Source organism: Liolophura sinensis, chromosome 1 (assembly GCF_032854445.1).
Source record: "Liolophura sinensis isolate JHLJ2023 chromosome 1, CUHK_Ljap_v2, whole genome shotgun sequence".
In the NCBI taxonomy this organism is placed as follows: domain Eukaryota; kingdom Metazoa; phylum Mollusca; class Polyplacophora; order Chitonida; family Chitonidae; genus Liolophura; species Liolophura sinensis.
In genome coordinates, this window is record NC_088295.1 from 48,139,826 (window position 1) to 48,261,721 (window position 121,896).

General features: G+C 38.7%; 3 protein-coding genes across 10 annotated transcripts; 2 read left to right on the forward strand and 1 right to left on the reverse strand.

Moving 5' to 3' along the window:
• The first annotated feature begins 36,559 nt into the window (after positions 1-36,559).
• On the forward strand, positions 36,560-42,242 carry LOC135469497 (basic phospholipase A2 PA-5-like). The gene is made up of 4 exons (XM_064748055.1): positions 36,560-36,660; positions 38,619-38,787; positions 40,211-40,323; positions 40,834-42,242. The coding sequence occupies exons 1-4, from the start codon at positions 36,585-36,587 to the stop codon at positions 40,959-40,961; spliced, it is 486 nt and encodes a 161-aa protein (XP_064604125.1). The 5' UTR covers positions 36,560-36,584; the 3' UTR covers positions 40,962-42,242.
• A 6,457-nt stretch (positions 42,243-48,699) lies between these two features.
• On the reverse strand, positions 48,700-111,763 carry LOC135468356 (palmitoyltransferase ZDHHC14-like). Of its 8 annotated transcripts, XM_064746601.1 has the most exons (13): positions 111,355-111,763; positions 103,050-103,210; positions 90,075-90,233; positions 84,181-84,318; positions 75,056-75,107; positions 69,776-69,878; positions 67,568-67,677; positions 66,194-66,326; positions 64,805-64,937; positions 63,430-63,450; positions 61,102-61,152; positions 57,184-57,253; positions 52,651-52,771 (listed from the first exon to the last, which is right to left on the reverse strand). In XM_064746601.1, the coding sequence occupies exons 1-12, from the start codon at positions 111,576-111,578 to the stop codon at positions 57,225-57,227; spliced, it is 1,314 nt and encodes a 437-aa protein (XP_064602671.1). In that variant the 5' UTR covers positions 111,579-111,763; the 3' UTR covers positions 52,651-52,771; positions 57,184-57,224. The 8 variants fall into 8 exon arrangements, with proteins under 8 accessions (XP_064602699.1, XP_064602637.1, XP_064602645.1 ...); XM_064746629.1 differs by lacking the exons at positions 57,184-57,253; positions 69,776-69,878 and adding an exon at positions 72,464-72,566 and having other exon boundaries at positions 48,700-52,771; XM_064746567.1 differs by lacking the exon at positions 57,184-57,253 and having other exon boundaries at positions 48,701-52,771.
• Positions 111,764-111,845: 82 nt separating this feature from the next.
• LOC135461570 (transmembrane protein 242-like) lies at positions 111,846-121,679 on the forward strand. The gene is made up of 5 exons (XM_064738731.1): positions 111,846-111,930; positions 116,058-116,158; positions 117,721-117,858; positions 121,161-121,418; positions 121,641-121,679. Exons 1-4 carry the CDS (start codon positions 111,846-111,848, stop codon positions 121,308-121,310), a joined length of 474 nt encoding a protein of 157 aa, XP_064594801.1. The 3' UTR covers positions 121,311-121,418; positions 121,641-121,679.
• Positions 121,680-121,896: the final 217 nt, after the last annotated feature.

Below are 121,896 nucleotides of genomic sequence, written 5' to 3' on the forward strand. Positions count from 1 at the left end.
AGTCTTAAGTCTGTTATATACAGAGTAGACTTTGATCATTTTGCACTGTACATTTTGCAAAGAACGCTGTTAGTCTGTTACCTTTGGTTTAAACTAAATTCATGGCGATATTTCTTTAGACGTTTATTACATGATTATTTGGCTGACTGAGATCGAGCGTCTTTGCTTCTTGACCATGAGGATTTTACAGTGAGACAGCGCAATAACTATGAATCCAGCAACCTGCGGATGGTCGTGGGTTTCCCCCGGGCTGCCCGGTTTCCACCCACCATAATGCTGACCGCCGTCGTATAAGTGAAATATTCTTGAGTACGGCGTAAAACACCAGTCAAATAAATAAATAAATAAGTGAATCCATATTGAATTCGTTGGGATGACACATTGCAACTTATTTGAATGATTTGAATATATTTATTTAACTGGTTGTTGTTTAACACTATACTCAAGATTTTTTTTACATATTCACCATTTTTATAGTCAACAAAAATATATTTTTATATTGTTTTCTCACAGTATTAAATAACGTGTTAGCTCAACATTTAGGGTAAGTATTCATTATCAATTGTGGCTTCAATTTCAACTTCAACTGGGCCACTTGACTTGACGAAAACAAATCAATCAGTGTAGAAATAACGAATTTTAGGGTGGGTGGGGGTGAGGAGGGGTATGTTGCATGAAAGGTCATTTTAACATAGCATTGTTGGTTTGTGCGTTTATATTTTTGTTGAGTGTATATGTGGCGGAAACCGATGTGCTGGAGTAAACCTGTGACCTTTGGCATGTTACCGACTGACTTTCCTATGAGTGACGTATACAGATACACATATACGATAACATTTGAAGACAAGTAGTTTTCAATGAACGTTAAACTGTCACAGTCTCAACAATGTGGTGGACCGTTTATTTACTACAGGGGACCAGGTTTGAATCGCCCCTCCTATATACAGGTTTATATATAGGGATATGAAAGAAAGAATTTTCAAAGAAAACTAACGGGTAAAGTCATTATATATACACCCAATGCACCCCACCCCAAGATACACTCCTCACCCTGACCACAGCCATGCAGGAAGTCTACCATCCCACATCACCCAGAATCGGATGGTTTCCTTGGCATTTCACTGACGCTCTATACTGACATACTGACATACAATAGCTTTGTGTCCGTCTGTAAAATAAGTCCAAATAAATCGTACCAGCGTGAACACTTTGTGTTAATTTTATTAGAAATCCACACCAGATGCTGAGCCTGTCCATTTGTTTACTGCTGGAGAGGAAATGTCAAGTGGAGGTCTGCGAATATTTAGACGCTCGACAAGCAAATGGAATTGTTAAAGTAAATGTTATAAGCACAAAAGCCAGGTTTAATTTACTTAAATGGCTTTGTGTATTTCCATTATTTCTCAGTATGGCATTTATGAATACACAGACAATGGGCAAAATGTCCGAATTATCAAATTATTTCTCTTTATACTTTTCCACTGTAACTTTCAGTAGAAGTAGGTGGATTTTTGATTTGCTACATCGACTCCTAAATCTACGGAACCGTAAGTGAGACCGTGAAAGGGAGAAAATTGTTGTCTTCCATATCTCATTAAAATCCTCTTATTTATAAGCTGTGTACCTGATAATGAGAACTGTTTCTCTAGTTGTTCTCCTAAAGTAGACTCTGCATCCTAGCATGCAGTCGTCGTTAAGCAGATTAGAATTTACCTGTGTGGGTGAGCATGCCCATTCTAATCTATGATCTTCGTTTAAAAAGTTTTTTTTCTCTTATGATAGGACACTTCTCACAATATTTAGTTATTACTGAGAGACGCTCGTCTGTGGCTGCCATACTTAGCATGGCAAGCCATCTGTGACCGATTAATTAAGTCGGAGCCTCGACTTTTAAACTCAGGGTACACAGGTTTTCTTTTTTACTTTCAGTATTCTTTTTCCAAAAAACTTTTTTCCACCATGTCATTTTTTGTTACCTTCCAAAAAAATTTATCACCGTGTCATTTTCACGGCACCTTACAAAATCCATGGATCACAGTTATATCTTAATATACTTAATGTAATAACGGTGTTGACTTACTGTTACTTAACGCAATACTTTTTTATTGACCTTAGCGGTCAATGGGTGGTGGGACCTGGATTTTATTATTTATTTGATTGGTTTTTTATGCCGTACACAACAATATTTCACTTATACGACAGCGGCCAGCATTATGGTGGAAGGAAACCTGGCAGAGCCCGGGGGAACCCACGACCATCCGCAGGTTGATGCCAGACCTTCCTTCGTACGGCCGCAGAGGAAGCCAGCAAGAACTGGACTTATACTCACAATAAATATACTGAACAAAAATATAAACGCACCAACTATATATCCACGTCAAACTGACCATTATTTGGAAATGGTCAAACCAGTGATATATTTCTTTAATGGGTCCTTCGTGTTGCACAACACAAGTGGTCCCATTGCAATTGACCATTCTGCGTGGGTATACTCATATGCTGAAAAAGTCAACCCATGTGACCAATGGGGCGTGACAGTGCAATGGCCAGTGTGCGTGAGCAACACGCAGACATTCCTTACAGCTTGCTTAGTAAAAGGCCACCCCAAAGTGTGGATTTGTGCCACATGCCGACATGCCACAGATGTCACAAATCATGAGGGAGCGTGCCATTGGCATGCTTAATGCTGGGTTATCTGTTACTGCTGTGGCAGCCCAACTGAAAGTGCATCATTCCACTATCAGCCGCCTGAGGACTCGCTTCAAAGAGACTGGTACCACAGTCAACCGCGCACATGCCCGCTGGCCACGTGTGACCACACCCGCACAAGACCAGCACATGCGGCTCCAACACCTGCGTGATCGGACCCGCCCAGCAACCAGAACTGCTGAAGAGACTTCACAACAGGCGGATTTCAGCCCAGACAGTCAGGAACCGGCTGCGGGAGGCTCATCTCCGGTCACGTCGACCACACCAGGGCATCGACCTAACGGTAGCCCCACGTCGGACACGACTGGACTGGGCCAATATTCATGTGCGCTGGACACTTGCTCGTTGGAGGGCTGTGCTCTTTAGTGACGAATCTCGCTTCCAGCTGCACCATGCTGATGGCAGAGTTCGGGTTTGGCGCCGTGCTGGTGAGCGGTATGCTGATGCTAATGTCCAGCGACGGGTGGCTTATGGTGGCCGAAGTGTCATGGTGTGGGCAGGCATTTGTCATGGACAGCGCACACGTCTGCATTTCATCGACGGCAACCTTAATGCACAACGTTACCGAGATGAAATCCTTAGACCTATTGTTGCGCCCTTTGTGGTGCTCCATCATTTGACTTTCCAACATGACAACGCCCGCCCACACACTGCCAGGATATGCAGGGACTTCCTTGAGGAGGAGGATATTCCTGTCCTCAACTGGCCGCTGTATTCACCAGACATGTCACCCATTGAACACCCCTGGGATGTTCTGGATAGGCGTGTCTGCCACCGGGTTCCAGTTCCCCAGAACATTCGCCAAATGCGAGTGGCACTCCAGGAGGACTGGGACAACATCCCCCAGCCCACAATTGACAACTTGGTGATGTCCATGCGTCGCCGGTGTACAGCTCTACGCGAAGCTAATGGTGGTCACACGCGTTACTGACGTCTGTGAACTTGGCCCATTGACCCCCATTGTCTTCTTCCTGCCATTACTGCAGGGCTCTTGCTTGAGAATTGATTGCACTGCTCACAAATTAAAGCTGAATTGTTCAGAAATATGTCCCATTGTTTTGGGATATGTACTATATTTTGTGACATAAAAATAACAGAAAATATTTGTTCGTGCGTTTATATTTTTGTTCAGTATATTTTGTTCCCATCTGGGCCTGTCACATGACTGTGTCCATTTCACCCGGGAAGGACTGACCGGTGCTCCACATTCCACTGCCGTCTCCCTGTCTGCTCGAGCACGTGCAAGTCATTGTGTTCGGTTAACAACGATATCCAAGTTAAAAGGTAGCCTGCCAGAATATGTGTTTCTAATAAACACATACGTTTCAGACAGACCAGTCAAACAGGCGTTTAATCCACTGCACACTTTTGCTATTAACATTTCACCTTAATAAAAAGAAAAACGTTTTTTTTTTCTCGAAACAAATGTAAACCTCGAGCTGCAAACGTGGTTTCTTTACAGGCATAGGGCATATGCATCGAATGTTCTTCTATGATTACGACTTCATGCAGAAACTATTAAGGAGTAATCCTCACAAGACCCGATCTTTCTCATTCATTAAACGATATATTGATGATCTGCTAGCTTTGACCAATCCATATATAGCAAAGGCTGTGAAAGACATTTACCGACCTTCGCTGGATTTAAAGAAAACCATAGACTCTATGAACAGATCGCCCAGAAGCTGTGGCACTCTGCTCATGATTGTTTGTGGTTCCGCTTGGCTTAGGGCTAGAAGCCTTACGTTCATCGTGTTGAATTAGATCGCCACGTTGGATATATCGCTCGGTCGCATGGAACATGCCTTGCGTCTTTCTCACATCATTGAAAACTGTTGACTGTTTCTCTTTGCATGACTCCGTTCTATTTTTGTACTTTATACACTTTCTTTGGTGGTTCGTGTTATACGTCGATTTGGGAATTATAGCCTTGCGTTTATTCACCTAGAACGTTCTTATTGGTTGACAGCTGGTAGACCTATACGAATATCTGTTTCGATGCATATATCATATCTTTTCACTGTACAAGTATCCCTACCGCAATTCTGCAAATGTCCGTATTTTGGCATGGCATGTGTTAAAAATGACCCTTTTGAGGAAATGGTTTTTTAACTAATGAGGATTTACTCCGTTTATTATTTTTGTGGTTTCATTTACATGTAGGCCTGTATATGTATGGATGATGCAGCCCGTTTATTTCTGGGACTCTGTATTCTGGAGCTCTCGATTAGCAGGCCACCCCCTTTAGAATTGCTAAAATACCCGGTCGTCTGAGAAACCACTGACACGTCTTAGTCAAAGCTATGCATCCAATGCCAGTTGTTCAGATCCTATACTTTTTCCACTCTGTTTAGCTGGTAAGCAAAATCGGCCTCTTAGTAAACAAGTCGCCCATTTGCATTCACTACTTACACAAAATTCCACAGTATTTGCTTCTTTTTTGACTTCATGTCGCTTTTTGTGCATGGATCGTGCAGAGCTTCAATCACCCAGTCACAGAGTTCTCACCAATATTATTTAGCCTGGGGGAGAGCTAGCTTGGTTAGCTAGCAGTCGTACCACAGATGTTCGTTGAACTTATATATCTTAATCGGGACATCGTTTTCGTTGTTTTCGTCACATCATATATATCGAGTGTTCAAATCCAACTCGCTGATCGCCTCAGTCCCACTTTATAAAGTATTTCAACCCCACATAAACCAATATACCAAATTTTGTTAACCTGATTCTTCAGACACCTAAAAGGGGAATCCCCAAGCATACATATATTCTTAACCACAGAACTGCATACTAATTTGGTGTGAAATGCTTACAGATATAGGCCTACTACGAGAGACAAATGATAAAGAGCCACTCGCCTGTTTGGAAGATATGCCACGGTATAGATAAAAGCGCTGGGCCTTTTCATTATTTCGGTGCATGGTATATGTTCGAAACAAGCTGTATGGCAATGCTCCTTTTTATGTGAGAGTCCCGAAATCGGATACACGTCGTGTTTATCGGGAATATGAGAAAAGCCATTCGGACGAAGATATGAGATTGTGCGCATGTATACAAGAGGCCCTTGATTGTATGTGTCTGAATACTACAGGAACAATAAAGCCGTGCCGCTGGGTCTTCTTTTTTTCTGCAGTATACATTCCCGCTACAGAAGACCAGCTGTACGTAATGCACACCGCGCCTGGTACAATACCGTAGTCGTGATTATACCCAGGTTTTATCTGCGGCAATGAAAACAAGCCTGTTCCCAACAGGATTTAATCTTGTTTACACAGTTGCGTTAGACGCGCATAGAAGAGTCATCGGACGCTGCCAATGAGAGTCATCAGAAAGCGATAGTATAGTTTGGCGGAGAGATAATCGACGCCTTTCGGGTGCTATTTGGTTTGCATGAGCTCACTTTCTTCCGGAAGAGAGCGATAAATATATTCCGATAAGAAGGACGACATCTTTTATTGTTCTTGTACATCTTGTACATAAACATACCTATGTTGAATTTGGTCGTATCATGTTTTAGGCCATGACAATAAACAACGGAAATAGTAATTCTGGATATAATCTTAAATAGATTAATAATAAATAATCATCATATCCATGGTCGAGTCTGTGAGGAACTGAGACATTACTCACAAAACTATGCAAATTTGCATTCACCTACACAACCCCATTCACACGGGGTTAAATTAAACAAAAGGCTATTTCATACGACTTGTAGCATTCTCCGTGTGAGAGTAGTATAGTAGGAATGATTTTTCATTCGACACGTCGCATCGTGCACAACACCAAGTATTTACCTAAAGATTTTTTTAGAAATAACAAGCGAAATGAATCTCCGATATCATACGAGATTTGCATGGCATGAGTTTACAAACTTATGGTCGTTGTAATATGGTTGAAAAAAAAACAGTGCGACATAATTTATTTGTTTTATTTATCTGATTTGGTGTTTTACGCCGTACTCAAGAATGTTTCACTTATACAACGGCGGCTAGCATTATGGTGGGAGGAAACCGTGCGAAGCCCGGAGAAAACCCACGACTATCGGGTGGTTGCCTGCAGACCTTCGCACTTACGGCCGGAGAGGAAGCCAGCATGAGCTGGACTTGAACTCACAGCTACCGCGTTGGTGAGAGCTGCGCTAGCGCCCTAACCAACTAAGCCACGGAGGCCCAAGTACGACATAAAACCCCAAGCATAATCAAATCAGTTCTAGTTTAAAAGATTTAAACCCAATAGGGCCTATAAACCAGTATACCACATTTAAAATCCTGCAGCGAAACCGTTTGTGTTCAAAATCCTACCATTTAAACTTTATATTTCCACACTTGAAGTAGAGAAAAGCTATTAAATAATATCAAGAGATAATATATGAACGGAAGACATTCTCAGTTAAGACCTTGTGTATTGTGACGATATGTTTTCAAACATCACTTCCAGAGGATTTAAGCTGGAACAGTTGGGCTCGTTAAGCTCCATTCGTTAAAACAATTGACACATCACTCAAAACGGAATGAAAGGTTGAAATTCGGAAACTTCAAGGTTCCCATAACTCGACCGAGCCAAGAAAAGATACAGAGGGTTTACATGAAGACAAATTACGGCTCATCATAGCCATTTGTGGTGTTGACAGACGCTGTAATTCCAGGACTGCTGCCATGCGATGATTTCTGCCTTTACAAGTGAAAGACTTTCACGACAAGGCACGTAACTCTGTCAGCGAGTCGCGGCAATAGGGTGTTTTCTTTCAGTCACTGTTTTCTCTTTTGCTATGTGTCCATCAGTTTGCCCATTTATCACTACCACGTCAGGTGTAACGGTGTCTAAGCATACAAAGCAGGCAACCCTTGACGGGTAAGCAATATTGTACATGTAGCACAAATTAATATAAACAACGCGCAGAATAAAATACCGCCTTGCGCAAGGCCGTCGTATTAATGACCAAAACTACCCGGCCAAGTCTTAGGCGACAATTGTTCTTGCAGCCTTCATTGAGTGCTGAATAAACGCTTATTGTTTTCTTACTCCGGGCGTGTAGATTAGTCTGTAACCTAAGTGATCTGACAAATCCTCCGTGACTAAGACGCCGCGTGCTTTTGTGATGTTGTGAAAGATTCTTTTTTCAAAGCGCCGTTTTATTCTCATTTGGTCAGGGAGGCACAGAAATAGTAAATGGTTTGAGTCGCTTCTTTGACGTTTGCACCTGTGTGCTTATTTAATTTTCACTGATATAATGATGCTTAGTTGATTGATGTTGGCTGGTGGTTGGTTAAGAGGATTCCGTATTATAACTGGTTTTTTTTTTTCAATAGTTACAAATAATATATGTATTCTTCTTGTACCATATGTTTATGACCACCCGTTCATGGCTTCTACAATCTTGTCTTTGTGCACACAGAATTAAGTGTGATCTTCATTATTGTATTATCCCATTAAAGTGTTTGTCTTGGATATTTATGACCTTAATATACTCAGTTTTATCATCGCCAGTATCTAAGATGTAGTTAAAGGCAATGGAGGACCTTTTGTCCCTAATACGGTAACCGGACACAGGTTGGAAGGATAGGTACAGGCAGAAACCAGCGCAGGAACACAAAGATATGTAAAGCAGTAATTATAGGCACGCCCGTCTAAGTAGTCCCGTGTTGAGACGTTATCTTTCCTTAATTATAGTCTTGACAAGTGTAACGAGAAGGAAATTGGAAGACTGGTCCGTGAAGATGACAGGGTGTACAAAAATCTCCCTGAGAGAGGTCGTCACGGATCGGTGATCTTTAGAACAGCTCCGCCAAAAGTTACCAAGCTTACATCGTATCATAAGTGTATATGTCATACGACATATCTGATCATGTATGCCAGGTTATTTACAATACGCTTCCTGATCTGTAGGCGTTATCGCCTTCATCCTATCTGTCCACCATTTATTGACCATTAAAATGCTCCATCCCCTGTAGTAGGCCTATCAGGTCTAGCAGCCATGGTAACCATCCTTCCGTCTAATTCATAATCGGAGTGTTACATACTTCTCAAATAATTCAGAAACATAAATTTACTTGTACTTCAATACATAGAATTAGAAAATATTAAAGAATTAGGAAGACTGGCAAAGCTTCCACCCGCTATCGACAAATGCTACATTCATAGACCACAATCATGGTAAATTGTCCCTTTTTCAGTAAGCAACATATCATGTACGCTGGAATCATCAATTGTTCCTAAGGTCTAACAAATATTTTGCGGCAGTACATGGTGGACACTACAGTTCCGCGCTCTGTGTATTATTATCCAAGAAAGACTTTGTTGTGCACGATGAGGTACAGTTGAATGCTCCGGCGAATACAAAACCATCTAACTATGGTATTTGTAACCTGTAACAGATGTAACCTGTAACAGTCGAATCTGACACCCGTTCTATCCCAAGCCCATAGTTACACTTTCGAACAGAATCTCATTTCATCCACTCTTTTGGGTGTTTGGGTGTTTAACGTAAATACAATACAGGTTGTAAAGGGATATACGCTTGTATCGGATATTTGTAACAATTAGTATTAGTACACAACAAAATTAGTAGAAACGATGGGAAACTTCAGATCCATATTCCCAGTGAGAAGATTTTGTATAACAAACGTTAACATGAAACTGATGGCGTCGTCTTTTCATATCGTCCAGGTGTGCCTTTCAGACTCGAGTCTCGTTTTCTTCAGCTTGGACGCCTCAACGAATCTACCGTCTGTCGAAGAAATTAAAACCCGGGTAATATTTTTCCCGGAGAGCTCTTGTGTTCGGCGTCTGGAGCGTAAAAAACATAGCTCCGAGAAATTGTTTCGTGGACAAAGGATTTTGGACAGCTTCATAGCCGGTGATTCTCATACAGATAGACTCTGGTTTCGAAATTTACACTGCCGGCTATCATTAAATGGCGGGAGGCTTTTAAAGGTGGTAGCGCCGTAAAGCTGGGGCTTATTCTTCTCATATGGTTTATTTCTAATGTATTTATAAAAGGCGTCTATCGTCATACACATAGATGTTTTTATTGTTTATGTTTATGGCACGTAAGTCTACTTTATAGCTCAATTCAATAGCTTATTCGCCTGCTTTGTGAATGATAGAATTACTACGCTTACTACCATATGTCTTTTTAATACCCCACTTAAAAGTTGCGATAAACAACCATCCACTGAATCCAAATAATCATGAAAAGGCACACTCAGTGGGCGAGGAGAATCCCGATTTCATCTGGAAATCCATTTGCCCGTTACGAATGGGGCCATAGCTTCGAATACTATTCGTGTTGGTTTTAATGCAGTTGTGCTGTGACACCAGATTTTTCCAGCACTTTGCTGGCTGCGATGACCCCCCCCCCCCCCACGGGCATTTCTTTCACGTCCCCGGGTTATGTACGGTGACCCCCCCCCCCACGGGCATCTCTTTCACGTCCCCGGGTTATGTACGGAATTCAATATTCAATACTCGTAAACTGCCAGTGGTAACAGCCACAACGAATGCTTTGAACACTTATTTGCGGAATACATGGTGGGATACATCTTGAAATATATCTTGAAAATTCTGTATTGATTAGAGTTACACTGTTCAGCTTTCACTTTCTCGTAGTAGCTTACATTCTGATAAGGTTCGATTCGATATGGCTGTAGCATTGGCGCAGGTAAAGCGAGAAACCGAAATATTGTTTTTTAATAGTAGAGAGAGCTACTAAATCAGGACCATAATTTATGTAGTACGCATAAGCTACAAAGGGAGATAATGCTCAAAGAAACTGCAATATCAGCTTTTGTTTTAGAGTAGCCTCCCTTATATCACCCAATCTCTTATTTACTTTACCAGCCGGGTAGGGACTATTTACTTATTCCCGGGTGGACTTGAAAGGGATTACTAACACGACTGTTACTGAGAGCTTCTAAAACATTCTTATTTCAAGATATGAGGTGGTCGAGTACGTTCTTATTCGTTGTTCAATCCCAAATCTAGTCATACCTGGGACTCATTTTGCATTGTACTACATATATACCTTGCTTGGCACTCAGTATAAAAAATGTGGACCAAGCATTCGGCCATGTATCAGTATAGTTGTGACTGGCTGTGGCGTCGAGTCTGGTGTCTTGAGTATGGCGTTCTAGTGAGGAAGCACTATAAGTATGTCAACATTGGGTCTGGCCAGCTACAAGAACAAACCGTCGTGATATGACCGAAACAATACTGAAAGCAATCTTGAACCCCAAATCAAACAACCATATCAATGAGTGTGACTAAATGGATAAGAAATAGATGAATAAACACCAGATCTTACTAAAATACGGACTAAGTTTTTCACTAGGTCAACATAACCTGTAGTCCTAGAATAAATCCACCTAATCAAGGCTTTTTTAGACTTTTTTTATGAACAGCTGACAAACAAAACAAAAAAGGTTTGATTTACTTCAACTATTGCGCGCGTTTTACACCCAGTCCGTCTTTAGGAAATGGGTAAAACAGAACAGCTTTTCTTCCCTCTGACCTGTTTGTTTTAACCTTTTAACCTTTAAATGAGCTGACGCTATGGCAGGATATTCAGATATTCGGACAATCGAGCACACGCCGCTTTAATCGCGAGTACATGTTTTACTCACGTAGACACTGATGTGGAAGTATTGTCTAAATACTTCTATAAAAACTAATCCACACTGAAGCTATACAAAGTTCCCTTCAAGGCGATATAAAACTAAAACTACGCTTTGTAGACGTTTGTAAATTAATAACGTGTTTAGAGTATTGCATATGCATATTCTGTTCTATAACGTACTCAAATTCGAGTTGTTATTATCAATCCTATACTTCGTCGTCATGTGACTGAAAAATTGTTAAGTACGACATTAAACCCCAAGCACTCACTCACACAATCATATACCTCACAAATTATCTTTTATTGTTGATCATTTCGATATACATGTACCTTCCCAGGTTTCTTTTCACCATCTCGTTGCCTGCCGCAGGCGGATATTTAAAATGAATGGATGTGCGAGGCCTCGGTTGTTAAATGTGGCATTCTCAATAGCATGAAACCGCGATTGACCGTGGTGTTGACCACACAATAATGACCTTGATGGACTGTAATCCTTGGTACTTGATGACCTCCACACAAGAATGCAGCGGTAAGTCTCGCGAGACTTAGAGTGCCTGTGGATTCAGTAATTAAGCCAGGTCAGAGCTAGACCCAAAGGCCCAATACCAGCTGTGATGGCGTAGTGGTTAGAACGTCTACCTTGTAAACGGTTCATGTGACGTACATTCAGTTCCAAATCGAGTCATATCTGTACCTAAGACTTTAGCATCGGTAAACATGGCGCCTATCGTGGCGCTCAGAGGAATTGGCCAATCACTTGTCGAGACAGTATTGTGTGACTGAGTATGGCGTCGTCTGGACTTCGGCATGGCGTTCCTGTCAGCACTATAAATATGTCGACATTGGATCCAGCCTGTTATAAGGACACGCCGTATAGCCGTAATAATGCTGAAAGCGACATGGACAGGACAAATAAAGAGAAGATCAGTGTCAAGAAGGCAGCTCCATGTCGCTCTACAGAATCCAGAGAGGGGTAAAGCAGGCAGGGCAATGTCAATTTGGTTTCAGTGGAGTATTCGCTTATATTTGCACCCCCACCTCCCCCCCCCACACACACACACACACCCACACCCCTTCCTTCTTATTACATCTCGTGGCACAAGGTAAGGAGAACAACACAAACCGTATATAAGACTATGACCTTCTTCCTGTAGATAGGCGGACACAAGCAGGGTTACTAACTCGCATGACTCAGAGCTTCTAAAACATTCTGATTTCAAGATGTGTGATGAGGACGTTGTGCTTGATAATAGCGGTAATTTGACCATAGGTCAGTTTAATTCACAAATCTCTTTTGCTGCATTTTACTGCAATACGTTGACTAAATATGTTAACCCCCCACACTGACCCTCGCACACCCTCACCCCTTTCCCCTCCCCTCACTCCAACCCCACCCCTCTCATCCATAACCTCGTACGAAGGAGAGTTGATCATCAGATTGGGGGTACAGCATGAGACTATGCTATGACTAAGGACAATGCGTCTACAATTACTATAGTTCACGTACAGCTCTGCTCACATGTAACAAAGATATGTGACACATGGCATATAGCAACATAATGTCGGCCTTCGAACCATCGTGAAAAAGTGGGACAACTAGATGACAAAAGACACACATCACGTCAGTCAGATCAGTTGTATCAGTTAAATCATCTTTTTTAAATCCCCACGCAAAGCGCATTCCCATAATCCTCAAATAAGAACTGAATTCGCGAGATTTGCATGACAGGCGCAGACGCGGCTTCGCGTTTAGAGGTATACATATGCATTACTAGATCACAAGCGTCAAACAACTCCGTCGATCAGTGTCACTTTAGCTACTATAGCCAAAAGACTTGGATCAGATCATTGATAAACTCTACATTCCGTTCTACTGAGCGAATATCATTAGTCAGCAAGCTACAAACGGAACATGGTAAGTCTTTGTAAACGTACGAGTCATTAGTTGCTTATTTTCATATTTATGCTATATTTTATCTTTATGATGTGCTTTTCATTTCTAACATGGGGAACATCTGAGGTCTAAATTTAGCAGAGTGGAGTGCAGTTTCAAAAAAATTACCGTTACGATACATATACTGGCAAGTTCTTACATGAAGTATAATTTGGCAGTATAGCTAAATAAAGTTATAATTTAGGGCCTACAACGGTGACCTAAGTGTATGAGGGTGGTTGGTCAACAGACGGGTGTACATGTGGAAATGACTGTCTATAGCTTGAAAGTGGAGTAATTATTTAATTATTTGATTGGTGTTTTAAGCCGTACTCAAGAATATTTCACTTATACGACGGCGGCCAGCATTATGGTGCGAGAAAACTGGGTAGAGTCCGGGGAATCCCACGACCATCCCCAGGTTGTTGACAGAACTTCCCACATACTGCCAGAGAGGAAGCTTACATGAGCTGGACTTGAACTCACGGCGACCATACTGATGAGAAGCGCCTGAGTCATTTTAACTTGATTAACTCGAAAGCAAGAAATATAGTTTGTTCATGGACGAATATAGTGACTACTAGCCTGCTCAAAACTGCCTGTACAGTTTGTCTATTGCCGGTATATAGTTACGACTGACTAGCTCAAAACTGGATCACAGTTTGCATATGGGCGGTATAGTTACGACTAGTGAGCACAAAAGTGGTGTATAGTTTGTTCATGGACGTTATATAGTTACGACTTGCTTACTAAATAGTGGAGTACAGTTTGTTTGTGAACGGTATGTAGTTAGGACTGGCTAACTCAGAAGCGGAGCAATTTGTCGATGGGCGGTCAAAAATAGAGTACAGTTTGTCTATGGACGGTATATTTACGACTGGCTAGCTCAGAAGCAGAGCAATTTGTCTATGAGCTTTAAATAGTTACGACTTACTAGCTCAAAAATAGAGCACTGTTTGTCTATTGACGGTATGGGTATGAATGGCCAGCTCAAAGATGGAGTACAGTTTGTTTATGGGCGGGTATAGTTACAACAGGCGAATTCAAAAGTCGAGTACAGTTTGTCTATGGACGCTCTAGTTACGACCGGCCAGCTTAAAAGTGGAGTATAGTTTGTCTGTGGACGGTATATAGTTATGACTGGTCAACTCAAAAGTAAAGCAGTTTGTCTATGGACGGGTATCGTTACGAGTGATTTTCTCAGAAGTGGAGGTATAATTTTTGTCTACAGAAATGTATTGGTTTCACTAGTACGCTATGATTAGCTGGAAAGTGGACTGTAATTAATCTATAAAATGGCATAGTTACTGCTGGCTGGCTGGAAAGTGGACTGTAATTAAGCTGTAAAATGGTGTAGTTACTGCTTATTGGCTGGAAATAGGACTATATTATTTTGTTTGTAGTTTGTCTATGAAAGGACAGTTATGACTGCATGGTACGTGTAAGCTGGAACGTGGGGGTTAGATTTTTAGGGAATAGAGGGATTTAGTTATAGCTGTTATATTACTTATAGCCTGTTCATTGTTGAATTCATGTTTCATAAAAAATTTTACCATTCTGTTAGCAATGCTCGCATCATTGACTTCCCGAACTGACAAATTCTGTCCATAAAAAAACGTTGTATCCTATTACAGATTTCGTCAGCAAACACAGTGGTGTTCTTTGCAGTTGCTCTCACTATACTACACTGCGTGGAGCTGCAGGGGATTTTCGTTCCTGATCGCAATCCGGGTGATAGATATTTCCGTTTTGTCTACTCGCTGCCAGAACTTTACCGAAATGCCACGGTTGGACCGGACGTGTGGCGGTGGCTGGCGGACAGATATGGAGCGGCCCATTTAACACGAGGCGGGGTCAGACTAGCACGTATCCTTTATTCTAGTTAATATCACATATTATCATTTTCATGTCTGTGATGAGCTCTTGTCCTTTGAGATCATTTACACCGTATCACCTTCCGTTATCTATATCAGGTTGCGGTGAACCACTTCCTAGAAGGCCATTCTAATCCTGCCCCCCCCCCCCCACCCTACACACACACACTTCACTATGGATGGGGCCGTTTAACAACTGTAGAAATTAGCATTTCATGCCACTGTAATCTAATATTTGCAAGACTGGGGTTTCTTTCAAAACCTCGTCAAAATTTCTAGAAAGGTCTGGGCCCAGTTTCACAAAGATGTCGTACATGTAGGATAATCGCACATGCAGGACAATAGTACGGTAATAATGACTTACAAAATACAGTACGACAAATGTACGATAAAAAGATGTCGCCCGCCGCTTTGTGAAACTTAGCCCTGCATGTTTTCTGCTTTACCCGTCAGTCTCACCGTTTAATGCGACTAAATTATCTCAAAATTAATTTAAATTGTAAAAACATTCCATTATACCTTCTGCTCTTTATTATATTAAAAATAATGACAAAACAAGAAGCTGTCGGTAAACATTAAACCTCGTGGCTTGATCTGTATGGGGAGATTCCTAAGAAGACTTTCAAATTAGAAGCATTGTTGTTATCATTACTGAATTATTAAATTAATCGTCTTTAGATTGTTTTATAAATATTAGATGGTGCACATGCTACAGTGGAGTACAATGACCTTGAAGCCTCTGGCCAAAGCCATCACTGTGAGTTGGAGTCATGCAAGCTTATGCTGGCTTCCTCTCCAGTCATACGTGTATAGGTGCGTGTATACTTGTTTTAGGTCGTACTGAACAATTTTGCAGTAATATGACTATGAGGACGAAGAGTCGTCAGGTGTACTGTGTCCTCTGGTGTCTCTTGTGTCCTCTTGTGGCACGGCGAGTCGTGTATTTTATAAATATTTTATATTAGTATGTTATCATGTTACAAACACACTGGAAAAGGCCTTAATCCATCTTCAGCCAACAATTCACATGTGTGTGCCGAGAGGAATGGATGGTGCAGAGAAGAATGCCGCCAAACCGAGGTCATAGCCTGGAAATATAAAGATATATGTGGGAAATTTTATTGTTGCCTTCCCGTTATATATACGATATAATCCAACTGAGAAGATGTAAATGTGACCTGGATATATGAGAGAGTGCGCATGACCGCATATTGGCTTTTTGTAGTCAGTTGTGTGTGTTCCTTTCATCTTGGCTCCACGCACTGGCCGTTTACTTAAATTACGAGTTCACAAGAGACCACTTATAGGCCTTCATGTAATTTTTAAGCAGTGACACAACATTCAAGTTCTTGATGAACTAAACTACAGTGTGGGCCTATTTGGAGTTGTACAAAGAGAGGTTCATATCGCTATAAAACCGCACCTTTCCTGCTGTATGGCGCACACCTTTTTTTTTCCTTTGCTGCGGGCCTTGCCAAGCTTATTTCTTCATGCTGGCTTCCTCTCCGGCCGTAAGTGGAAAGGTCTGCAGCAACCTCCGGATGGTCGTGGGTTTCCCACGGGCTCTGTCCGGTTTCCGCCCACCATAATGCTGGACCCCATCGTATATGTGAAATATTCACGGCGTAAAACACCAATCAAATAAATAATTAAATAAATCATTTAACGTCATAGGTGTTTAAAGAAATTCTCTAGAAGGTGTCGACAATCCTATAGTTATTACAGGCCAAGGTCCAGAGACCGCCTATTCCTGGCAGTAAATCCTTTACCGGCTTCCAGAGTCAGACCAGCAAGGCAAAGAAAAGTATTTGTAAGTGTTTTATATGAATGTAAGGTATTACATATGGATAACCCGGACTTGACTCTGGAGCCATGCTCTTATCTTTTTCCACGAAATGTTGTATACTTGCCTGAGGCGTGGTCGAGAGATGATGTTATCAAGCTTTTCTCTGAACATTTGATTTCAAATTAAATTTCGTTTAATTACCGATGCGTTTTTGTCGGCGTTTATTTGTCTGTTTGCCTACCCCTTCGAGAATTATACTTATGTACAAAACAATTGCACATATACTCAGTTTTTTTGGTACAATCATTTGTACTTTATTTCTTCTAAAATTCTACAATAACCTTTGAATTTACATATTTGAAAAATAATTTGACATGTGTACAAGTTTTTTTTGCGCATATAAATAATTCGAGAATAGACATGAAAACAGCTTTCCATGGAATGCGAAAAATTGACTGAAATTTGTGGACGGATTTGGATGAAATTTAGAGCACAAAAAAGTTCCACTCACTGTTGGTGGCGACAATGATATGGACTGAGATCATTTTAATCGATTCCTAATTAATCATAGCAAAAAACCACACAATGTCTGTAATGGGTGAGGGGGGAGGTTGTACCGGTATACTTAGTTCTGGGAGGTCTGCGCTCTCGGAGTTGCTCTGGGTTTTGGCAAGGTCTTGTTTGGCACTTGTTTTGTTAAATCAATGCTGAATCTGCATGAATTCCATGTGGCCAGAATGACTACATGAGAGCTTCTGATGCCCTATATGGTTTTTCTACTCGCAAACTGGTACGTCTGTATATACATGTGTTAATGGTTTACATGTATTGAATGTGAACAGTCCGCTTCAATAACGACAGGCCTTGAGCACAATCTTGAGACATGCCATACACTTAAGGTTTCCTCCGTGCACACTGGTTTCTTCCGTACACTCCGGTTTCCTCCATGCACACTGGTTTCCTCTGTGTACACCGGTTTCCTCCTAACAAAAAGCTCTTCGCCGTGATGTAAGTGAGGAAATTCTTGACCACCGTTCAACAACAACCAAATAAATGAAAAAATACTAAGCCCGCGGTCGAATGGCTAAGGATCTTGCCTTTTAATAACGTGCTCGACGTTGATCTCTGGCGTGGTCTTACTTGAAGTTTAGTTAAAACCATTTGAATGGATAAATGAATGATTATGGCTTAACGCCTCATCGGCCATATTTCAACCATATCGTGGCGAAAAACCACTTGAAGAACAAAAAATAAATAAATAAATAAAAAATAAATATGTATTAAGGTACCAGATCGGCTTAAGCGCTAAAAAAGAGGCATGTCAGACTGTTTATATCAGTTCGCCATGAGGTGAATTATGTGGCTATTTTTTCTGTCTGTCTCTCCGCCCACATCCGTAACCAGGCTCCATCTCCAGATGTTTTATATGTGCAGTATTAATTCTTGGAGGATGCATAGTAAAAGAAGAGATGATGGGGTTACAATAGTAACAAAATTGCCAATTCCCAACTGTCAACTGTATAGATATGTAGGACTTCGTGTTCGGGACAACAACAATTGTTCTGCATGTGCTGTTTTGGTTGTTAGTGGAGACATGTTTACAATCTGTTTGCCATCACGATTTAAATCAACGTCACAAGTTTCTACAGCCCAAACTGATGTGTCAAGGATATTACACCCAACGCCTTCACTCTGAGCTTCTTAAGTTTTACAATGAGTACAATTCTCATGTAAAAGTAAATAAAGACAGACGATTCAGAATCTTTGGCACTTTGTGTCTACTTCCGGTTAACCTGTTGGCTAGGGGCTTGATAGTCATCGCGTCAAACTAGTTAGCTATATATGAACAGATGTAGTCAGAAGACAACTGAGATATATATTTTGATTATCGACAACTTATATTCTAGCATGGTACGCGATTTGAGTACTGATTTCATTCAGTCGCCTACGACATTCCATACGTCTTTCCAACATTACAGAAAATTGCTTCTCTTTGCATGAATTCATCTTAAAAAGAACTATTCATTTTTAGTTCTTTGGTGGTTTGAGATGAAAGTTTTATTGGGAATTGAACTTGTGATTATACTGACCCCAACCGGCCATTTTGGTTGACGGTTCGTATACGAATGTCTATTTCGAAGCATAGATTCCTCTGTTTGACATTTAATTGTACGAAAAAATAAATAAATGAAACCTAATTCGTCTTCAGCAACCCAAACTACAGCTGATTAAGTTTTGTTTTAAGCTTTATACTGCTTAGGTTTTGGTGCTGAAAGTTGAAATTTGGATACATTTGATAATATTGATGAGGGGGACAAAATTTTGATCTCTATGGCTGAAAAAATGCTGTAAAATCGTCTTTCAAAATTTTGACTTAAGTCATAAATGGCTTCGTGGAATGGGCCCAGGTCATTTTGTGATATAATCGACCAGATGCGAGCTTCAGCAGTTTTTGTTCGATTTGAATAGTTTTTTCAAAGTATGTATCCCCATTACATGTGCACATGTTTTATTATCAAATTTTAAGGTAATAGTTAGCAATTGTGGGGAGGAAAAAATTGTCTAGATTTTCTTACTTGTCCAATATGGCAGCCAAGTTTATAACCAGTGCATAACAATTAATAGACAGTTCTGAAACTCAGGCTATTTGGTGATGAGCAGCATAAAACGTTATTAGTTTTCACTTGCGGTTTTCTAGAAAAATGACAAAAAATTCAGAAAAGAAATGAGACTTGTGTGTAGGCTTCTAGCTTTCAGTTTGGGAGCCTAATAACAAAACTTTAATATGAAACGCTTGGGGGTTGAATGATTTTGACTGTAAGCCATTGTAATAATATAATAGCATTACACATACCAATTTACGTATTTGTCTTTACCTCCGAATTGAAGAGTGTTAGGACATGCACTGACTTGATAATACTACCTCAGACTTCTTAGGTTGGTTGTACACTATAAATGTCTGTGATGTTATTTTTCGCTTAGTTCAAAATATATCAGAATTCTGTCCCTCTTTAGAGAGGGAGATGATCCAAGCGCTGGAACACAGTATACCCTGAACTGTGTACTGTAACCGTGCGTTAAACGAGCGCATAGATATTTCTTACTATTTAAGTAGTAAATTTTTCAACTTCAGTACAAGACATAGATACATATCCCCAAACTTTGACCATGAATATTGTCATACCACCACGATCAGCTTCAACATTCAACCATATATCATAGACATTGTTTGTAAGGGTTATGGAATTCTTTCTTCTAAAGGACATTTAGTTTTGTTGGCCATTTTAGGGAGCTGGCTTATGTTTTCAGTTAAGGACAAGCAGAGGCACCCTTTGTCTTATCGATAAGCACGCCTCTGGATAGGGGAACCAGAAGGAAAGAGGTACAGTATTGTCATTTACGTACTGGTGAACCCTACCCGCAACAATCTGTTACTTCAGGCAGGACTGATAACATCACCGGTCTGTATAACTGTACTGTATGAATCGCTATCACTGGATTGTCCTTCGATAAGTCACCCTTCAATAAAGACATATGTCTGTTTGACCAGTGTACCTTTTATACATCTTTGAATGTCTTCTAAGCAGCTATATAAAAAGCAGGCTGACAGATGACGGTAAATACCTACATGTAGTCTTACTTTCTGTAGAAAATGTAGCACCATCTGTAATAAACTAGCTGAAAATATCTGCGGGGCTCAAAATCAGCAAAATGGCTTTATATAGTGCTTAATAGAGCTTTTTTTTAAGAAAACAGCTGATATTCACATACACTGTAAGTACTAAATCGTTGTACTTTGTTCTCTACATAAAACGTTTAGGAATCGCTGACCCGTTTGACCGTCATACTAGAAATATATCTAGATCCTTTAAGAAACTTTTCCAGAACCGTTTCTACGATTGCCTTGATAATTTTATACGTATGCACACACCTTACGGTGCCGTAAAGTTTGCAAATTTTATTACAATCTGGAAAACTGTGGAAGTTTCATCACAACTGATTTTTAATTTTAAGATGAAAAATATGCACTTGGATCTTGTTTGGCGTGCTGAGAACAAAGCTAGTTTTATATTTTTCCAATAATGTACAGTTTTCCTGTGAAATGCAATTAAATTTTGAAATTGTGTGCGCTTTGCATTTTTGAAGGTCACCTGACTCTTAAGTAGAAAGTGAGTGACAATAAAAAAATTCGTATGGTGTTTTCTTCACCTGGAAATTGTGCAACTCTGATCATACCTTAAGACCATATGTCGGTCAAAAGATAGCAAAGTGAATATTACCACCCATACTATAAATACGTACATTTAAGTGTACTGTTCAATGCATGGACCGGGGGTAAGGCATGGTAACCCAGGACAGTCCGCAGGTTGCTGATAGATCGTCCCAGGTACGAACGGAATGAGCTGGTCTTGAACTTACAGCGTTAGTGAGAGGCTCCTGAGTTAATGTGTTTCTTTAGCCACTGAGGCCTCTCATGAATTCAGTTCTCTGTGACAATTGCTATATATATATATATATATATATATATATATATATATATATATATATATATATATATATATATATATATATATATATATATATATATAGTGGGACCAACAAGGCAGAGAAAAGTATTTTATGTGAATGTCTTGGAAATCGGACTTATTATCATCCACATTATCGCTGTCTCTAAATACGCTAGATATATCAAGGGATTTTTTCTGTTAATCTTGCGAATATATCTTGCAGTACATAATACTAGACGTTCAATACAGAATACTGATTGGAGGAAAGTTGATTATCCACTCTGCTACACGTCTACTCTAGAAATGACGCCTCAGTGCACGCCCGTATCAGTATAATGGCTCGGGCGGGGCGGCTTACTTGCCTTCGGTAAGTCGTCTCTGTGAAGCAGCACTAGATAAACGAGCGGTGGAAATCCGTCCTACTACAAGGAGGCACATTACACGTACATGCACCCTAAGGATTCCTTCGTCGTCAAATGACTGAAAAAATTGTTGAGTACGACGTTAAACCCCAAGCACTCACTCACTCACTCAGTGCACGCTTTATGATAGCCCTCAAACAGTCATCATGTCCATTTTTTCGGCATATATCAAAGACGTTCTGCTGCAAATATCAAACCTTTCACAGACTGAACAGAAAAAAAGTTGATTTTCCAGTTTGCTAAGTGTGTACTCGTTTGAGACCTCAGTACTTGTTTACTTACCACGCATCCGTTTCGCAAGCATTATTAATTGCACGTTCAACCTTTGTGTATCGTGTTTCTTGTGTGCGTCGAGTATAATAAGGGTGCCAATTTCAGCTTAACCCGATGGCGTAGCTTTTTTCCAAAGAAACCATTATGTCTTGAATTCAAAATGTTATGGCGACATTTGCACCGGCACCCATACAGCCCAGCAGGATATGGACCGTTTTGAGGGTATAAATACCAACTCACTCACACAAGAATCGTATGTGAGACCCGGAAGACTCTTGGTGGCGCTTTGAGACGAAATCTCCATACAATTTGTAATCTCAGCACAAGTGCAGGTAAATGTGACTGTCGTTTTTTCTATACTTTCTAATCAAGGTGTACTGATTTCAAACACAGGCGGTTAGTAACAGGTTTTATGATGCGACAAGTGTTAAAAACACAACAGGCCCTCGGATGGTATATTTAGACCTTATATTCATAGCATAAGTCAAACAGTTAAGCTATGTCTTAATTTTGCATTTTCCGCTTTATCTAATGTTATGAATTTTTTGTGTACGAAGACATATTCCAGTTACGTCTATAATATGCCTAGCTACGAGTTTAGTTAGCTCCGATAACTCAGTGTCTAGTCAGATGTCCATGCAAAACTTAAGTCAGCTCCTAGTCACCGACGAGGGGCCTCCGTGGCTCAGTCGGTTAGCGCGCTAGCGCAGCGTAGTGACCCAGAAGCCTCTCACCAATGCGGTCGCTGTGAGTTCAAGACCAGCTCATGCTGGCTTCCTCTCCGGCCGTACGTGGGTTGGTCTTCCAGCAACCTGCGGATGGTCGTGGGTTTCCCCCGGGCTCTGCCCGGTTTCCGCCCACCATAATGCTGGCCGCCTTCGTATAAGTGAAATATTCTTGAGTACGGCGTAAAACAACAATCAAAAAAAATCCTAGTCACCGATTTTTAGTTTGATGTTCAAAGGTGAAGCCAGCTCCTGGTGACTGGTTCTCAGCTGATTATTCACAGGCAAAGTCAGTTCCTTTTCACGGGCTCTTAGGTTGACACTCAACGGTGAAGTCAGTTCCTAGCCATCGATTTTCAGTTTGATATGAAAAAGTGAAGTCAGCTGCTGGTTATCGGCTGTCACTTTAATATCCAAAGGCGCAGCCAGCTCCTCAGGTTGATAGGTCACGGGTTTTCTGTTGGACATTCAAAAGTGAAATCAGCATCTGGTCACCGGTTTTCTGTTGATATTCAAAGGTGAATCTAACTACTGGTGATCATTTTCTCTTTTTTTTATATTCAATGGCGAAGTAATCCACCGTCACCGATTTTCATTTTGATATCCAATGATGAAGTCAGTTCCTGGTCCACCGGTTTTCCGTTTGTTATTCAAAGATGAAGTAACCCTGGACACCATCATTAGTATGATATGAAAAGGTGAAGTAATGCAGCTCCTTTTTACCGATTATTCAAAGTTGAAGTCAGCTCCTAGTCATCGGTTCTCAGTTTGATATTCAAAGGCAAAGTCAGCCCTTAATGTCACCGGTTCTCAGTTTGATATTTAAAGGTGACACTCCATAAAACTGCCATTCCTTCCTAATTTCAGATTTCACCCGTCATGATGTCTCAGAGATTTCAATCAAGCGGATGTCTTGTGTTTTGCACGTTCGTCATCCTCAGCCTAGCCTACATGGGTAAGTGTGTACACATACACGGTCGAATCCAAGAGTCACCTTTCTTTTCCCCACCGTTAATAGAGTACAGTAGTAGCTTGCTTGAATTATGGTGACTGAAAGTTGTGGTTTTTGACCATTGTGTGGTGAAGCCAACGGTTACGGACTTTGAAACTGATCTTCTCTAGTATTTATAAAACCTATCAAAAAGTTTTGACTGATTCAAAAGTTTGGGAAGGAAATGAAAACTTGTAAGATAACAATCTTAGCAGGACATTTAGCCCTTAGAAAGGCCAAGTTTTGGGTCCAGTAGTAATGCTTATCCCCTATTAGTTGTTCAAAGGCCCGTCACAACTTAATATATCAAATTCTGGGCCATCGCTTGCTCCATTAAGTAAGGCGTTAGTCGCTCAGCAGCCTAAATCGGACCAGGGCCACAGACATCACAGGGTTCGATTCCAGCTCGTCCTGAAATCAAGTTGTTTGTCAGTTAATTAGCGAAAAGTTGAGGATGAAGTTCTGGCATCCTCGAGTATATACCTTAATTCAAGGTCTTTTCCTTCGAGATCAATCGGTTTTCTCAAAGCATTGTTCCCAAACCAAGTCATTATCGCCTAACTAATTACGACAGAGGCTGGAGTCAGTGTCTCCGTTTCTTAGCCTGTTGCTTTAAATCTGTCATAATACTTCACAGAGCGGTTTTACTTCTGACACCGAAAACATTGCGTTCGGCATATAAATGACACGTTCGTGTGTATGACGTTCAAAACGATGGTCGAATGGTTAGCGTGCTAGTGCAGCACAATGACTCAGGAGCCTGTCACCAGTGCGAGTTCAAGTCCTCCTGGGCTCTGCCCGGTTTCCTCCCACCATAAAGCTGGCCGCCGTCATATAAGTAAAATATTCTTGAGTACAGCGTGTAACATCTCCGTGGCTCAGTCGGTTAGCGCGCTAGCGCAGCGTAATGATCCAGAAGCTTCTCACCAATGCGGTCGCTGTGAGTTCAAGTCTAGCTCATGCTGGCTTCCTATCCGGACGTAAGTGGGAAGGTCTGCAGCAACCTGCGGATGGTCGTGGGTTTTCCCCTGGGCTGTGCCCGGTTCCTCCCACCATAATGCTGGCCGCCATCGTTTAAGTGAAATATTCTTGAGTACGGCGTAAAACACCAATTAAATAAACATAACACCAATAAAACTGATAAATAAAGAAATAAATAAATAAGTATCACTTAAATAAACATTAGTAAATCAGTATATATTTGCGGCAAAGTCCATTCTTAAATTCCCAGATTTGCCTACTAAATAATATACCTATATATACGTTTTGAATGCAGCGGGTCAGATTACTGCATCGAACAGTCACGATCTGAATGCAGTGTGGCCTCCAACAGTCACGGTCGCCATAGCCGTAGCCTCGCAGGGCTGTGTAAAGTGATGCAGATCTTCACACGCCGTGGTTGTTATGACTACAATAACTACGGCTGTTATTGTGGACTCGGTGGGGAGGGAACACCTGTGGACGCAGTGGACCGGTAAGTAGCGAACAAATACTTGGCTGGATGAAATTTACAATGTATGAAACAGGCATGGAACATAAGACTATTTGGGATTATTCGGAAGTCTAAGATATTTCTCAACTCCAAATACTTCAGAGACTTATCCGAGACTTAGTTGAAGATAAAGAGGTGCCGTTTGTAGAAGAGCGATGTAGAACTTCATGAAAGTATTAACTCAGTTAATTAAGGCGTATCGATGTCGTTTCTTTTTCGTTGACCCACAAGAGCGTGGATGATAATACACTGCGCCGCATCCATCAGACCACTGGTCATTGAAATCCCAGACTCAAATCGTACTGTGGTTCTTCGTCTTTGTTAGCTATACACGCAAGGGTTTTAGTCCTCAAGAACCCAGGAGTTTCTCACGAATGCGGTCGTTCTGAGTTCAAGTCCAGCTCATGCTGGCTTCCTCTCTGACCATATACGTGGAAAGGTCTTACAGCAGCCTGCGGGTGGTCGTTTCCTCCGGACTCTACCGGTTTTCTCACACCATAATGCTGGTCGCCGTTATTATAAGTGAAATATTCTTGAGTAGGGCGTAAAACAAAACTCAAATAAATCAAATACATAAACCTAACCGCTGTCGTGTAAAACATGTATAATGAAACATCGTCTTGATTTTTTCCTATCAAATAATTAGGACAAAAGCAAAGGTATTTAATGGTACAATGAAAGTGAAATTATTATACATAAGGCTGGCTTATACCTTACCACTTTCAAAATGCCAGTGGTTCTCTTTCTTGTCTCTGTTAAGACAAGTCTTAATTAACAAGGCCTTGAACATATTTTCATTCATGAACGATACATACATGTTGTTCCTAGAAATTCAATGAAGGCCGTGCACATCAGGGCGGATAATCTGATTGGCCAAAAAAAAACCCTCCGCTCTGGCACTTCACTGGTCAAAACGTGTTCCAAGTACTTGAGCTAAACTCGAATTAACGGCCCACAAAATGCCAGAGTTAACCCTGAAGACATGAAGTGATGACCTCTAATAAAGAGAAAATGATGCAAGTACAGACAAAGTGTCAACTGTCTCACACAAAGTCTTTTTTTGTCGTAGATGCTGCAAATCCATGATCGTTGTTATGGCGAAACTGGCTGCAGAGTCCTCCCGCCTCATTTCAGATCATATAAATGTGAATGCGAAAATAACAACTGCCGATGTCTTGGTAAGTATAAGCAAGTTACTGTTTTAATAATGGCATTTCTGTAATGTTTTCACAAAGTTTTTGTTCAACCTAAACACACTTTATTCATTTTCTGAAGTTGACTTACTGGACCACAATACGATGGATTTAAATCTGGACAGAAACTTGATTCTCTTCTTTAAATATATGTACATTACATTTCGTTGAGGTTATAGTGAACGGTATAGCGTCAAACAAGAATTAATGAATAACCAAAGCCACGTGATATTCATCAGTTGATTATACAGAATGGTATATTTACATCGTTAAAATTCCAAACAATATATAAATGTGTTCCATTTTCCGGAAGATCATGTTTTGGTATGACGTCCTGGTAAAAATCAATCGGCGCTCCCTATCTACTTCTTACGCAACTGTTATCAAATGAAGATTTTGCGCAAATATCTTGAACAAGGCCACGGTTACTGGGCAGCAGGTGATGTCATCAGTATAAAACTAGAACCCATGGGTTTAAAAGGGCATTAGTTATTATCACTGGAACCGCTGAGTTGAGTGAGCTAGCATCGGCTAAGAATTAAGTCAGTGGCCTGCGTGATATGGCTTAAGGCTGGAGTACATAATTATAATTGAATGTTATTGAAACCAGTAACAAATAACGATTTGGTTGACGAGTTGGTGTGGTAGATCATGTTCAGTTTTCTAAGAGAAACTCAAAGCATGCCGAACACCGACACCGCATAACATTTTTCTCAGCGTCATACATGTACTGCAACCACGGCCTTCCTTCCACCCCCTCTTTTAGGGATGATCGTGTGCGTTCTTCCCTGTCATACTGTACTACCGACGCCTATCTTCCTGTTGTAAATACCTTCCTGCTCACCCTCGTATAGGTCTTAAATAAATAAAACGCCATATGTAATTTAATTTAGACTTTACAAATTGCGCTGTTATGACGACAGAAATAAGACGACCACTGCGGCACAGCTTAAGCAGCATCAAGCCGGAAGCCTATGAATAGACGGTCTCGCACCTTGTTAAAAGCTTAATGGTTATTACTCATATATATTTGCCGGACAAGGTACAAGGCCAGCCTATTGTACGACTTCCAACAGGGCGAGGGACGCCTGCTGGTGAACACTGGTGCCCGTACTGTAGCACTAAACACCGTTAAACGAAGAACAGAATCTTCCTCGAAAACAATACAATCTCACCAAAATAGAAAGAAGCTTAACAGTTTAGCGAAACAGATACACTCGTTTATAACGACATGTGTACCTCCCAAAATTTTTCCTAGCCAAAGAGAGTAACTTTCGAACTTTACCAGCCCGTCAGCTTTTTTTACTTGCCACAAGTCCCGTTTTCACCCACAACAAACATTTTTTTAATCATGGCCTGGCCGAATCACTAGAAATGCGATTATTTTTGTATCATGCAGATAATGAGTGCGAACAGACAACACTAAACTTTTATTGTAAAGCAACATGATTTGACCGGTGTGTTATGAACTTTTGTACTTCAACGATGCACCAATCGGGCTTACATGCCCTAATAGAACAAAACCTTACGGAGACGCTAAACCACACCGCGGCAGTACACTCTAAAAGCGGAACTACTTCGGTAAATCGGTGACAATTTTCACCACCTCAGAAATGCTTCGCTTTCAGATCCTCCAAAAACTCTGCTTCTGTTAATACTGAATATCTAGTACACAGGAGTTTCCTTTACCCAGAAGAATACACATTCATCAGGACTTCGAAAACATGGACGTTTATTAAGCATCCGCGTGTGTTATACAGGGTCGCAAGATAATAACTTTGTTAGTGGCCGCGGTGAAAACGGTGTGAGGAGCGGGGCATGCGCCGAAGAGGACAGTGAAACTACATTCTCTGAGCGCGAACTACTTTAGTCGAACTACTCTAAAACACGTATTACTATGAGTATTTGAAAATGGACACTGTTTACTTCACAGAAATTTCAAATGAACATAAAAGTAATCTGAAAAATATATTGCGTGTATTTGAAAATAATAACACTCTTGAACAAACCGATTTTAAATCAATTGTATTTTATGACTGTTTCTTGCAGACCGAGAGGGTTGTTCCAGATCCACGTGTGAGTGTGACCTCCGTTTTGCTAAGTGTCTTAGCACAAAGAGATATAATCCAGACTACAAGAACTATAAAAGCGGAGGACGGTGTTGAACGTAAAATAAACATCATCGATTATTAGGCGTCAGTCAAGGAACAATTCCGTCGAGGTTCTCTGGCTGTTGCCGTCAGACATGCTGTCATTGATGTTTTGTTTATCCGTTCACGTTAAAGTTTAAAATTTACAAGTTAACCAAATTTACAAAAGCACTGAAAATGTTCACTCTCGTACATGCCGACGAATAAATTTATATGCACCTTTACTATTCTTGGACGATGATGTGAATTGTTGACAACCTCCAACCCAAAATCTGTAAATCGCGTTTTATATTTAGGTTTAATGTATTGCACGTTTCTTATATAAGACCAACGTTCCCTCTATCTCTGTAACCGTTCGTTTATATACAGTAATATGTAATTCTAGATAATGGTTTGATATATTTACCTCATACATACATTATCTAAGGCTCGGTTATTGTCTATTTCAAACTGGATCAGATGTGATTATTCATATAAGATGTAATTATTAACATACCTTGGGAATATTCATCAAAATGAAGAAAATCAAAGAGAGTAATTTGACCAAGAATTACGGTCCAAGAGTTTTTTTATCTGACTTTCACTAGGCTAACTTACAATGGGTTCAAGGAATTTTCATCAAAACCAAGCGAAGCGGGCTGTGTCCGAGTGGTTAAGGCGCTAGTCTTACGACCTCTAGAGGACGCGCGCTATTTGTGGGTTGAAACCTGGCCTTGGACAGGGAATTTGTGCTTCCCTACTCACACTGTTCGTGGGGCCTTGGTGACAATAAGTGGTTCGTCGACGACGCCCCTGGGAGTGTTAGTCCACTGTTAGTGTTTGCTGGAGACAACTTGTCTTCCAAGAATATAGTGTGTATATCTACTTCGTCAGTAACGTGCTAAAAGTCGGATGTTACCACAGGCACCTCGGTTACTTGAACCAAAATTAATGACCGCCATTGTCTTGGAGAAAAATTCTTGGGCACGGCGTTAAAGTGGACATTTCGCGGATTGTGAGGAGAATACGCTATAATCATATGAACTTTTCTGCATTTATTTCCACTACCCCTGTCAGAGCTTAAATTGTGACCTCGCGGAAAATCATCAACGCCAAATAAATAAATAAATTCAAATACAAGGCAGAATCATGATCAACCTTTTACCATGCAGTATCCCAGTACACATGAACCCAGATATCTGTGTCGTCTAAATAGTTACCTAGAACAAGGGATTGATGTTCTTTGATGGGAGATCTGTGTAAGTACTGAATGCTTGTACATTCTTTTCAAGCTGGAGCCCATTCCATGAAGCGATATTTGACTTTTAAGTAATATAACGAGAATGATTGAAAAACTTGCGACTTTAAAGGAGAAGAAACTTAAATATCAAACAAATACCACTGAAAAGAGTATGCATTTTCTCGCAGGTGCATGCCATAAAATATTCTAATATGTACTTCAAGTTGATAAATTATAAATAAATTCAGCGCCAAAATCCGCCGTGAGCCACTCCATTTTGCCTAGGAACCAGTCCTGAAGTATTCTGTGTTAGGAGGAGAATTGCCGACAGAAACCGCCGAAGTGCAGTTCGTACATTTCCTGTAGAACTCTTCTTCCCAGAAGGTAGCGAACAGTACAGTTCGTTTTCCGCTTGACGATCGGGACACCGGAATGTTAGACGTAGGTTCCGAGTTTACACGAACAAGCCGGTAGTTTTAACAACTCTCACTGGCTGAGAGGCAACACACCCTCAGCATGAATTACAGGGTGTTAAAGATGGATGACGCTATGGACTCAGCGATTTATGCCAGCTTTGCAGTTTTCAGGCTTTACGTGTATGGCGTGGAAAAATCGCAAATTATGTAACAAGCACCACCAGATAGATAAAAATGTGCTCTTTTCAGCCTATAGTGTCATAATTTTAAGTTTTCTTCTCCTTTAATAAAGTACACATTTAAGTGTTAAAATTAGGTAACAGATTTTGTATCATAGTCAAAGCCAGCCTTGTGGGATCAGTCCCCGATGTAGAGACTAATGTCTTCCAGCAACCTGCAGATCGCCGTAGGTTTCCGCCTGGCTCTGTCCTTTTTTTCTGCCAACCAGCAAATTATCTGCTTATGATCATAATGTTCAAGGTTGTATTGGAAATAGTAATTCTTATACGATAGAGAAGAAGAATGTATACCAAATGTACATTTGTGGAATACACTGACCCCTTAAAAGACATGTTTCACTTCGTCTACTAATATTACACAGGCTGTACTTCTAATGATCGTAAATTATTTGAAATTTTTTATTATTATTTTTCTTTTTTGTTTGACGTCCAACGAAGGACTCTCGAAATTGTGTGGTGTAATTGGCAGAGGTAAGTCGATAGACACCTGTGATATCCAACGTCTTATCGTGATAGCCAGTTATACCTATAAGAAAGTTCCTGATGTCACGCAGCAGCAGAACGCAGCGCCTCAGTGGTCAACGGTTATACGAAACTTCCGACAAAAATGGGTTTTGTTTGTTTGTTTGTTTGTTTTTTTGGTTGTGAGAGGAGGTTGCTTTTGTTCTTTTTTCTGTGTATTTTTTTGTGCGTGTCCACTGTCCGCAGTTGTTTTGTTTGCTTTTTTGTCATGTTTGCCAATTTAAATGTGACAACAACACGTACAGCATTTTGAGTAAGTAACATGAATTAGATTGCTGTTGACATCACTGCATTTTTGTTAGACGTACGTTTTATGGTGTAAAATGTTGCCTCTCAGTGCGGGTGTAAACAAACCGACATTAAGCGACCCTCAACACATGATGGATAGAGTTTCCAAGATTTTATCGTAGGTATCTTTATTTTTGGCATAACCGACGGACGGAAATAGTAATTGAATCGTACGATGCCTCGCATCAAGTGCGCAGGCGCGTAAAGATTAAATGCAGTGGCGTGATGTTGATGCTCTGATTTCATAGCTTGTGTCATTGCTATAGGTTAATCTATGCAGAGGTTTGGCATCCAGTTTATCATCCTTTCGTTCAAAATGTTGTAACATTCGTGAATACATGTACGTATAAAAATAATTTAAAGGACTGTATGCAGCATGAAGAGTAAAAACTGGGGAAGTGTTTATCAAGCAACTCAAGGCTTAAGCCACAAATTAAAAGTACTTAAAAAGGCTAGGACAACAGGGAAGAAGTCAAATTGTGGTTATAGTACATCGTTTTACAGTAAAGAATTAGTGAACAAATGTGAAACTTTCTACGACAAAGTATTTTATTTGTAGCTGTGTTTGAATTTTTGACTTAAGTCTTAAGAAATATATGCGTATACAATATTCAAATTAAAAGAGTAAAAGTTTCAACTACATCGTTCAAGGTAAATTAATATATTTTACAATTTCCGCCCGAGCTGAAACCATATGATTTTTGTTTGGGAGAGCATGTAGCACCACACTGAACACCGATAAATAATATATTTATCAAGGTCGATAACGAGTTTCTCACTCACAGTCCATGCGCGATCTCCAGAAGCTGAGCACATGACCCTAGTACGTATACAACTAATTATATGGTCACCTGTTGTGGCCACCATCATATAGGTCGTACAGAGATTACAGTCCCATCCGTAGCAGATCGGCTCACTCACGACAACCTCAGCTCCTCATACCAAATAAAACAAAATAACAACATCAAAACATAGATGTTTACAAAATATTCCTTGGCGAGGATCAGTGTGCCAGATCCAACAGTTTGTTTATGGAGCCTACATGTACAGAATGAGCAGAACGCGCAACACTTGACAGAATTGACGCATGAATGAGTAACCGGAACGGTAAACAGAAAGCCGTTAAAATCAACACGCTGTTATTTCAATACTATAATAAGTTTGTTTGTTTATTTGATTGGTGTTTTACGCCGTACTCAAGAATATTTCACTTATACAACGGCGGTCAGCATTATGGTGGGAGGAAACCGAACAGAGCCGCGGGAAATCCACGACGATCCGAAGGTTGCTGCAGACCTTCCCACGTACGGCTGGAGAGGAAGTAAGATGGGCTTGACTTAAACTCACAGTGACCACAATGGTGAGAGGGGCATGGGTCCTTGCGCCGTGCTGGCACGCTGACTACCTCGGCCACCGAGGATCCTAGCTCCAGGCAAATCCAGACCTACCACAACTTTGAGCTCTGCGATTAGCAACGATCTTTTGATCGTGGTCAATCTCAAAATGATCAGTCGATTCATGCGTCATGAAATCAAAGCACTGTCACAAAAATGTGCGTACGATTCATGAACATAGTTGCGATGCTGGTACATGGCTTGTACGGCAAACCCCGACCAATTATGATTAGTCAGAATTAATGTCGATCGCAGTTAAGCCCCGTTTACATTTGAACGAATGTTAGGCCGAACCATGACAACATAAGATTCGTATCGCATCGAGTAGCAAGAGGTAAATTGGCGTGAATTTCACGACAGGCTTACTACAGTTCCGAATAAGTGGCGAAACCGTTACGAAACTGTATATGACATTCTTTGAATTTTTGAAGAACTGCAAAGAATGATAACGATCTCTGCACTCCGTCTATGACAGGCTTGCGAATAATAAAGAATGCGTTACGACACTATCAATTTATGAATATTTTACGAGTTCTTACGAATCATTATAAACATACGCTCATTTAATAAATTTTTTAACTTTTTGAAATTGTCGCCGACATGAAAAATAAAACACAAATTCATTACGGGCGCTCACGAACCAATACGAAAGACCACGAATGCAAACACGATTACGTTTCGACGTTAATTCGTAACTTTCGGGGAAAAAATCGTCTAAGTGGGAGAGGGGCTTTGAAGGAAAATTAATAAGTTTGAGGCGGCCACCATATACCACACACGGCAGTGGTATTATTTCTACAGGAAATTTCTACTGTCACTTCCAAACTGAAAACACACCGGAGGTATTACATTCAACGGGGAGAAAAACCTAAACAATAAACAGACTGGAAATTAGGTTGAAATCATGTTACACAAAGAGTTGAAAACAATAAACACCTATAGGTGTGTGCATGCGAAACATAAACACGAAAAACAGCGTTTGTGTTACTCTACAATTCATCAGTGTTCAGTTATACATGCAGTGTTAGAACACAGTCTGACTATTAAGAGAGTAGAGGCCTTCGTGGCCAGTGCTTAGCCTCTAGCGCAGCACAATGACCTATCAGCCTCTCACAAACGCGGTCGCTGTGAATTCAACTCCAGCTCTTGCTGGCATCCTCTCCAGTGGTATACGTGGAAAAGTCTACCAGCAACCAGCAGATGGTCCTAGATTTCAGAGTCCTGTTTCCTCCCAACCCAGTGCTGCCTAACCGCCGTCGTATAAGTGAAATATGTTTGAGAACAGCGTAAAACTCCTATCAAATATATAAATCAATAAAAAAAAAATACATACATACATACATACATACATACATACATAAAAGTAAGCTTGCACAAGTACATTCAGACAGACAAGGAATGTTGATTAATACTCCTAGCAATCTACACTGTAATACAGACCAAACACTGACAGAAGCAAACGCAACAGAAGCAAACGCAACAAAACGATAAGATGGAATTTCCTTTCACTAAAAAGACCATAAAACCTTGAATTTGATATGACTCTTTGAAAATAGGTTTTATCTAGAGTTTGTTTGTATCCGGTGCACACGGCCCAGGAGCTTAGGGGTCGTCGTATTATAGGGGGAGCAGCTATAAATACCAGCTTACTCCCTGCCACAGGAAGGTGGTGAGAACGCAGTAGACGCTTGGTATCGGCCGGACACCGCGTATCTATCTACTACAGGTAAGCCAAAACACTCTGTTTATATTGTTAATAATCAGTTTTTACTTTATGATGAATATGTATTGACTCCTTAGACAGTCCAGTTTATAGTTTTATAAAATTAGATTTTCATGTTTGGTATTTCTGTTAAAAGAGAACAGACATGCAGACAGAATATGTATTTAGAGCGCGTACAAAAATACTCAAAGAGTCAAGCCACTCCTTAAGTTGCTAATGTCTGCATTTGTCTAATGCTACTAAAATTGTTTTATCAAGATTTGCTATGTATTTGACGAAATGTAATACACGAGGATAATTATGAATTAATTAACCTTAACTGAAGGGTGTCAGAAATAATGCCCCGTCAGCAGTTAAAATTTTCTTTCAAATCATGCATGAATACAGCCTTGCATACATGTACGTTGCACCCTGAAATTAGTCACGTATAAAGGATATCATCGCCACGATATAGCTGCAATACTGCCTACGTGGCGTTAAGCCACAATCATTCATTCATTCATTCATATAATGGAACAAATTATACAAGACAAATACAAAGGTGTTTTCTACATATAATAGACCTTCTGGTGCATACTGTATAATGTGTCAAACTAAGGAATGGAGCCCATAATTCTGGTATTTTACGTAAGGTTAACGCTACATACTATCTAGCATTGGGCACATTATCTGACTACTTAACAACTTTGTATTTAATTTCTCAAGTTATCAGCATTACTTGTAAGGATAACCTACTTGCCCATCCCGTAAGTAAGATACTGAGTTTGTGCATTAAGTAGTAAGTGTACCGTTATAAAAGGTTGAGTGACACGACAGATGCTGATTCCGTTTATAATTCCGAGATAAAGTCAGCCGGGGTGAATTCAACGGCGAATTTAAGGGTTTCCGAGAACTGCCTCTGTAGGGAACCCCGTAGATCTGTAGCCAGGCCGGAGTTTGTATATACATCCGGTTATTAAACTTGCGCTTTGAGTTACACGAGCACATTCATTCCCTTTACTGCTTGTGGGATACAATACATACTACAACATGTAGCTTGTGTTTTTTTCAAGTTGTCAAATAACAAGTCCCAAAGGTTTGTTAAGAAAATACACCCTAACGACTAATATGCCGCTAAATTTATCGTACTGTTACGTTTGACAAAGTGATGCGTAGATTGTGTTACTCCAACATAATATTATGTTATCTATAGCAAAATACCACGTTACATCAACCAAGGTAGTTTGTTGGAATAACAGAAGAAATCATATGTCATGCATAACACAATTATTTGTGGCAATTTATTCGTCAACCACTCGCAAAACCTATAGCATTCTGACCATTTACACATCAGTTGACCATTGTCATCGCGGTGTAGAATGCACAAAGATGTACCAAATCTGCCACATACAGATTTTCAACCGCCTCGGTGGCCTAATGATTAGAACGTCCACCTCGCAGTCAGGGGACATGGGATAAAACCCGTGCCAGGTCATATTAAAGACTTTAAATATGGTACTTGCTGCAGCCTCTGCCTCCCCGCTCAGCACTGGCAGGGCAGGGCAAAGAAACATGACTTGTTGACCCGGCGTCAGCGTAATGTGAATGGTTGGGGTGTCATGTCTGGTGTGTTTGGCAGAATACCCATTGATTTTCCTTACTACTTTTTCTGGTAAATTTGTCATCTTCAACCTCAAACATATGTATAACCTAACTTCATGTGGCACAATGCCATACCAACACATGCAACTTGCACTTTTCTCTACAACATGTGTAACATTCAGCGCCGGCAGCCCTTTGGCGACAACAAGGATACAGTATATGTGCACACACTTAATCACTCTTCGTCGTCAGATGACTGAAAAATTGTTAAGTACGACGTAAAACCCCAAGGATATATACATACATTCTTATATATATACAACTTTCCCTCATATCATAGTTAATGGCATCCTTATTTCCCAGTTTCGGACCGGTCATGCACGTCAATACTCAATGATGTTCAAACTACATGTATACAGCTCTTTCTGTTGATCTTGAAGATTTCTTAACACACTCTCTTCACCATAAGGCTTCTTGAATTCTACATTTATGCTGACTCATTCTTTTCCAGGTTCAGTTTCCCTTAGTCACGATGTCTGTGGTGAGATTTCAGTCAGGTGGATGTCTTCTCTTTTACACTCTTGTCATTCTCACTCTCGCTTACATGGGTAAGTGTGCTACATCACTTAGAAGTTCGAATCCAAGAGTTGCAAGATTTTTTCTGTCTTGTTGGTTTCCCCAATTTTCAGTCGCACTGGATAGCAGGACTAACGGTTACGACCTATAAATTAAATGAAAATTAAAACAATATTTAGAGGGGCCTCCGTGGCTCAGTTGGTTAGCGCGTTAGTGCTTCGTAATGACCCAAAGGCCTCTCACCAATGCGGTCGCTGTGAGTTCAAGTCCAGCTCATGCTGGCTTCCTCTCCGGCCGAACGTGGGAAGGTCTGCCAGCAACCTCGTGGGTTTCCCCCGGGCTCTGCCCGGTTTCCTCCCTCCATAATGCTGGCTGCCGTCGTACAAGTGAAATATTATTGAGTACGGCGTAAAACATCAATCAAATAAATAAATAAATATTTAGAAGGAAATTCTAAGTCGGCTTTGAAAGACCTGGGACCAGTTGCACGAAGCTAGGTTAAGACAACGTATGTTGTAAAGGTATGAAGTGCACTTAGCTCTAAGGGATACTTAGGTCTTCATGAATATGACCCAGCCCTAGTCTAGTGATGACCTCTTGGAAGAGCCTTCTTGTCTTGTTACATGTACCAACACTGTTAAATAAAGCTATGGTTCTTAAGAAACTTGTCTTAGACCAACGCTAGCCCTTCAATTTCAGCGTAAGTCTCCCGGTAGCCTATTGGCTCGCGCTCAGTGACGTCACAGGGCTCTAATGCAGCTGGCGTTTGCTTTTTCAAAGCTTTACTACATGCATTTACATGAACAGTTGGAATAAAATCCTAACTGAGGTAAATTGACACTTGGCCAGATTTCACCACAGTACAACGTGTGACCATATGTCAACTAACACACTGTAATCCCTACCGTGCGTACATGGATTTACTCCATATGCTGTACTCTTATACTGTATTCCTGCACAAAACAGGATTCTGCTGCTGGACTGAGCATCCCCGAGGCCTGGTCACTTGCCAGCACTTCAATGTTACTGTATGTTAAATGTGATGACAACACAACATTTTGAGTAATTCTAGACCAGAGAGTCTAATGAACTGCAATTAATTTTTTTAGCATTTTTGACTTAGTTCTGTGTAAGGTAACTATGTATGCATTATATGAACAGTTAGAATAAAACCCTAAGTGATGTAAATATGTTAAAAATAATGTTATACGTGTGACCATTTGCCAAGTACTACACTGTCGTCGTTGCTTTGGTTTTACTCCCTATGTTGTAGTCTGTTATATGGAACAGGCGGTTAGTTCCTGACCAGTGAAGCAGCAGACGGTAGTATATAGGGCAGTTGTATTACATCGGGCACTCGTGTTTCCTCCACCCATAAACCTGAGGGGCAAAATATAAGTAAAAAAAAAATCTACACGGCGCTGAAAGCCATGCAATTATTAAATAAAAATAAATACATGTACAAGCATAAATAAAAACTTGTCTTATAAACGATATAAACAATGAAATTATAATGTCTTTGTCGGTATATCGAATTTAGTTGCGGAATGTAACTGTTTGTATCGGTCAACACGAAGTGTTGGGAGAGTTACGGGTAATAACTGCTCCTAATGTGTCGGGTTGACGGTAAGCCATCCATTGGGTGTAGTGTCTAAAATGTATTTATTTTGTGAATTTGTGCGGTTGTCATGGATCGTTTTTGGTTCAGCGAGACTCGGAAGAGGTTAGTTGATTATGGGGACCACCCGCTTGACGTCGATTTACGCTAAGGAAGAGTTAATGCGCTTTTGAAGATGCGGTAAATGTGACTTACCGTCGACTCGAAAGATTAGAAGCAGTTATTCCCCGTAACTCTCCCCAAACTTCGTGTTGGTCGATAAGGAGAGTTACATTCCGCAAGTATATCGAACTCATTTTAAAATTTTCCTGCAGATTTACCACATTTCATGCTGATAAAGTGTAAACACATTTCTAAATGTCCTGATTGCAGTGGGTCAAAGTTTGGCCTTGAGCAGTCATCTACGTCATCGCCGTAACATCGTCCAGATGTGCGACATGATGCAGCGGTACACGAACCGGGGCTGTGCCGAGTATGACAGATACGGCTGTTTCTGTGGGTACGGCGGGGCGGGAATCAGACCCGTAGACGGCGTGGACCGGTAAGCAGATGTGTATAGTTAACTTGTTACGTAATATGCTATTTAAAGGCAAACAGACGCGGAAATGACGTATGTGTCTATGGTGGATGATAGCAGCCATCAAGAGCGTGTTGATCTAGACCGCGGTTTTAACATCCCTCTTTTTGGCCGCAAAGGTCGCGGTGTAAAATGGATGCACCATAATATGTCAGGTGGAAGACCAGTATATACTGATCAAAAGAAATCGATATTTTTAAGGGTTTTTTCTCCAAATGAGTAAAATACTTGTAAAACATCTCATCCTACGATGATGTGTTTGGCCCCATCATCAGTGACGTCAGATCCATATATTTATATGAAATGGTTCGTTTATTCGGCAAGTGCATTCATAACTCTATATGAAATCTAAACGTCAGTGTGTGTTATAGGTTGCCAAAACCTCACGTGACGTCACTGATTACAGTATGGTCAGAAAAAATGCCATTGCTCGGTTGAAAAAATATACAAAAAAAATATAAATCAAACTTTTTTCCTGGACGGGGTTTACTAGTCTGTCATCTGACATGTACTTCATGTTAGAGGGGTTTTATCGTTTTTTTTTTTTTTTTTTTTGTTGTTGTTTTTTTTTTTTTTTAATTTTTGCGTTTAATCAATCAGTGCAGATAATGTTCAGAGTATGACGCACATAAGGCTAGCTCGCTATGAGACCTTTGAGGAAAGCTTCGCGAACATCTCTCTGAAATTGATTATAAATGCCATCAACATTTAAGATATACTCGCGTCGTTTTCAGTTAACCAGAGTGGTCCCTTTGAAACGGGAACAAATTCTGTTAAAAACACTTAAGAGTAATGGATTTGCCAAAATAACCAAATTTAATGGCGACAAAGTTTGCATTATATGAATTTACCCATGAGAAGTTTATAAAAGTGTGACTGTGGTTTGTTTAACGTCCTTAATGAAGATTGTTACAGCGCAGTTGGCCTATAACACCATAAGGTCAATTGCCCCATGTGAAGCTCTGTTCGGTTGCCTCGCTGGCTCAAATGGTTGACTTATTTATTTATATATTTATTTATTTATATATTTGTTTGTCTGGTGTTTCATGCCGAACTCAAGAATATTTCACCTTTACGACGGCGGCCTGCATTATGGTGGGAGGAAATCGGGCTAAGCCCGGAGGGAACCCACGACGATCCGCAGTTTGCTGACAGATCTTCCCATGTACGGCCGGAGAGAAAGTCAGCATGAGCCGGACTTGAACTCACATTGCGCCGCGCAGGCGTGCTAACCCCCTCTGTCACGGAGACCCCAAATGGTTGCAGCGCTAAGTTTACTAAGTGCGCTCCTGTTTTCCTCCACCCGTAAACCCTGAACACCTTCGTATAAGTGCAAAAGTCTTCAGGACAGTTTTAAATATCAGTCATTTAATCATTTGCTTTCCAGATGCTGTAAGGCTCATGATGACTGCTATGGGCGGGTTTCCTGTTATGTCTTCAGCGCACATTTTGTTACCTACGATTATGATTGTACGACCAACAATACATGTCAATGCTTAGGTAAGTCAGCGCCTATAGTACCAGTGACACTAATAAAACAAGATTCTGAGATTAGACCAGAGCTTAGCGGTTAATGGCTCTCGTCGTTCAAACAATGGTTCACAAGAGGTGAGAGTTCAAAACCGGATTCTGAGATTAGACCAGAGCTTAGCGGTTAATGGCTCTCGTCGTTCAAACAATGGTTCACAAGAGGTGAGAGTTCAAAACCGGCCTTTGACAGGGAATTTGTAGATTCTCAAAGCTCTCACTGCATGGGAGGCTTTGGTGACAATAAGCGGTCGACGACGCCCGTATGACCGTTTGCTCAATCTAAAGAACACCAGTGGTCTTCCACCAAGATGGCGAGCATATCTACACCTACGTCACTTGTGGGAGAGTTTGTCAGTAACTTGTCATAAAAAAAGATAAAACTATATAAACAGGCAGTAAAAACAATTTTAGAACATCTTAGCTTCAACTTATATGATAAGCCGTAAATAATGATTTCCGGATGTATTATTTTTCTTGCAGACAGGAACGCATGTTCTCGATCCACGTGTATGTGTGACCTGAAATTTGCGGAATGCCTTCAGACAATGGAATACAAACAACCCTACAGGAATTATGATAGGAGGTTGTGCAATGTCTGGGATGACTGATGTCAACAAGAGGTCAATATCGTGAAATGGGCGTCAGTCAGTCAAGGAACTGTTCCGTGGAGGTTCTTTGCCTACATCTGTAAGCTGGTGACGTGAGCCTGTTGTGTGCAGATCAGACCCATGCGTGCTTGTTTTGTATATGGCACCCATACGAACATGATGTGTAGATGACACCGACACGAACCTGTTGTGTAGATGACATCCAGACGAGCCTGTTGTGTAGATGACACGGACACGAACCTGTTGTGTAGATGACACCCATACGAGCCTGTTGGGTAGATGACACCAACACGAAACAGTTCTGTAGATGACACTCATACGAACCAGATGTCTAGATCACACCCATACTAACCTGTTGTGTACATGAAACCCATAGGAAACTGTTGTGTAGGCGACAACCATACGAACATATTGTGTGGGTGAAACCCATACGAAGCTGTTCTTAAGATGACACACATACGAACATGTTGTGTAGGTGACACCCATACGAACCTGTTGTGTAGATGACACCAATACGAACCTGTTGTGTAGATAACACTCATACTATCCCGCTGTGTAAATGATATCCATACAAACCTGTTGTGTAGATGACACCTATACGAACCTGTTGTGTTGAATACACACACACACGAACCTGTTGTGTAGATGACACCCGTACGAACCAGATGTTTAGATGACAACCATACGAACCTGTTGTATAGATGACACACATGCGAGCCTGTTGTGTAGATGACACCCATACGAACCTGTTGTATAGATGACACCCATACGAGACTGTTGTGTAGATGACACTCATATTATCCTATTGAGCAGATGACACTCATATTATCCTATTGAGCAGATGATATCCATACAAACCTTTTGTGTAGATGACACACAAACGAACCTGTTGTGTAGATGGCACTCATACTGTCCTGTTGTGCAGATGATATCCATACAAACCTGTTGTATAGATGACAACCATACGAGCTTGTTGTGTAGATGACACTCATATTATCCTACTGAGCAGATGACACTCATATTATCCTATTGAGCAGATGATATCCATACAAACCTTTTGTGTAGATGACACACAAACGAACCTGTTGTGTAGATGGCACTCATACTGTCCTGTTGTGCAGATGATATCCATACAAACCTGTTGTGTAGATGACAACCATACGAACCTGTTGTGTAGATGACACACAACAAAACCTGTTGTGTAGATAACCTGTTGTGTAGATCACATTCGTTCCAACATGCTGTTAGAATTAGCTAATGTCATATAGAAGGCATTTTAAAATTTTTAAAACCCAAAAATGGTTTCAGCCAATTTTGACAGTAGACAGTTTGCAATACTCCAAATCCCAGATTACCGTAATTATGTATTGAGTATGCGTGTTTATATTGCATCTACAGTGTATACATACATATACATTCTACATATCTCTAAGGCACAGTGTTTTGTAAACTCCTCGATCTTTCGTATAAAGTCTTTAATTTCCGGGTACAAACACTATCTGGCACATTGTGTACAAAGATGTAATATAGAAACATGGACATCACAAACTTTTGTATACAATATGCGACGGATTTAGCTGCACGCGCAAGGTAGAACACCTATGGATGTTGTTATAGGCCTACAAGCTTTCATACAAGCCGGTAGATGAAATAAACAGCGCATATTGTCAACGACATTACATATGGACCGATCAGTCTCACCTTGTTCTGAGATGCAGATTATTTTTTACTGTCTGTTGTGTTCTATTGTGTGTGGGTGTGCTCAAGCATGTTCACGCATGGTAAGCTTAAAGTGAAGCGGAATGGTGCACATGGGACCGAGGTATCTTAAGGACACGTTATCCGTTTTCATTGGATCCTATGGATACACGTACATACATACATGTATATGATATGATTGAATACATTAAGCCACATGTGTTTATATCCTTAACGCTAGTTAAAAATATAATATTTATTTGATGTAATGCTTTTTTATGTATTAAAGTTATTTATCGATGTTTATTAAATACCAGTAAGATAGGTTGCAAGTATTAATTTAGAGCTGGCCGTTGCAAATACCGTGGTCAGTGGACAGCTCTAGTCACTTTCCAAATTGGTAAATTTTATTACCTTAAAACGGGCTACTTTAATGCTTTGAGTGTAGGTAATGGTTGTCAAACTAATGTTGCATCTAATAAAACATTAAAAACAAGGATTCTCCATCACATATGTACTGTTTGCATTTATTTATGTGAGTGGTGTGCTTTACGCCGTACTCAAGAATATTTCACTTTTACGACGGCGGTCATGCAGCGTTATGACGGGCAGAGCCCGGGGGAAACCCACGACAATTCGTAGGTTGCTGGAAAACCTCCCAACGCATCACCAGAGAGGAAACTAACCTGACCTGAACTTGAACTCACAGCGATCACATTGGTCAGATGCTCCTGGGTGATTGTGCTTCGCTAGAACGCCATTAATCACCCGGTCATGGAAGCCACCCTATTGTATTCATTCATTTATTTATTTATTTATTTATTTATTTATTTATTTGGTGTTTTGCTCCGTACTTAAAAATATTTCACTTATACGACGGAGGCCAGCATTATGGTAGGAAGCCCACGACCATCCGCAGGTTGCTGGTCAGACCTTCCAACTTACGCTCCGAGAGGGAGCCAGAGCGAGCTGGACGAACTCACGGCGACCGCATCGGTGAGAGGCTCCTAGGTCATTCCGCCTCGATGGCACGCTACTCACCTCGGACATGGTATTTAACAACATAGATGGCGCTGGTTTCTCAGTGTAACCGTCTATCTTGTAGACAGCTTTTATACAGACCAGCATATCATGTGTAACATCATAGACGGCGCCTCTTGTAGTATGAGATCTTTACATATTAACGGCGCCTCTTGTAGTATGAGATCTTTACATAAGACGTAATCGTGTTAAACGTTGTTTTGGAAATGGATCTTGCAATTATCGACTTGGAACGCCCTTTACGGACTACCCATGGTATATGAATATCGGACATGACGCTTACATATGCCAAGCGTGTTGATCTGCGACTTTCTAACATACAGAATACTTTGCTGAAAGCGGGAGTGGCTGTTGCACAGCTCACTGATACTTTGATGATTTGCAATGAAGACGCAACTCGAGTGAACTTCAACAAGGTAGTTTCCATGGCTACGAATGTACTGGCGCTGTTGGGTCACGCCTCATACGATATTTCATTGAAGACAAGGGGTGCAAAAAGGCCTTGCCTTGGTAAAGAGTACGTCGGTATTTGTACCCAAGACGTCCCTATAACTATGGGCGAATCTAGTGGAGAATAATAGTGGGTTCAACTATCACAGCACAACAGGCGAGGGTCCAGAGGCCGCCTAGGCCCCGAAAGTCCTACAATCTTAGATGGCCAAGGATGTGTTCTCAGCCGCTTGGGGGAAGTTAATTTGTGTTGTGCACGGTAAAAGTGTTGCCATCTAAGAGATTCCCTTTGTACATATTAGGTGTTATAGAGCACTGTGGAGAAATCGTGGTGGACATCAGTCCCTCTGCCAACGTATTCTTAGGTTGAAACCTGCGATCTTTCTCTACCACCCTTCAGCTCATTCGCTTTTGATTTGTTTTCTACATATATGTATATAGACATTTATGTAAAGATGGTATATAGAGCATGTACTACTGTATTTTCATGCAATCGTACCGTGAGCTCTATACACTCGTAACCCTGTTCGCCTTTATATAACTGCCAATATATTGTATAGAAAATATCAAATAAACAGACGGGATGCGAAACATTTCAGTTGAACGACGGCGGTTATTTGCATAGATTGCGGGCACCAGATTCCTGAGGAAAATCCCGGACTGGTAGCTGAGTTATTGTTCGGTGACTAATTTGCCGCAAACCGTTAAAGAGACGAAAGAAACTGACCGAACTGGCTACAATGCTTGTGCCCAGGGTAAAGGCAAACATTGCTGTGATGCCCGTTGGAAACAGAAGTCGGATTACAGGGTCCAGTCTGACTCAATCTACCAGGGGTAGACAGAAAGCCTTTTTTGTAGGGCCGCGACACCACAACAACAAACGCAAACAGATACTAGAGAAGAAATAGTGTCCACTGTTGCTTCACGATAAACAAGGGTATGTGTACATGATTTATCATCCCTAAGAATGCCAGCTGAAGGAAAAACAGCTAATTTTAAACCTGGCTGTATTCGTCAGGCTTTTGACACCTGGGCAGGACTTACTTCCCACCCTGAAATTTCAGGCATTGCAAATGGTGCTGTGATTGAATTTGATGAAATGCCACACCAGAAATACCCTCCAGCCTCAGCCAAGGTTACAGAAAAGAAGGAGTCCATCCTTCATTTGGAGATAGCTAAACTACTTTCTAAAGGGGTGCTTGAAACATGCCAACATGAAAAGGGTGAATTTGTAGGCAATCTCCCTTATTCGTTACAACTAAAAAGGATGGGACCTATAGGTTTATTTTAAATTTGAACACACTGAACACTCATGTCAGTTACCATCGTTTTAAAGTGGAGTGTCAACACTCTGCCTAAAATTTGATGGCGCAGAATTGTTATATCGCTAGTGTCGATTTTAAGGATCCCTAATATCCAGTGAGTGTGTCACCTCACCATCGTAAATACCTAAAGTTTACTTGGAGAAATGAGCTGTTTCAATTCACCTGTCTTCCAAACGGACTAGCCTCATGTCCACGCATGTTCACAGAACTTCTTAAGTCAGTTTTTCCCACTTTGAAACAAAACGGATACGTCTCAACAGGTTATACCCATGATTCATACTTACACGGTGATTCGTTTCAAGAATGTGCTGATAATATCACTGAAACTGTGTCTTTACTTGATTAGTTTGGAATTTGTTATTCACCCCCGCAAGTCTGTTCTCACGCCAACACAGATTACTCCATATTTAGACTTCATAGTAAATTCACACAAAAATGTCAGTCGTTCTAACATCAGAGAAAGAAGAACACTTGAAATGTAAACGTCGGCATTTACTTGATTGTCCTTCTCCCACTATCCGAAAAGTGGCGACGGTAGTGGGAATCTTAGTATCAAGTTTTCCAGGTGTTAGGTACAAACCATTACACTATCGACAACTGTACAGAGATAAACCACTCATTTAAAGGAATGTAACTGGGATTTTGATCAAAAAATGTCACTGTCCGATTGGGGTAAAGCTGAACTTCGGTGGTGGTGTAAGAATATTGAATCAAGCTTTAACCTTGTTTGAGAGACACATCCTGATGCGATAATCTTTCCTTATGCCTTCAAAAAAGGGTGGGGAGGAGGGGGGGCACAACCGGTAATATAGGCAATTGTGGCCAATGGACCCTTTGTTTTGAGTTTTGGATTGGTGTATTCAGCACAGGATCTGGTTAAGATCTGGTTAACCATGTTCCTGGCACTGAGAATGTCAAAGCTGATCAGGAATTCCGGGTTCACAACACTGATTTAGAATGGAAGCTAGACAACTTCATCTTACAGATAAGTCCCGTTTAATTTTTTAATTCTACTGTGTTATGGTTTTAATTCAATCGTGAGGAGATGGGATTTTCTAGACTAAATCATTACCAACGCCTCACTGTAAAGCGCGCAGCAAGACAATCAGTTACAAGTAGTTCGTGTCCAACATATCAGCCCACAGAAAGTGTTTGATCTAAGCTTTCATGTTAGCACTGTCTGGCAAAAATAGTGATTTAATGCTACGCCAGTTCTCCTAGTAACTGTCTATCACAAGACCAAGAAAAGGAAAAGAGGCAGAGATAGGTTTCTGACCAAATTCTGATACTGATCCATTTCGTTTATTTGCAACAATATCACGGCGGTTTTTCTTTTGTTGTAGACTTTGACATAGCTATTCTTCCGACGGCTCAAAACCGGTAGAGGACACGTATTGCAAAACGATTGTTTTTCTAGGCGTTTGGTGATCCTTAACTTTTTCTGTGAATGAAGTTGATGGACTTTCCCCTTAGTTTTTTAAGCCATGTGCAGGTTGACTTCCCATCCTAAGCAACTCAATGAAGTCGGCCTACGCGTATGTCGAAAAGTTCGAGAAAACTCGTGAGCATCCATCGGTGTTTGACCAGATTCAGTTTCCGTGCGAGTACGTCGACTGCAACTGACGGCATCAGTCGGTGCCTCACAATCACCAGCTGTAGGAAAACTGTGTTCAACTATAGTTTATTTCTTTCGGAGAGTCACATATATTCAGCTGTCTGTACAATGTCATAGCCGCTACCAAACTTGCCTTTAGCCATTGTCACGTAACAACCCAAGCTCTACACAAGGACATGTTGATCTACATATTATTACAAGGAAAATGCAGTTAAAATAATTTTTCGAATTCGTAATGTTAAATTCCATATGATTAGTTTCGACACCAAGAACTCATTGACGCCATAAGTGTTCAAAAGCAAGTTGCATGCTGGACAATCGGCTTGAAGACAATGAGCAATGGCTGCACCACCAAGCAGTTAGAACAAACTCTTCGCAGTACCAGTACTGTCTCTCCGAATAGACTGCATAGCTACATAGTTCCTAACATCCATCTCTAAATCCACACCGCCTTGAAATCTCATACTACAAGAGATAAAATAAAATTCATCCTTTAAAGTTATATCACACTAAAACGTGTGAACAATTTCAAATATGGCAGTTTCAGTATCAGGGTTTACAGTTAAGTCGATAGCACTTTAGGTAACTTTTGGTTTATGAATAACCATGACGTCACCCGAGACAATGGGTTCTTGCCGTCGAAACCGAGCTTATGGACTTTTTTTTTAACAGGATGATTTAGAAAAATTGTTCTAACTGCATTTTCCATGCAATAATATAGACTTCCAACATATCCATGTGTTATGTCACTTACTAAAGGCAATTTTGGTAGCGAGTACGACTGATTCAGCAGAGAGCTGAATATAAACGACTCGCTAGAAGAAATGAACTATAGTCGCAAGCACGCGTACATCGAGGAATGTTTACAATTAATTGAATGCTTAGAGTCGTAGAACTGTAGAATATGCTCAATTCCAAGCAACTGCTGAGTCAGTAAATCTAGTGTCGGTGATAATTTGATCAGTTATATTTGGATCACATCGTTTTCACATTTGGCTAACAATGAGCAAGGCAAATAACTGACAGGCATTACTTATGGATAGCAACTCCTGCATTTATTGTGTTGACGTTTCGATGTAGGTTCTTACATCGTTATCAAACCATATGATGTAAGAACCTACATCGAAAGGTCACCAACACAATAAATCCAGGAGTTGTTATCCATAAGTAATGCCTCTGTCAATCTATACCATCCCAATTCCTAAATGCCTCTGAAAGAAGAAGGCAAATAACTGGTAACCCTCTATGCACTGTATTCAGCGGTGTCCCGAAACCCGTTCTCTAACTTAAGGTGATAATGTTATATATTCACCAAACCAAATAACATAGTTTTCAATCATTCAAACCAGTATTCATGTAGCGGTATTTGAATGAATCAATGAAACGCCGGTGTCGCTTGGACATCAGGAACAAACTTCCGGCGATGTCGTTATGTTTGACGTAATACAACCTCAAGAGCGCAATCCTCTGTCACAGTTCACTGTTCACTTACCCGCACTACAGACGAAGGGACAATGTTGTGTAGTTTTGTTAAATCTGTTAACGGTGAAGAATCGTTTTAAAAAAAACTCCCAAATTCCAATCACCACAGTATACTGGTACTTAGCTCAAGGCCAACTACTGCACGAACTTTTATTCAAATCCCTTCTATCCCGTAAATTTGCTCACAGGCACACATAAATGAGTACTTAAATAAAACGAAAGCCTTCTTTTCCATTCGCAGTTCTTTATTTGCAGAACCCTTTAAATATTCATACCTTATTCGGCATACATTACTGAAGCGTAACTATACTGATATACACGCATACGTAACCACGTGCCAACAACAAACATGGATCCGAAGACAAATCGTAACACAAAATATACAAATACAAGGAGAAGCCAGGCACGTCTCACAGCGCGTAAAGCGTTGACAAACACAGGCAGGGGTATTACCAGGATAATTATATATACGTATATATATGAATTGAATATATAGACAGGGGCTTTGTGAGCCTCGGAATACAGTCGACAGATATCACACTTAGAATGAATACATAAAGATGACACATCAAGTGACGTACACGTACATATTTTATATACTAAATTCTGTGGAATACGGTATTAATACCTTCATATAAAAAGCTTAGTACAATTCAACACGTATAAAAACAAAGTCATCGGACTCTCGATTTGGTAAGGCCCTTTTGGGGATATGGGTGTGAGGGAAATAAAATAGACATTCTTTTGTCAGGAAAACAAAGCAAGGGCTTATTTCAGAGTAGATGCATGTACATTCACAACAAACCTTCCTCGCTATGAACATCGAGAAGACATACTGAGCAGTCAATACACTGCGGCAAACACGTGGTGGCTACCCTAGCGAAGCTTTAGGCATTCAGTAAGAGACCGCCAGGTAACAATTGGCAAGGGGTTAAGTCAATGTTTGCGGCCTACTTCCCTTTGTGACTACCTGGTCACCTTCTTGAAGTTCCATAAAATTAGACAGACCTCAAATTGGACAATGGCCGATGGTACTTCCTGGGTGTGGTCTACCAAAATGTGGCATTTATGTCCTCAAAGGCCTCCGTACGACACAGTAAAGCATACACTCGGTATAAAATGTACCTGACACTTTAAGCCAGCTTAATTCCAACCACTGGAGACAAGCCTACGATACATTGGGACTTAAGCCAAAGATGACTGTATGTCCCGTGATAGGGTGACTACTAGCTTATCACTGGAAACTATAAGCAATACAATGGCAGTATAGCAACATTTTGTCTCGATTTAAACAGATATACCCTCGACCACTCGGCATGATGAAAATTATTTATCATTATCATACTGACACAAGCATCAAATACACAATCCATTAGTTTAATTCAAAATATACCCGATTACTGAAAAAAAAAACAGGACTTGTCATGGGATAAAATTTGAAATGGACAATCAGATCATTTTGACATTTGCCTAACAATGGACACGTAATCTCACACGCCATACCAAAAGCCTCACCACCACTTAACTATGTACTAGACTTTGTTATTATTACACCATATTATTCAACAAACTTCAATCTGGAATGGTTCAGTTATAGACCAGTCTTTAAACCAATAGTTAAAAATTTTTCTTAACACCTGTCCGGATTCTTCATTCAAGTGTCACCAAAAACTAAACGTGATTATTATCAATTTCTTATGTTAATAATCTTCACACGTACTGCAATTTTTTTTTAACTGTCAGTGGAGTACAACTACTGCCACACAATGAGTAATTCAAACATCATTCCAAAAATTATTTTCAAAAAAAAAAATCACTGAAGGCAGTTTTAAAACTACTAAAGCATGGAAGCCTGGTATTTCCAGGAAACTGTCTGCTTGCCATCAGTTTACCACTACCCTATTTCTTTTAAAATTAGGGACACCTGGTCTCCTCATTTTAGCCAATATACATGTAATTCTAGCAGGAATATTGAGGTTCTTTTTCCTCACATGGTTACACCATCTAATGAACAACATACTCAAATGTTTAGTTTTCCAAAAGGCTGGTAAAGAAATGTAATATTCTACTTTCAACACTACTAATATCTGTCCAAAATTTTATAAGCATTAGGATAAATCAATGGTCAACTTCTGCACAGGACTTGCAAACTGCTTTGCCAACTTGTCTTGGTGAAAAGATCCACCCAACCTTATACAGATGTTATGCCCTTTAGTTAGTCAAGCTTTTTGGACATACCATCTGCTACACTTCCAACAAGCCATCTACTCCACCTCCAACATACCATCTGCTTCACCTCCAACATACCATCTGCTTCACCTCTCTGCCCTCACCCCTCTAGCTCAAAAAAAGTGAGTGACAGTGTATGATCAGCAAATATTATGAAAACTTTCAAAGAAGTCAGACAAAACTTCTCTGACTGTTTCAATACATGTTACAGTTAAAATATGATTTTTTGATATTACATATGTGATATGGATAATTTATTTGATGCAGTATAAATCAAGGGCAAGCTGGTGCAGCAATCATGAGGCCATGTTTTGCTTCTAAGTCAGGAAACCACTAAGTAGAAATGGACATTCAATGTACATACATGTATATAAGTATGCAATGTACATGCAAGCAGAAATGGCACTGATACATCATTCTGTAACGATGTAAGGTGTATAAATAACCGATGATAAAGTTACCATTTTTCACAGTACATAAATATTATCATTTCAATTATAACTGCAGATGACCTCAATGGATGAATGATTATGCGGTTGCTACACAAATAGTTTCGACAAAGCTGTACAAATCGATTTGAAACACCCTTTCCTGGGTGATCAAATTCCAGTTTTGAAATTTGGAAGTGGTTTCATTTGGAGTACTGTATATGGATGTGTACATATAATTATTAGTATTACTATTTGTACACTATATGTGTACTGACCTCTTAAGTACAGGATTAGATCTATCTTTGTCCAGCACAATAATTTATTCAGTACCTCCTGTAACTGAATCTCTACCAACTATCCTGTAATAATTGGCTTACAAAATTAATTCCTTTTTTTTTCAATTTGGACATTAAGGGACTTCTCTGAAATAACTGATATGTTATCATACATCATGTACAGAAATATAAAAACCTAAAATATGACATTTACTACCTATGGATAATTAATATCTAAAATAAATAATTAAGAAACACTGCTGCGAGTAAACCAAATTGGAAAAATGCTTGCTCCTAAGGAAGAGATGCTGACCAACTGATTGAGTGATTGATCGACAGCTATTCCACATGTACATCTTTCAAGACAGACGATAAATCCTGATCTTATTCAATCATATTTCATCCAGGCATTGGAGAACCAAAAATTGAAATGTGTAGTTTTGAGACTGGATCATGAACACCATGGCCACTTTAAAACAGTGCAGGGTTTTTACGGTGTAAGAAAGATTAGGGTTCAAAAATCTTGCCACAGAAAATACAAAAATAGACGAGAGTCGGTATCAAAAAACATATCCATGGGAGTTGATTATGAAGTCTAATTAATAATGATACAGCAGCAGAGTTTTGAAAACAACTTAGTGAGGAGGGGTTTCTGCATGTCTCCAATCTGAATGAAGTCCTCTCTTACAATCATCTGCAGCTGTTCTAGCCTTGGACTGGCTATTTCTCAAGAATCCTGGATAAGCATCTAGATTTGGCTTTTAACATTCAACCATTGTTTCCAGAACGTTACACCTCTGCACAACACTACATGGTTAATCCATTTCAATACAGCTTTCTTTCATATCGAACTTGAGGTGCCTTCATGTATTAAAACAAACATTAACAAATAGTTGTTATCCTGAACACAAACCCCACTCTGATTGGTCTACCTCGGCCATAATCAGCATATTCATGAGCATGCCTTAAAGCCTGGCTATTTGTGTTGTACAGCAGGACTTTAATCATGTAAGAGTTAAAATCATTTCCAGCAGACAGTCACTGGCATCTAGTGTACATGGATGAATGGTAAGGGGAAGATAACCATGTTCATAATGATTAGGTGCTGTCTACTGGCAAATGACTACAAATACTCATTATGTGGCCACTCCTGTGGGTGACGACTCCTGATGGTATGACGCTTTCTGACTGTCATCCTTGATTGTTATATGCGGGGGCTCGTGTTCTCGGCTGTTGTTTAACGGCACTGAAACCTGGCTGTTGTCTGTGGAGAAAGAAAAGTTAACGGAGACAAATCAGATAACATGTTTCAATGGGTGTCATCAAATGCAGTACTTTAAAGCTTGCAACAACCTCATCATCTCAAACCACACTGAAAGAGAGCACATACGTGCAGGCATCTTTACAACGCTATTGGTGACAAAAGCAAATTTCTACACTCACACAAATATGCTATACTCTCATTTATAAATTTCATAGGAAACTTTTCAGGAGTAATTTCTGGCTTCTTCAAAAATTGCAGAGCCATTCCATTCAGTGTACATATATTTACGATCCAAACAATCGTTGAAAAAACTGACAAGAACCTGCACAAACATTTAACATGGATAGCATCCTGATGAAACTTTTGATCCCAAAGTCATGCTCCTCATGAAAATTTGGTTTCTCTAGTGTATACATGTAGTTGTACGAACAGTTACTTTATGTGTTCACTGTATTTCACCTAAAGTATAGTTTTCAAGCAGCACATTTTGTTTGATTCTGATTGATTCATCTACCTTTTAAGTCCACTTAAAGAATGTTTTGGAAAGTTTGATTTATCTCTTGCCAGAAAAACCCATGTGTTGGCACAAAAAGTATCATTTTAAGACCTTCATGTGCTACAGAACGCAACATGCTAAACTTTATATGAAATACGGTATATAAATGAGCCATACCAGCATTACATGTATATAGACATTCATTCCTTTGACTGTGAGTGAGTGAGTGAGTGAGTGAGTGCTTGGGGTTTAACATCGTACTTATTGTAGATGAGAGTTACTCAGATGTTTTGGGGCTACCACATGTCCATGACAAAAAAATTAAAATAAAAGATCTTCCCTTCTCATTGCTGGAATTGCCAAGTATTAATTATCCCTTGATAGGAATTCATACAATGGTCCTCTTGTATATACAGTGTAAGCTTTGGTCATCATTAAAGGCTACTTAAAATTACACATTAATAAATGGCCGAATTCTTGTATTTTCAATACCAGTAACAACACACAATTTATTTGTTTTTTTCAATAATAGTGGTTGAACACAGCAAAAACAGGGCAGGCAATAAGCATGTTGTGAGACATGATGTTACACACAGAGTGATGTCCCTTTGAGATATGGTGTTATGTCACTTTACAGCATGGTAGAGTATATCTGTTAACATGTTTGAACATAGATGGTATTTAGTATGGTATGGATGTATTGTATGTGACAGAATATATTCGCACTTTGAGTCATACAGAAGGAGGTGAAAAGGATACAGGTCCAAGAGATCTGAGAGAACCTTGTGGGATATAACCATATCCTTGCTAACTACAGAGCCATGAATAGCTTCAGTTTAGGAACCCCTAATTTCCCCTAAAATCAAGAACATGTTAAAATGTATCCATAATACATGTTTAATATAATTATACTGAACATGTATTACATGTAAACACTTATGTAAGTATACAGCATGGGTTGAAATGTTGATCAAAATGCTAAACATGTTGTTGGAATAGTCAACTACTCAGTTCTCTGCCAATTTCTTCTTAATCTGTTAGCCTGTCCTGAGATTAGAATGAATATTATTTACAGATGGAAAGATTAACTAAACAAAAAAAAGACAGCACTTTGTAAAAATAAGCTAACTCAGAAGCACACCTAGTAAACAAAAGACTCAACCGCTACATAAACCATGCCAGTGATGACTGAAAACGGGTGAGACAGGGGTAACAAATTACCACCACTAGAAGCTGACCAGGTCTGCGAAAACTTGTCAAGTGAAACTTTTCAATGCTGAAGCATGAAGAAAATAGACATCAAGGCACATGTATACTGCAAGCCCTCACAAACAGCCACTGCTCCCAAACATGCTACATAAAAGACATATGTAAATGTACTTAACATCAAACTTTAAGCCAATTTCACCTGATCCATATTTCTTATTAATGTTTTTTGTACATCGTGGATGTCTAATTTGCGAGGGCTGCTGGCAAATCATGAAAGCAGGTGTGTGGGAATGAAAGTAGAAGGTGTACATACCTACACATAAAAATGTATAAGCGGGTTCAATACTACATACAAATAGCAAATGAAATATAGCCACCAATGGTTAAAATCAATCAAGAGTTGACACTTGTACCGTTATCACGTTACCATAATTTGTTTGCATGTTCACGTGGTATCACATGACCATGATGATGCCAATCCCATTTATCAGAATTTTACATCATGTTTTAAGAAAAACAACAACTACAACAAAATAACAAAACATGTAGCTACACACTAGGCTGTTCAAAGTGTGTACATGTACACTTAACTGAACAGAACAGCGATTCTTTCCAGACCAGGACTGCTGTATAATGATGTTAACATATCTGCCAAACTAGAATTCATCACAAAAACCAAACACAGTTAGTTAATACCAGTAGTTCTTTAAAAGTAATTTCTATATGCCCTGAATTCAGGGGAATTGCTGTAAAATTTGCTATGATGACACAATGCTGACTAAAAGCTACCAAATGGTTAACAGCTAAGTACAAATTACACCAGCACATCTGATTGTATCTATGACATATACAGTACTACTAAAAATGTACACCCGAATACTCTACTCATATTAGGACTCTTCAAATGAACAGGATAAACATCGCTCTTGTGACGAATTTGTAATACACATGTACACCTCTGTCAGTGAACCCATCATTTAGTCCATCACTTTAGTTGGGTCCTTTTCTGTGGCCAATTCCACGAAGCCATTTCTGACTTAAGTTAAAATACTATCTGAAAGCCGTTTGTGGGCTTTACAGATTGAAATTTTGCCCCCCACCAACCACCCTCCCCCTTTTCATCAATGATGTCTTAAGACAAATTTGTCCAAATTTCAACTTTCAGTACCAAAACCTAAGCATCATACAGTGTTTAAATGTCGACTTAACTCAGAAAGGGCTCTGTGGAATCAGCTATTGGACTTGGTTGTTCAAAACTGGTCTAAGACTTAATATCAGATTAAACTTTAAGCAATGCCTTCACTTTAGTCTACAACCTAAAAAACTTACATGACATAATATTAAACATGAACTAAAAACTGCTCCTGTTACACTTTGACTTTGGAGAACTTCATTGGCTGCTGAGTTTGGCTAAAAATTTAAGTATATAAAATATGACTTAATACCAGTATTAGCTAATACACTTTCAAACAACTGGACCCTGAGGTTTTTTCCTAGAAAGACATTTTGAAGTTTCTTTGGAAGATAGGATGTTACTGTACTCGAAAAAAGTATAAGCACCAAAAGCAATATTATATGGCTTTTATTTGCCCCCAAACAATGCATTTTTGGGCGTGAAATTTTAGTTCATTCTACAGAGCATACAGCATTCTAAACCTTTCCACCCAGGTTTCGTTATACATCTTAACCCTACAAGCACTCTGGATGGAACAATGAGCCCATTTCACCCAAAGCAATCTGCATCGACGTATGTGTATGTAGCCTCACTGTTACAAAATGAGCAGTATTTGACATCAATGACATCATGAAAAACTAAATGTCAACTATCACTGAGAAACGCCTGCTAGTTTTTTTGATTTTGGTATCTAATTTGAACCATGTTCAGATCTAACTCATGACATCTCCAACATAACTAACTGAGCACACTACACCATTCCTGGTTCAGTAAAATAGCTGGCTTTCAGAGCTCAAATGCAGATAGAACTGGAACACACCCTTTTTATACCCTGGAAAATTGGACTGAAATGTCCTGAAAATGTTACATTACATCCTACTCTCCCGCCATACTACATTTATGTGCAAACTACCTACAAATGATGAACTTTATTCATAGTGTAAAGGTGAATAAAGATGATCAACAGTATATCAACACCTTGGCTGAAACAAAAAGCTGCTGTAGACAGATGTAAGCACACACCGCCAGGTAAATATCACAAAGGATTGCCAGGTACATGTAAATTAGAAAGAACCACCAAGCATACCATATGGACCACGTGCGAATGGAAGCCCAGCAATAGCCCTAATTCCTCAAACATTTCCAAGATGAGAAATCCAAAGACAAACATCAGCTTCTTCCCAGTGGAAATCTCCAATTTGCTGCAATAATTTTAACTGGCATAATGCAGAAACACAGACACTTCAAATATAGAGAAGTTGTACACTTGAAGTTTCAACATTTTAGGACAAACTTTATCAAAGTACTGAAATGTCAAATATGCAACTTTTCCATTTATTCAAAATGCTTTTGGGAAATCTTCAGTGTCTATATTAAGGCAAGAGACATGAAATATATTTTACCACAACTTAAAATTTGAGGAATTGGGGTGTGAAATTGTAATGAAACATGCAGGGGGTTGGGATGAGGGTTCAAAAAGTGAAGACACAGGTGGAAAGGATCAGAGCTAATTGGTGTGGGAGATAGACCTACCTGTCACCAATAGCATGGAGAGAAGGGGAGGATGCAGAGTTTTACTTAGCAGACTTAAGACTGGCATCCCCTGAAACAAACACATATCACATACACAGTACATGGCATAGTGACCGTGCAAACAAGAAGGGTCAGAGCGGTGACCCCTGCCCTATACCAATCTCTAGTTTTGCATGCAAAATTAATGGGGATACACATACATAATAGTCTAGCTTATACAGGTCTACATTGCTTTGAATGGACACTAGGGGCATATTCATAAGTAGTGCCCACCCAAGAAAGCCTATATACAAAACTATGGTATAGATACTTTTTTCCCCTCTCAAAGCCGTGAAGTATAATATGGATCATATTGGACTTGTATTGATTATTCCTACCAATGCAGCCCCTTGAAGAAATATACGCTGGCAACGATGCATGCAATAATAAACTGCAACCACTAACACAAGGTACAATATACAGTACCGGTACTCCTGCTCAAAATACACTGTTTCAATAAAACTTTGTAAAGTTCATGTTCCACAATATCTTAAAATATATATAGGTTACGTATTAAGTTGATGGAGGGATTGGAAATGATTCTGTCATTTATTTGAAAGTGGCATTGTGACAGCTATGATTCCAATGCGATCCCATATGAATGCATCCACGCCTACTGTGAGATAAGAGGGCTGTCCTATACTTCAACCAAAATCACTTCCTTTTGCTATATTTTAACATGTGTGTATAAAGAAATACATATCAAACACTTAAATATGGTTGTACAACTGAAGACAATGCATACAGAGCAAACACCCTATTAAGCCTTTTCGCATGTTCCCTTGAGGTTGTTTTGAAGCATATTTTGACGGCATTTCCTTATATGGACTGAAAATACTACCTTTTAGTAAAGCCATGATATTAGATAATTTTATACCGAACATATATACATGTAAATGCCCTAATCAACAGCAAAGACCATTAACTGCATTCAAAGTTGCTCTTAAAGATGCGAAAAGTTCGAAGAAAAAGGTTATGGGTGCAGAATATTGACATGCTTCACAGGATTAACCTCAGGTGGGTACATGTATACACTGTATTAACAGCAAGATGGTGAACATGACACTTAGTAACATGCAAGATTGCACTGCATCATTATGACCACACTCAGTAAAAAGACAACAGCAAACATTAACATTTCACAGATACCGATTCTATCACTGATGATGACAGCATTACCGATCATTTTAACAGTGGAGTTCTTAGAATAAATCTACGCAGCATTGTTTTCTGCTTTCACAGTCATATGTTGTTTTCTGTATCATTCCATTGTGGATATGTGGAAATTACTTGAAGGCCATTCAAGTAGACTTGTTTGATGACATCTGAGTAAAAAGTTTACTGTCAGGGAAGCTATATCTCTGTTCTGCAGTGAAATATTTAAATCAAATTCATCACCAAAACGCCTTTGCTATGACCTGATAGAGACTCAGCTTTTGAGACACAAACCTATGAGAAGTGGGACCTCCTCTACTGAAGTATGCAGTCATGTAGGTTATGTCACAATGTTAACTGTTATTTTCTAGGCGCCAGAATGCAGAGCCAATGAGAGTCACAGAAATGTTGAGAGATCTTGAGTGAAGTTGATGTTTTTCAGCTCATGTAGACCATGCATACACGTATTCAACAAAGTTCACTGAAGCATCTATTACAGGCCTATGACACATATACACGTATTTCATTTGTGGGTTTTTAAACTTCCCTTGGAGTAGCTTAAAAATTATAGAGCATTTACCCTGGGTTCCCAAATCAGTTTATAAAACAAAAGCCTGTCTTAAATGTGGGTGTTTCACTTTGTTATGCCACTAAAATTTCCAAAATGCTGGTAGAAATTTTCAGAGGTCTCACCTACCTACAGTTTGCTCCTGAAACATGCTACTTAAAGGGACATATCGCTGAAAGAAATTCAGAATTTTTGAGTTGGTTCAGCTAAATACAAAAATGATTTCACTCAGAACTAATCTCCTGCGCCTACATTTTCCGAAAATGTCAGTTGAGAGAAACATAAGGGGAAATCCATCATTTGTTTAAACTGTCCGCCAGACAAGATAACGTGCAAATGAGGCAGCAAAAAACTCCCACTGTGTAACATTCACTCTTTGATCGCACATATAAACAATATAATAGATTGAAAACAAATTTTAAGTCTAGTAAACCAAATCCAATCTTCCGTTGTATCGAGAAAGTATTTGTAATTTCCAACAATCTGTACAACAGAACTGAAGTTATATGGTAGACTGCAAAATTACTACACAATACCATGCCTGACATTCCAAAATTCGCTGAACATGTCCCACTGCCTAGACAACAAGGGGAGATAAGCCAGTCTCCTAAATATAACGACCTGAGTGAGTTAATTGCCAAAGGGAAATCACGGATAAAACTGAAAATTCAATTGTTCACATGATTGAGTCAGATACGTGTCAGTAGACATCTGGAAGTCTCAATTCTATGTATATGACGTCTAAGAGAACAGCACCATTTTTATTTGTCGGCGATATGTTTCTTTATTTACTAAAATGGAAGGGTTCTCTCAATGGAGGTAAGTCAGTGTGATCCTATATATTGAGTAAATCTCTGATGAATCATTATTGTTTAATTCAAACAATCCAATCCATAAAAATCCTTATGATTTTAGTCTATTTGTCAAACTATGAAAGCATATTGCCTCTGGTCATACCGGAATGAATGCAATTTCTGATTTAAAATACATAAAGAAATTATTTTTTCCAGCAATCTCAAAATGCAAACAGATGAATACATTTTTTAATAAGAATATGCTGATGATGTCAATTTTGTTTTTTTAACACTTCAGCTTATAAAAAGCTTGCAATTCAGTCAAAATCACATATATATATATATATATATATATATATATATATATATATATACTGGTATAAATATCAGACACATTTACATGTAGTTACCCTGTGCACAACCCTTTGACAGAGCCCATGAGGGAAAACCAAAATTACTCTCAAGACTGCTTTGTAAAACAACCCTTTCCATAGGCTAAATGTCAAACATTAAAACACGACTCTTGGTCACCAAACAACGTGAGACATAAGGCCAGTAAAACTGACATAGGCCTATATACATGTAAATGCTACATGTATCATACAGACAAAGCCTTAATATCCAATGTGAAAATATGTAGCCAATACAGCAAATGGACGAGTGCAACTTATTATCTGAGTATAACTTCAGCACTATAAAAAAAAAAATACAATCACTGTGGACCTATAGATGTGTGTGAAAAAGTCATCTTGGACACTTAATAATTCCACAGCAAAAGTCATACATATAGTGTGTGGGAAGCTTGGTAATGGCGAATAGTCATGATGACCTGGAGAACTGCTAGGTGGATTACCATTCCATATATACACATGGAAATACCTCATTATCGTCACATCACTGGAAATGTCTGGGTGGACTTTCTGACCATATAAGGTCATTTATGACCATAAAAAAAAAAAAAAAAAAACCAAAAAGAAAAAAAACACTCAAACTTAATGAATCATTTATTATCAAAGTAGAAGTCAACACATTCCTACATTTGTGATAAACACAGTTTGTGTGCTTTAAAGTCTTTCCCTTATGCTCTCAAATTAAGGGGCTATCTTTTTGGAGCACACAGTAAACTTGTATAGAAAAAGAATGGCAGAGCAGATAAAAACCTGTAACACTGATCCCACAAAAAACCCTCGGTTCTCAACTGATACATCCTATAAATTTCTTTTCCAACAGTGGACTGAAAACACATGTATTATACACAAACATTCTAAACAGAACTAGTGACAACAGCGAAGTGACAAGTTGGTTCCATGCGAGAAGACAACAGGGAAGGCTGCCAGGTATGGCCAGATGGGAGACACTTACCATTCATGTTAAGCTGATTGAAGGTGAGATCCCAAAGAGCATGCTTTTTACCTGGTGGGCCCACAAACAACATACATCAGTGAACAGTCCCAAGGGAGGCAACTCTTCATAAGACAATTTCAGTTAAAACTGGATTCTCTCCCTTTGACAGGTTATGTACAAACACAGATCGAGACGAAAGAAGTTGATAATTATTAGTAGTAAATATAGTAGGTCACCTTTGCAGTAACTACAGAAGGTCAAATGTTACTTTTTCAACCACAAAAATCTATACTCATCTTTCATTTCACAAAATTAGTGCTCACATTACCAAATGGTTCAGAACATTTCACTGTCTTAACTTTGCAGATCAAATAGTAACATTACTGACACAAAGTAGGCAGATCTGTATTATTTAGAATTAACCTTATACCATGCAAAAAATCTAAAATACTCATGTAATGCACAATTCCATGCCAGTATAAGACCAAGTGTGCCACAAAGAAAAATCAAAATGTGTCTTTCACACCAAAGAAGATACAAAGAAAATAATCTCCCCTGTCCCTCTATGAATTAAGAAACAAATGAAAAACTGGCTACCATCTGAATCCGCACAATCCACACTATTTGCATGTTGATGAAAAAATGGAACTAAATCAAACTGTAAAATAGCTTCCATGACCAACACATTTTCCCTATTCGGATAAAAGGTTGTGGCAGAGAGTAGATTCAATGCACATCACGAAACAGAAAGCAAATAAATAGAAACAGTTTGGGTCTCCACACCAGAAAAGAGCATAACACATGCATTACACGTACCTACAGACACACTTAAATGTGATGCAAGCATGTCACCGTATGTACTAATGTACAAAAGCACTACAAAAACTCAATACAAAACAACAAAAGAAAACTGATAAAGTTTTAAAATACTAAGGATAGACCACTCTACTGATTTATTGTATCATTAGTAATTTTTCTGTTTATTACTGGCAGTTTAATCATAATCTGTAATTCACCTAAAATTTCACCTTTAAAAATGCACATTCATGGGCAGATAAAGACCTTCACAAGTTTTTTTCCAATAAGAAATTTATCAAACTTCTTCAAAAAAACTTTCCAGCGGCTACATATTAAAGGCGAGTGTATCAGTCAGTATCAAGCAAAATCTGTCACTTTAAAAAAAAAAAAAAAAAAAAATGATGTATTACAGTAATTCCCTTGCCACATACAAATACACAGTTTTGGAGGAATTATTCCACAGCTGAACTTCATAGATTTATGTCCAAGAATTTAATATGATTGCAAAATAGACTTCCCATCTTTCTCTTTTAATACACTTGTACTCATAACAAAACTTAAGCAGCAAAGATTGAATTTAAAAAACTTGTCCACTCTGAAAGAAGTCCAACCTTTATGTACCAATATTATTAAGTGTATTGCACAGTCAAGCATATATCATGACTATCAGAAGCAAAATTCTATTTGACCATAAAAGTAAACGGCTTTGCAAAATGCATTTTATTTTCATGTAAAAATAAGATGGTATAAAACTTCATTTAACCACTGATATGATTAAAATATTACTTCTCGTAGATTCCCTCCTCATAGCACTTAGATTGCCAGATGTACAAAGCTATGTGGGTAGAGTTTTACAAATTAAATACTGTACATTTACATGAAAACCCATGAAGATAACTTTAAACGGATATTATTCACATTTGAAAAGATGTACTTGCATTGAAATACTGACTTATGTTTCTACATGCCATTCTAAAGTTTCTTTAGAAGAATGGGTTAAACCTTTGCCTTTCCTATTATGCCCTTCATCATGACAAAAAGCTCAAAGACATCCTAACTTATCCAAAGCGAGTATAGCTTTAAATGTCCTAGTTAGTAGTACATGTATTTATGCAAACAAGCAGGTCTTGTGGGTATATCATGGGTTGTTACAGGACTTGTTTTAATTCTACTGGGTATGTCATAAATATATCAATGTTAAATCAGGGGGGTCTCTATGGCTCAGTTGGTAAGTGCGCTAGTGCAGTGTAATGGCCCAGGAACTTCTCACCAATGCAGTGAGTTCAAGTCCAGCTCATGCTGGCTTCCTCTCTGGCTGTAAGTGGGAAGGTCCGCCAGCAACCTGCAGATGGTCGTGGATTTCCCCCAGGCTCTGCTGGGTTTCCTCCCACCATAATGCTAGCCGCCATATAAGTGAAATATTCTTGAGTATGGCATAAAACACCAATCAAATAAGTAAATAAATCAATGTTAACAGTGGTTAATAGCCATCTTGAAAGAGTCTCTGGTATTAGTAGCAATGCCTTGCAGGCAGTTTCAAAGTCTTACCCAATAGCTTTTGTTCCATTTCTTCAAAACATGTCACAGAATATAAAGTGTTAAGTAGACAAACAAAGTAACACTATGCACAAACATTTTTGAAAGTTTTGAAATGAAATCAAGTTTGACAAAAAGCCAACTGAAAGCAAATGTACAATAACAATAAAGAATTCAAACTGAACTAAACCACACAGAGAAATACAAAGACATGTTGGTCAGAAGTGTAACCTTGTATGGAACACATGGGACATATACAGTTGTACACATACAACTGTAACATGCAGCTCTATCATTCGGCTCTATTCTGGGTATTCTATTGATCTTAGAAAGGTATTTTGATGTTTAGACGATATGGTGATATCTTACTTGAAATTTGCATGTTTATCAACAAAAGTATAGTGTCTTATGACTTTAATCTGCATTAAAATCTTAATTTTCTAATGGCAAATAGAGTGAATGTATTTAGCCATTTTATAGCAATTGAACACAATCAGCTCCCCAAAAACTGTATATGTGTGTTTTCATTTGACTCTGACTACACAGTCACATTAGATATATGTATCAGCATATGGTGTGTATCCAAAAGAAATGTCTAATAAAATCCAGCCCTAGCAGTTCAACCAAGAAGTTCAACAGGTCATAGTTCACCCGTTCAGTGTGAGCAATTGCCAACCATCACACTGTCATAGCTGCTCTTGGTGTTACTCTCTATACAGAAAGACTTTTATACTGTATGCCTGTAAAACCCAGAAGAATTGGCATCCACGAGGGCTGGTCCCTTTGTATTGTCTTATGTGATTGTTTATTAAATATGATAACAACACAGCAATTTGAGTAATTCCAGACCAGTAACATCTAATAAATTACAATAATTTATTTTTTTTTTTACCTAATTCTTCTTAAGCCTGATACTAGGAAGCCTGTAATTTACTGCTTATTTAAGTATCTTATTTTACCTGAACAATTAGAATAAAACCCCAACCTCCATGTAGACCCCATATTTCCTCATTTAAATGTGCCAACCATTTGCCCAACCACCACAGTCGTCTCTGCTCTGATTTTACTCTCCAGAATCTTTTTAAATGTAACTGTCAACTGCTACACAGGACTCGACAACCAGTGAATGATTCACAGGTCAAAGCACAACCTTAAACATGCTATACCAGAGATTTTTTGCAAGAATCCATATTCAGCTATCTTATCAAATTCAAAAATCTTTGGATCAATTCCACACAATTTAGACTTTTGACCAAACATGCTAATAATACAAGTAACCATTCTCTCTACACCTGAGCATGCATGCATCCCCTCCCCTCCCCCCCTCCCCCACTTCCCGCCCAGTACAAACCCAGGCAGTGTCAAGTGTCCTAGGTGTGGTACATACCATTGACTGGTGGCAGCTTGTTGTTGATTGTTCCATCAGGCTCCTGGTAACTGATCATGTCATGTTTCATGACCGGGTTTAAGTTGGCCAGGTTATTCTGATCAGTCACTGTGTTTGTTCCCATGTTGTTTGTCTGTTAAAAAAAAAAACACCACAAAATAAACACATATCAGATAAAACTTTTGGAGTCAAGTGTTTTTCAATCTGCTTTTTTCCCTTATGATGGCCCACCAAATTAAATTGGAATTTTATGAATTCAAGTTATAACCTGATATAAGAAAACGGCTTATATTATCGAGCAGTTATTATTTATTTGACTTGTGTTCTACGCCATGTCACATGCAACTAAAGAGGAAGCCAGAATGAGCTTTGACCACACAGCTTTCATTTTAGAGTACAAGAAGCACAACACCCAATGGTTTTACTTGTGTCTGTGTTGTTTAAAGAAACTAAAGGATACAACAGGGAGGTACTATAAAATGAAGAATATGGTTTAAGGAAAATAAGGAAAGATATGCTATGAAAAAATAGGAAGAAATTTTCATTTTGGAGGCATATTTTATATTAATTCATAATTTCTATACATATTTTCTGTCTATGGTTGGAAATATCGGAAATGATGTCACTGATAATCATCCTGGGAAATGCAGGACTAGCTTTAATAATGCCCTAAGAAATAGGCTCTCTCTCCAACAAAACAGTTTTGACGGCTATCATCTTTGACATCGTAAGTGACTTTACTTAATTTTCTGACCGACTGCTGGGGCCTTAGGAAAACTGTAGTTTAAAGCCATTTTACGGCACAAAGAAAGTTGTAAAGCTACTTTTATAGTTCTATATGCCATATCATATCCTCCATATTAGAAAATAAAAACCACGCATGTGCCATGTGTCCTTTAAACAATATGTATTAAAGATTAATAATCAGCCCTTGTAAACACATGCCTTCAATGTTTCATATTAATGTCACATAACATAAAAATTTTCACAATATTTAAAGTTAGAGATACTTTTTAATGTTTTAAGCCTTCGTTCTCAGAACAAAATCTATGCTTATGTATTCTTAGTAAGCCAGGAAAAATGGAATAATCAATCACCAATGCCAATTCACACATTACTGGCATACGATAAAGTCTGATACATATCAGCATTACTCAACCTGTCATACTGTATTTTACCTTAAGCTTAGCCTTTTTTCAAGTTACACATTTTTTTATTTTAGATTTTTTCGTGAAGTTTGATTGATTTCTTGTCAGAAAAACTTGGCTTCAAAAGTGTCTTTTTAAAGCTACTTATGTGGTCCTGAAGGTGCATTTTAACACGGCAAACTTTAGGTGAAATACAGGAATCACAACAGTGCGACAACCTCACATGCCTAATCACCCTCACCTTCTGTGTGACAGTAGTGGATCCATAATTCTCGTGCCTCAAGTTCACGGACTTGCTCTCTCTTCCGGATCCTCCCGTGGACATGTGCATGTCTGATGTATCGGGCACTACATAACCCCGTCTGTCAATCAGGCTACGACATAATACATGATTAAGTGTTAACACAATGAACAAAAGTATATGATGTACACGTACATTTATCCCACATCAAACAAAATACTCCACTTTTCAATGCTCACGTGGGATACAAACATATTCTCGAATCCTGCAGACTGCATCAAAAGTGTCTGCTGAGTAGGTTATCTCCCTTTGTTAGGTTGTCAATACAATAATCGAATCGATTCACCTATACATCAACCTTCTGCGCTGAATTGATGGGTCTTTGCGGGATAAATTTTTTACATGGTTAATCAGGGATAGGATACGCAAATATACGGTGTCAATAACATGAGGATTATTGACACCAATATAATTATTTGCATATCCTATAACTGAGTAATCATGTAACTAAGCTAGCATAAGGTGGATTTGAACTCACAGCCACTCTATTACTGAGAGGCCCTGGAGTAATTGTGCTGAGTTAGCACACTAACCATTCGGTCATGGAGACCTCTAACAGTTAACACAATGGACACGCCAGTCCACAGTTTCCGATTTATTTATTCATCTATTCTGTAAATCTTCAACCTTTTTGAACTCTAAAGCACTTTTTTCAGTCTAAATAATGAACACAATTATTATGAAAATGACACTAAAAATTATCTGTTTCAATCACTTAAAAGATGCAATGCTTCATGAAAATGAGCAAACTATTTCTGTACACCCCATACGTGTAATTCTCTCAGAATCATCGGTTGAAAAAAAGAAGAATTAGAGTATTAGACTGGTTGAAGAATAAGGATACAAGATTTTTGGTTTATATCGAACCCAAGAATAATACATTTCATTTCACACAGTATCTGGCGGATCTTGCACATACTACATGAGCATGCATAACCTAGAAACGTATGCTTAGAAGATTCGGAGATAGGCACTCTTCATCAACACCTTAGAAGCTTACCCTATGCAAGACAATGTCTTCCCATATTGACTTCTTATTAATAACACTAGACTTGAATTAATATATTCTCCAAACCTTCTTCTGTTCGTTCAATCCAAATTTGTGTCTTGAAACAACAACCAAAGAGAGGCCTTAGAATGGGTATAGTGCAAGTGTTTATTAAGCACTGGTTATCTCAGTAAGTCCATACAGGGAACAGCTAGGTATGACTTTTATAGCCACAGTACAACCTCACTAACATGGAGACTTTCATACCTCAATATTCAGCAATATTAAGTATCGTCTCTTTCAATCAAGCTATCCACAATTCTTACCTTGGGGGATTGGGTCCACATAAAACTCCTAGACAGTTTTTGAAAATTGAGCCTTTGCTGTAAGGGTTAAAATTATCCTGACCTCGTTTTGAGGAAAACGAGCCTTTGATCTGTAGAGATAAAAGCAAAGGAATCCATGTCTACTGATCTACAGATAAAGTGTGGAATCAATAGAACATATATACATACATATATATATATATATATATATATATATATATATATATATATATATATATATATATAAACATAAGTGCGAGGTCTCAATACACCGCACATTCATATGTGTAAATAACCATGTATCTTTTCAACAGTAATTTATTGTTTTATGCAGGCATGTTTTCCATATTACCAAACCTCAATAAACCTCTTATTTATCTGATATATTTATTTATTTGTCGTTTAAAACATAAGTGGTTTTAACTTTAACAATCGAGAGAAGAAAACTGGGATTACTAATAAACTAAATGATCTTCAACAAATGTAGCAGACTGTGTAAACATTCACAAGTGTAGTCAACTTGACAGTTCAGGTATCTACAAATTTCCTGTTTTAAGTCGGGTTTGAACCTGCATTTAACCAAGAGTGACTGACATAATGCACACATTTTGTAGATGGGTACATTGTCTTGCATTCTGTAATTGGGCCAAGCACTTCTAGATTCCCTGGCCCTCTTTGTTTGCCATTTGTGCTGCTCTATATTCTTTGAAGAACACATATCTTCCACCAAATTAGCATGCAGATCTGTTTGTCAAATATGGGAAAGTTAATTGTTATGAATAAAACTGCCAAAGGCTACACTGTGTTTTGTCCCTGGCACTCAGGTTTCCTCCACCCACAACACTGCATGACTACCAACGCAAGTGAATTATTCTGGAGTACAGTGTCAAACACTATAATCAAAAAAAAAATAGTAATAAAATCAAAACTGTAAACATATTCTGTATCTTGGCAAGTCAACATGTCATGTGGCCATTCCGATTCAAAGGGAGATATACACACTGTAGGTTTGCATCCAATCAAAGGGCACAACCAAGTCCTTGTATTAACCATGTGTTACAACTTACACCTACTGTCTCACTGTGTGGGTGTAAGGCCCCTATATAATAAATCGGGAAAAAACAGACTGTTAACCTCATAAACCTACCCACCAGACGAAAATAATGTAATAAGGGATAAGATATTAATGGTATAATAAGATTGTACTCTGTCTTTGAGACAAAGACTTTGAGGCTGTAATTACATCTACACATCTCTCTAGCTAAACTGGTTCCTCCACTGGGACTTCAAAGGTTCATAATAAATAAATCAGAATAATCAAACTGAAAATTTATCACAAAATCCATTCTTCATTTGCAGGTCTGAGATCTCTATAAGCCTCAGGTGAAAAAATGCATTTTCACATCACTTTGGTCCTCAATATAACAAGACGCATCGTCACAATGTCACTGTATTTGCAGCATTGCCTTTATATAATGATGAGAAGTCTTATCCAGAGACAATGAATGAATACAACACTAATTCTATTCAGCCAGACATCTAACTAAGGGCTATAAAACATTGATTTAGTTCACTGTTGTTTAACACCATACTCAAAAAATTTTCCAGTTACATGTTTTGGTAGGTACAGTGGCCAGAGGGAAGGAGTGTCTGAGCATTTTAAGCCACTCACCACTGGCAATTTAATGACAACTTTTTTCTGTGTGATGTATATATACATGTCTGCACACCATTCTGGTGGAAGAAAATTGGTCATCAACAAACGTTAAACTACGCAAATGGCCCCACGTGTCAACAACCGCTTTACACTGCCGCACAAAAAATTAACAAATTCCCTTGGCCATGTTTGGACTTATAGCCTTTAAACAAAGAAAACTCGTGTTCAGCTTCAAAAAGCTACCTTATTTAGGAATAAAAACAATCTAAACTGTTCTGCTGACCCATACACATGTACATGTATGTGGTAAGCATATATAATGTATACGTCTAAACGTATAACATGGTATGAGAATAAAATTCTTTTAAAATCCAACTTTTGAAGAATTTGTGGGAGTTAAGATCGCTCTGATGAAATCCTAAACGCATAAAGAAGTCACGATCTCCTCGTGAAAGTTGCGGCCACTTCATGTGGAGTGATGGGATGCTGGTTGCTTTGAGTCAGCCAAGTTGGCCGTCTTTCACGTGACTGATATACCTGTATATACTTACATCCTCATTGGTAGTCTGTTCAGACGCAGCCAGATAGGAGTGGAAGCCAGCTAACCCCACAATGGACCACACAGAGAAGAAACACACGATAGCCTCAATCACAGTGAAATCAAAGTCAAGGAAATCAGGCTGATACAAACAGACAAGACTAAACATCCATGCCAGTAGAAAAATCCCAGCCAACCAAAAACAATTACCTTCAGTATACATGAAACTTTTATAAACATATAGTAAATTAAGCAAGCTTTGATATCATTCCATACACACAAAAAGTATCCAACAATTCTTCCATGCAACATAAACATATCAGCAACACTGTGGCACACAGTAAATTATTACTTTGTGAGTTCAAAAAAAAAAAAGGAAAAAAGTCCTGTAGAAAGTGAATATAGGTGTAATTAACTAATATAATTAAATGCCAGAGACTGATGAAAGCTCTCTAGAGTCCTAAATGGTTGGAGCTTGCAAGTATGCCCAGCTTTGCTTCCTACACCTGGTATGAAAATGAATGTTTTTTTTAAATTTTGACTATTAAAGATCGAAACAGGCTTCCAAGGAAGCTTGACCGTCAAAGCCAGGGTAAGAAGAAAGTGGGATGTCTGACACTTGACAGTAATCTGTGTGTCTCAAGCTTAGTTGGTTTCTATCATCCTGTTAACAGGACTGATGCCATCCTATCATTTTACATGGCCTTGCCCAAACAAAGTTGTTATGAATTACATGTGTGTGTTTGTAATACAATTTTTCACTTACATGATGAGGAGTCGTAAGGTGTGTGCACATACAGTATGTCTTCTGGTAGCTAAGTAAGTCCATGTACCTGTATCATGTCAAAGACAGGACACCTCACCCAGTCACATTACACTGACACTAGGTCAAACAGTCCTGTTTCCTTGCTCTAACCTCTCAGTACTGAATGCTAATGCTAGCAAGGCAGCAACAAGTATCAATTATAGAGTCTTTGGTATGATTTACGAATACGTGGCCTACTAATACGATTCAAAAAAGTCTACCTGTGTTGTGTAAAGGCTTGAATCTTCATGTAACCAAAAACTGTGTGGAGGATATCACAAAGATGGCCAGCAAAACAGCTCAATTCTAGCGATTAATACCTCAATTTGACCTGCTTGGTGCAAAGGGGTCATAAATGAGTCGATATCTCCAAGAAACAAGGATTCAAATTAAACAACTTTCATTAATTCTAAAGTTCCTTACAGTTCTTGTGCCAGTAGCATATTTTGGTTGTTCATTGTCCGCATCAGATATATACATCAACAACAATTTATACAGCGTGTATCACACTCAATAGAACAAAAATAAAATATGACGTTATGATCCAGTCTTGGCTCAACAACCAGACACCCTCATTAGTACCTGTCCATATAACGGTAATACAATCTGGTGACTTGTACAACTCTCCATGCTTCCCATAGCCTTGTTTTAATGTGGATGATGCTGCATGACAAATGCCTGCCTGTTGTAGCTGTGGCATTTCATCCAGCCATTTATTACCTCTTGATGACATTTCCAGCCAAGTTTCAGAGTATTACTTTGTCTAGGCCATGTTACCAGTGTTATGACTGCCACTATACAGACGTTATGGTCTCTCTGGGGAAGGGGGGAGGAGAAACCTTTAGTCCCAATTCCAGCTGCTACACCACATGTATCAACAACATGTCTATATGTATACACGTAGGGATCCGTTCACGTGTCTGGGTACATGTTGCTGCCTTTCTACATTATTTGAAGACTAGAGGCGAGATTTAGGCTTTATATACCCATACATTCACACAACAGTACACATGTAGCACACTGCTACCAGCTCAAACATGTTCACCTGGTTTTAACAACTTTGTACAAACAGTTCCCACACTGTTTGCCATCCATATGTTAAGTCTTAAGATATTAATGTTAAGATACTAATTACCATTTGTTAACCAACATATGAATTACAAGGGCACTAAAGTGTCCAACAATCTGTGGTCACATCTGTTTTTCTTGTTAAAAAATGAGTTATTTATTCTCTTGAACAAAAAATTATTTTCCTTACCTACATTTCTAACAAAACTAGTGTTAATGTTCAAGGCTCAACCAAATGGTTCCCTTAACACATGAAAACATGAAACTTCAGCACACATGTGAAAGTTAAACCATCTTGAGAACTGTCTTCATGTTCGATACTATTAGCCCTGTTTCCAGATCTCAACACTTGAATGAATTGTTTTCCTTTTTCTGGTTTGTTCCCTAGTATTTCCTGAAGCTGGAATAAAGCTGATGCAATGTTCAATGATGAAACTTCACTATCCTCTTGTGCCATGGTTGAAATCCACAAACCTTGAATTACAAAACGATACCTTTTTTCCACCATGGTTAAATTTCTTTGTTCTACACCGAATGTCGCATACATATACGTACAAGTATGTGTCAACAAAAAGAAAGCAATGTCAAAGTTTCCCTGAGATGAAGAAGTAAACTACAATCACAACAAAAAAACAATTCATTCTAAAAATGTACGAAGGTTTACGTCCACATACAAAATAAAACTGATGTTCCATGCCCCACGAATCGTGCAAACACATAAACTGCAATGAAAACAATGACAAAGTCAGCATACATGTATATGCCACCTACAAAGCCATTTGCCAGTAGCAAGGCTAAAGAGCTCCATGTTCAAGGGAGACTACTCACATCTTCATTAGTGGTCTGTTCAGATGTAGCCAGGTAGGTATGGAAGCCTGCCAGGCCAATGATGGACCAGACCGAGAAGAAGCAGATGATGGCCTCTACAATGGTGCACAGATGTTAAGGAGGTTTGTCAGTGGTGAGTACGCCAGACTGGAGACCACTTCTACTATACAATCACAGCACACACGTGTACTTCTCCATAGTTCAAGTCCAGCTCATGCTGGCTTCCTCTCCGGCCTTACGTGCAAAGGTCTGCCAGAAGCCTGCAGATGGCCGTGGGATTCCTAAACCTGGTTTCCTGCTACAATAACACTGGCTGCCTTCGTATAAGTGTGAAATATTCTTGAATAAGGCTTAAAACACCAATCAAAATAACTATTTCTCCATAACCTGTTCTTCAAGATTTTTTTTTTTTATTTATTTGATTGGTGTTTTACATCCTACACAAGAATATTTCATTTATACGACAGTGGCCAGCATTATGGTGGGAGGAAACCGGGCAGAGCCCAGGGAAAACCCACGACCATCCGAAGGTTACTGACTGACCTTCGCACATACGACCGCATTGGTGAGAGCTTCCGCGCTAGCGCGCTAACCAACTGAGCCATAAAGGCCCCCTGCTCTTAAAGATGCCTGATCCACACGAAATGGTAAAGAAATATGAAGGTTTCAAGACACCACGTTACAACAACAGAATGATATCGCTTTGTGACATGACATTGTCGTTTCACAGCACAGTAGGGCCAATCTGGTAATTGTAACATGGGGTGGTATATAGAATATAAAATCTAAATAAAAATGATTAGACTGATCTTCTGAATTACGTTCTTGGGTGGGCTTGGGTTTCCACTGTTGCAAAAAAAAGGATGTTCTGCTGTTTGATCTCATCATGATCAGTTCCACGTTAAAAGATAGACAAGTAGCCCTACTGTGCCGATGGCATTTTTACTCTGGGATCTCACCCTGTTGTCACAGTGAAGTAACTCGCAAACTCTAAATTGTGACTGGAATCATCCACAGGTTTACATAATATGTGCAAGATGAAGAATATAACCGATATGCTTAATGTATTGCAACATATGAACTAGTCCTTGCTTGAACAATTATCCACTGGACCACCATACACACTGCAGCTACACATGTTATCTATGTAGGACGCGATACGGCTATCTGCAATATGACAAAACTGACAATCTGAGCAGAATCTGATCAACATCCTTGAGGGATGTAGACGTTGACATAGGTTTGATACTGTACATGTACATATGATTGGCCAAATTAAAAATTAAAGAATTTTTCAATTTTGCTGAAAAATGAAAATTGTCATTCATTATAATAAATAGTAATGATGAACATGCAATACATGATTTTCTTGACACATTTCACACATTCCCAGGTCATACATTTAAATATGAAGGTGTGTTCTGCCAAAAAATATCTTCATACACCTCTGTCCTGGCACACAAAAACCAGGAAAATGCACACCTCAGAACAAAGAAATAATTTGTTTTGTACAAAAACAACACCTAAAACTACGCACCAATCTAATTTATGTGTGAAATGGTTGAGAAGACAAGGCAATATAAACATCAGTGCCAACAATACCAGTTACATGTAATAGTGTCATTAGTAAACATTTGCATACCAAAAACATTTGGTGATCAGACTATGCAAACCCAGGTGAATGTGAAAGTATTATCAAGAAATGATACATGAACAACCAATGTGATGATAAAATTGTGCAAGCAGGCTTAAAGTGCTATCTACATAAACACGTACTCTTTGCAAAGTGCCTAACAACTGTATCAGCATGTAAATCCCTTAGTAAACCTTTAAATATTTTAGTGAAATTAAGTGTCAGCCATAGAGAGACTATGATGCAAAGCATGTCAATGTACCAGAAGCATATACAGCACATAAAACCTCAATCTTACGGTTCAGACATACGTTGTTCGTTTAGTTCCTGTCACCCAAAATCAGGAATAAGAAAGGCTGTATTTAACTTGTTTGACAGCTTTAGAGCCAGCCTAGCTAATCAAGCACCTGAATTGTTTCGGAGTCTTATGAAAACATACATGAATGATTTTTATCCAAGGCTATCTGGCAGTCACTCACTTTGACTGATGTCCTACTGAGTGACCATTATGAAAATAGTTTTGAGGTTTGTTTAGAAGACCGAATGATAACTTACTGGCCAAAAATCAAAATCAAGATTTTATGACAATTTTTTGGATACATAAAAACGCATTTTTGGGAAGATAATAATTTACTTTATTCCACCCAAGAGTGCCATGATTAAAAGTTCAATTAAGTCCTGACTGTCATGGACAATCATGGTTTCACACCACTTTAGCAGTCAAGGCAGTATGGCAGCCCTATTGTGACAACAAAGTGCGGAAAAAATATTCCTTATGCCAACATTCATATTCTTTATGTCAAATAAACAAATATCTCAATAACAATCAAACAGATCTAAAACAGTGACTTCTGGGTAACAGACAAAGGTTTCCTCAGGATTTACATGTTAATGCTGTTGGGTGAAAAAATCTGAACAATCTTGTTTTGATGTTGTAGATTGCTTTGCAAAAAGGATATCTAGCAGGAGAGTCTCGCATGGCATGTAGGAAATTCCCCCCATCTTGTGACCCTGTAAACAGAAATGAGAAACTTTAATCAAGCGATTTATTTATTTAGTTGGTGTTTTAGGCCACACTGAAGAATATTTCACTTATACAATGGCGGCCAGCATTGTATACGGAAGCCCATGGCCATTTGCAGGTTGCTGCCAGATCTTCCCAGGTACAGGTGAGGAAGGCAGCATGAGCTTGACTTGAACTCACAGTGACCGCATCATTTAGAGGCTCCTGGTCAACCACCTCGGTCATGGAGGCCTCCTTTTAATTAAGTACGTTAACTACAACATGAATGCACATTCTACTGGTGTGACCAGCTGAAAATGAAAAATCTTAAGCAGGGCGTAAGTCGATTTGCAATCATACGCAAACTGGGTACAACTAGACCCAGTCCACCCAGTAACATGTATTGCTTATGCTAAAAAGTTTGACAAAACCTACAATCATTAGCAACTGGCGGCGTCCGATCAGATTTATTTTTAGTGCGCGTAGGTCCACTACGACTGGCAACAACTGTGAGCAGATACATGTGACCTGTTCATGATGGCCGAGGCCCTTGTACATGATGCATGCATTTAACTGATATAATGTCTAATATACCTTTAAGTTGTCTTTTCTTTAGAAATTCTTAGAAAATTTTCTTTTCCCTTTATTTCAACTTTTCACTTTATACCCCCATTCAACAAAGGATAGATAAGTTCAAGAATTTGTTCTAATTATAGCCCTCTCCCTCTATGCACTCCGTGTGCACATCATACGCCTTGTCTGTGCCTAGCAAGAGGTGTCATACTAACTCAGGCTAAACCCCAACGTACGGATGATCTTATTTTCCGCCTCATCATTCTACTCGGTGGTCACTATTTTCGTAGTGTAACTCATGCATGTGATCACTAGGAGCAATTGGACCAACTGCATGCAAGCACATGTAGATGAATGGAAGTTGGTACAACTGAATGCTTGGAGTCGCAAAAAAGTAGAGCAAGTTTAACTTCGAGCAACTGCATGCGCTTGATCGCAAGTGCACGCAGATCCACTAAAACCAGCATCCGATTGTATGCTCCCAATTGCTCCTAGTTGCTTCTGGTCGCCCAAAACCCAGTTGCTCCAAGGTGCAAGGTAGATCTATGCCCAGCTTAAGTCTGTTATCCAGCTGTTTATGCAATCAATATAATACAGTGTTTCTTTATGCATTATTCTTTATGAATCAGACAAAGACAACACCATACAGAATAATAAAAAAAAAAAAACAGACTCAGTCAAGACCGTCAGATAAAGCAGTCGACGGAAAAAAGCAATGTCTGCAGGAATAATAGATATGCGTACATTCACATTTACAGCATCACAAAATCCATCCTATGATGTAAATGTACCTGATAACGGTTATCTGCCGTTCTGTGCACAGACTGCTCAACTTGTGAGAATCGAATGATTTATTACCATCGCAGCACATAATAATGAATAATATCTTGGTTTCCTGTCTTTTATCTTTCAAGTTTCAGTAATTCACATCATTTTCATATCAAAGTATAGCTCTCTACCCAGAGACTGGCATTTATAAAGATATCTTTGGAAAGAGTGGGTTTATGCTCGGCCATAAAGTGGCCCTTGGTATATAATAACTCATAATTTGATACATGTAGTCATTCTGCTATTCACATAAACAAGTACAAAATCAGATTACATGTACTAGTATTTTTTTTTTCTTTGTGTTTTTTTTATTTATTTTCCCTACCAACACGAAAGTTAGATAAATTTTGAAGTGACAGTCTTTTAGCTTTTGGAATATATACAGTATATACAAATGACTATGCAATCAATTATTTTTGGCTTCTTAAGGCAAAATGTGGAAGTTTACTTGAGAGGGTTCTAGTATCCTTAACACAATTCCCTTTATGACTTTCTGCTCAATGTTTAAATGATGTCTACCTCAGAGGTCCTGCTTTCTGATAAAGATGGATTAACCTAGCTTTCCATACTGAGTTCCATAACAGCTGAACTGCTGGTCTGATCATCGCTCAAACCAAATCAATCAAATCAGTGAATGACCAATACATCATGCCCAGGTGTGTCACCATCACGATACGGTCACTCAAAAGTGACAATTAAATTACATCTTATTCTTCCCAATAACTCAGTTCTACTTGATAAGCTTATACATGTATTAGAAGGATAAATCGTACAGAAGGTTCTTAAATCCATTACTGGTGAACCACTGATGATGTTTATGGCAGATGACGAACATACATGTATAACTCCAGATGTGCACAACCAAATGAAATCTTATGTGTAAATTACAACAAGCCAGTATGAATCAGAGATTTACGTTTTATAACATACATGAACAGGTACTATAAAACGAGGACAATGGTTTTATGGAAAATGAAGACAGATATATGTCAAAAAATGACAAAAAGAATTGAATTTTGGGTGTATATTTTATATTTCTTAATACCCCCTCTATTTTATGCATATATTCCATCGGTGATCAGAAATATATAGAACTGATGTCACCGATGAGCATATCGGGAATGCAAGATCAGCTTAGTGCTGCAGGGTTGTAATTTCTTTCTTTTTTTATTTCTCTTTTGAGGGGACGGGGGACAGACTGCCGGAAGTTGAAACATACACTACGCCTATACTATTGATAACTACTGCTCTTCTTGATAAATACACCCCACTGTATTCATGTTCCATATACATAATGCATATGAATATAATAGGTTTAGATTCCGCAAACAGATACCAAACGTCATCACGAATGAATTAAGATGTTGTTATCCACAGGAAATACGTTATGCATTCGGTAAGCCTGTACCTGTACATGTAAATCAGTCATATATGTACATGTACATGTTTGTCTGAATCATAAACAGTGACCCAGGTGGGCGAGGCAACAGGTTAGCTATCACTAACATTAGGGGATGCCAGGTAGTAGGCAAAGAACTGACACAAATATAAAAATCAGAGTGAGTGATGTGTATTGCTGTCATCTGGGTGACCAGCCATACTGATGACAGTCCAAGGTGATGGCTAACTCCTCACTGCCCTGTTCACACTAGGGCTGGACTTTTACAGCCCCAGCAAGGACCTTAGTCAAAGCATTTAATTATCCCGCTGTGGGTGTCTAGTCAGTGCATGACTTTACCAAGATTTGTGTTTGCAAAACATTTGAAACACTGCATTTAAAGACAGTCTAAAAGGTATATGTAAGAACATTTAACTGCTAGTTAATTCACTATTTATACTCTAGAGATATGCAAAATCGGAAAAACCTTCTACCTCTACTTTTATAACCAAACATCATTTAATCGATATGAAACCACATTAACTCATTTAATTTTACAGTAAATCATCAATACCTTTTTAAACATCAGTCCACCTGCAAGCTGGTAACCATGATAACAAGGTACAATTTAATACAAACACAGTCATATGCAATATCTCTACCTAATATGAATCAATAATAATGAATTTCTTCCCCAAAATCTTTAAACCTAACACACCAGAGTTGCCAAAAAGGTGGGAAGCCAAATCCCGTCACACAGAACATCAACATGCGAAGGTTGTTTATGATTCTATGCTGCATGTAATAACTTACCTTCCTATCACACAGCCTTACATGTACATTAAACCTCAAGGAAGTTGGTGTTAACAAACAGAACCTCTCATTCATTGCACATATATGCAAAGTACAAAATTAGGACAGAATCCTTCAAAGAGAAGCGGTCAACAGTTTTCAGTGGTGTTGGAAAGACGCAAGGAATGAATCAAATCGGTATTCAAGATTCAAGGTATTCAAATTGTGTACCTTGAAGGTATATAAGTTGTTGAAAATAAAACATAAATATCTCAGCTGGCCTTTTGGTTGCAATTGTTCATATATCCAACGCGGTGATCTACTTCAATACGAAGGAGATACATGTACTGTTCTATAAAAAGGTATTCAGTCTGAACACTAAAACACAGGTAGAAGTTATGAAGTTAAAAGTGCTAGCTGCTTTGCCTTCTCTAGCTTCAGTATTTCCATACATGCAGCATGCCAGTTGTAAATCTTTGCTGGAATAGCTGGAATAGTACACAAAACAATCTGACCTATCACCGAACAAGAGTTCCACGATATCATCTCGCCAACTACAATAGTAATATCATTCAGCTCTCCACAAATGACTTTCTCATATTATATATATGCACGACAAAACATTCCTGAACAAGGAAAATCATTTAAAAATTGTTCTGAAACTTCAAAAAGTCACAGGGGCTATACCTTCACTGTGCACACAGGTGCCATGTATGTTTTCCAACGATGCACTAATGGTATAAAAGTGGCTTAACATTGCTAACTTGCTCAATTTACAGCTGAATAATTTGAAAAGTATTCCAACGTATCTTCTGATCTGATCTACATGTATGTCGAAATTGAGGGGATCTACATTGAAAATAAGGGAACATTTCCTGCATTACATACATGATATGAAAGACACGGGAACCAGTTGTTTGAAATTGTCTTAGCCAATACTGGAATTATAAAGTCACATCTTATAATTATAAAAATTTTAGCCAAACTGAGCAGCCAATGCAGATCTCGCGAGTCAAAGTGAAACAGCAGCAGTATTAGTTCATATTTAATAGAATGTTGCACAATTTGTTTTAGGCTAAGAACAAAACTGAAGACAAGGCTTTAAGTTAAATCTGGTATTAAGTCTTTAACCAGTTTTTAACCACCGGGCCATGGAGATCATGACATACAGCATGGTACATGTACATGTATCAGCTTACAAGAAAACAACATCTGAGAGCTTCAAGAATTTTATTTGGCAATCTCAAAAATCACCCACACAGATGGTCCTTGTCATTTTGAATTCAATTGAGCGTTACTGATAGCTTCCACTGACACCTTGCGGATAAGTTGCATGCAGGTGATAGATTCTTAAAATGAATGATTATGGCTTAAATCAACACTGCCAAACTCCTATGAAACATTCATATTACATTACATGTATATACAGTGTACAATTACTTTTATAAAGCTTTCTTTCATAGTGTTTCTGCAGCTTCATACACAAAAGACATGTGGCACATTAGTCAACAAACAGACCACTATCAATCTTGTCATAAATGCCAAAGAGATCTCTATCTATTAAAAACAATTCCTAAACCAGTCATATTTTTAGTACATTAAACCATTCTGAAGTTAAGACAAAGTCTGACTTGTCTGAAAAGTCAGTCTTGTGATTCTAGGCCCAAGTGTAATATCAGTTTTTAGCATCTATGCCAAACCCACCTAGTTATTATGTATTCATTTCCACTGTGTTCCAGAAGGTATATTTATCATGATCAGCTGTTTCAACATCTTGTTTACAATATTCTTCGCCACTGTAGCCCATCCTTTACATGACATCTTCCTCAAAGCCATACACAATTATCGCAACAAACTTTACTTATATAAACATAGGCAGAAAACATTTTTGAACATTTTGTGATAAACACAGAGGTACATATATATATAAATATGACATCAGTTATGTGTATGGCAAACAATGCACTGTCTTTTTGCATGAACTCAAATGACTCAGGGCTGATTCGACAAAGCTATTTCTCCCCAGAATTAAAATTCAAAGAGCGATTTTAAGGCTAACATGTTCAGGCCATACCGCCTCATAAATATTATCATAAAGACAAATTTGTCAAAACATAAATTTATACGTATGTACAATACCAAAATCCAAGTAACGTATTTAAACTTTTAAATTTAAATTGAGGTCAGAAATGGCTCAATGGAATTGGCCTCTGGGACTGAGATCTTTACTCTTGTGTTCTTTCCCCATACTTGGCACAGAGATTGACAAAATACAGCAAAACACCATCACATTTTTTTTTTTTTGCGCTGCTGTAGTTGTTTGGCACAGACATTATCTGCTGTTGAACAACATGCCTCTAAACTATCTGATATACTCACACATTCCAAAGTCTAACACTGTACAACAGTTTGTAATGGATTGTGCATCAGACACATTATTGACAGGAACTGGGATGTGAAACCAGCATGTTATAAATCTTGATGGACTGGGGTAGCTTGTCACCAATCAGTGCATCTGTTATAAATCCTGATGGACAGGGGTAGCTTGTCACCAATCAGTGCATCTGTTATAAATCTTGATGGACTGGGGTAGCTTGTCACCAATCAGTGCATCTGTTATAAATCTTGATGGACTGGGGTAGCTTGTCACCATTCAGTGCATCTGTTATAAATCTTGATGGACTGGGGTAGCTTGTCACCAATCAGTGCATCTGTTATAAATCTTGATGGACTGGGGTAGCTTGTCACCATTCAGTGCATCTGTTATAAATCTTGATGGACTGGGGTAGCTTGTCACCAATTAGTGCATCTATGGACTCAATTTGCCTGGTGCTAAACATGCCCATCTGCACTATTATTAAAGTGTTCCTGTAACAACGACACCTTAAATGGCTTACTCTGGCTTACATAAGGATGGCACCTTGCCCAGTTAACACGTCCTACAGAATTATATGAAGATTTGTGGACATACTTTATAATATCTAGTCTTGACATCTTAATACATTTCTTGGATGTATATTATACAAGCATGTATGTACAAGGAGTTTTGATACATGTACATGGATATTAAAAGAAAAGAACCCATTTACACAAACTATACTGTAAAAACGAAAAAGCTATATGAAATGTGTGGAATTTTTTTTAGATTTTTTAAAGTTTTTGCAGGAGAGAAAAAACATTTTAAACATCGTCATTTACTGGAAAATCCACTGATATGAGGCACATTGAAAGTCCCGCCACGTTTTAGGCTTGTCCAATGAAAAGCCTCCTTTCTTCCTCTTGAATATTCATTGTGACATCAAGGTACTTAAGGTTGTACTCTTACCATATGATTAACCTGCATCGTGGATTTTAAGGTCTGTGAAAGCCAACTCTAAAAAGGAAGATTTGGGGATGTTCTAGAGGACCCACATAATGCCTACATTTGTGACTGTTGTCTGCCAAAAATCTGTCTGGAATATCATGTCCTGAAGAGATACTGGGCAAAGCTAAACTGGATGACGTATGTAATCTGTTCAAATGGCGGTGTAAAGGAGACTTCTGAGCCTTCAATGTTTAACTATTAAATGCTCAAATAACAAGCCCTGCTGACAGAAAATTTAGATATTTTATTTAACCTTAAGTACAGCCCTTCCATTTACAGTAAAGGTTGCATAAATGTGTTCTTTTCTTTCAATTTTCACTTTCAGTTCTTTTATATCCAAACAGGATTTCTGCCTGCAAAAGAAAATGCTTTTCAAGGACTTTCAAGGGCCTTATGTACTATGTTTTCCAGCACTGTACAGGACCATTCAGTTTTAATATACAGCCTTCATGATTGGAGACTAATGAGTACTATTTTGGCACACTGAGTTATTTATTTGATCCTTTATATTTAGTCTACACGCAACAAACCAAGTACTTTCAAGTACATACCTCAAAATGAACACTTTCTCAAGGACCTCAAGGAATACCTTTTGTTTTTCTTTCTCAAATATAGAATTGAATTTTTTATGCCATCTGATACACACACATGGATAAAAACTGAAATTCCCAAAACTTAATTTCAATATTCCTGTATACTGACGGTCCATTGCACAGAATATAAAATTTACACACTAAAAGTCACATATGGAGTCACAAGGTCCCCATTTGAACCAAATGATGAAATACATGCATATGCAAATTAAAGTGGAAGCTGACTTCTTCATATATTGTATATCACATTTTGTTTCGTATGTAAAAAGTTCTTGGAGAAGCACCTGTAAAGGCCATTAAAATGATGCAGCTTTTGATGCCAACAAATAGGTGCTTCTGAAAAGACATTCATCAAACTTTACACAAAAATTTATGGTGATCCTGTATTTAAAGATGCATGAATCCATTAAAATCAAGCAAAATTCGTCACTTCTGACAAAATGCTACACTTTTGGTGAAATACACTATTAAATCTACATGTACATGCACCTGTTGCTGTTTTGGGGGCTACCATATCTACCTCTACAGTATGTATGAACTGCAAATGCTTAGTACAGATAGATGTAGAGAATTAGTGTACCTGTAAGTACCTGTCCACAAACTACACACACGTACCGGTATGCCAATCCTCAAACAAAGCCAAAAAAGCCTGGTGACCTTTCCATTCACATGTCTCAGTCCACGATCATTGTGAGGACATCACACGAAGACATACACACTTCATACTATGGGTCAAACTATACGGACTACCCCTGGTCACTCAGTGTTTCATTACATGTATGAGTGATGATTTAAACCACGTGAACTTCAAACATGATGATCAATTCTGTTACATGTAACATGAAGGCACCGTCAACACTTTTTCCTTACTAGGAAAGGTTAATGATTAGTACATACACTCAGCTCACGGCAGAACAGTATTGCAGTTCTCCACTTCCATGAACCTACCATACATGCACAATGTGTCGTCATATCAACGGTGAACAGTAAGTTGAGGGTTTCCACACTGTCACAGTCTAGCATAATCACATATCACAATTAAATCATCTCTGTTCTATTCTAATTTCATGATAATTGAATGAGAGCGCCAGTCATTTAACAGTATTGCACAGGTTACCCCATGATTTGTCCTGGAATAATTGAGCATGCAGTTCAGAGGCAAAAAAAGGAAAATCAATTTAAATTTTTCATTTTGAATCAAATTAAATTTTGTATTTATACGTACATTGTGTTTTTTAGGAATGCAGGCATATGAGGGTAGGTGTAAAAAAAAAACCTATCACAAAGTTGAGAGAGTAAATCCAAATTTATTGAAAAAGTTAAAAATTTCATGAATTCGGTTTTCTAATGTTTTGGCAGGAATAGCAATTATTTGATTTTGTGCCTGAACTCTTCAATTGGATACTGTAATCTTCTACTTACATGCTGAAAATTACAAGTACATTTGTCCTAAATAATGAATAAAATATAATGGAGCTATAAAATCATGGATTTGCTAAAAACAGGGATCAAATTATGTTTCTCTTTATAATATGAATCAAAGTAATACTTACGTAATATCAAATGGGTGAGCACGCATGCAAAGATATAAATACACAGTACGGACAGAGAGAGGATAAACAAATAGAAGTAACGATAGTTCCTCCTTCCCACGCAGTTCCCTACCCAGGGACAGTGATGATCAAACCTCTCTGAAACACAAAACAAACAGCGATTTTTCATTCAACAGTTTTTCAGTGACAGTGAGGCAGAGAATATATTTACTGTAAATCTTCAACTTTTTCAACCACTGCAGCACTCTTTTTGAGTGGGAGTTATACATACATAAGCAATCATTCACGAACAGAGGGCTATTTTAATGTGTCATTAAAAATGCAAGTTTCATAAAATTGTGCAAATTATAGTTGTCAATAGGGTGCAGAGATGATGAATGTTTGATAAATGTTGAATGAATGATAAATGTTTCAAAATATTGGCTGCACAGGCAGTTGAAAAGGTTAAAGTATTAGCGTACTTGTGATCATAGATGGAACAGTTTAACTTGCAGTTCAAGCACTTATGCATACAATGCCACCTAAAACCAACATGTAGATGGATGTATGCATGCAAGCATACTTAACAGGAGCTACACATAAGTAAGCATGTGTACATGAGAATGGGCTAAATGTGCACGTAGCCTGAAAATCGGGAACATTGCCTCCCTCAGACAAGTCGGTCAAAGCAGAGTACTCTTGTCCTTTTCTCATTTATACTTGTTTATTCATGACAAATTCTGCATGAGCGCATTATCATGTGTAGACTGATAAAATTGATCTTTTTGCGAAGTCCTAAAATTGGCCAATACAATAAATGTAGTTTTGTTTCCAATATGAAATGTATTTATTTATTTATTTATTTGACTTGTGTTTTATGCCGAACTCAAGAATATTTCACTTATACGACTGCGGCCAATATTATGGTGGGAGGAAATGTGGCAGAGCGAGGGAACACCCACGGCCATCTGCAGGTCGCTGGCGGACCTTCCCAAGTACAGCCGGAGAGCAAGCCCAATATCATATTAAAAGGATGCATAAACTGCACTGAAATATGCTCTTTCACATACGAAAAGGTTGACAAATTCAGTTAACTGCAGCATGAATCAGCTTATTCAAAAAGGGGAAAGGCAAAAAGTTTGAGCGATCACACCTATTACTACACAGTTCTGCTTTACAAGTAGCTATGTACCAGTTGTTAAAAAAAGAATGGGTGTGCCAAATCCAGGTAAGGTTTTGTACATAAAGTTTACTTTACAATTTATTTATATGACTGGCGTTGCCATACTCAAAAATATTTCCATTTATATACAGCTGTCAGCATTATGGTGAGAGGAAACTGGACAGAGCGTAGTTGACGGCAGATCTTTCCATGTGCATATATTCGTACAGCCACCGCATCAGATGCTGAGTCACTACTCTGAGCACTAGCACGCTATAATCCTCTCCGCCACAGAGGAGGGTAAGTTTTAACTGGTGACCACCACATTTAAAAAAAGCTTTTTCAAGGCATACTGAGGTAATCTGAGCATAACTGCAGTTATTTAATCCATGACAAAGAGTTTATTCTGAAGTATGTCCTTGATAATGTGTCCATTATTTGTTATGTTGCATTTTGTTCTAAAGGGACCAATAAACAGCTTAATCAATATTACCATTTACATGCATGTTGGTTAAATAACTGAATACATATCACTGGTCGCCCTGCGGATAGACACTTAGGTACTGATTTTCTTATTCTTTGCTGCATGTACAACCTTGTGCCCAATGCCTATTTTGACATGTACGTAACATGTTAACAAGGCATTTTATTTTTTCTTTTAAACATATATATATATATATATACACATATATATAAACAATGCATTGATATAAATGGACACCTGTTATGGGTTAGTTTGTGTCACCACTCATTAGTGGGTAGGTACATCCCTGCAGCTGGGCATTACGGACAGACATCAGCTATATGCTAACACTGCTAGGTATCAAGTCCTACACAAAAACCCATGACATCATTCACATCCACCGACAGCCTACTACGGAGCTAGACAAGACCACTCCCTGTCCACATCACCAGACATCGGCATAAAGTATACATGAGCTAAATAACAATATTGACAGAAAGTCAATGAAGCGAATTTACAGGTGGATAGGAATGACTCATCAGGCTAAACCATAATGTGGCTGCTTGCGTGCCAATCGCTAAGGAGGTCAATAAATCATATGTAAACGACTGCCGAGTTAGGAAAGTGTTGTTATGTGTAGGGTTTTCTGCAATAAAAAAACAAAAATCAATGTGGAGATTCCATCACTGCTCTTGCTTCAACGTAAATAGCCATGCATTCTCAGTTACACGTCTAATGCAACAACAAGCTGATCCCCTTCAACTCTAATTGTGCCCACGATCAATCCTTACATGTAGAAGGTGGCATGATAGCGTGTGATCAGCATTTTAAAGGAAATTCAGATATGAGCTTCACAGTTTTTCACTGTCTTAACTGTGGATATTTCTTTTCTTTTCTTTTGATTTTCTACAGAATGGCGAAGTCCAACAGCCTGTAAAAACATCACAGCTCTGATAAAAAGCTTACCCTAACAATAAAAGCTGCAAGTACATGCCAAAAAATGTCGTCCATGGTTTAAGTTGCTAATTTTGTTAGATCCTCTCATAATTTGAAGTTTGTTTGGAATGTAAATGTAGGATGATTGCCTACATAAAAAATGTAAGTTTCAGCACCAAATGTAATACTTTATGACATAAATTTGCCTCTAAAAATGTTTTTTTGGGATGAGATTTTAGATCACAAATTCACAGTTCAACACACACACATTTAACAATGTATGCCAGCCTCATCCCAAAGACACCTTTCCCTTTCACTTCCACACTACCTACCTGACAATACATTATTTTAAATGTCAAAAGGGTGTATCTACTGTTATACTTGCCAACATAAATGTTCCATGTACAGATGTTCATTAAAGAATGGTTCACGCATACAACTACATGTACACTTTAATATTTACAGACTCATCAAATCCACAAAACCTACCACTACATGTATATGCCGTCTGGAATGCACTGATTTCTGCGAGAAAACTAAAGCTGTCATTCAGACATTTTTATACATCTTTTAATTAATGCAACTGGATATACATTCTACATGTACATCTGAATGCCAAAGTGACACTATTTGTTGCCACAGTGACACTATTTGCTGCCAAAGTGACACTATTTGCTGCCACAGTGACACTATTTGCTGCCAAAGTGGCACTATTTGCTGCCTGGAATTATTCGGATGCTTGTTAAGGGCATATCCTGTAATGGGGTACAAGCAGATTTTCCTCTCACAACACGTGGCGCTAGTGTGACAAGACTTCCATGTCATTTTGGTGCGCGACGCAAAACATGTTACGTGCTGCGGTTTCATCTGTGCTATACCCTCTGTGACGTCGCGCTGTTGACGTTCCAGTGGGATGTCCATAATACGTCCCACTTCAGACTTCCGCCGGCATCCCATTCCTCAAAGAATTTGCAAAGCTGTTTATTCAAGCATAATCTGAGAGTATTATTCTGTGTAGACTGATAAAATCTTGAAATTGAAAATTGAAAATTGACCAACACACCAAATCTAGTTTAGTCTTCAAATTGAACATGAAATCATTCATAAATTAAACAGAAAATCAGGACCGAGTCAAACAAAGTCTATCAGCACCTAATGCCCACAGCAGGACTCCAATCATAGAGAAATTACCCAAGTGAACTGAGACAATTCCACATGTAATTCTAGACCTTCTCAATCAATACTGAATACGAAGTTATGCTGACGTCAAGCCGCACGTACGTGTACCTACAGCCACAAACCAGTTATCTGAAGTGCCTACAGAATAGTAGGGACAAATGCCCCAAGCATCTAGGTGTGTGGGTGAGCAAGTGGATGCCAACTTAACTCGCACTAATTACATAATTCTGAGGAGGCACAGAAAACAAGCTAACAACATTAAGCCTCATTACTTATAGGCTTACAAAAACTGCAGCAAACTCAATTCCTCTCATCAATATTGGATGAATGTGTATCCCAAAGGAGCATCTTGCATGATTCAATGGTGATAAAAAAAATAGGAGCCCAGATGTGTCTTCATGTATCTTTACAGGGTGAAGATTAAATTGATTTTCCCAAAAAAAATAAATAAATAAATAAAAAAACTAAAAAGATAAAATTCAAGATCCACACCATCGTGTCATCAATGTATAAGGAAAGCAGGTGATCATATACGTAGATGTACACGTTGAAAGATTTAACACCGCAACTGCAGTTTTTGTGCACAACCCAATACCACTGAACCTTGTTTCGTACTAGTCAAATCCCTCGAATGCGACTTTGACTTGGTATGAAACAAAGTTCAACAGTATAGGGTTTTACGCAACAAACACTAAGATCAAGGTGTTAAAGCCTATTCTACCCAAAACAATGAAGAAAATGTGGCAAAAACAGGACATTTCATGCTGCTATTCTTTTTCACTCCCTCCGCAAAAGTGGTGCATTTTGGACCAATCAAGGGCAAGATTAGGCCACTACAGTTGACCTTGATATTTCATAGCTGCATATGTATGACGTGTCTCATTGTTGAGTGATGTAGGAATGTGAAAGTTCACCACGTTCACTGTACATGTGCATGTATTATGACATCATACCTCAGAGGTCAGACTGGGACGTTATGAAACAAATGATTCTTTTTCTACACCATGGCATTTGGGTGTAAAAATACCAAAAATGCAAAAAACAGAAAAAATATCTATAAAGTGCAGAAATAGCACTTTTATCACTGAAGGAAATTCTGATAGTTCACTTTTTTAAAAGTCCTGAAAGCAAATATAACTAGTAAATAAAGTCAAATTCTTAAATAAAAAGCATGAAATAATATTATTCAAGGAGGTAAACAAACCGACCAGTGTGTTGAGTGACACACTCAAGATTGTTTGACAAGTCATCTCTATTTACTACGTATATTTGCACACGGCCCGAACTATCAGTGTGATAGAATGTATTACTGAGTGAAAAACTGTGAAGTTATGAAGTCAGGAAAACCACCATGCATGCATGTGTAAGTGATATTCAATAACATGTATTGATTGTTTGCAAAACGTAACTGTAAATACATGTAACAGTCTGTCGCCAAATGTACAATTTTTTCTGCAACGGTGTCAAAGCTAATTTCCCCACAGACCGACGACACAATGACACAATCAAGCAATCTGAATTCCATCACATATTTACCACCTTTTACATGCTTTTAGCCTTATCACGTTTACCACTACTCTGCATGTGGAAAAAGGTGCCAGAGAGTCTGCCACGTGACATCATCAATAATCGAGCAGCAGGCTTGGTCTCTTCCCCTGGGCATGCAGTTTGATATGGGAACAGCTGATGGTACCCGTGACAAGCGCGGCTGCCTAGCCTGATAGTATATTCCCACACCAATTTATCCAAAACACACATCCGTGTGGCATTAATTGAAGACAGAAACAGGAGCAAACAAACTGTGGCCATCTAATACTGATTGGTTTTGCTTCACGAAGTGTTAATGGTTGATAACTCGATGATGTTTGAACCGCGCAGAGGCAGAAAGCTATTGAAGTCTAATGAATGGATTCACACTGAAGTATCAACCTGGAAATTAAGTAGCTGGACAAGGACAATGTCCCAAATACAGCAGTAGTATTGTGACAGCTGCTAACTATTTGGTATAGGACAGAGTTGTCATGTAAATTGTTGTCAATGTCACTTTCTTTACTAATAAGGGTAGCTAGAAAATGAACCAGTCTTATCAGGCATCACCTCTGAAATCATTTCCAGGCATTTGATACCATTGACACTAGCAGAAAGCCGGGAGATACTGAATGTAGGTTTACTTACCTACGCAGTTGTCACACAGACTGCAGTGGGAGGCGCGGGGAGGGCGGAAAATTTTACATGTGAAACAATACTTCAGCTTTATTATCTGCCCCTTGATGACGACCTCTTTGGTGCGGGGAGGAGGTCTGTATGTGTTGGGGGAGCCAGAACTTGGTACCTCTGAAACAAACAAAGTAATTAATCGTTATTAACACATAAATCCAGGTCTCCATAAATTTCCAGAACTTCTTAGAAACAACAAGTGTCCAAGTATATGTTGATTTAATTCATCAACATATATGTAATCAAAACTGAAAATCACAATACTTATATACATGTAGAGAGCTCACTGTAACTAATGGTTTAACTTTAATCTTGCAATGAATATTCAGTAAAAGAGTGGATAAATTAAACTCAAAATAAATAAATAATGATCCAGGAGAAACTGGGGCATTGCATGAAAAAAAAAATGTGGCTGGACATTTTAAATAAGAAATTCTTTAGGATTTAACCACATGTATCAACACATATGCATCTAGTTCACAACATAAACGAAAGTGAAAAAACATCTAGTTTAAGTTATTAATACTGATTATAAGGTATAATTTTGAAAGTACTTTTACATTTTAAATGTTGAGTTTAATTTGTTTCATGTTCAGTTTTTCTTACTACCTATATACAGAAGTACAGATAGGTATGAGCGCACAGCATATGCATCAGTTATGTGTATATCTAAAGGTATGCTTGGCAGACACTATTTCTGATACTGACAGCAGCCTGAGGAAGTCTGTGCCTGACCCATTTTAATTGGCTGACCTTAGTGGTCAATGAGAAATCGTAGCCATGACGATTGCACCACAGCCAACAGAACTTCACTGTTGTCATGGAAACTATGCCACGAACAGAAGTGCCATTAGAATCTCCCAATGGACTTTGTAGGAAAAGTTCAAACAAAAGCAATGGACACCAACTAAATGATATCTACAGCTACAAGAAAATAACATTAGTGACTGAAATGCTGAAGTATATGACTCTTCATGCCATGTTCCTTAATGTCCTTATGTATATATGTAACATGTACAGCTTTAATTTAGAAATTACTTCCTTGCCTGTTTTATTATTTTTTTTGGACATCGTTTTTGTCTTCAATCACCAAGGTGCCACAACCAGTGGGAGTAGAAGAATCTACAAATTCCGTGTCCACTGCCAGGTTTGAACCTGCACCTCACCAGCAGCTCTTACAAATGAATGCTGTACATGTATATGACATGTACATACACTTATAACATCACTCATCCCTATCCTATAAAATGGGTAAAGTGTCATGTTTGTGCAACATGTTATTGTCTTGCACAAGCTGTGAGCTGTAATCTGTTATTTATACAGCTCTGAAGCCTGCTCCAACAAGCACCTGCTACACAGTCTGGGCATTTTCTAGCAGCAGCAGCTTCTGGCTTGGTTAGGGACTGAATATTGATCAAACTAAAAGGTTAGCCAAAAGCCATCTAACTGTGCCCGGCTATTATTATCGGACAACCAATATGAGCCCAGCCTTTCTTTTCATGATCACTTATTTGCATGCTGTCATCCTTTTCCTGAAGTTTGCTGTGATTTCCATGAGCTGTAATGTAGAGCCTTCATTAAGGAGGCTTGAGTTATGTAAATTGCTTGTGGCCTTCAGACAATTTACACACATACAGCATATGGATATGCAGTACATGTACTTAATACTACGGCTTAAGTAGTGCGTGTGAGTACACTTCAACTTGAATGTAATTAATAGTCATAAAAACACATAGCATATATTACATAAACCTACATGCATGCATTTAACAAAAAACTCGCCAAATGTGAATATCTTACATTGTGCTATAACATGAAACACAGCCAATTAAACTCCTCTGAACAGAGTTCAGATGGATTAATTGACGAACTGACATGTGCGTGTAAAGTGTAAATTTGCAGAGAACTAAAATTTTCCTAATGTAATTGTTCAACCTATGACACATGTTCATTATTAATACTTCATTGTAAACAAAAAAAACAAAACACACATTTTCCATGCTTGTTTGAAAGTATACTTACTTATAAAAATGAACATTTAAGCGTATCTAACCACCCATTCCCACCCTCAACCATGCAGAGGAACTGACAGTTCTGGACTAATCTCAGAGACACGAGATTGACCTACCTTAATATCTGAAACAGAACTGGCCTAGTATACTGCATGTGATTGGTCAAATGTGTGTTCTTGAGTGACAGGGCTGTGCGATCTATTCTATGGCACATTAGCCTTATTTGATAAAGGCTTTCCAGAAGGAAACATTAGAAAAGGTCAAGAAGCTTTATAACATGCTTTCGGATGGCTTTAGGAATAACAAAGACTCTATAGATTGAGGACAGATAAGCAGTACTTTATAAAGACGTCACACAAACCACTCCTAAAGGATGAAGCAACATATCAAGTCGGTGAAACAGAGAATCTGATTTTACCCCACTTTGCTGAATAAATGTCTCCACAAATGTCGATCAAAAGGCCTTGATTTGTCCATAAAAGCTTCAGGAATATCACTATTATTTGCACAGAAAATTTGAGGATTCTGGCATTCCAATGGCGCAGCGAGCACTGCTAGTAAGTACTTCATCTTACACTGTACTTAAACAACATGCAGCTAATTACAGATATAACCGTACTGTATGTATTGTGGTTATTACAAGTCAAATCATAAGTTAAAATGACAATATAAAACAGTCGAGGCCTCCGTGGCTCAGTTGGTTAGCGCGCTAGCGCAGCGTAATGACCCAGAAGCCTCTCACCAATGCGGTTGCTGTGAGTTCAAGTCCAGCTCATGCTGGCTTCCTCTCCGGCGGTAAGTGGGAAGGTCTGCCTGCTACCTGTGCATGGTCGTGGGTTTCCCCCGGGCTCTGCCCAGTTTCCATAATGCTGGCCACCGTCGTATAAGTGAAATATTCTTGAGTATGGCGTAAAACAGCAATCAAATAAATAAATAAATAAAACAGTCAATATCAACTGAGACATTTTGACACATATTAATGGCCACGTTTAAGATGAAGTCTGTTGAGTGCAACATTACCTATACATTAAAATGAGAACCGACAAATGTTTTTATTGCAGGATTATTTTTTTAACTTTAAATTCTAAAAACAAAAATTACACACACACACACACATATACATGTATATGTATATATATATATATATATATATATATATATATATATATATATCCTACAAATGTGCCTTAATGTCCTGGTTATGACAGCTTTAATGCATGTACAGTACCTAGAATAATGTGGTATAAAGTCATGAAGTGTTCAGTTGTCACCCACTACTGCTCAAGCCCGCCAACAAATATTTGAAGCACAAACACTGTTGATAGAAACGACAGGTCTCTGTTACCTTGCTTGGGTAAATCAAATAGGACACCAAACATGTGTAAACGTTGATAGATACACCATGGTCACAGACCAAAGACATAAATGTACCTGCATAAATGTAGGCCTACATGTACTACCATGATAATGAGGCCATGCCCAAACACTTATTGGCCTGGATGAAACATGTTACTTGGCCATGTGTTCCTTGTTCAAGGACGTATATATGGTAAATGTTTAGTCAGAGCTGTAGAAATTAAAATAGTTAAAATTTAAGCTCTTAATAGTAGACCTACTACGTGTAAATATATCCTCATTTTATACGCATGAGCATATATGTATACAGCCAACTCAATTCAACACAACTGATCAAACAATTTATCATTCACGTATTAGTCATGCCCATCATGTGCTGCATGACATAATGGCTTTATACAGAGGTACATGTACATACACATACACACTATTAAAGCTTCTGGTCCCCAGTCCCTACCTGTACATGAAGACGTATAGCTCGTTAATAATAACAGTCGCACGTATCTGCATGAATTAACAAGAAGCATAACATGTATTTGTACTTCTTCTGATTTACTGTCAGTAAAAGAACTACTATATATTACTTCATTTTTTTACCACATACTTTAATATACTGATTGTCAAAAAATGGGTGAAATACTGGCAATATAATCCCTGAATCATTTTACTTATAAATGAACTCAGACCTTTAGTACACAGTCACAATATAAAGGCCTATCTCCCCTTTATATAGATAGTTTTCAACAGGATGAGTCAGCCCTATCCCTTATTCTACACTTCGCATAACGATGGTTTAATATTGCGCAATACACCACATACATCAGAGAATATCATTTTAAATGCTCGACCTTTTTTCCTCGTTAAGTCACCGCTTTCCGAGATTACACGGAATTTTTTATGACGCATAATTAAGTCAAATATCAACTGTACGTCTTTCACATGTGCAAAAATACAGCAGCATGCATGTGTAATGAAGCTGCTTGGGACCAGATATAAATCAAAGCTTGTAGTCTAACGAGGAATCTTCTGAAAAAGCCCTTGAACCCTCCAAAACCAATGTCAAAATCTGGTATCATCAGATTGCGGGAATAATAATATAATGACACTAGCTTACAAAATACAACCTCAAGTTTAATCAATGATCTTCCCAAGCAACAAGATGTAAAACTATGACCATCACTCTTTCAATAACAACATCTGTTTGATATCAGTAATAACAAAATTGAGAGAAGCTTTTTCTTTTCCCTCTATGCTAGTCCCTCATCAGGCCAAGCCGAGATTAAATGTATGCTGAACAATGACCACAGCCATGTACTAAAATTATGCTACACGTATGACATACAATAAGAGAGATGGACTTCGTGAGCATTTCTAACCTTTTACACCACACACATTCTTTAGTTTTGTATGCTAACCATAAAAAATGCTGAAAATAATACATGTCAAGTAAACAATATATACATGCACAGGACTAAATAAAGACGTGAAATCCCAAATCAGATGTCTATTTCAGGTGAAAACGGCCAGTTTTACACTAAACCACAAGTGTGTGATTTGTATGTTTGTTCGGGGTTCAACAGCACTTTTAACATCATTCAAATTTTTGAGCATTGCACAATAAAGGTCTCCTCACAAATGGTCAGCCTAAGTTCTGCCTCACTGTAACAACGTACCCAGCCACAGAATAGTAATTAAACATACATGCATGCATGACCAGTAGGCTACTTGGCCTTTGAACTTTACATAAACTGCGCATGTTAAATGTTACACTATATATCCTCTAAAACTGAATTTTGCAAGTTGAAATGCCAATTTCTTATCCCTATATTTAAATACATGTATGTGTTTTGCACATTAAAATGATCATTCAAAATAGCACTACAAGCCGAATGACAGATTAGTAACACTGTCCATTTCAATCAATTTCAGAATTTTCTTGTTAAAGCACACATAGGAATGAAAGCTACATGTAATGCCCATGTAATCTTTTTTTAACACTATTTGCTGAGGATAATAATTACATGTGCATTTTGCTTTACTGTAAAACAGTTTAATTATTGCAAAAATGTGTTCCTAAACATCCACTTTCAGAATTAATTTCAATTGTGCTTGTTTTGTTTTTTCTTCTTCTTTCTTATAAATTAATGCCATACAAAGTACACACAGTATCAATACTCAAAATAGTGTTCTCCTTAACTCCATTTAAAACTTCATATGCAATAACCCAATAAAGCAAGTGACAGTCCACAGCTTGGAAATTTTTACCGTTTGAAAATACAAAATACTATATAACAAGGCCACCACAGATTGAAAAATATGATCACTCCAGAAATGCCTGTCAGAGAATTGCGAGTCAAAAAGACGGATTTTCAAAATGAGTAAAAAATTTCACAAAGAAGTAAAATCCATAATTTGGCTGAACATGCCAATAATCAAAACCTATTCAGTTTGCTGCTAAAAAATTCTTCCCGTCTTTTCAATAATGAAAGCATGAATAAAAGGCAATTTAATAAATATCTGAATCAGACAGCCTCAGCTACCCTGTGTTCTAGAATGTAAGACTTTCGACTATGCATGTACCTGTATAGAATACAAATCAGGATAATTAGATATTCGGTTCAGTTTTTCATAAACAAGAAAAATCGTCAAAATCAGTATGTATTATTTACTGAATTTATCATCAATTTAAATTTACTATACATGTATCTGTATTTTAAGTGTGTACTATTGCTTATTATTGCGGCATCACTGCATACAGCATCATGGATGGAAAGAAGAATATGTTAGCAAACGCTTAATTTGACACATCATGCTGGTTAAATGGTATAAATTGCATGGTGTTGAGAACAATGCTTTGGCAGGCCTACCTATTTCTTAACTTAAATATCCGAGTGAATTTTCACTTTCTGCTCAAGAAGATTTCACTTGTAAATGTTTGATAGCTTTTTGTTTTATGGGGAGAGGAAAATGTGGTAGTGTATGACAATCCTCAAGTAGTTAATTCAGCACAGGTCTATAAGCAAACAACATGCACAGTCATACATAGTCTGTAGGAAAATAGACAGCATATGAACTGGTATAGACCATAGACCAGCATAGCGTCAGACTGGGACAGACGTCTAGTCAGTGTATGCAAGCTAGCTCTATACCGTAACACTATATTGATTGAAAACGGTCACCTTAGCTTTACAAGAGCACTGACAACGGCTATTCTATTGTCGATGTGTTTCCCAAGTGAAGACCTACAGCATCCATTATACAAGCGAAATCCCACTGGGAACAGTCACTGAGCAGTCATTCAATGCCAGTTCAATTTTCTAGCCAATTTAGAACTGTTTTTCTAGGATACTGCAAACAATCAAGTCTATACATTCCAAAGCAAGTCAGTGTGGTATATCTATATATAAAAGAGCAGTCTGGATACAGAAATATCTTGAATATGGTCAAGCTCTAGGCGAAATGTTGTTGAAAGGCCTTAAAATAGATCGCTTTCCTAAGAATAAGCCTTCAGTGGCTCATGCGGCTATATGAACCACAATTTAGCACCAAATCATCAACACATATATGCGATGATAAAGTACCCTGATTCTTCTCAATTTTAGGACACATGATCTGCTCTTTTTAGCCAATATACATGTAATACGCAGTTCTCGAGTTACCTCATTACGACAACAGAGTGACGTCCTACTGCAAAATGACGTGGCCACTTCACGGCACGGTAGGGCTAACTGCCCATCTCATAACATGGCACTGATCGTGTTAAGATCAAAGTACCGGGATAACATCATTATTTTTGCAATATTGGGAACCCAGATCCATCCAAAAACATGATTCAGAAGATCAGTCTAATCCTTTTTAATTAGTATTCTATATTCTATATACCACCCCCTGTTGAAATTACCAGATTGGCCCTACTGTCCCATAGCGACGTTATATCACAAAGGGATGTCACTCTGTTGTCGTAACGTCATATCTCGAAACCTGCATATTGAATTTGTAGCGGAAATATTCAGTTTCTTTTCTTTCCACATGGCTAGTCCATTTAATCAACAACATATTCACATCTTTACTTTTCAAAAAAACTGGGAGAGAAATGTAATTCATTGCTTTCAACACTACTATTACATCTCCTAAAAATTTGAAAAATTAGGGTACCACATTCGTCAGAGAAGGAAAGCGACTGAGAAAGACAGAAGGATGGGTATTCTTTTTTCTTTGATATTTCCTCATGCTTAAGGACAACCTTGAAAGCAATTTATCCACCTTATTCTTTTAACAGACAACAGTGACAATTTATGTCTAGTGATTTTAACTTCATATAGTATTTTTTAGTTTATAAGCAGAGAAATGCTTGAAGAAATAGGGTAGGTTGCTGTCTTTCATTTGTTTCCTGAAGAACAGAAGCAATGGATGGATCCAACACATCTGATGTCTCAGCAACCCTTCACATGACAATGTTAGGGGTTTAACACCCCCGCAGGGTAAAATCCCTCGAATGCTGCACATTCTCTGGATCTGACTCGGCACGAAACAAGGTTCAGCGGTACTGGGTTACACAACAAACACCAAGACAAAGATTAAATTAGCTCAACGAGTCTTCAAACTAAAACCATACAAATGCCTACAAAACGTACTGACAAACGTACCAGACGATCTCGAGCGAACGTCAAGCTCTTTTGCTGTGAATGGCGTAATTTCACAGAAAATATATAAATAATGTTTTATAACTAATATAAATACGTGGTTCAAGTTCAAGTGGTTAGATCCAAATGAAAAGATGAAAGGCCTGATTCCCCAGTTCTCCGGCGAGAATAAAAACCATGCACATTTCATCTGGTAACCACCCTCCCCACCCCCCCCCCCCCCCAAGAGAGTGCACAACTTAAAGGCGAAGAAAACTGAAATATCAAACAAATACCACTGAAATGCATTTCCTTGCAGGTGCATGCCATAAAAAAAATTCTAATATGTACCTAAAGTTGATAAATTATAAATAAAGTCAGCTCCAAAATTCGCTGTGGGCGACTCCATTTTACCCAAGAACTGGTCCTAAAGTCTTCTGTGTTAGGAGAATTGTCGTCAGAAACTGCCGAAGTGCAACTATACATTTCGTTTTCCGCCTGACGATCAGGAAACCAGAATGTTGGACGTAGGTTCCGAGTTTACACGAACAAGCCGGCAGTTTTAACCACTCTCACTGGCTCAGAGACAACACACCCCCAGCATAAATTACAGGATGTTAAAGATGGATGGACTCAGCGATTTATGCCAGCTTTGCCATTTTCAGGCTTCTCGTGTGTAGCAAGGAAAAATCGCAAAATTATGCAACATGCACCATCTGATAGAAAAAATATGTGCTCTTTTCAGCCTAAAGTGTCATTTTTCTAAGTTTTTCTTCTCCTTTAAGACAACAGCCCCTGCAAAGCATCATAGTATACATTTTCTAAAAATGCTTATGAAATTATTGAGAACGTAAATTATTGACGTAAATACGTCAAAGCTCAGTATGTATGGGGTCGTGTCTTATTGTTGCGTGACGTAGAAATGTGAAAATTTACCCTACATGTATTATGATGTCATACTGCTGAGCTCAGACTGGAATGTCTTGAAACAAACGTTTCTTTTTCTATGTCATGGCGTCTGGGTGTAAAATATATATCTCTGTTTAATATGTACATTACATATTACACCGCATGCAACTGACAGCGGGACAGAATACATTTCATTCCTTTCCCAGTGAAAGCAATTGACGTCACAGAAAGATTGAACATTTGTAACCAACATGTGGGACATCCAGTAGATATATTTGCAACAGTGCTGCTTATGACTGGTCAATTGCGTGCTCTTGATTGACAGTTCGGAAAGGTCTATAATACAGATGTTCAAGAACAGCCTGAACCATAATAAACAAGAAAAGACAAATCAGTAAGTCATGAATAGCTAGTAAGCTAAAAACAAGACACAGTTCATGTATAAATAAGGTGCCTTTGAGGACACGGATAACTGTGTGGTAAACACCTTGCACAAGTATTATATGTGTAATTGAAAAACTGGAATTAACATGTCAATCATGTATGCCCTTGAGGACAGGTAAACACACCAAGTCTAAACTGAAAGACACATATTTGCTGACATCTAAAAATAATGCAGTATGCCTGACTAATAATAGAGCCCGGCCCATCAGTAAATTATCTTCGTTATCTGAGCCTTGGTAAAGCTGCATGGATGAACATTTCTATCCCATCTGACAGCGATCTCTAGCATTATCCTTAGGTATTAAGGTGTTGGTTTTGTAGACCATATGTGTCTACATCATTACTGTCCATTGCTTTCACTTCAGAATCCCGAAGGTAAATATAACCACAACCATGTACACACTTGGGCACATATAGCTTTTTTTCTGAACAGAAGAAATCCTCAACCACAAAAATCTAAGTTACTTTGTCCCAAAAAACGGCGAAATCAAAAATCGTTTAAATTTAAAAACTTGCTACTTGACTGCGTGCTTCATCTTTTGAACTTAAATATGCATATATTTATGCTTGGGGTTAAACATAGTTATAAACACTTTTTTTAATCATATGACGATAAGCAGCAATAACATGTGTGTTCATATACTGTGCCTTCTTGTGGCAAGGCTAGTCCTTGCCACCAAAGTGCTGCACCCACTGAACTATCAGGCCAAAGCCACCACACATGACACCCAACCCAGTCACATTATACTGACAAGGGGCCAACCAGTCCTGTTTCCTTGCTCTAAACTGTCAGGGCTGAGTGCCAAGCAAGACTGCAGTACCATTATTAGGTCTTTGGTATGATGGGAAAGCAAGTGTTTCTGTGAAAATGACCAGTCCTTTTTTTTTTTTTTTTTGTTTATATCAGAAGGCTGCAAAACCGGTGCTATGAAATCTGGGCTTCTTTTCAACAGCGCACATATCACATACTTTCCAGAATCTTTAAAAACAATAACAAACATATGAGATTACAATTCAATTACAAGACAATGAATGGCAGTAGTATAATCCTTACAGTTGCTGAATAATGGTGACTTGCAGGCATTCTGGGGGATCTGATTTTGGCTTAAAAAAGGTTCTTCTGTTTTGCCACTGCCTTTCCCCTAACCCCAGTGATTCACACTTTCTCCAGTATCAATCCACTATTTACATTCACCTTAAAGTTCCTTACACAATATTTCGCTTAGCAACTGAAGATTTTTCCACAAGTTTCTCTGGAGTAATGTCATATTAATGAATTCTGAAATTCCAAAGGAGGCCCATTAAACTATTGGTACTTGGGCTCCAGACACAACAGGGTTCTGACATGGTCTAAATTAAGCTTTAATCAGACTGAAACCCTCCTCAAGTTCACAATGACTGCAGGCAGGGGCAACACCACAGCCATCCACAGGTTTCTGAAAGACCTCACCACTTATGACATTTTATATTTATTATTTATTACAATATATTTACAATGTAATTATTGTACTTCTGTACTTACTCTACACTGCATTTCAAAGCCACACTGGACCCCCCATGATTAAATAACCACCAACATGACTCAAGGGGAATTCCCTTCCAACTGGGAAGGCAATATGAAGCCAAACAGCTAACCCTCTTACGTATTAATAATGTCGTGCAGTCATGATCAGCTAACCTTAATACCCTACTGTGACCTTGTCTGAAATGGAACAGAAGTGGCAGCAAGATTCTTCACCAGTAATATGGCACGCATGTATTTGCCAGAAATTTCCATCTGTAACAATTACTGTAAATCTTCAACCTTTTCAACCCCTGAAGCACTTTTTAAAGTGGAATTTATGCACACAATTAGTAAATATATGCTTGAGATTTTACGTTGTACTTAACAGTATTTCAGTCATATGACGATGATATACAACTAATACGAAAGTGATGCTAAAAATGATTTATTTGTGTCACTTAAGATGCAAGCATCATAACACTGTGCAAATCATTTCTCTACAATCCACAGTTCTCTCAGAATATTTCAAAACATTATCTGCACACGTGGTTGAAAAGGTTGAAGAATTAGGGTAAGAAAACATTCTGCTACTGAACATGTAATTCCTTTAGCACCAAAACTGCCTCTTTTGCATGGTGATGACATGAATCACGAATGGTGGCGTTACAGCAATGATACTATACCAGAGCACCAGTATATGGCACAGTTCATTCACAGAACCAGATGATCATACAAGAACAACGTATTAAACTGAAGGCAGCAGTCACTCAAGACACCCATCTCTAACCGCTGAACAGACCTGACACTTTAAGCTATTATTCAGAAAAAGTATATTAACATGGAAGCATTCCACTTGAGTATGTGAGTATATATGTACACTGACATAGGCAAACAGGGTACACATTTTTGTTGAATTCATAAATTGTACACATTCTGCATGCCATATTAAAGCAAAAATTAAGCATATTTATGCATGCTGGTTAGGGATGTTGAGCTGTTTGAGAAGATGCATTTTGGTACAGATTAAAATGAGATTTGATGATTGTGGTTTGTCCATTTTATGAAGGGGGTTAAGAAAAGGGGTAGAATGGTTGACACAGATTTAGTACAATGAAATCATGTAATTCAGGTTTTACTTAAAAAGAAAAACAACACTACTCCAGATGTATATATGTATCAATGAAGAGTCACATTTAAAGTTAAAAAAATATCACTTTTTATTTTGTAATGTGGGATAACAGAGGCATTGCACCTTCAAGTAAGCAAAAACGCTGATGAGGGGAAAATTAAACGGGTCGCCATGCTCCCGGTTTTAACCAACCCAACTGCAAAGATATTTCTACCACCCCAAAGGCATCTGTTCCGCTGTGAAGTCACTTGTTCCTAGTCCACCAGTTTGCCATGTAGAAGTACTGTGTTAAATCGCCTGTTTTCCTACTCATTACGAGACAATTCTGATAATATTTAAAGTCATTTTCAATGAGAAAGTGGTAGTGGAATACGTCTTGCATTATTCCTCAAGGTCTCAACAAAGAGGCGACAATGCTTGGCTTTCGGTTGTAAAAATAAGAGGCACTGTACTTCGCAGGGGAAAGGAGCATCTCGCTTCTAATAATGAAGGGCATAGGATACGGATGACACGACATCGTGTTTCCAGTAAAATGGTATATCAAATGAACTCATAAGAATTCCAAACTAAAAAGCGATTTATAGGGTAACCAAGCACATAATAAAAAGAATGGTTAGGCCAATTATGTCTGTATGGACTCCTCTTCTGAAATAACTTTGGCTATATTTTTGGTTGTTTTTTCTTTTAATAATGGTACATGTAATATAATGTTTGTAGTTTTGTTATAGTATTACATGTATTAAACTTAGATTATGACCAAAAATAGTATATCTATACTAATTAAAACCCTGCATCACACCTTTTTTACACAATTACATGTGTGTAAATAATTATACCAGTTCTACAGACTCAAATACAAATACACACATACTGCTGTGAAACTTATTGCAGAAACATTTTAATGGCTCCCAAGCATCAAAGCCTAAACTAAGAAAATACTGCATCTAGAAGTGTTACCTATTTGTCTCTCTATATCAGCTGCCTCATCTGGGGTAGCTCTTGGTATAACCCCGGGGTCACTGAAGCTGGTGCGGAATAATGTTGACATGACAAAGATGAAGAGGGCCCCGGCAACAGCCGGGATGGCAGGGCTCACATGAATGGCCAGGTACGGACAACTGAAAAACAAGCAACATCGGGAGGTTAGTGAAAAGATCAATTACATGTGAACAAATCGTGCACACTTACTTCATGAATTATGAATGTATTATTTCCAATATTTGTTCATTTCAAAAAAGTAAGACTTGAAGTATACACATGCATTATATATTTATTTACTTCAATGGTGTCCTCAAGAATATTTCACTTGTACGACAGCAGCAAACATTATGGCAGGAGGAAACCAAGGAAACCCACAACCATCCACAGGTGGCTGATAGACCTTTCTACATCCAACCGGAAAGGATGCACATTTTTTATAATTTTTTACTTGTTTCGAGATAAGTCTAACTTACACAAAAGTCTCTGTAAGATACAATTTGTTCATTTCCTTTCTTTTATTTATCTGATTGGTGTTTTACACCAGCATTATGGTGGGAGGAAACCGGGCTTTACCCATCACCTACCACAGGTTGCTGTCAGACCTTCCAAAGTAAGTTAGGAAAGGAAGCCAGCATGAGCTGGATTTGAACTCACAGCGGCTGGATAGGTGAGAGGCTCCCGGGTTATTGTGCAGTTCTAGCATGCTAACGTCTCGAAAGTCCCCATTGTGTTTGTCTTCTAAAGACTTTGTCCATAGGCCATACAGTCTATTAGTACTGAACAGTGAAGACAGGCTGAGCACTAAACACTGCGGTAATATAGCCTATACACAAATATTACGTTTATCTATGAAGAATTGAAGTTTAAAAACCCATAAAGTATTCATATCACCAATCTCTACAAAGTTGTCTGCTGCTTAACATGTAAGTATATGCAAACATTATCGAGAAAACAGGTTAATGCAAATAATGGCAGATGAGTTCTTCTGGGCAAAATCACTTTTATACTTTCTCATGAGTCAGCAAGTGTCAATGAACGAGAACATGTGCACTAGTCCCTCTCTAGGAAGGCACTGTTGTCATCTACGCTATATCAGCTGGCCAAGGAGGTGCTTAAATAATTTAGCCTCGCAAAACTCATGCACTGTGTGGATTAACACTAACATACATGTCTAAATGCTCCATTAGCTAGAAGTTTCTGTGAGCTTAATGTCAGAAGTTCAATGTGTTGCGGAAACAAATATGGCTGTACGGACAGTTCACTGTATAATATATACTTATATGTACACTGAACGTGTACCTCACAGTAGCCTGCAGCTGTACAACACTGATAGCCATAATACTTCGAACCTGTTTACTTGTGTGTCATTTGTTCAAAACCTGGAGGAAATTTGCACTGAACTGTGTCAAAATACTGCAGACAATGCAACTGTTATTGTACATGTTTACAGAAGGCGGATGACTTCCAGCAGTGAGTCTGACAACAATGAAGTTATTAACTGGATAACTTGATCACAAGTAAAGGGTACTTCAATTTACCCCTTAGCTTCCACTTGACCTCGGATATTGCTCCAAACTCAATGAACAGCCAAGCATGAAATTACACCAGTGCTTCTTCTTATGAGGACAAACAGAAGGGGGTGATCTATTTACTAGATTAAGGTATGCCTTCCAAGCAGATCATTTCCTCACCACTGAAAGGTCATCTGGCAGACATCCCATTCAAAGTGTGACCAATTTTACATACTGACACACAGGGACTTCCTTTGTGCTACAACAGCTACAAACAAAGCTGACAAAGCGTAATGGCGCCATTATCATATTAATTGTTGTGGACTGCATGCAGCATACAGAACACACGCATGCCCTCGATACACTGATTATACAAGACATCCTTGCTTAATGACATTTATTAAAGTAGAGCATGATTTGTGGTGCCAATGGTGACAATAAAGGGTTTGGTGTTAGCTCACAAGACCATGTGCGCCGGAGTCACTAAAATTTATCTTGGTTCTCTCTCATGTTTTTCTTGATGACTGTTAAAAGTTAAACACATGCCACTGTAACCCTAAAACTTTTCACATGTGCACGTGTCTATTTAACACATGGTGAGAGGGCAATGTCTTGTCTTGCTACATGTAGAAAATCTTGTCTTATCAAAAACCACAAAGATGACTAATCTACCCACTGCAATACACTGTGCATAATCTCCAAAAGCTTCAACTATTCAATGTGCACAAACTGCATCCATACTCCGCTCTAATATCTGCACACGCCAAAAGGTTGAATGATTAATTGACACAGCTGTACATAATGACTGACTGATACATTGTGTCTAATTACATGTACATGTATACTGGTTGAACAGATTGAGGAGTTTGCATGTGATGTCGTCACCTTCCAGGAAGATTACACCTGATCAGCGCATAGTGAAGAACTAACTACGCTAGAAGTCATGCCAGTATAACAGACTTCCAATGTGATGTACATGTACACCAGAAGAAAAACATCCTGTGGTTCATGAGTCAAAGTTAACACTGGTGACTCTGACATCAGTGGAATTTTTGTCAGGCCATTATAGTAGTTAAATGAGGAATGGTCCAACAGTCCTGTGATTTACACAGTTAGAATACACTGACGTTTAACGCATTAAGTTCCTTGTGACCGTAAATCTACATTTATAAACAAACAGTTGTCTAAAGCAATGACATGCTTTTTCCAATCATCAAACAGTTTGATCATGTTTTTCTTCATTTTAGAGCAGATCTCTGATCAAATTGGCCAGTGACATTATGAAGTCAACTTACACTTATTTATTAATTTGAATATTTACGTTATTGGCGTTTTAAGCCACACTAAAGAATAATTCACTTAAATACAGCGGCTGCCAGCCATATGGAAGGAGGAAACCAAGTAGAGTCCAGTGGAAACCCACGACTATCCGCAGATTGATGGCAGGCCTTCTCACGTATGACCGCAGAGGATTTAGCCAGCTTTTGTAGTTGTGTGTACTGTAAATGGAAGTTGTGACTATGACACAGTAGTTAATTTCAATATGGTACCGCAGTTTACACATATATGTGCACAGTGTCCCAGCAGTCCCACTCTTGCAAAAATACATCTACATCCAAATAAAAGAAGAAAAAGAAACTCATCTCCATGCAGTTGAGTATATTATGTAATAAGGTGACCCTTAAATTTATTCATGACACTTACATATCCATGGATGTCATTCAAACAAATCTTACTCCCAAAAGAGATACATGTACGAACACTGTAAATATATGTACATGGAAAACATATGATGGGCTTCATGTTGACATAGCCCCCCCACCAAGAGAAAACCACGAAAGAATGCTCAAAGTAATAAACAAATTTAGATTTTTTCACACAAACGAGGCCTACGTCAAACATGTTGGTAAACATGTTACAACTACAATTAGCAGGTCATTCTCCCATCCAACAGTTCACTGTGCAATACAGGCTTATCCACAAGACCCCCCAAAAAATACACAAACAAAAAAAAAAACAGAAATGACAAAATATCTATCCTGAAAAAATATGTATGTAAATGTATGTAGACAAAGAGATTGGGTTCATAAATGAACAGGTACATGCTGAGGTATCCAGTTGTACCGATGTATTTTAGCATTATGTCATCCCTGGCAGGAAGTCATGTACTTGCAAGTTCTTGTTTACACATATATGTTTTAGAGTGGTTACATATTGATAACAAATTATCATAACTTGTTCTAACAGGTCCAATGATTGTGTGTGGGCAAGCCTGCTCAGTGAGTTTACTCAGAGCTTATATGCTCTTGGCATGTTTAGAAGACCTACATGTATGTGATGAGGTCAGGGACTTTTACAAGGAACTACATGTAGAGTGTGGTCTATACCTGATACTTCTGTACATGTATGCTCACATAGAAAAAATAAGTAAATAGCTTCAAACTTGTTGTTCGAACTAAGGTTCGAACAACAAGTTTGAAGTTTGAAGGTGTTTTCAAGTTTATTTGGAAAATAGGATAATAGTCTACTGTGAAAATGTGAATGTGTGTTAGTTACCCCCACCTAAAAATATTACACTACCTGTATTTTCCTCTGAAAATGGATTATATTCGAAGAATTTTTAGGGCAAATGCAATATATGTGAATGGTGAAATTTGCTCACTATAAAACTGGATAAAAGGGGTTTTAATACAATATTTTAATCTGAACAAACACTACATATAACAGGAACTTCAACAAGCAAGCCAGTCACGTCTGTCTTGACAGCTGAATTGGTAGAGTGGTTAAGTCTGAGGTGCTATAGACACCCATTGTGCACAAATACTGAGTGCAAGTCTCATTTGTGCCAGTATTTTGGCTAGTTTCTACATGTATTTAATCAATTTAATCATATCATATATAAATATATGGAATTTCATGTGAAATGCCTTTATTGCAATATTTTAATCTCAACAAACACTACATATAACAGGGGCTTCCACAAGCAAGCCAGTCACGTCTGTCTTAGAGCTGAACTGGTAGAGTGGTAAAGTCTGAGGGGCTATAGACACCCTTTGTGCGCTGAGTTCAAGTCTCATTTGTGCCAATATTTTGGCTAGTTTCTAAATGTATTTAATCAATTTAATCATATCAGCACATGCAGTTGGAACAATATGCAGGCATTACAGATCCTTACCGCACATCATCGAAAGTCAGAATGAACACTTATGGCACTTCCGGCCAATCCAAAATTGAAAGACAAGAGCCTTAAATATACGGAATTTCATGTGACACTACAAAAATACAATATTTTAACCTAAACAAACACTACATATAACAGGGGCTTCAACAAGCAAGCCAGTCACATCTGTCTTGACAGCTGAATTGGTAGAGTGGTAAAGTCTGAGGGGCTATAGACATCCATTGTGCACTAATACTGAGTGCAAGTCTCATTTGTGCCAGTATTTTGGCTAGTTTCTACATGTATTTAATCAATTTAATCATATCATATATAAATATACAGAATTTCATGTGACACGCCTTTATTGCAATATTTTAATCTCAACAAACACTACATATAACAGGGGCTTCCACAAGCAAGCCAGTCACGTCTGTCTTAAGAGCTGAACTGGTAGAGTGGTAAAGTCTGAGGGGCTATAGACACCCTTTGTGCGCTGAGTTCAAGTCTCATTTGTGCCAATAGTTTGGCTGGTTTCTAAATGTATTTAATCAATTTAATCATATCAGCACGTGCAGTTGGAACAATATGCAAGCATTACAGATCCTTACCGCACATCGTCAAAAGTCAGAATAAAGACTTATGGCACTTCCGGCCAATCCAAAATTGAAAGATGAGAGCCTTAAATATATGGAATTTCATGTGACACGCTTTTAATACAATATTTTAATCTGAACAAACACTACATATAACAGCGGCTTCAACAAGCAAGCCAGTCACGTCTGTCTTGACAGCTGAATTGGTAGAGTGGTAAAGTCTGAGTCTATACTGAGTTCAAGTCTCATTCGTGCCAGTATTTTGGCTAGTTTCCACATGTATTTAATCAATTTAATCAATGAATGGTGGAAATCATAACTAAAAGTTTTCCCTGGCATATCTGATGATGTCATGATTTCAATTATGCATTGCTGCACATGCTGTACATGAAGTCCTGAATTCACATGCATGCTATTGGTATATAAATAATAATGATCAATTATCAAATTACACTATTAAAGCTTTTAAAGCTTACACCTGTTAACAACTACGTGTAAACATGAAATCAACATGTTTATCACATTGGTACATGTAACAATTATTACACTCCCAAAACATTGTATCATGAGAAAACACAACAGCATAGTGTTTCTGCAAGATGACTGTATTAACCAGTCATGGTGTATATGTAGATATGCTAGCAGATTAAGATTATAAGGATAGGATTAAGTACTTATTGGATTATTAATAACAGGATAATACAAGTAATCAATACATGTGGGTAAGTTATGTTTAAGTTGTCATTGTTTGTTGACTCAGATTTTGTGGAGCTATACTGCGTTTACATCAAATCAACCTTTTTGGCTAATGCTCATTGCTGGCATTGGTAATTACATGTGGATCTTAATTTTGTGGGGAAAACAATGTTTTCAAGGAAAGACTGTTCGTCTAGGCGTCATATGCCACCTCCAGATGGCTCTCCCAACTACGATCAAGTTTTTGCACCATGCTAAAGCCAAGTGTATTTATTATCATAATAAATTTATTTGCCAAACTGGCTTGGTCAGAGGATAATATATCTACTCAACGACGTTGTGAATGATGTTTTTTGTTTACTAACGAAATGGATCCCAAACAAAAAGTGAATTTTTGAGCACTGAGCGGGTAAGATAGTTTCAAAAGGCCTGTAACTTTCATGACCAACAATAACTTTCACAACGCATTCAAATGAACAACAGTTGCACACCACCTTTTGATCATGAGGATGTTTATCAATGAGGACGTTGAAAAAAACAAACATGCATTTTGAAGATAGATGGGACATTTCCCAACATCTGCTCACAGCAGCTCAGAACACTGGTCAGACAGGTCAAGTGAAAGACTTTTCTGCAATCTGTCTGCACTCACTGCACCCCAAAATGCAAAACCCTTTGGCCCTTGTAAGCTTTCCACAGAAATTAAATCGATAACCATTTATGAGCGACAATTCAAATCTGAGTGCAATTCACTGGATCCCATTCTTATATAAATGTTCAGCTTTAGGACAGGGTGTGACATGCACTTCACTCACACTTGCCTTTGATTTCATACTTCTGTGACTGACATACAGTCAATTCAGACTTGAGCATATAACATACATGCTAGCCTGAAGCACATTTTACAAAAAGGTTGTAGCTTTAATACATCAACATAACTGTCATGTCTAACACATACTGTAGAGATAAGTTGTCACAGTACATGTAGTTACGTTGGCATTACGTATGACGTACACTAGTTCGTTATTTATTAAGTGGGCTCCAGATCACTATCAGCACCTGCACTTGGAACAATATGTAGGCATGACAGATCCTTACCGCACATCATCAAAAGTCAGAATGAACACTTATGGCACTTCCGGCCAATCCAAAATTGAAAGATGGGAGCGTAAATATACGGAATTTCATGTGACACGCTTTGATATAATTTTTTTTTTCTTTTACAGAAATAGAGATGTGTGAAAACAGAATGAAACTGGACATTTACGAGAGCTGTCTTACCCATCTTGTCTTTTCCGCCCCTTGGATTAGAAATATGGATGACACTATGCCAGAATCAAAGATGGTACACTATTGTAGGGGTCATATACTCTTATCGCTGTTTTTCTTTATCTTACAGCTATAAGTGTAATAGAGATTATTCTATTTTTGGTGAAACATGCATGGTCCCTCAATAGATTTTTCTATTTCTATTATGCCCCCTTTGTTTTGGTGCATAAATGCCTGGTACAACCACAAATTAACAACTGCTATTCCGAAGTACTGAGCTGTTGTAAAAACAATGAAAAGGTTGCTGACCAGCTTTTCAGATGTTCATTGTTAAAAGTAGATTCTTATACAGCCCTTGAAGACTCCAACTCCTTTTCTTATATTGGCCTAGCTTCGTTGGAGTCTCGACGCTAACAGTATTAATTTTGTTTTCAACAAAAGTCCAGGGATTTTCTTTTTGTTATTGAATAAGTCTCATGTAAATAAAAGACACCAACCTACTCATTTTAGAATAGATTTATAATAGCCATGAAGGCTTCCACGGCACATGCTCCTCGGCCGTGGTCGCCATCATCCTACTGCTCCACTATGAAGCAGGACATGTGCGTAGGTCTACCTGTAGCTGCTCAACATGGTGCCCACGGAGCATGTACCATGGAAATCTTATGGTTATAATAAACCTATTCTAAAGCGAGTAGGGACAGAAGGTGGCAGTGCAGTGGGTGCAGAAAGCAGGTCTTTAGGTTGGTGTCTTTTATTTGCACGAGACTTTACAATAACTCAATAACAAAGACAATCAGCCTGGACCTTCACTGAATACGAAATTAACATAGCTAGCGCCAAGACTCCAACGACGCTAGGCCAATGTAAGAAAAGGAGTTGGAGTCTTTCGGGGCTAATTCTTCTACAAATTCACCTCAACTTTACAAATCCTCGCTATTGAGTTTTTAGTGTCAAAATATACAAAGTAAATCTGTCCTTACGGTTAAATGCAGACTCATATCTTAATAACATGGAGCGATGTCAGGTGTCATTTCATTCAGAATACTTACTCAAATCCAAAGAAGAGTCCGCAAGTCACAACAATTAAACCACAGGTGAAATAAAATATTCCCGTTTGCCGAGCCATCATTATCCTCCCGTTGCAACAGAATTTGTTTTTGCCAGGAAACACTTCCCATTTGCGAACTTTCTTGGTCATTTTGTTAGAATTCTCGTCCTCGGGCAGCTTTGATGGCGACTCGGTGGAAACGATCATGTACGACTTGTCTTTCATCACCTACCGCTGAATATGTCACTCAAACTACATAACGCCAACTCGGTCGGTAGAATCATGGAGGTAGGAGGTACTCAAGTCATGTTTACACCTTCCCAAGCCAGCAGAAAGTCATTTGAAAGCTAAAAACACACACATTTGTCACATTTTACATGACGAATTTCCTGCAGTTGTGTTGATGGGAATTAACATACGCGCAGGCGCATTAATGACAGGAACAAGCCACTGACGGCGGCCTTGACCTGGGATAAGGTCAGAGTGTTTACGATGGCGGCCTCCAGAGATACCGAGCTGCAGACGGAAAACCTGGAAATAACGCCTCAAAAAGACAGAAAAAGCTCTGTAGTCGTTGGTATAAAATGTTTGATTACCAAACAATTTTGTTTGCACATATGAAAGGTGTTTCGTGTATTTACAGTAACAATGCTTGAAAACGTTCTTTGATAGATGTATCGTTAGTATGCAGAGTGTAAACTACATGTACATGCTGCCATGCACATCGCCATACCAGTTGTCAGTTACCACAGGAGCTAGCTGTGCAGGGCTGTGATTAAGAGCTAGCTGTGGAGGGCTGTGGTTACGAGTTAGCTGGGGAGTTGTAAGGACTAAGGTTATATTTACGTGTTGATCTCCACTTGCATTCTGTAAGACGGATCGGAAGCTAGAGACCACGTGATGTCCTTAGTTACAAACAGCGTGTGTGAAGAAAACTGCCCTCCCAACATTATTGCATAGGAAATTACCTATTTTTTAATCGCTGTCAGCGTTGGATTTTTAGAATTTTCAGTTTTCCAGATAGTGTGAGTATTTTTGAAGAGCTTTCGTGATGGTATTTTGTACAACTAGGCCTTACTGGTCGCTAGTAAGGTGACCTTTTCCCCAAAGCTTTAACATTGGGTGGCCATTTTACTTTCGACACGAAAGGATGGTCATGTCACCCCCAACCTACAACCCATCTTACAGAATCCTGACGAAGTAGTCACCGGAGGCTAATTGCACATAGTATACGTAATCTCAGCCCTACAGTGCTACACACCAGCTCACATCTATTCTCGACGGTGGCATTGTTCTAGCCCATCGCAATGACCCAAGAGCCTCTCACCAATGCGGTCACTGTGAGTTTAAATCCAGCTAATGCTGTCTTGCCTTCCTCTCCAGTTGTGTGTGAGAAGGTCTTCCAGCAGCTGAAGAGTTCATCTGGGGATGAGTACCTAATGAATTAGTTGTGATAAAACGTCGGACAGAGGTCCCGTCCCAAAACTGGGTATTTTACTATACGTACTTAGAATCTCATTTCTTACCAGGCATTTTTCTTAATTGCCAAACACTAGCTGAGGAGATGGCACATTGGACCCAAATCAGTTTAAATACTGTTCTCGGTGAATTTTAGAGCGAACTCAGCCAAATTTTTAACAGGCAGTCATGTTTGGCTTCTGCATGCTTTGCACAGTAGAGACTTTTCAGTATGCTGATGTCTGTTCTTCACAGACAAAAATGGTTGACTGCAAAGGTTAGAAATGGTGAACGAGGCTGCCTGTGCAAAGGTTTGTTTGGTCATCGGCTGTAAATGGTCAGTATATATGTAAGCATAACAGGAGTCCATCTTGGTCCATGAGGAGTGGCTAGAGATTGCTACAGAGGCTCTAAGTGCAGATATAAAAATACCCAACATTTTGGGAAGAGACCTCATTTAGTCTTTAGCATTTTAGAATCAATGTTGATGTGGTTATGTATTGTATATGTACAGTTCTTTATGCAAATGTTAAGCATTCATATGACTCCTACAAATGAACTCTTTGTATTTCATTTCAAAACTAAAGTGTACTTATGATTTAAGTAGCTTTGTGTTTTAACCGTGGATATTTACCAATTGTTCATGTTGAAATAGTGGGAAGACGGTTTGGGTTTGCTTAAAGAGACCAAAACATGTAGTTTTGCACATTGCAGAAGATCTCAGAATTGCTAAATGTCCACCCACCAATAAATGTTAAAGAGTATTAAATATGGAGGTAGACTTTAATTTGTTGAATTCGTAGTTTCGCTGTGCTCTTTTTAGCTTGTTCTTACACTGAGTATGGTCTCGGTGAAGTCTTCAACTTGTCATAACACACTAAAGGGCACGTAACTCTTAACACCATGTCTTTAAATATAAGGGAGGTAATTTCATATGTAGACTTGGGTACAGTCTGTTGTGTTAAGGGTACCTACATGTAGATGACTATTTCATACTGCTCTATACACTGAGAAATACTCTGCCAGCGGATTCTAAGAAAGAGAGGTTGTGATGTAGCCACTAGGATCTAATTAGGATTATTTGATGCATGACAGTGACAGACTGCATGCAGACGGTGCTCAGCTGGGGACAAGCATGCACATGGTAAACCTATCTGTATGTGACATATGGGAAAGTTCATCAACATCTTGTCAAAGGTTGGTTTTTTACCGTGTTTGCTTGCACGCCATTAATATAAAAAAAAAATCCTCGAATTTAAATCTATGAAATAAATAAATGAATAAATCATATACATTGTAAAAGAAGTACCTGTGAAATCAGTTGCCATGATATAAGTGAAAAATTCTTGAGTGTGATATTAAGCAACAATTAAGTTAACAAATTAAAGAAGTAATTTTAAAAAAATGAATTAATACTTGTACATATTTACATCTTAAGAAAATACTTGAGTGAAGCATTTATGAGCATCACTGTGACACAATACATGGATATTTAACTTGTCTAAAAACGAAACCTAATGTAGAAAATGTAAGTCTTTTTTAGATTGGGGGATCGGCTTAATATTTTAAAGCTAATTGAGTCCTATAGTTGCCTTGTCCCATGGTCATGTAAGTAGTATATGCGCTGTAATACAGCACTGTATGTGTAATAATAAATATGTGAAGACACCTAAAGAGCACGAACCCCATCAAAATGTATAAATTCCCTTGATTACATAGGGACATTAATCGGCCGCCCTGACCTATCTGTTTAACCCCCTTTCCAAAGGTAATAAATACATGTATTGTGTTAGGAAATAAAGAAGCTCAGAATAGCCTTAGCCTCTAACGACATGCATGTAACTGTATTGGCACCCTTCAGATAGCCTCAGTTGTCCACCATATTTATTAATGCAATAAATCAATAACTCCTGCTGTGCTGAGCCACTGAGAAAATCTGCAGCATGAGAGGCCTGAAAGAAGCTACATTGGTGGTGTTGGCCAATTTTAGGGCTTAACAAAAAGTATAATTTTATTAGTCTACACAGAATAATGCCTTCAGAATATGTTCGGCATATAGGAGCATGCATCTCCTATTTTAATCATGGAGAGCTGTCCATGATTGAGCTTGATGCAACTTACATGTAAATAGAGCTATGACATCCCCACATGTAGCAGATTAGACTATAGTGAAAGCCCATCTTTTGTCATATTGAGTGTATCAAGTAATTGGCAAATAAATCAATATATTTCAGCAGTATATGATAAATGCTATTACACTGAAAGCAGCAGTGCACACTAACAATGCCAGCATGTGATATGCTATCACACTGAAAGCAGCGGTACACACTAACAATGCCAGCATGTGATATGCTATCACACTGAAAGCAGCGGTGCACACTAACCATGCCAACATGTAATATGCTATTTGCCAGCATGACTGATACTTTAGCACAATGAAAACAAGATGGAATTCATCAGTTCATCAAACACCAAAAAATTAGTCCCAGAAGTTTATTATTTATGTAATGTAATGTTTTTTCTTACTTAGTTATTCACTTTATAGAATGTCCAGATGTCATATATAGGACTTTTTTTAGCCCAAATTAGGGTACATCTTTTAAAGATAAGGCTTCGTCAGCCCTCATCAGTCAGTCCCACAGCTAATGAGCTATTTAGGCCAGCAGTGACAGTAATGTACCTGTAGGCTGTCAAAATGTACCCTTAAAAAAACTAGTATGTAGTGTGAGCAGTTTACTGTGGAGAGGGAATATAACGGTGCGTCAGCACACGCAGCCATTTACACATGAAATCACTTTTGAGAAAGTTTCTTTTGCTGATGGAAAGTAAGCAATAACAGGCATCAAGGTTTGCAGGCTCTGTGTGAATGACTTGTCTCTGGGGATGGTTTATAATTGATAAAGTAAAAAATGAGAGTATTCTCTTTTGGAAGGGTAGTCTCTTGCTCATAGTAAGGTCCACTTCATTTGTTCATTTAAATGTAGAAATATTTCTTGCATGTACAGACCACCTTAGACTGTCTTCCATTATGCTTGTTGTTGTTGCTAGGGGATTACCAGTTGAGGATTTGAACCAGTGATCTATGAATTTCCAGTGCACAGTTCTACTTCTAGACTAAAGGCAAATTTGCACCACCACAAAGATACATTTAAGCAGCCCGTGTTACAACTAGGGCTTTTGATTGCAAATACTGGAGATTGTTTCCCAGCACTCCTTATATCCTGCCCTGTGCTTCTATGGTTACAGGGGGCATGTACCTGACAACTGTGACTGGCTTCTCCCTGCTCTTTGGGTTTGGTATGACAGTCATGATGGCAAAGAAAAGAGACCCCACCATGTTTACTAAGGTAAGGGAAGGTCTACTGCCATTGCAGTTACCTTGATTCGTCAACCTTTTGGTATATAAAGGAGAAACTTTCAGTGCAATTCTACATTGGTTGAATAGGCCAGTTTCAGGGCTTCACAAAAAGTATAATTTTATCAGTTGACACAGATTAATGCCTTCAGAATATGCTAGAATAAACACCTTTTTCGCATGGAAACATGCGAAAAAGGTTGAAGAATTACAGTACACTAAATGACCTAAAATTTCATCCATGACTAAGCCACTCATTTTTCCCAGAATCTGGGAGTTCTATTGACTTTAGAGAAGTCACTGCTTTGAGAGATGTTTGGAAGATAGGGTGATATCCTACAGGGAAAATGTAAATTTTAGCACCAGATGGGAGAACCTCACGGCATTTATTTGCCACCAGAAATGCTCTTTTATGGTCGAATTTTTAGGTCAATTAGGGTAATTTCAACTGTTGTCTTCAGTTCATAAATAAAAGGAATGAATGATTGATGTCTTTTGGCAGTAGATTTCAGCCCTATCATTGTGATCTAGTATTATACCTTGCAGAAGTTGTTCTTTCAAATTTCTTTCAGATTCATTAAATTTCTTTTATATGTACTTAAAATTCGTGGCATGATGGAAGTTCCTTATGTTAAAATTGCCTCTAAATGAGTTCTGTTAAACAATAATTATGATCAGTATAAGTGCATGTATCTACCTGTTAGTTTACAGATCTGAGTACACTTCAGTAGGCAAAACTGACATAAATCCATTTTCTAATTACAAGAACAAATTACTCTAATTGAAATGAAACTGAGCCCAGGTTTACTTTGATACCTACACCTAAGGACAGTCTCAGTAAGGACACAAGTGCAATAATCTTGAGTTATCAGACCAAACGAAACAGGTGAAAAGTTTCATGTTGAGTTAACTTCAGACAACACTATATGGACCAAATGTGTACATGAATCGATAAAGTATCCCGCATAAAGTTTAAAAAAACACACCTATGGCAGTTCGAAGTAAGCAGGATAGCCCACAGCGAGAAAATAGAAATATCAGTCAGGCATTAGTTACTTCTAAATGCCAAGAACGCAACTCTTTGTGCTGATATGTGTCAGATACAAGGGATGCGACATCATTTTTCTAGTTTCTCTAATATGCCTTATCCCATGGCCACATAAGAATATCATATTAAAAGTTGATGTATAGAGTCACCAAGCACATCAGAAAAGAATGGCTGTGGCCATTTAGGTCTCTTTCCTGTGATCTTAACTGTGATTATATTATCATTTTCAAGATGTTTTCTACTGCTACAGAATTACCTCCCTTTGTTGGAGGCACGATACTTTCATTCCAGATATTTTCATCAAGGTTGTGTGTTTAAATGGACACAAAAGAAGTTTTCACTTACACATAACCAGCGACCCATGCCTAGTTACTGACAAGCTTTCCCACAAGTGACACAAATATGCCCACCATATTGTTGGAAGACAAGTGGCCCAACAAATACTGTGCAGGTAGTTTCACTGTATAACTTGACCCACTGTAAAGTCTCAATCTTTCTATCCCCAGAGCTTGTTGGGTAGTCGTGAGATTCCAGAGAGTGGGGGTGCCCTGGCCCTCAGAGCCCTGGGGTGGGGTACACTGTACTCTGTGACAGGGGTGGGGCTCCTATCCCTTCTTGTCTGGAAGCTGCTTGGGGTCAAAAGTGTAAGTACACGAGGCCATGCACATCTTATGTGTAAGCAATGAAACCTTATAGCATTTTGGTTTCCTAGTAGATTCTCGCCATGCTGTGGCTTAAATAATGCCAGTGGCGTTAAACCTGATTCATTCATTCACCCATTCCTGCTACACAATTTTGATGGACATCAAATGTTTGCAGAGATTCAAGCGAGATATTGATTGTATTAGTAGCTTAATGGTTAGAGCATCCACCTCAAAATTCTGTCGGGTCATACCAAAAACTTTATGAATGTTCTTGTAGCTGGCCCCCTTGGCGCTCCAATACTGAGAGGTTAGAGCAAGGAAACAGGACTGATTGGCCCGGTGTCATTATAATGTGACTGGGTAGGGTGTCATGTCTGGTGTATTTGGCATGATACCTCAGTGGCGGCAGCACTTCGGTGGCATGGACTCGCCCTGCCACAAGCATGACATGACTCAGTATATGTACCCACATGTAACATGCCTAATGACTTCTCATCATCATGTGGCTGAAAACTTATTTATTATGACATAAAACCTTGAGCATACATGCATGCTTCAGGCCTTTACAGCCATGGGACTTACGATCATGTTCCATGCAAGAACTTAGAAACTTTGACAGTATTCTCTGAACTTTCAGCGATCTCGGTTTGCATGACTGTAGACTTGCAACCCTGATCACACGTAGCTTATTTTGAAAGTGGCATTTGCTGTCCAAGCAGCATAGACATGATAAACTGCCTAAGTTCAGACCAATGATGTCACATGTTCGAATCCAGCTTTTGCTATAGTTTGTCTTCTGCCTTGAGTCAAGAGGTTGGTGTGATACCTGGAGAGGACAAGAAGGAATTTCTCTCCTTAATTTCCTCTACCCATATAAAGCCAGATCCCTGCCTTATATTCTGTGACTGAGGGCAGGGTGCTTCTTTGATGAAGCGTAATTGGTGTGACATTAATGTAACATTATTCTGTGACTGAGGGCAGGGTGCTTCTTTCATGAAGCATAATTAGCGTGACAATAATGGAACATTATTCTGTGATTGAGGGCATAGTGCTTCTTTGATGAAGCATAATTAGCTTGACAATATTGGAACATTATTCTGTGACTGGGGGCAGGATGCTTCTTTGATGAAACGTAATTAGCCTGAAAATAGTGGAACATTATTCTGTGACTGGGGGCAGGATGCTTCTTTGATGAAGCATAATTAGCCTGACAATATTGGAACATTATTCTGTGACTGAGGGCAGGTTGCTTCTTTGATGAAGCGTAATTAGCCTGACAATATTGGAACATTATTCTGTGACTGAGGGCAGGTTGCTTCTTTGATGAAGCGTAATTAGCGTGACAATAATGGAACATTATTCTGTGATTGAGGGCAGGATGCTTCTTTGATGAAGCGTAATTAGCATGACAATAATGGAACATTATTCTGTGACTGGGGGCAGGATGCTTCTTTGATGAAGCATAATTAGCCTGACAATATTGGAACATTATTCTGTGACTGGGGGCATAGTGCTTCTTTGATGAAGCGTAATTAGCGTGACAGTATTGGAACATTATTCTGTGACTGAGGGCAGGTTGCTTCTTTGATGAAGCGTAATTAGCGTGACAATAATGGAACATTATTCTGTGATTGAGGGCAGGATGCTTCTTTGATGAAGCGTAATTAGCATGACAATAATGGAACATTAATCTGTGACTGGGGGCATAGTGCTTCTTTGATGAAGCGTAATTAGCGTGACAGTATTGGAACATTATTCTGTGACTGAGGGCAGGTTGCTTCTTTGATGAAGCGTAATTAGCGTGACAATAATGGAACATTATTCTGTGATTGAGGGCAGGATGCTTCTTTGATGAAGCCTATTTAGCCTGACAATAATGGAACATTATTCTGTGACTGAGGGCAGGGTGCTTCTTTGATGAAGCGTAATTAGCTTGACAATAATGGAACATTATTCTGTGACAGAGGGCAGGGTGCTTCTTTGATGAAGCGTAATTAGCCTGACAATATTGGAACATTATTCTGTGACTGAGAGCAAGTTGCTTCTTTGATGAAGCATAATTAGCGTGACAATATTGGAACATTATTCTGTGATTGAGGGCATAGTGCTTCTTTGATGAAGCGTAATTAGTGTGACAATATTGGAACATTATTCTGTGACTGAGGGCAGGGTGCTTCTTTGATGAAGCATGATTAGCATGACAATAATGGAACATTATTCAGTGACTGGGGGCAGGATGCTTCTTTGATGAAGCGTAATTAGCCTGACAATATTGGAACATTATTCTGTGACTGAGGGCAGGTTGCTTCTTTGATAAAGCATAATTAAAGTGACAGTAATGTAACATTATTCTTTGACTGAGGGCAGGATGCTTCTTTGAAGAAGCGTAATTAGCTTGACAATAATGGAACATTCTGTGATTGAGGGCAGGATGCTTCTTTGATGAAGTATAACTAGCGTGACAATAATGGAACATTATTCTGTAACTGAGGGCAGGGTGCTTCTTTGATGAAGTGTAATTAGCCTGACAGTAATGAAACATTCTGTGACTGAAAGCATAGTGCGTTTTTGATGGAGCGTAACTAGTGTGACAATAATGGAACATCATTCTGTGGCTGAGGGCAGGGTGCTTCTTTGATGAAGCACAATTATCCTGACAATAATGGAACATTATTCTGTGACTGAGGGCAGGGTGCTTCTTTGATGAAGGGTAATTAGCTTGACAATAATGGAACATTATTCTGTGACTGAAGGCAGGGTGGTTCTTTGATGGAACAAAATTAGCTTGACAATAATGGAACATTATTCTGTGACTGAGGGCAGGATGCTTCTTTGATGAAGCGTAATTAGCGTGACAATAATGGAACACTATTCTGTGACTGAGGGCAGGGTGCTTCTTTGATGAAGCATAATTAGTGTTACGATAATGGAACATTATTCTGTGACTGGGGGCAGGATGCTTCTTTGATGAAGCATAATTAATGTTACGATAATGGAACATTATTCTGTGACTGAGGGCAGGGTGCTTCTTTGATGAAGCATGATTAGCATGACAATAATGGAACATTTCTCCTACAGCAAGCATTGTTTGTACAGATATCTACAGTGTAATAAACAATCATTTAAATAATTAAATTTAATACTATATCAAAGCCCACAAACTAGAAATTATTCATTTGCCCTCATATACCTGTCATTGGTGTAAATTTTCAGGATTTTATCTAAATTCACAGCTTTTTGTGCATTCCCAATTTGAAGCAGATTTGAGTGTTCATTAATGCCATCTTTTGCTGTTTTCACAGGCTGAAGAGCTGAGAGAAAAAATGCAGACCAAATTTCCACAGATTCCAAAGAACAATCCCCCAGGTCGGAGTGAATTCAAAACAGTGCGAGAACTCGTGGACTATTTGATAGATGAAGACAGCAGAGGGAAGAAAGATGAAAAGACTTGAATGTCCAAGACTCTAAAAGCACAGGATTAAGTGAAATATGTGAAGTTTTGTGCCAAAGTCAAAAGTTGTGCAAGAACATCAAGAACGTCGGATGGAATAACCATTCAGGTCTATTGAATCACCATTCGGGGACCATTCAGGTCTATGGAATCACAATTCAGGTCTATTGAATCACCATTCGGGGACCATTCAGGTCTATGGAATTACCATTCAGGTCTATGGAATCACCATTCGGGGACCATTCAGGTCTATGGAATCACCATGCAGGTCTATTGAATCACCATTCAGGTCTATGGAATCACCATTCAGATCTGTTGAATCACCATTCAGGTCTATGGAATCACCATTCAGGTCTATGGAATCACCATTCGGGGACCATTCAGGTCTATGGAATCACCATGCAGGTCTATTGAATCACCATTCAGGTCTATGGAATCACCATTCGGGGACCATTCAGGTCTATTGAATCACCATTCAGGTCTATGGAATCACCATTCAGATCTATTGAATCACCATTCAGGTCTATGGAATCACCATTCGGGGACCATTCAGGTCTATGGAATCACCATGCAGGTCTATTGAATCA

Coding starts and splice junctions, on each gene's coding strand:
- LOC135469497 (XM_064748055.1), top strand. CDS start 36,585: ATGTCTGTGGTGAGATTTCAGTCAGGTGGATGTCTTCTCTTTTACACT. Junction 36,661..38,618: donor TCTCACTCTCGCTTACATGG/GTAAGTGTGCTA, acceptor TCCTGATTGCAG/TGGGTCAAAGTTTGGCCTTG. Junction 40,324..40,833: donor CAATACATGTCAATGCTTAG/GTAAGTCAGCGC, acceptor TTTTTCTTGCAG/ACAGGAACGCATGTTCTCGA.
- LOC135468356 (XM_064746629.1), bottom strand. CDS start 111,578: ATGAAAGACAAGTCGTACATGATCGTTTCCACCGAGTCGCCATCAAAG. Junction 72,567..75,055: donor ATGCGAGACTCTCCTGCTAG/ATATCCTTTTTG, acceptor ACATCTGTGCAC/CATTGTAGAGGCCATCATCT. Junction 63,451..64,804: donor CAAGCTGCCACCAGTCAATG/GTATGTACCACA, acceptor CATGTTTTGAAG/AAATGGAACAAAAGCTATTG.
- LOC135461570 (XM_064738731.1), top strand. CDS start 111,846: ATGGCGGCCTCCAGAGATACCGAGCTGCAGACGGAAAACCTGGAAATA. Junction 111,931..116,057: donor AAAAAGCTCTGTAGTCGTTG/GTATAAAATGTT, acceptor CTATGGTTACAG/GGGGCATGTACCTGACAACT. Junction 117,859..121,160: donor AGCTGCTTGGGGTCAAAAGT/GTAAGTACACGA, acceptor CTGTTTTCACAG/GCTGAAGAGCTGAGAGAAAA.